The sequence below is a fragment of the Equus caballus genome, chromosome 8, assembly GCF_041296265.1.
Source record: "Equus caballus isolate H_3958 breed thoroughbred chromosome 8, TB-T2T, whole genome shotgun sequence".
NCBI lineage: Eukaryota > Metazoa > Chordata > Mammalia > Perissodactyla > Equidae > Equus > Equus caballus.
Genome location: NC_091691.1, coordinates 102402395 through 102510000, shown reverse-complemented (window position 1 = coordinate 102510000; position 107606 = coordinate 102402395). Strand labels below are relative to the sequence as shown.

General features: G+C 49.1%; 1 protein-coding gene across 1 annotated transcript; it reads left to right on the top strand.

Moving 5' to 3' along the window:
• Positions 1 to 10768: 10768 nt before the first annotated feature.
• PARD6G (par-6 family cell polarity regulator gamma) lies at positions 10769 to 107385 on the top strand. Its single transcript, XM_023648046.2, has 3 exons — positions 10769 to 11039; positions 43721 to 43943; positions 104677 to 107385. The coding sequence occupies exons 1-3, from the start codon at positions 10968 to 10970 to the stop codon at positions 105501 to 105503; spliced, it is 1122 nt and encodes a 373-aa protein (XP_023503814.1). The 5' UTR covers positions 10769 to 10967; the 3' UTR covers positions 105504 to 107385.
• The last annotated feature ends 221 nt before the right edge of the window (positions 107386 to 107606 follow it).

Here is a 107606-nt window from a genome sequence, read left to right as displayed (position 1 = left end):
ACCCTAACCCTAACCCTAACCCGAACCCGAACCCTAACCCGAACCCTAACCCTAACCCGAACCCTAACCCTAACCCGAACCCTAACCCTAACCCTAACCCTAACCCTAACCCTAACCCGAACCCTAACCCGAACCCTAACCCTAACCCTAACCCTAACCCGAACCCTAACCCGAACCCGAACCCTAACCCTAACCCTAACCCGAACCCCTAACCCGAACCCGAACCCGAACCCGAACCCTAACCCGAACCCGAACCCTAACCCGAACCCGAACCCTAACCCGAACCCGAACCCTAACCCGAACCCGAACCCGAACCCTAACACTAACCCTAACCCGAACCCTAACCCGAACCCTAACCCTAACCCTAACCCGAACCCTAACCCTAACCCGAACCCGAACCCTAACCCTAACCCGAACCCTAACCCTAACCCGAACCCTAACCCTAACCCGAACCCTAACCCTAACCCTAACCCTAACCCTAACCCTAACCCTAACCCTAACCCGAACCCTAACCCTAACCCGAACCTGAAACCGAACCCGAAACCTAACCCTAAACCGAACCCTAAACCCTAACCCGAAACCTAACCCTAACCCAAACCCTAACCCTTACGCGAACCCGAACCCTAACACGAACCCGACCCCGAACCAGAACCCTAACACGAACCAGAACCCTAAACCTAACCAGAACCCTAACACGAACCTGAACCCGAACCCAAACCCCTAACCGTAACCCTAACCCGAACCCGAACCCTAACCCTAACACAAACCTGAACCCGAACCCTAACTGTAACCCTAACCCTAAGCCTAACCCGAATCCTAACCCTAACCCTAACCCTAACCCTAGCCCTACCCCTATCACTAAACCCTAACCCTCTAGCCCTAGCCCTAGCCCAAGCCCTAGCCCTAAGCCCTAGCCCTTAGCCCTAGCCCTAAGCCCTAGCCCTAAGCCCCTGCCGTAGCCCTAGCCCCTAGCCCCTAGCCTGAACCTGAACCCGAACCCAAACCTGAAACTGAACCCGAACCCGAACCCTATCCCTATCCTGAACAGGAACCCAAACACTAACCCTAAACCTAACCCTAACCCAAACCCAAACCCTAACCCGTATCCGAATCTGAACCAAAACCCTACCCCTAACCTGAACACAAACCCCTAACCCGAACTCGAACCTTGCCCCTACCCTGACCCTGAGCCAGCAACCCTAAACCTAACCCTCACCTTAGCCCTAGCCCTTCCTTAGGCCATGATGGCTGCAGGCAGCTGTTTGCTCACTTTCTTTGGCTCCAGTGTGCTGCTGAGGCCTTTATGATTGAGTACTATAAGGGGGCAGCATCCTCCAAGAAGATGCCCACCCATTTCTAAACCTACTAGGTTGACACATATCAGTTGAGTGAATGAACTGTTTGCTGGCTTTGGAATTATTGCTTTAGCTCAGAGGATATGAAGGGTTCCTTGACGTCTGTCCAGGCCAGCACACAGCGCCACGCAGAAGTGGATAGATCATCTTGGAGATGCCCACAAACTAGCCTGCCTAGTAGTAGGACCTGCTGGCCCCAAAAAACACGTTGAAACAGACTCAAAGAAAGGCATTCATAGAGTCTTCTCCTGAGAAATCCCAAGGGCATCAAGGTCTGCATCTACTTCCAACCTTGGAAGCACCTGGGAGAGGTGCCAGGAAGCTCGAGCACAGCAGCTCATGATGCTTTTCTGTCGTGAAATCACATTCAGGAACGTTCAGCAACATGTCAGTGAAAATCTTTATGTTTTCAAAAAACAGATCCTGAGACTTTAATCCATGTTTGAAGTGATCATTAGAACAAAGATTGTGCTTATGTTCTGGGGGCTTTGGTTTGTATTTTGAATATGCCCTTCAGGGTTTTCTAGTAAAACCCAAAAGCAAGGTGATGTTTGCCCACGTTTCAGCTTCCCACCTGGGGCACACGCGCTCCTGCGGACGGGTAGGCTCCACACGGCAGCCCCTCACGCTGGTCCAGGGGCTTCAAGCAGAGCCACTTTGTCGGATGCAAACAGATGTGAGAAATGATTCCCACATGGTTCTGGAATGCAGGGAATTTACTCAGCTCTGGCAACAGCATGCTGCCGTTGCTTTCTGTTGACGGAGATGCTGGTAAGTCAGTTTGGGAATGAGAGGGTTTCCACTCAAGCTCAAGACATAATTTCATTAAACAGTCAAAAAGGTCCTTTTCGAACAGGTTCAAGAGTAAAAGGCGAGACCCTATGACGATGAAGTGTAAAAGCTTTACTATGCCATCTGCTTATTTCAACTGAAATAATCCCATTTCTTCTCTGTCTCCACCAGAAAATACACTAGAATGCATTGCAAATGCAACAGCATAATGATTCAAATATTACAGTGATGGGATATTATCTAAACAAGAACGTATCTCAGAGAACGTTTTGTTAGGAAATATACATCAGTAACAGACGGTCAATCATAAAAGAGTCCTCCTTTTTCACTTAAACCCCAGCTCTACAGATTAAAATCTTAGAGACCAATTAATGTACTTAATAAATATGTTTATTAGGTCATTTGCAGAGCTGATTTTCTTAAACAACTACTTATAGCTGATTCACTCAAAATAAAATCAACTACAAAAACTAAAATCAAATTACAAAAAATTAAGTATTCGGGGGGAGCTCAGGGGGCCTTTGGGTATGCTGCCTGTGTTTTCAACAGCAGCAGGAGCTCATAAATGGAGCTCAGGCCCTCCTTGACCCTCCCCAGAGGCACCCTCTCTGCCCCTCACACATGGGACTGGAGCTGGGATGGAGAATTTGCCTCCAGTATCTCACCATCAAGCCTCCTCTCTCAAGACAGGATCAGAGCCCGTAAAATGGGTATCTAGCGGATCTTGTCACAACCCCCAGGCAGCGCATGATCACATGAGGAGCCATGGTGGGAAGGCAAGTGGCTCAGGTCTACATGCCACATCAATTCCATGACTATCATTTGGGTCTGGAACTGCTTTTTTGGGATGATCCCACGTGTCTGTCGTTTGCACTTTAATTTCACGTAATCACCATTAGAACCACTTTGAAGTTAAGGACAAAAGAACAATTCTTCACTGGGAATTAGCCATTTATTTTGGAAGTCCCTTGGGAAATTAAACATTTATAGGTGTTCCTATTTGCAAGCAGTCACTATAGGAGACTAAATGCCTTCTGTGACACCGTCAACACCACGTTATGTGGTTGGATAATGATACTAGACAGAATCCACTTTCATAGAGCAGCCTTCTTCTGGAGGACTCCCAGATCCCAGACCCACCTTGTCCCAGGCCCCGTGCTCCACAGAGGCTGGGGCACAAAGCGGAGAAAGGCTCCCCCAGCCCCTCAGGGTTTCTCAGGACACCCACTGTTCCAGAACAACAGGTCCAGAATCCATTCATCCACCCATCAGGCAGGCAGGCAGCCCTGAAGGAAATCTACATCTGGGGGAAAGGACAGAGAAACTGACAGCATGGTGTGACAGGTGCTACAATGCGGGACATTCAGGAGAACAGCTATGCCACCAGGAGGACCAGGGGGTGTGCAGGGTCAGCCAGACCAGGGGTGGGGGCTGGGAATACTCGAGGAGGACGGACACCGTTGTTTCCTCACGTGGCTACAGGTGTCGGTGTGGCTAGGCACTCACCAGACCAGAAAATGACCAAGGTGATGCTGAGGGGATGACCAGGCACCAGGGAAAGGCAACTGCTGCCCCAGCTCAAGACATTCAGCCAGCACCTCAGTATCACCACAACCTGCTCTGGCCTTCTGTTCCCCTCGTACCACCAGCCACAGCGACAGCTCTGGGCAAAACTGTGTCCACGCCCACCTCCCTACCTCTTGTCCTCACCCACCTCGGGCCTTGCTGGACCCTGGTCACCAGAGTTGTCTACTGTCCATAGTTTGTGACCCCAGGCTGTAAGCTCCTCCCAGCTGGCCAGCCCTCTGGGGTCCTCCAAACACAACTCTGATGGCAATGATGGAGATGTAGCTGGAATCTAAGTTGTACAGTCTGCTCATTTCGCCTTGAGTAATAGAAAAAAGGACTCTAACTGTGAAGCATACTTCACATTTACACTCTCACCCCATTTTTGTTGCTTGAAAAACACATTTTCTTAGGAACTTTTACACCAAAGTGTCTTCTGCAAAGCCAAAGTTCAGGAACGAGATTTCTTTCAGTACAATTTCATTTTATGTACATAGATGTGTCCTTAAAGAGGGTTGTGTATAAAATGAAGTGCACAGTTTGCCATTTCTTTGAAGTGTGAGGACCCAGGGGCAAAGTACGCCTGATATTTATTATTGTTGCTTTCACAGCACACTCAGTCTTCCCATCTTATCTCCAGACTCAAGGATGGGGAACAAAGGGAACACAGATCTGCACACTTCAGAATGTCCACAGAATTCTACAAACCTACAAAGTTATTGCCGGAACTAAAATGTCCGCAGAAAACCCAGGTTCTTGCAGAGCTAAAGATTAAGGCCCTGGGCAAGAAAAAAGGGGTGGGTGGCATGGATAGCATGTAACCAAGAGAAAGTGTCATGTGCCTGGGAGCAGCCCACCTTCTCTGTCAGGATGGAGCACAGCCTGAGGCCAGTCTCTTCGTTGGGCTAGCCCTCAGGCTTGGCAGAAGCGATGCTGAGCCAGCGGTGGGAGCAGCTGGCCACAGACACCATAGACCAAGTATCTGTGGGACTGGCCCCTAGTCCTGAGCTGAGGTTAAACCATCGTTCCATTTACTTGTGTATTTACTGTGACAGGCAAGATGCTCCGTGCTTTGGAAGACTATATTCTCTCCTATTTTACTTTATTTTTTTAGAACCACCTTAGGAAGGTATGATTGGCATAGAAAAAGCTGTACATAATTAATGTATGCAACTTGATGAGTCTCGAGATAGCTTTACACCCGTGAAACCATCACCATAATCTGTGTCATAAACATATCCATCTCCAAAAGTTTTCTCCCACCTTATTTATTTATGACTATTATTATTATCATCATTTGTGTGTGTGGTAAGAACACAACATAAGAAACATCCTCTTAGCACATTTTGAGTGTACAAGACAGTGTTGTTAACTCCAGGCTCCATGCTGTGCAGCAGGTCTCCAGAACCTATTCATCCTGCATCACTGCACCTTTGCCCCCTTCACAGGCAGCTCCCATTTCTGTGGGGCTCAGATCTTCTCGGCTGGATACAGCAGAGCCTTGATGCCTTCCTGCTCTGTCCAGATCTACATGCTGGTCGCTGACTTTCTGCCCCTGGCACGGCCCCTTGTTCATGCACCCCAGTGTAGACCCCGCATCTCAGGCTCTCCATCAGGCCCACCCATGGGTCACAGAAACCCCTACCCCACGGACCTGCCTCTGCCTCCTTCTTCCTAGTCTTCTCCTGCGCCTTCCTCGAATGCCCCTCCTTGCCTTCCCGCTGAAGAAGCAGTTGACGGAGAAAAGGTGAAGCCGGACTAATATAATAACGGCACACGTAGGTGCTTCCTAGTGTGAAAGGCTGTCCTGAGTGTTCACTGCATTCACACATTTAACCCTCATAACAACCTTGTGAGGGGAAATATCACGATTAACTCCATCTCACAGATGAGGAAACTGAGGCAGAGAGGTGGAGTACACGCATGGATCACACGCGATCAGAGCTGGGGTGCAACCCAGATGTTCTTCACCTGTGCCTCCCCTACAATAAGGTTCTGGTTCCAGCACCCCTGAAATGCAGGCGCAGCCCGCCTCAGGTTCTAGGAGAAACTGCTGGATCCTTAACATAAATCCCCTCACAACAAACAGGCTCTTAGCTAATCTATGCTAGCAAGTCACTTCAACTTCATCTGAAAAACGGTCCCTGGCAGGTTTCTAATCAGCTACGAGTCCACAAAAAACTGAAGACAGATGGGGGAGCCCAGGTACTAGAAGAGGAGGCAGCCTATTTGGAAAAGTGGGGGAGGGCAGCGCTTGGGAAAGGAAGGGAGAGCATGTGGGCTCTCTCAAAGCCCCTTCCTCCAACTGAAGCACAGACTTTGACCAAGTCCAAAGCAAGACCAGGACTCAGCACCAGCAAACGAAGAAGGTGTGCACTTCGTGCCAAGGCCAAGCACCAGCCAGTGTCTGCAGCAGGGAAGACGAAGACAAAACAGGTAGCTTCCAGTCACAGAGATCGAGCTGTGAGGGCAGACAGCAGCGTCCCCCCCCCCCCCATCCAGAAGATGTCCACGCACAGAGGCAGGCTCTCCAGGGGTCATTTGGGACAAGCTGGTCATTTGTAGAAGGCATCTGGCCCTTTCTCTACAGATGAGGAACCTGAGAAAAAGAGAACTCAAGTCTCCCGGCCAACAGCATGCATGGTCCACAGGCTGGAAGTTGGGAAATGTTGGTGTTCTGGGAGGTCACTGCTGCTGACAGAGCACTCAGCTTCACGTGCATTTAGGCACCCAGGTGGGTCCACAGCCCAACAGGATCCTGTTGCAAAGCTGTGTGCCTCCAGTGAGCTTCCACTTTCATAGGGCTCTGATTACAGCGATACACACTTATGCCAGACATTTTCAAAATGCGGAAGACAATGGAGAGGATTCCGTCCCAAGAGAGGCTCACCACTAAGCTACGGGTGGATCTCCTTTCAGCCTCAGGCTGAGCCACTTTGACCTGGAGTTTGGTCTGGAGTGGACCTACACCCCACACTGCTCCTGGGTCTCCAGGTGCACAGCTGGGCAGCATGCTGAGGGTCTAAGGGGGTGCCTGTGACAGCAAGAGCCTTCTGATGAGGTAAATTCTGAAAGGTCCTAGGCTTGGAGTCGGGGCATGAGCGCTTGTCTTCATCAGACCTCTGCTACTTATCAGCATACCCTGAAGCCTTGCCGTCAAGGGTGGTCCACAGAGCAGCCACCACCTCACTGCTAATTAGCTTGATTTCTCTTTTTCTACCCAAAACAATACATTGTAGGCTACCAGTGAGACCAAGACCAAACCTGCTGGCACTGAAGCCAGGAGTCACTCACCTGGCCTCTCAGACTCTGCTCTGCCATGAGGGCGGGCGCTGGGGCGCCACTCTGAGTCCACAGAAGTTAGGGAGGTAACAAGGCCTCCATTCCTGACTTCTGAGGCCGGGTACCAGGTCACCAACAAACAGTGAACAACATAAGGTCCTCAAACTTAACCAAGCTAGAGGAGAGGACCAGTGCCCTCGGGGTAGAGATGGGCTGGGATCCCGAGCTTCTCCTGGAGGCCAGCATCGCTACATGCCCAGGTTTCTCACCCACGACAATGCTGACAGTCTGGGCTCAGGCAGTTTGTGGTGGGGGCTGTCTTGCGCATGGCAGGGTGTTTTGCAGCATCCCTGGCCTCTACCTGCCGCTAGCACACCCTCCAGACATTGCCAAGTGCCCCTGGGGAGGGAAGGTAAGATTGTTCTGCTTAGGAATGCCTGCATTTATCCTGCGGCACAAACTGGGGTGCACCTCAGTGAAGGGCACCTCCGCCTGGGCGTTCATCTCACAAACACTAAGTGTGCACCTCAGTGAAGGGCACCTCCACCTGGGCGTTCATCTCACAAACACTAAGTGTGCACCTCAGTGAAGGGCACCTCCGCCTGGGCGTTCATCTCACAAACACTAAGTGTGCACCTCAGTGAAGGGCACCTCCGCCTGGACATTCATCTCATGGGTAGCACACCCCTTCCTGGCACCCCCACCCCACCCCAGGCCAGAGCTGGGGCACTGCTGGGAAGGTATAAGACCCCTGCAACCACTTACACGGGCAGAGCACTTTAAAGATCTCAAAGGGGGGCCGCAGCTGGTGTGTCTTTGGTCACCAGGATATCGCCAGGAAACATTAAGGCTGTGCCCACCTTACAAATAAAGAATCTTGAGGCTCTGTTAAGTGCCTTGTCCAGGTTCACCGAGATCCAGGTGCCTTGTGGGATGCCTGCAGAAGGCACGATGGAAATATAAGGCCTCCCCAGTTCCCAACACCTTCGCTGAGTCTCCTCGCTTGATGTCACCTCAATCTCTGAGCAGCTTGCTTGGGCAGCTAGCTCGGAGGTAACAGAAGAGCTGTCAGCACTGTGTGCCCGGCTGTGACTGGGGCAAGCATGCACCATTTGGAGCCCACCTGCTGGCCCCCCAGGCTCCTGCGGCCCCACAGCTGTGTGTCAGGTCAGGACCTGTGCAGAGCTTTTCGGTCGTGCTGCTGGACTGTGAAGCAGCTTTTCTACTGAAGGCTCAGCTCGGCCAGTTGTTTTTGTCTCCACCCAACACACCCACAGGCTCGAGCCCTAAAGAAGCTTGTTCAATTCTCTGCTGGAAGCTCAGGCTCCACATGCAGCTGCTAGTTTCCCAGCCCTTCTTCCTGCTGATCGTGCCAATCAAGAAGAGACAGGGCGACAGATAAGTAAGAAAAGGGAACAGTGTGCACACGAGCCCCCAGGGACCTTGTTCCAGGGCAGACTCCGCCTCAGTGGGTCTGGGTGGGGTACTGCTAACAAGGCCGCTGGAATGTGTGTTGCTGGGCCTTGGACCACTCTGGGCCACAGGGATGACAGCAATTATCTCACTTCCATCAGGTCTGGAATTCGACAGCATCCAGACTTCCTCCCACTCCTCAAGCCCTGGGCTTGCTGGTTGGTAACCTGCCTGCGTCACCTAGAATGCCGTTCATCCGTCTTCTTCAAGTATGTGGGTAGGAGCTGGCCCCGAGCAGGCTCCTCGGCCTCTCCCACCCATACAGGACAATGATGCTCCCTGTCAGCAATCAGCAATAACCTGTGACTCTTCTCAGGGCCAAAGACTCACACTCAGTTTCGGAAACGTCCCTTGAAGAGAGAGCCAGCACCTCTGTATGCAGTTTGCTCTCTCTCAGCTTGCTGAATGTGTATCTCCTAGACATTTAAAAAAATTCTACCTGGAATTTATTAAATTTTGCATAGATAATAAACTAACATACCAGGTCCTTTCTAACTTTCAGACCAGTGGACATCCTCAACCTTCTGTTTGGGATAGTTTTTCCTGACTCTGGAAATCTGGCATTTTCGTTTGCTAGCTTGCTTCACATGTGCCTTGTTTTGCAACTCTGTGGACACCCTGTGCACCTGGCCAGCCCGGTGTTTCTCTGATGGGCAGGACTGAAGCTCTGCACCTCTGCGATCGCAGTCCCTGGCATGTCACAGGATATTTAGTGAAATGGAATAAAAATTAAATTTTGGGTAATGCAATTTGGCAATCTGTATTAAAAGGTTTAGAGATATATGTACTCAATGGACTAGTAATTCTATTTTTAGGACTTGATTCTAATGAAATAATCAGAAAATAAGTAAATTCAAGAAACAGTATTATATAAAAGCAAAACATTGGAAACATCTTAAATATCCGATAATGGAATGATTAAAAGTTATGCCTATTTTCATATATGCAGTTCTTAAAAACCAAATTTTCTAAGAATATTTAATGAAAATTTTCTTTATATAACAGGGGGTGAAAAAAGCATGTTGCAAAACTGGTAAAACAGCACAATCACAATTTTGTAAAAAATATAAATATATATGGAGAAAAATAAACAGAGATAAAATATACCAAAAGGCTAACAGAACTAACTGCTGAGTAGTATGAATATGGGGACTTTAACGTTTTTCTTTCACTTCTTAGTATTCTCCAGATTTCTTTTACAATTAATTTTGAGGAAATTTATAATTATACGACTTATAAATTACAATTATCCATAGTAGTACACTTTACAATAGTTTTTAACACTTATTTGTCCTGTCTTCTTAGCTTCATCACAGATTCCTCAAGGGCAGGATTTTGGCGTGGGCAGCCCGGAACCCGGAGCCCTCCAAGTAGTAAGCACTCAGGGACGTTGCTGGCCATCCCACCGGCCTTGCGGAAATCTTCCTTGTTACCAGACACCTGGAGGCACTGAGGACCCTCCCCTTATCCTTTTCCTTTGACCCGCTAGACTGTGCCTTAGGTGCCTCCCTGCAGAGCCTTGGCCCACATCTGTCACCTGGCAGCGCGTACAGACAGGTGTGGCCAAAGGGTCGAGCCTTCGGTGGTTCCCACAGCATCCAAGACAATGGCCCAAATCAGCCCAAATCAGCCCCCTTACCGGGTGCCCCCGTGGAGGCAAACAAATCCGTGGCGGCGAGCTCGAGAGAGAAAGTGCAGGCGTTAGGTGGGGAGAGGGCGCCCTGTGCAGATGAGCGCTGCTGCTTTTCCCGGGCTCGGATTGTGAGCACCGGAGCGCGCACCCAGCCGGGAGCAGCCGCAGAGAGGGCGGGACGCAGGGGTATGTGGGCGGGTCCTTAGGGGCGGAAGCGGGTCCTCAGAGGGCGGGTCCTTGGGGCTCAGGGGCGGGTCCTTGGCTGTAGGGGGCGGGTTCTCGGGGCTCAGGGGGTGGGCCCTCGGGGCGTGGGGCGGGTCCTCAGGGGGCGGGTCCTCGGGTGTCGGGGCGGGTCCTCGGGGCTCAGGGGGCGGGTCCTCGGTCCCTTGGGGCTCAGGGGGCGGGTCCTCGGGCGTGGGGGCGGGTCCTCGGGGCTCAGGGGACGGTTCCTCGGATGTGGGGGTCGGGTCCTCGGGGTGCGGGGCGGGATTGGCGGCTGATCCTTGCGGAGCCGAGAGGGACGTGTCTCCTTGGCGCTCGCAGGGCGGGTCCTGCGGGCGGAACGGGGCGGGACGTGTCTCCTTGGGGCTGGGGGGGGCGGGTCCTGGGGCGCGGGGCGGGGATTGGGGCGGGTCCTCGGGGCGGCGCGCGCCGGCGTGCCCTGCGCCTCCCGCGCGCGGCCCCTGGAGTCCCGAGGCGCGCGGCCAGCCCAGCTCGGGCCGCTGCACTCGGAGCGGCCGGGCGGCCGAGCGGGCGCGGGCCGGGGCGGGGGCCGGGGCCGGGGCCGGGGCTGCGGCCCCATCGTCCTTCTGAAGCCCCTGGAGCGAGGAGCGTGGGCGAGGACGAGGCTGAGCGGGGCCGGAACCATGAACCGGAGTTTCCACAAGTCTCAGACCCTGCGTTTCTACGACTGCAGCGCGGTGGAAGTCAAGAGCAAGGTGAGCCCGCCGGCGATGTGCGCCCCCCAAGCGAATGAATGGGCGCCCGCGGGGCCCTGGGCAGCGCGGGAGGGACTGGCGCCGGCGACAACTTCGGAGCGCGGCGCCGTCCGTGGGGCGCGCGGGGTCCGCCGTGCTTCCCGCCCTGCGCGCACACAAAGCCCGGCAGCCTGGTGGCGTCCAGCTGGGGCCGCGGCGCTCGAGGCTCCGGACCCTCTGCCGGAGCGGCTCTTTTGTTCCACGAGCGGGACCGACCCGGCGCGCCGCGCGGTGGAGGGACGGCGTTTCCGGGGCGACCTGGGGGCTGCTCGGATTCGGGGCCGTGGAGGGGCCTCGGGGGCCCGGCCCTGGCGAGGACCCTGACCGCGCCGCCTCCTTCGCTGCGGAGGGGCCTCGGCACCGGCGAGGGGGAGACGGGCAGCCGGTCCCAGACCCCCGGCCCTGCGCGTCAGCGCCCAGCCCCCCGGCGCGCCCCAGGCCCAGACTCCCCGGGCGCGGCGGGCTGGCGGCCCCTCCCGCTGCCCGCGCCCCGGCCGGAGCGTGCCCGAACTTGCGGTGGCTGTGCGCGTTTGGGTAATTGGCTGATAGAATCTGGCGCTGCTGCCCTCTGCGGGGGCGGCTTCTCCGCGGCAGACGCTTTTGTTTGCTAGGGTCTGGGCAGTGGACCCCACGGGCGGAGGAGCCGCAGTTGTCCGCGATCTGGGAGGAGGGGGCCCCTCAGGCCTTTCGCTGACCGCTGCCGGGGAGCCGGCCCTATTTCCCTTTTCCTCTGCGCCCCCCACCCCTTGGTAAAGCAAGGCTGAGCAGCCTGAGTTGTGGGAGAGGGGCCGGAGGGTGGGCTCTGACCCTCGACTCCGCGCACACTTCGGGGGTGAGGCGGGTGTGGCGTGGCGCCGTCTCTGGGGAGTCCAGCGGCCCCCCTGCCCTGGCTGCCCCTACCTGCCAAGGAGGGCCCTTTGGTGTAGGATTTCCAGGGCATCTTTCGAGGATGGTGGGGGCGGGGGGGTGGGTATCTGCAATGAACCCAGCTGCAATGAGTTGCAGGATTTCAGCCTCAACTTGGGGGACATGATCTTTTTATGAACCCCTCATTTCTAGTAAGATCACACTCTTACCCCGATGCTAATTCTGTGATCCTCGCCCCACCCTCCTCCCCTCTTTAGCCCAGGAGTGCCCCCACCCCCCCCCCCAAACCCAACGTGCCCACTGTGAGTAGTATGCCGCAGAGAAGGACAGGCCTGAGTGGGAGCTCCACACAGTTGTTCTTTACTTTAGCTCAGTGGGAATGTGGCATTTTAGAGCTCATTGTCCACTACAATAGCCACTGAACGCGTGTGGTTTCATTTTTTTAACTTTCTTTTGGGATCATCACAGATTCACAAGCAGTTGTGAGAAAGCATGCGGAGGTATCATAGCACCAAAGGTAACATCGTGTCTCAGGATGTCACATCCAGGACCTCATCAGATGTGTCCATGCCTGTTGAGGTCATAAACTTTTGTCCACCACCAGCACAGTCAAGATGCAGAACACTTCCATCACACGGGTCCCTCCTGCTGCCCTTTCACAGCCGCTCTCTGGTCCTGGGTGTAAACTGACTGGTGTCAATTTTAAACACTGTTCCTGAGTTGTGCTAGCTGCGTTCCCTGTGCTCAGTAGCCACGTGTGGCTTGCAGCAGCCTGATCAGACACACAACTCAGAGGATCCATCCAGAGCAATAGATCCAGGGGAATACCCTCAGTGGGCCTCATCACGCAGTCCTGGACTGCTGGCACCCTGCAGGCCGCTGGGGGCTGGAGAGTAAGAGCTGGCCTTTGCGTCTTCTCAGACCAGAGCTGTAGATGTTCTGGGGGCCCAGCCAGATGTTCTGCCTCCTGCAGCTCCCCAGTGAAGAAAGCATCTGCCCTGCCCGAGCCTGGGTTCAAGTTCAGATGTGAGTGCTCCCCTGCAGGTGAACGGCAGAGCCGGAGTTTCATTTGAATTTTGGAGCGCCCCTGGAAGAGCCCCACAGACCTGGGCCCTCCTGGGCTGGCTAGTTATATGCTCTCCCCTTTGGGAGGAGGGGGCTGCCTTACTGTTTGTCCAGAGGGTCCCCGTGGCTCTTCCCTCTGTGCACAACTCCCCCTCAGTAGTTGGTAGTTGCTGCCATGGAGTCCGTCTCTGCAAGGAGCCTTTAGTCCAGCTTGTTGTCCAGGCATAGGAGGCAAAACTTTGTGACAACGATACCTTTATTTAACCTAAACGTCGCACCGTAACACTGGGTTTGTATGTGGGGAAATGGTGCCAGGGAGCTGATTCCAGCCGGGTCTGCCACCTGCCACCTCGTGAGGTTTCAGGCAAGTCATTTAGCTTTTCCGAGCCTTGGTTGTTTCATCTGTAAAATGAACATCGTGCTGTTTGCTTACCTCCCAAGACCAAATGAGGGGATGAGTGTGAAAGCACTTTGAAGACTGCAGAGTGCTCAGAGCTGTAAGAGTTAAGCACTGCAGATCAGAATTCTGTGGCATCTCAGGATATTACATCTGAAAATCACCTCTGATCCTCAGAACTTTTGGCATTAGCTGTCTGCCACAGCTGGGCACCTCCCAAAGCCATGGGGACGTTGTGTTGACGTGATGGCTCTCCCCCATCCTGTAGCCCCTTACACTTCCCCAGACATTTCTGCTTAATACCTGTGATTCATCTGCTCCTCCCCAAACCAGCAGTTTGCTTCTCTGAGTCCTCAGTTCTGGTGCCCAGCCATTCTCCCACTTACTTTGACTTGTGCCTCTCCTCCCCTGAGACCGGCAGTGGGGAGGGCCGGACATGCGGGAGAGCAAGGCCCCTCGAGGGGTAGGTGGGGGCAGAGTAATTGGAGATGACTGTCATCTGAGGAGAAGACAGACAGCGGCACAGCGCCATTACGACTCTGCAGACGCCTTTGACTACGTACGTGTTTCGTCAGTCCCACCAGCACGTGCAGAGGCCTGAAGAGTCTAGAAGAGCATAGGCATCCCCTCAGCTGTGTGCTCTGCCCTGAGCCCCTGCCCTCTGGTGGAGGCCCTGCGTTACACGAGGTCCATGTTCTGGTGTCCTTCCCACTCGGATCTCATGCGTGTTCTCTCCAGCCTGTGTGCCCCAGGTTCTGTGGCTTTCCCCGACGTGAGATGCTCTCTGTAAGAACTTGCCCTTTCCTGATGACCCTCTCCTGCAAAGTCCGTCCGAAGCCTTCACCAGGCCAAGCTCCCTCCATCCTCTCACCACTTCGTGTTCCTCTCGTCTCGTGGGACTTGTCACCATCTGGCACAGGGCTGTTTCTCAGAGCAGGGACCCAGGGCTGTGTCGACGCTCACAGGGCTTGTCGTGTCCCCTGTGCTTATGGGAGACTGACACTTCTGAAGGTCAGTCTAATCATTGCTGCTTTGTTTGAATAATGCTGGAGGCTTTTTTGGATTCCAAACAAATGCAAATTTTGTAGAAAATTTAAAAACCACATCAGGCACCAAGAGGGTATTCTCCTATCCAAAGATGAGCCAGTGTTCACTGCTGCCCCGTGTGCCCCAGCCCTGTGCACGTCCTGTGCACGCACATGTGTTTGCTGTATAGAGTCAGGGTCAGGTTGTTGCAGGCATGTGACTGTAGCCTGCTTTCTCCCTTCAACTTAACAGTATGTAGTTTTCTCATGTCATTAATATCTTTAGAAAACATATTTTTAAATGACTACATAGTATTCCATCTTATGTGTAAGCCATAATTAATTTAACAATATTTTGTTTGGGTTATTTCCATATCTTTTCCATAGTAAACAATGCTGTGAATAACATCTTCATATTTTAATCTTTGTGTGAAGATTCCATATAGAGTGTGTGTGTATCATGTAAAGTATATAGAGGGTACTGATCCTGTTAAACCAGCACAGAACTCTTATTATTTCCTTAGGACAAGTTCCTAGAAGTGAAATTACTGGGTGACAAGTATGCACATTTTCAAAGCTTTGAGATCATATTGCTAAATTTCCTTCAGGAAAGTCTCCTTTACTGGTTTAGACGCTCTGCTTATCCGTCTCCATCCCTCCTCTCCCCTCCCCTCCCCTCCCTCCAGCACCAGGTGTTTTCTTATTCTTTCCCAGTTAGAAAGTGAAACACCCTCACGCTGTTTTAGTTTGTGTTCTTGGGTTATTAGTGAATTGAAAGTTTTTATATTTGTTGGCTATCTGTGTGTCTATTTTCAGCTGCCTGTGTCTCTCCTGCATCCTTTTTTCTGTTAGTCTTCTGTTTTGTTGAGTTATGGAGCTGCTTGTCCACAGCAGAGTTTCCAGTCAGTGCAGATGGTGCTGAGGTGGCAGTGTTTTAGGTCCACATGTTTCCTCTGGTCCCCAGATCTTATCTCCAGCTGAGCTTGTTGGCCGCCAGTGCGGCAAGGACACACCCGTCCACCTGGTGGGCTGGAGCTGGGGCCAGGCCCTCCCTGTCGGATGGTTGGGCACTAGCCTCCCGTGGGCCAGTTGAGAACCGCCTGACACGGTTTGACTCACCTGTGTGTCAGCTACACCCTTCTGAGGTTCCGGATTTGTTGTATCTGTGCACGTCTGTGTCTAAACAGGTTCGGTGACTTGATTTGGGAAGTTGCATCTGGAGGAGACTCTCCTCGGGGACCCAGCAGAGAATGTCGGTCTGGCAGGCACACCTCTTGTGGGCTTGTGGCCTGTGAGTGGCAGGAAGCCCTGTGGACCCTCCAGGGGCACCCCAGCAAGCCAGGTGTCAAGCCCTTTCCTAGGACCCGCGACATTTCAGATGGAGGGCTCTCCCGGTTTAGGGAAGGGAAGGAGTGTCAGAGATTGGAAGATGCAGCCTTCAGGGTGTCTGCAGCTCTGACGTTTGTGAACCACGTCCAGAATCAGCGAAAACGAAGAGGCATCCTGACCCATTCCTGTGACAGGGCCTCCTGGACTTTTAGAGGCCAGCAGGGAGGGTGTTTGGAATTACAACAGTGGTGGGCAAAGGGGCCTCAGGATCTAGGTGTTAGATTTGTTCAGCTGGCTGTTTACACATTTACTAGCTCCCTACCTCCAAAGGTTTCTTCTTTACCGTGAACCTGAGGAGTGATGGGAGTGAGGGGGTTGCTGTGCCCCATTTAGCCCCAACACACACCCTGCAGCCCTGCTCTGAGGCTGCCCTGGACACACTGGGGGTATAGAGATGGTCCAGGCTGGACACTGCCCTCTGTGCGTAGGTTGTGTTCAGAAGTATTTCTTAAAATTTACTTAACTGCCTGCCCCAATATATATGTATATACATGCCAGACACTGTTCTAAATACACTGCAAATACTGACCCATTAATCTGCATCACAACCCTTCAGGAGGGCTTCTGCCATCACCCCCGTTACACAGGGCAGAGTGCTGAGGTCCAGGGAGCTTCACTAGGCTGCCCGAGGTTGGAGGGCACCAGCAGTCTGGCTGCAGAGTCCGTGCCCTTTACCAGGAGCTGTCTGTGGCCACTGGTGGAGGAGGGCTCCTGGCCCCCGTCCTCGGACAAGCCCTGAAGTCCAGGTCTTGATGTCGAAGCAGATTTTCCTGGCTCATGCCGTGTGGAATGAGGCAGATGCCCTCCGGCTGTCTAGATTCAGAGCTTGTCGGGGAAGCAGTTCTGTTTTCCTTACATCGCTGTAGCCGGTTCTTGCTGTGTGGGCTTGAGGGAAGTCCTCTATTCAGTAGTTGTTCTTAAAAGTCTGATCCCACCACTCATCCGGTCATTTATTCGTTTACTGAGCAGCTGCTTTGTGCCAGGCATGGGGTTCATGCTGGGGTGCAGGGGTAGCCGGGATAGACAATGTGCCCAGCTTAGAAAGGTATGGTCCAGGGGTAACTCCGGTGGCCTAGTGGTTAGGTTCCACACACTCAGCTTCAGTGGCCCTGGTTCGGTTCCCAGACGCAGACCTACACCGCTGTTAGCAGCCATGCTGTGCTGGCAGTCCACAAACTACAACAATAGGGGAAGATTGGTACGGATGTTAGCTCAGGGCGAATCTTCCTCAGCAAAAGAGAGGTATGGTCCGTGAAGATTCATTCCGGCAGGTGGGCAGATTCGGGTGGGGTGGGTCCCGGGTCCTGCATCCTGGTATCCAAAGTGTCACCAAATCCCCAACTCCACAGCTCCCTGAGGCCAAAGGCTTCGGGCGCGAGCCTGCCGTCCCACCCGCCTCCAGGCACGCCACCTGCTCAGGTTGCTCTGAGATGAGTTGGAGCTGCTTCTCCCCTCATTGCTTCCAGAGCAGCTGGGCTCCAGTCTTCTGTCCTCATCTGGGCGCTTAGTCCTCTCCGCTGCTCTGCTGGCGGCAGCTCGGAGGATTAGCTGCGTTTCTCAGGAGTAAGCTCCAGGGAGAAATCCAGCATCTGAAATGTGAAGAGCAGCGCTGTGCATACAGTAGGTACCCAATAAATGCTGTTGAGTTGGATTCAGACGAGGAACACCTGGATTTTCTTGAAAACTGCAAGTTCAGAAGTGGTCTATTAGGATGCTTGAGAGAAGAACCACTTTTCAAGGAAGGTGACCCAAGCTTGATTCATGAGTTGGCTCATTCCTGGGGCATATCTGAGAGGGGTCAGCAGCCTTGTCCCCTCCCTGCTAGTGCCATGGGTGGGAGGGGGCAGAAGGGGGCAGAAATGAGCTTAATGAAAAAGAGACTTTGAAAGTTAAAAGGAAATTGATTGAGAAGCCCCAGTGTGTATTTCTGCTGTTGTCAGTGCCTCCTGCTAGCCTCAGTGCTGAATTATGGCTGAGAGCTGCAGGCCCGGCCGCGCCTCCTCCTCAGAGCCGGTACTAGGGTGTCTCCAGGAGTGTGCTCACACCCCTTCCTGGTCCCCCGCTGACCTTACATGCCTCTTCATCCAGAGCCAGGTGGCAGCCCCGTGCCCCCGCAGGACCGGGGAGCAGCACCAGGGCGCCCCTGCAGCTGTGACACAGTTACCGTGATGCTCTATTCCCTGTCCTGGGTCAGTCCCTCCCAGGTTCCTGGCATCCAGGGACGTGTCTCCCACACATCCATCCTCGTCTCTCCCCAAGGCCGTGTTCCTTGTTGGGCTCTGTGCAGGCTCTTGCGGCAGAGGAGACCAAGAGAGTGGCCTCCACTCCCCATCCCCAACCAGTGCATCTGCTCCATATTTTGGGGTACATGTGTAGCATTTTAATTAGGGAAAGAAAAAAAGCTATTGCTGCTTAAAGAGATTGAAAATCACGAAAGCCCTCCTGGGGGGCCCAGCCCTCTTAAATCCTTAACGTGTCCCCCTACCCGGTCCAGGGGCTGGCCTTGCAGCCCCCTGATCCTTTCCTACTCTCACCCACGGAGCTCAGCCTGTGGAGCTCAGGCATGTCTGAAGGCTGAAAGCTCAGCCTTTTCAGGAAGCTGTTCCAGACCTCTGACACGGCAAGGTCTCTGCTGTGTGAAGTTTAGTGTGTGTGACAGTAAAGTACACTAATCTCAGGTGGGCAGCTTGATGAAATTTTATGTGTTTGCACACCCAGATGACCACTATGCAGATCAAAGTATGGACCATTCCAGCACCAAGGAGGGTTCCTTCATGTCCTGTGTCATCAGCACCCACCCCCAGTGTAAGCACCATCAGGGTCTCTGATACCAAAGATGAGTGTGCTGGCTCTGGGATGCGATGTGACCACACGCTCTGTCATCGAGCCTGCCCATGTGGTGTGTGTCAGTGGATCTTATTGTGATGGTGCTGAGTGTTCTGTTGTGCATCCGCCTGTGTTGATGGAGGTCCGCTCATTCCTGGCGTTTGATGCCCAAAGCCGCGTGCATGTCCTCTTCAGCGCACCAGCCATTGGCCATACTCTGGCATCACGGCACAGAGCTGGCCAGGGGTGGGCCACAGCTCAGGGTGGCTGGTCCCAACTCAGACGTGCAGTCTCTGACCCTGGCCTTGACACGATTTGGGTGGAGCAGCTGCCATAGGGGGTCTGAGGATTTGGGGGTTCCTGAAGGCCTTGAACCACAGCCTAAGTGTTTGTTGATTAATAAATCAGGAAGAGATTCTTCATCTTATAGAATTGAAGGTTCCCACTGCTGATGTGTGAAGGGGCTCTCATAGTCCTTTGTTTAATTCTGTGGCTTGAATTGTTGCTTTCGTGCCTTCCTGGGCTTTCCTTCAGTCCACACCAGCTTCTGTGCACCCTTCTGGTGGCTGGGCATTGTGGGAGAAGCTGATAGACAAGGTGACCAGGGCCAGGCTGGGTGCTACTGCGTGGTCACGGCACAGCTCGTGCCACAGGTCTCTGCAGATGGAAGACCTTCCTTCTAAAGTGCCTGAGTTTCCATGTGGAATGAAGACCCCCCGCAGCTGCGAGCAGATGGGCTGCTGCTCCCTAGAGGGTTGCCTGTGTCGCCGCCCACAGCTCCCCGCTGTACGGACCTGAGGATATTGGTGAATTCCCGTGCAACGGCCCTCCCTGCCCTTCCTGCAAGTCCTGCCCAGTGACCGGGTGTTTATTTTCCATCTTATCACATCAGTGTGCTTGTCGAAAGCTGGTTTATACATCGGCCAGTGTGCACAGCAGGTCTCGATCTGTGCCATTGCTCCTGAGACGGGACATGAGTGCTGATGCACAGTCTGGAAAGTTCCCCCTCAAGCGGCCGCTTTTTGGGGATGTGTGGGGTTGTGAAAGGACCCTGAGGCCCCTGGGTAAGGGCTGTAGAAGAGAAAATTGTGAGGGCGTTAACGCTGTGGTCTTTAGGTACTCAGCTGTGCTAGAGGAATATGAAGACTAAAGTGATGTTAGTATCCTGTTTCCCATGGCTGGGGGGCTGGAGCCACTGGCTCCCCACCCACAGTCCTGACCTCACTTCCCTTGCTGGTCTGGAATAATAACAGGGTGTTGCTATGGGAGAAAACAAACTTCTGCGTCTGTAGGATGGCCCCTCACATGGAGGAGGATGTGGCCTGTGGTCACCTCGAGCCGTCAGCAGCTGTATGGGTGCAAGCGTAAGATGGGGCACAGACCCAGGCTGCACGAGAACGTGCCCTTCTGCCTGGGAGGTGGTGGGGAGGCTACATGTGTCTGGGCAGACACTGGCAGATGCCAAGGAGATGCCCTCATGAGAAACAGTGTGTGGAGGAAGCCCCACTCTGCTCCTCTGCAGACGGGCTGCCCTGCACTGGCAGAGGTTGTCTCTCCTCACCATGAGCTTGGTGTCACCTATCCCCCCACCAGGAGCAGCTCCCGGGATGTGGCCCCATCGCTGGTCAGTGGTGCCTCTTCTTAGCCCAGGCGGTCATGGGCTCTGGGCACAGCCCGGCTGAGGATCAGCACTGGGCCCTTGAGAGTGGACAAGCGTGTGCCGTTGGGCTTGCCCTGCGGTTCTTCCTCCTGTGTGTTTCTCGGGGCACACAGTCTCTGGGCTCCTTCCTGCCATAGGAGCCCGGCCCAGCCTGCTGGGAGCAGACGCCACCCAGGTCACATCACTGGAGGAGAGTCCAGGCAGGTGTGGCCTTCTCTTATCAGCTTCAGTGGGGTCTCACGTTCATTCCTTTCTCAGCGCTTCCACTGTGTGCTGGGCTTTCTGCTGCCCACCTGCTAGGCTCTCAGCATAGATGTTTTCCTTGATGCTTACGACACCTTATGCATGGGCTGTAGGGAGGGGGACTAGGAGCTTGACCAGGCTGTTAACTCGCCCAACCCAGGTCCCAGCTGTCTGTGGCCAAACCAGGTGTTAAACTCTCAATTGCTACACCATCCTGCTTCCATCTAGTTCCCCTCATCTCCTGATTCCACCTCCTGGAAAACAGACAACACCTACCTACTCCAGATGTGCTCTGAAGTCACAGCGTGTGTCCCCCCCCACCCCCCCAACATGTCCCGGACACCGGCTCAGGGCTGGGCTGCTTCCTAAATATCCCTTGTGCATCCTGTGAAACCCACATGAGCTCTGGCCAGTGTATGGTCTGTTTGGTGGGAGATGGGTGAGTGCAGGGAGCCTGGCTGCTCTCCCACTTCCTTCTGTAGCATCGCATGGGCCCTCTGCAGCTGTGGTCAGAGTGTCAGTGACCACCCAGGTCCCTGGCACGCTGGACGTGTCACTTAGTGGAGGCTCCTTGAATTGCATGGCGGGGGATGGGCAGTGCCTGCTGCGCTCCGAGTCTCCACCCAGAGCTGTGGGATTTGGGTCACACTCATGAGCACAGCTTTTCTCTCATGGAATTATAAAAGTTGTTTCATCTTGAAAAATGGCCCTGAGAAATAACTGCTTGCCAGTGATGCCAGGGACAGGACCTCAGAAAGCAATGACTCCTACTCAGAAATTAGGAAGGTGCCTCAACTGTAGACGGGGCTGCTGCTGTCAAAGACCCACAACATGCTTACTGCTCTGCTCTCTATAAATCACACATGCAAAGATCTCTCTTTATTGTGTTTGCACGATAAAGTTTGGGTCTCTGAGAAGGCCTGGATAGGCAGCCCTGTGAATGCCTGAGTAGGTCCGCTCTGCAAACCTGCCATGCGCCCCTCCACGTGCGACCGCCCTCCCAAGCACGGGAGGACGCAAGCTCACAAACAGGCTGATGGAGGGAAGAGCTGCTGGGATCTCTCTCAGCATAGGACGCATATTCATAGTAAGTTCTCATAACAACCCTATGAGGAATTTTTTTGTCCCTTTTACAAAGGAGGAAATACACTCAGAGAAGTTTAAATTATCCAGAGTCAGGCAGCCAGTAGGGGTGAGGCAGGAATGTGGACCTGGTGCGTGATCGCAGCCCTGCTCTGAGGAACTCTGCCCTGCAGTCTATACTGATAAGACACCGCTGCCCCAGGCCTCAGGATGCAGCCTCGCTTGCCTACGCAGGCTGGGGTTGCAGGCCTCCGCCTGAGTGAATTTCTGTTTCAGGAAAGCCCCAGAAGGCCCGTGAACAGCCTATGTTCACCCCTGCAGGCTCTGGCCCAGGAGGCCCGGCAGCCCGCCAGCTCCACCTCTCACAGCACCAGGGCCTCCCACACCTTTACCCCCAGCTCCTAGAGAGCTGGTCTCTGTTTCACACTGCTTCCCTCACCCACGGCCCTCCTTGTCCACACTGTCAGCTGGCTCGGCCTCCCTTCCAGCCTGAGGAGTCCCTTCCTACCTGGGGTATCCCTGCCCTGCCCTCCCGCTTGGAGTTCTTGCCCCTGCCATTGCAGCTCTTCAGGTCTTGTCTAAATTCCCTCCTGTATCAGCCTCAGTTCCTTTGTTTACAGGCTTGTGACTGTGGGCAGTTTGTTGAATCCATCTAGGTCTCAGGCTTCTGGTCTGTAAAATGGGAAGAGAGACACCTCTGGGTTGCTGTTAGGATTAAGGAGCACATGCAGCCAAAGCTTGGCATTGACCACACCTTCTCTCCCATCCTGGAAGCCCCTGCCGGGCAGAGAGCATGACCCATGTTCCTGAGTCCCTGTATCCTCCACTCTCAGCCCAGCCCACACCTCCATTTAGCAGTGCTGGGTCACAGGTACAGATCACACTTGTGAACTGCAGCACACATGCATGAGCAGAGGACCACACATGTGCACATCCGTCTGGAGCATACATGCATGCTTGGTGGTGACCACAAATACAGTGGGTTCATGGTCCCCAGCAGTCACCTGGGCAGCCTCATGCAGGACTTGGTGCTTGTCTGGGTAGTTCTGCAGGCGCCAACGCTGAGCCATCATCACTCTGGATCAAGATGGGTGGACAGAGCACAGGAAGGGGCCAGGCTCTGCCATCGGCTCCACCCTGTCTGAATCACAGGTCTGTGGCCCGATTTTAAACTGTCCCAACGTGTCAGTCCAGGAAGTCATCCCATGGCAGGTCCCACGTTCCAACAGATGATTTGTTAGGATGACAGCCTGTGCTTCCTGATCGTTCCCATACGGAGGTCTTTCCACAGTTCTCTGTATTCCATGTGTGCACATGTGCTCCTTGGCCCTGTCCTGAGTTGTCCCGAGGTGCTTACATTTACCCTACAAATGCACACTTCTGAGATCTTTTCCGATTAGATCCATCCCCACTTCCTGACAGAAGCCCTGACCCTGCTCTAGGTGGGGAGGGGCTCTGATGGCCTCAGAGAGTCCATTCCTTTACCAGTGATTGATTCACAGACGGGCATGTGACCCCGCTCTGGACGATGAGACGTGAGGGTCTTCTTCCTCTGAATGTTGTGTTGATTGTGACTTCAAGACCCAGCTGGATGAATGGGGGGCATCAGAGATAACAGGCTGTGGACCATCCCTGCAGCGTCCTGACGCAGGTGGTGGGTTCTGGTGTCTGGCTCCTTGGGCTGTCTGGGCTCATTCCAGCCATGCTGTGGGTGAAGCGCCCTGCCCTCTCTTCACCTGATTGTTTCCTCTTCTCATACACACGGTTTAGGTCAGGGCCTATGTCATACAGTTTCTTCATTTGCATTTCTCAGTTTGCAGTTACACATTTACACATGTGATTGCTGTTCAACATCGGGCTCTCGAACCAGCCGTCAGCCCCATGAAGACGCTCAGCACTAGCGCAGGGCCCAGCCCATATCTGGATTTCAGCAAAATTTTGAATGAATGAATACTAAAAAACAGCCAATAGTCAGGAGTAGCAAGATGCTTACTGGGATGTTTACAACCTTCTTTTCAGACTTTAATGTGCACATGATTTTACCAGAAAGATGGGTTTGTTTGGGAATAGCAGAGGAATTGCAATTTGGGACAAGCAAGCTATAGCAAAAGCCCTAGGCAAGTCCAGCAAGCAAAGGGGAGGAACATTACTTCACAGAAAAGAAGGGGGGAGTCGGGAGGGTTGTTTTGAAGGAAAATCCATTGGAGAAAAGCGAGAATTCAGGGTGGGGATGTTCTCATGCAGAGCTGCAAGGGTCCTCGATTTCTGTTTGGGGTCCAGCTGCTGTTCTTCCTGTGGGGTGTGCAGTTGGTGATTCTTCCTGTTGATGACCCCTTTCTCTTGGGGTCCCTAGTTGACCATCTTTCCTGTAATTGACCCGGGTGGTACTGCTGGGAGACCCTCCTGGCCTCCTGACTCCATTTAAACTGAGGTTTCCCTTCATTAATTCTCACTAAACCCTTTCTAAAACAGCACTGCTGTTGGCTTCATCACATTTCATCCTGAGAACGTGCTTCCTCTGTTTGATGAGCTTTCAGAGTTTCCATTTTTCACCATTGTAAATACTTTGAAGAACATTTTCCATGAGAATCTATCTGAGCTTGTAAGGTGACCTCCTGAGGTTGACTGCGCACACAGGAGGCATGGGGGCGGGGCCTCGGCGGGGGCGGGCCTGGGGGGGTCACAGCTGCAGTGTGGGGATGGGGCCTCAGGGGGCGCAGTTTCAGTGATGGCTTCAATGGGGGCGAGCTCATTGGGGGTGCAGTCTCGGTGGAGACTGGAGATGGGATGTTGGTTGGAGGCAGGGCCTCGGCGGGGTTGGGGCCGCAGGGTCCAGAACGCTGGGTTGGGTCCTTTGCTGCAGTGACGGGCTCAGAAAGCTGCCGCGATACCCCGGGTAACGTGTGTGCATCGTTTGAAGTCTGCTCGTGAAACAGACTTTAATGACATTATAAGGGGCGGTCCGTGTGTGAAAGGACATAGGAGCCTCCTGGATGCCCCTTGGGAATATCTTTTATCCCAGATAAAGAAAACATTTTACGATGGGAAATGACCGAGGAAACCTGGGTGCATCGGCCCCAGGCCCCTGCCGGGGAGCCGTCAGTGGGTGCTGGAGTGAGAAGATTTAGTGTCTGGGACCCTCTGGGAGGAGTCTGGCCCTGAGGGTTTTAGGTGAGATACTGCTCTGGCGGTGGTTCTGATCGTACTGCAGTGATGAAGTGGAAGCAGTTGCGCGGCAGTTCGCCTGCTCTGCCGGCCGTCCACGCCTCGTCTCATCGGACCTCACCAAGGCCCGTCGTACGGATGGGGTGACAGGTTCAGAGAGGCTGAGGGGCTTGCCCCGAGTCTCCCAAGTCCCCGAGCAGGAGCGGTGGAGGCAGAAGGGAGCGGGTGGCCTTGTGCTGTGATGCTCTGTGTGTCCATTTGGTCCAGCCTGGCTTATGAGGTGCACGTGACCTCTCTCCCTCCCTCACCTACTGTGCTCTCCTTTTCCCCATGGCATCTTCACCTTCTCACTTGCTCTATGATGTAGGTGTTCACTCTGTCTACTGTTTACTGTCTGTCTTCTCCACTAGGATGTAAGTTTCATGAGGGCGGGTCTTCTTTCTGATTTGTTCGCTGGCGTTCCCCAGAGTGTAGGATGGTACCTGGTGCTCAGAGCCACACCATGAATATTGATTAGGTGAATGAAACACAGCCCTACCTTACACTTGCTATTCCTTCAGTAAATGTACTTTGAGGGCCTACTGCATGCCAAGGTGTGGGGGGGATAAAATGGAGACCACATTTTCTTTTATGACTGTGAGGCCCAGCAGAGGAATATATTCATTCAATGAATAAGTTCCTGCTTGGTAGTTTGGAGGAGTGAATTCATGTCACTTAAATGACACCTTTGTCAAAGCATCCTGGGGTCGGGTGGTTCTTGGAGTCGCTCTCTTGTGAAAGGGAGCAGAGAAAGCAAAGGGTGCTTCTCACACCTTCTCCTTCTAGAGTCGTTTCTGCTGAAGAGAGGGGTGTAGGTGGAGAGTAAGTGGAAGTGACCTCAGAGGAGACCCTGTGGCCACCAGTGGAGGGCACAGCCTAGTGCTGCTGACCGCAAGACCCCCGCTGTCCAGAGCAGGGGTGAGTGGTGGTCACAGTGATGACTGCACCTCCTTCTGGGACGATAGTTTGGAAACAAAACCTTTTTTCAAGAAGACACCCAGGACCTTCAGACAGCTGCTGGGTATAGTTGAGACCACGTGGGCCTTTGTGTCTTTAAAACGGGCACTTAATGTCAGGCTGCACCCTCTGAAACGAAGCCTCAGCCAACGCCCAGGCTTACCACAGTGTGCTTTACACGCTTAGTTTTAAGGTGTCCGGTTTAGGCACCCGTTTGCAAGTACTCGTTGAGATGTTGCCTCCTTGGTTTTGCAGGTGACGGCAACTTCACCTTGGTACTGACATGAGGGAGGGGGGCCTGCATCTGGCTTCCAATCGTGTACTGTTGCAAATATAAGGAGTAAGGGCAAGGCTGGTGCAGATTCTGGGACCTGGGCCATGACTTCACACTCGTGTCTCCTCCTGAGATTCTGTGTTGTGACTGTCAGTGTCAACTTAATTAAAATTGTAGAGTTTTTTTTTTAAAAACTGGTCAACAGAAGTCTAACATTAATCCAATGAAGGTTTGAGTGCCTACCATATACCAGGGCCTGTGCTTCGCCAGAACAACCAGACCCTGCTCTCACAGGCTTGTGGTCCAGGGTGAGCTGTGGCAGTTTCCTGCCATCACTCATATGATAACTAAAAATTTGTGGCTTCTTGGTGTTTGGGAGTTGTCTTAGAAGTGACCCAGTTACTAAGCAGATTTTGACTGGTAAAGGCTCTTAATGCCTGGCTCCTGTGGCCTTGCCTGGTGAGTCTGATGACATCCCGTTGTGTCCCTGTGGGCACCTTACAAACCTGGAGCCAGGTGACTTAACCTTTCTCAAGTTCAGGGGCATCTGTGAGTCTGAGATACCTCCCCCACAGGACCAGGAGCATTCAGCGAAAGAATATTTTCAAAATATAGTAGGTGGGTGGAAACAGCACAGAGAGGATCAGTGTGGGGAGGGAATATAGATACAATTGTACCAACACGGGATATATTGCTTCACGTGCCTGAGATACTTTTGGAGGAAGGGCACAGACAACTGGTTGGTTCCTGTGGGGAGGCAGCTGCGTGGCCGAGAGACTCTTCGCTGAATACCCTTGGAATTTTGAACTGTGTGGTTCTGTCCCTATTCAAACCATGAAGAAAACATACCAAACTGTGTGTGATCCTAAGGTTCAAAAAAAAGCGTGCATGTTAGAGAAGCCTGGTAGAACATCCCCTCACACTGCAGAGGTGTCTGTCAGAGGTCCCTGCATGGGACTGGCCCAGGTGGGACTGAACAGCCCCAGAACAGGTAAGCTGTGGGCTCCAGGTGGCACCTGAAGCATCATGCCAGACACTAGACTTTGATTTTCTTCCTTTTTTTTTTTTTGTCTTGTCTAGCATGAAACTTGCTTGATTCTCCAGAATGGCACATGTGGTCAGCTCTTCTGACTGCTTCAGAGGCGAAGACTACCTTGATTTGTATGCAGAAGAGAGAAGGATGCTTTTTAGAAAAACAGCCGAGTATTTTAGAGAAATGACAGAGGAGGATAGAAATTCAGCGTTAGAAACCTTTGCCCTTCAAGTCCCATTCCCCTTTTTCGTGAAAACCAACCTGAAGGGGGAGGTGAGCTGGGGGATGGGGTGCGGTTTGAGTCAGACACTGGCAAGGAGTGACCATGAGCCTGTTGTTTCACCTCTCTGGGCTTCAGCTCCTGACCTCTGCAAAGTGGGTAATACATCTCTCTTGAGTGGCTCAAGATTAAAAACACTGTGTGTGCATCTCCTGCCCCAGGTAGCTCTTAGAAATACAGCCATGCGAGCCTTTAGTTCTCACCACCTCCCCCCAGTGGTGGAAATAGTGATGCGTTAGCCCCTCACCCACTTTGGGTCATTGAGGGACATCACAGGGTTCAGGCCCTATGTACCCTCCCTAGTTAGAGAGACAACAGTGCAAAAGGACCTGGATGAGAAGAAAGTACTGTTTTTAATTTCCCTCCTCTCTCCTGTGACCTGAGCCCAACAGGGTGGCAGCTGCCTCACCCAGACTCAGAAATGGTGCCGCAGCTTCTTTGGGGATGGTCTTGAGCCAGAGCTGCATCAGAATCATCAAAAACGTGCCGTTTTAGAGTTTTTAAGTAAAAAAGTAGCTGAATGAGTTTAAGATGAAACCTGGGGACCTTGTTTTCAGTTGTGAGAAGAATGAACTTTTTGGTTAGCTTGGAGCGCGGCAGCTTGTTGCTGCAGAGGGAGCACAGGACCAGAGTCAGGAAATGGGGTCTTATTTCCAGCCTAGAATCAAGTAGCTCTGTGGCCTCAGGCAAATCTCTCACCCTCTCTGAGCCCTTCAGGATAGTGCTTGGAAAGGCTCTTCCAATTGGGAAGCTTACGATTCAATTGTGGGCCTGAAAACAATCACCAGACTTGGGGCACACACCAAACAAGACTTTCATGCTCTGAATGAAATGATTTATTTAAGTGTATGGGTAAGTGTAGAGAGACCTCCTTAGGTATCAAAAAACCCAAAATTTTACATTTTTAATATTTTTAACTTGGAAAATAAGAAATAATCGTTGTAATGGTAATGAATTATCCTTGGAGTCACATGACATTGACTGATGAAAACAGATGTATATTGCCAGAGCCTTATGACTCCAGAAATATCATTCACATAAAGTTTTAGTTTCTGAGTTGGAGAATAGGGACTGAGGGCCTTTTGCAGTTTGGGGTCAGGGTGGAGACGGGTGTGTGAGGGAGGACAAGTTCTGCCGTGTTCGGAGAGCCTGCCCTCTGTCCTCCTTTCCAGTTCAACACCGTGGGACCAATTCCGACTGGAAGAGCTCGCCCTACCAGCTTGGACTGAGCCTTATATCCTGTTTCTCCTCTGCAAGACCCAGCAGTAATGGGGGGCCTTCCCTGAGCTCTCACATCTTCATCTTCTGCACTCCTGAGTGCTGACAGCAGGTGCTGGGACCCTTGGTCCCTTGGGGTTCCCTGTCTGCCTGGAGCAAAAGCAGAGCCTCCATTTGCACATGTCTGGTGCCACCCTTTGGGATTCCCATGTTTCTGAACGTGGCTTTCAATAAGCCTTCAATTGGCTATTTAAAAAAATTAGTCTTTGAGGTGGATTTTTTTTTAAATAGCTCTATAAGCTATAATTCACATGAAATAAAATTCACACTTTTAAAGTGTAAATTCAGTAGTTTTTAGTATATTCACAGAGTTGTGCATTCATTACTACTATCTAATTTTAGAACATTGTCTTCTCCCCAAAAATAAAGCCCATACCCATTAGCAGCCATCCTCAATTCCTTCCTACCCCTAGTCCCTGGCAGCCGCAAGTCTACTTTCTCTGTGAATTTGTCTATTCTGCACATTTCACATAAATAAAATCATCAGTATATGGTCTTTTGCGTCTAGGTCTTTCACTTAGCATAATCTTTTCAAGGTTCATCTTTCTTGTAGCATGTATCAGTACGTCATTCCTTTTTATGGCCGAATAGTATTCAACTATGAGGATATACAGTACCACATTTTGTTTATCCATCATCAGTTGATGGACATTTGGGGTGTTTTCACTCTTTGCCTATTGTGAATAATGCTACTATGAAGATTCATGTACAAATTCTTGTGTGGACATAGGTGTTCATTTCTCTTGGGGATATATATAGGAGTGAAATTTCTGGGCCATATGGTAACTCTACGTTCATCAATTTTAGGAGCTGCCAAATTGGTCACCAAGGCAGCTACACCATTTTACATTCCTGCCCAAAATGCATGAGAGTTCAGATCCCTCCACGTTCCTACCAACACATTGTCATCGTCTCTTTGATTATAGTTATCCTAGTGAGTGAAAAGGTGACTCATGGTTTGAACTTTCATTTTCCGAATGACTAATGATTTTGAGCATCTTTCATGTGTTTACTGGCCATTTGTGTATCTTTGGAGAAATGTCTATTCAAGTCCTTGGCCCATTTTTAATGGGATTGTTTGTCCTTTTATTGTTGAGTTTTAAGGGTTCTTTAGATATTTTTGGTACAAGTCCCTTATTATAGATAGGATTTACAGTATGTTGTCCCATTCTGCAGATTATCTTTTCACTTTCTTGATGGTGTCCTTTGAAGCACAAAGTTCTTAATTTTTATGAAGACCAGTTTATTTTTTTCTTTTGTTGCTATGCTTTTAGTATCAGATCAAAGAAATCATTGCCCATCCCAAGTAATGGAAATTTAGTCCTATGTATTCTTCTAAGAATTTTATAATTTTAGCTTTCACACTTAGGTCTATGATCCAAACTGAGTTAATTTTTGTGTGTGATATGAGTTAGGAGTCCAACCACATTGTTTTACCTGGGGGTATGAAGTTGCCCCAGCACCATTTGTTGAAAACACTATTCTTTTCCACCATCAAATTGTCTTGATAGACTTGTCAAAAATCAATAGATCACAAATGTAAGGGTGTTTTTTGTCTTTTTTTCTGGGCTCACAATTCTACTCTATTGATTATGTGTCTCTTTTTATGCCAGCACTACACTGTAAATTTTGAAATTGAGAAGTGTGAATTGTCAAACTCTGTTCTTCTTTCACAAGAATTTTGTATTTTTTGGGTCCCCTTGCATTTCCATATAAATTTTAGGAGCAGCTTGCCAATTACTGCAAAAAAGGCAGCTAGGATTTTGTTAGAGGTTGAATTAAATCTGTAATCAAGTTGGGAAGTATCACCATCTTAAAATATTGTTTTCCAATCCATGAACATTGAATGTCTTTTTTCTTTCTTTCTTTCTTTAGTGACTTAAGTAACTCTATCTGTTCCCTGAATATATCTGCTAGTAACTTTAAGGAAAATAGTTGGCAGCATGGAAACTCATTAGATAACTGTAGTTCACATGTTAGAAATCAAGAGCGAGTTGACCAATATTCCAGATAGTCTTACTTCATGAATGAAAGGGTGTTTTGTTTTGTCCTATTTAGATGTCCATACATGCACTCGTACTATTTAGGTCTTTTTAAATTTTTCAACAATATTCTGTAGACTGTAGTTTTTAGCATAGAAGTCTTTCACTTCTTTTGTTATATTTATTCCTAGATATTTTTATCCTTTTTGATGCTATTATAACTGGAATTTTTGAAATTTCATTTTCAGATTGTTCATTGTTAGTGTACAGAAATACAATTTATTTTGGTGTGTTGATACTATATCCTGCAACCATGCGAAACTCATCTATTAGTTCTAAGAATTATTTTTTCTGGATTTCATAGGATTTTCTATATTCAAGTGCATATCGTACGCAAATAGATATATTTTAAATTCTTCCTTTCCAATCTGGATACCTTTTATTTTCTTCCCTGTCTTGGGTAGAACCTCTAGTACCATGTTAAGTAGAAGATGTGAAAGTGGAAATTCGTGTCTTGTTCCTGATCTCAGGGTGAAATCATTGTCTTTAATCGTTAAGTATGATGGTAGCTGTGAGTTTTCATAGATGCTGTCTGTCAGAGTAAGAAAGTTCCCTTCCATTCCTAGCTCGTTGAATGTTTTACATCATGAAAAGATGTTGTATTTTGTCAAGTGCTCTTTCTTCATCTATAGAGATGATCATGTGGCTTTTAGCCTTTATTAATATTATATATTACATTCATTGATTTTTCACATGTTAAACCAACTTTGCGTTCTTGTGATGAATCTCACCGGTCGTAGTGTATAGTCCTTTTTGTATGTTGCTGGATGTGGTTTTCTAGGATTTTCTTGAGGATTTTTATGTCTCTATTCATAATGGATATTGGTTTGTAGTTTTCTTTTCCTGTGATGTCTTTTTCTGGCTTTGGTATCAGGGTAATACTGGCTTTATAGGATAAGTTGGCAAATTTTCCTTCCTCTTTTACTTTTTAGAAGATTTGTGAAGGATTGATATTACTTTTGTAAATGTTTACTAGAATTCACCAGTGAAGCCATCTGAGCCTGAGCTTTTCTTTGTGGGAAGTTGCAAAATTACTAACTCACTGTGTTTACTTGTTATAAGTTTATTCGGATTTTCTATTTCTTCTTGAGTCAGTTTTGGTAGTCTGTGTCTTTCTAGGAACTTGTCCATTTCATCTAGATTATCCAATTTGTTGACGTACAGGTATTAGTAATATTCCCTTATAATGTTTTTTCAAAATAAAGTTTTTGTTTTAGAACAGTTTTAGATTTACAGAAAAATTGCAAAGGTAGTATAGAGAGTTCCCATATATACTACACGCAGTTTTCTCTGTTAACATCTAATATTAACATAGTATATTTGTTATAATTAATCTGCAAATGTTGATACATTATTATTAAATGAAGTCCATACTTTATTCAGATTTCCTAAGTTTTTACCTAATGTCCTTTTTAACTTTATGTTCTAAAATCTTGTCCAGGATACCACTTACATTTAGTTGTGATATCTCCTTAGGCTCCTCTTGGCTGTGACAGTTTCTCAGAATGTACTTGTTTTCCATGACTGCTATGAATTGAATGTTTGTGTGTTCTGCCCCCCCCCCCCAAATTCATAGGTTGAAGCCCTAATTCCCAGTGTGATGGTATTTGGAGATGAGGCCGTTGGCAGTTAATTAGGGTTATATTAGACCATGAGAGTAGGGTCCTCATGATGGAATGAAAGCCCTTATACAAAGAGAAAGACACAAGAGCTCTCTCTTCGCTATTCACTGTTCGCTGTTCACTGTGAGGATACAGAGAGAAGGCAGCCACCAGCAAACCAGAAGAGAGCTCTCACCAAACATCGAGTCTGCTGGCGCCTTGATCTTGAATCCCAGCCTCCATAACTGTGAGAAATAAATGTTGTTTAAACCACCCAGTCTGTGGTATTTTGTTATAGCAGCCCAAGCAGACTAAGACAGTGACCTGAACAGTGTTGAGGAGAATTGATCAAGTATTTTGTAGGATATGCTTTGATTGGGATTTTTCTGTTGTGTTAGACTGGGATTATGGGTTTTTGGGAGGAAGACTACAGAGGTAAAGTGCCATTTACATCACATCGTGTCAAGAGTACATACTATCAACACAGCTTATCAACTATTGATGTTGATCTTGATCACCTAGCAGAGAATGTTTGCCACATTTCTCCACTTAAAGTTGCTCTTTCTCTCACTTTCCATACTGTGCCCTTGGGAATGAACTCAGTGTGTGCAGCCGACACTTAAGGAGTCAGGTTCCACCTCCTTGGATGTGGTATATCTCCATAAATTATTTGGTGTTCTTCTGCATGGGAGATTTGTGTATTCTTCCCCCTTTATTTATTCAGCCATTTATTATGTCATAATGGACTCAGGGACATTATTTTATATGTTGAGTTATAATCCAATACTTTATTTTGTTGCTCATATCATTCCAGCTTTGGCAATTGGGAGCTTATCAGGTGATTCCTCTTTCCCTTTGACAGACCCCTATGATTATGGGTTTTGTTTTCATTTTTAGTGCTTCCTTCCTTTCTGATATTATAAAATGCCCCAGGCTCATCTTTGTATTTTGTGCACCAGTCCTAGAATCATTCATTTCTTCAAGGAGCTCCTTGGGTGCTAGGTAGGATTGTTACTACTGGGATCTTATGATTCTTCTTAATTCCTTACGCTCAATAGTGCTGTCCCCTCTTTCATTCCTGATTTTATTAGTTTGAATCTTCTTTTTCCTTTGTCAATCTACCCAAAAATTTGTTTTTTTATTGGTCTTTGATCTTTTCAAAGAACCATTTTTTTGTTATTTTCTGTATTTTTTCTATTCTCTATTCCATTTATTCTATTCTAATCTTGATCATTTCCTACTTTCTGCTTGCGTTGGGTTAAGTTTGCTCTTCTTTTCTAGTTACTGATGGTGGAAGTATAGATTATTGTTTTGAGATCTTCTTTTTAAATATAGGTGTTTATAGCTATAAATTTCTTCTAAGCACTGCTTTAGCTGAATCTCATAAACTTTGGTATGGTGTGCTTTCATTTTCATTAATCTCTCTTTATTTCCTAATTTCCCTTGTGATTTCTTTAACCCATTGGTTATTTAGGAAAGTGTTGTTTAATTTCCATGTATTTGTGAATTTCCCAAATTTCCTTCTGTTATTGATTTCTAATTTAATTCCATTGTGGTTGGAAGACATATTTTGTATGATTTCAGTCCTTTTAAATTTATTGAGACATGTTTTAGGGCCTAAACTGTACTCTGCCCTGGAGAATGTTCCATGTATACTTGAGAAGAATATGTATTCCACAGTTGGGTGACATGTTGTATAGATGTCTCTTAGGTCTAGTTGATTTATGATGTTGTTCATCTTTATTTTCTTGTTGATCTTCTGCCTAGTTCTCTTCATTATTGAAAGTGGGATATTGAAGTTTCCAACATTTATTGTTGAATTGTTTATTCTTTCAAGTTTGTCAGTTTTTGCTTCATCTGTTTGGGGCTTCTCTTGTTAGATGCATATATGTTTATAATTGTTATGTCTTCCTGATGGAATGACACTTTTGTCATTGTAAAGTGTTTCTTTGTCTCTAGTAACAGTTGTTGTCTTAAAGTCTGTTTTGTCTGTTGTTAGTATAACCACTTAAGCACTCTTTTGGATATTGTTTGCATGGTATATTTTTTTCCATCCTCTTTCTTTCAACCTTTTTTCCCCTTGAATTTAAAGCATGTTTCCTAGGCACCATGTAGTTGGATAACGGTTCTTTTTTAAATTCATTTTTCCAATCTCTATCTTTTGATTGGAGTGTTTAATCTGTTTACATTTAATGTAATTACTAATGAGATAGGATTTGCACCTGTCATTTCCCTGTATATTTTCTATACGTCTTATGTCTTTTATTCTTCCTTTTTCCCTCTATTACTGCTTTCCTTTGTGTTAACTAGATATCCTTTAGAGTACTGTTTTCATTTTTTGTTGTTTCTGTTACTCTGTTTTTTCTGAATTGTTTTCTTAGTGATTTCCTGGGGGTTACAATTAACACCTTAATTTTAAAAAAAATCTACTTCAGATTAATACCAACTTAATTTCAATAATATACAAAAACTTTGCTCCAGTGTATCTCTGTTCCCACCTGTCTCCTTCTGGTATTATTTTCATACAAACTACATTTTTATATTACTTTATCAAACACTTTTATAATTATTGCTTTCTGCAGTTGTCTTTTAATCAGAGAGAAGAAATAAGTTACAGGCAAACAAAAATACACTTATACTGTCTCATATAGAATTCTGTGCAGTCAGCCCTCAATGGAACCAATCCATGAAGTATGGGTTCCAGGACCTGCTGTGGATAACAAAATTCATGGATGCTCAAGGCCCTTATATAAAATGGTGTAGTATTTGCATATAACCTATGCATATCCTCCCATATGCTTTAAATCATCTCTAGATTAGTTATAATACCTAATACAATGTAAATGCTATGTAAATAGTTATACTGCATGGTTTAGGGAATAATGATAAGAAAAAGATCTGTACATGTTCAGTACAGACACAACCATCATAGGCCTTTTGATCTGCAGTTGGTTGAATCCATAGCTACAGAATTTGTGGATACACAGGGCCAACTGTAATTACTTTAAATAGTGCTCTTTGTGTCTTCCTGTGGATTCAAGTTAATGTGTAGTGTGTTTTATTTCAGCCTGAAGGATGGCTTTAGTATTTCTTGTAAGGTCTACTAGTGACAAATTCTCCCAGTTCTTTTATTTGTTTGGGAATGTCTCGTTTCTCTCATTTTTGTTAGATGGTTTTGCTGGGTATAGAATTCTTGGTTGATATTCTCCCCCGCCCCCCCCAACATACACACAACTTGGAACATGACATTCCTCAGCATTTCTTTTTTTTCTCTTCTTTTAATTGATGTAAAATGTACATAACACAAAATTTGCTATCTTAACTATTTTTTAAGTGTCAAGTTCAGTGGTGTTAATTATATTGTATATAATGTATATTAATTATACATCCACATTGTTGTGCAGCCGTCACCACCATCTATCTCCCTAACTCTTTTCATTTTGTAAAACTGAAACTCTCTATCTGTTAAACAATAGCTTCCCATTCCCTCCTCCCCCTAGTCCCTGGCAACCACCATTCTGCTTTCTGTCTCTATGATTTTGACGACTCTAAGTACTTCATATAAGTGGAATCATACAGTATTTGCCTTTCTGTGGCTGGCTCATTTCACTCAGCATAATGTCCTTTAGGTTCATCCATGTTGTAGCAGGTGCCAGAATTTCCCTCCTGTTTAAGGTTGAATGCTTGTATGTGTGGCCATTGTATGGAGGGACTGCACTTGCTTATCCACTCTACCATCAATGGACCTTTGGGTTTCTTCCACATTTTAGCTGTTGTGAATAATGCTCCTATGAATATGAATGTACAGATATCTCTTTGAGACCCTGCTTTCAGTTCTTTTGAGTGTATACTCAGAAGTGGAATTGCTGAGGCATATGATAATTATGTTTAATTTTTGAGGGAACTCCATGCTATTTTCTACAGTGGATGTACCATTTTACATTTCCATCAAGACTGCACAAGGGTTCCACTTTCTCCATATCCTCGCCAACACTTATTTTCTGTTTTATTTTTTTGTTTGTTTGTTTTATGGTAGCTATCCTAACATGTGAATCCCCAGCATTTCTTTTTATTGTGTTTGTCCAGTTCTTGTTTGCCCCAGCTGGTACCTTGCCTCAGGTGTTTTCATAGCATTTTCTACACCATAAGGCAGTAGTCTTCAAATAGTACAAACCCCCTAAAAGAATTTTGAGAATTAACCTCTATACAGGGGATAATATGTTTTGAAGTTGGCATCTAAGTTTTCTCATAATAAATATAGTTACAAAGGTTATAATTTCCAGCATGTTGTAAAAGTTTCATTTAAAAATAAAACTTTTATCATATGATCTTTAATCATTAAACAGTTGCTACTGATTGTTCTTAACAAATCCCCTGAGGAAAGGGCTTTTACCACTGAGTGAGCTCTGACTCAGGTCAAATAAAGACAAAGGCTATGAGTAGGGCTTTTCCAGGGAGCTATGAGACAGGTTCAATAACGACAGTTCTGCGGGTGTGGGGCTTTCGGGTGAGTGCCAGACTGGTTCTGCCCCCTCTAAGGCTATTAGGCTGCTCATTTTCAAAGCTGAAGAGAGAGGGATAGGAAGTTAAAACACAACGCTTGCTATTCTGAGATTCGGCTGTTTTTCTGGAAAAAACACTCCTTGGATTGTTGCAAGCCTTTGGTTAATTTCCAGAATTCTCAGAAAGTTGGTTTTGACCATTTTCACCAATGTTCTCATTGCTTTTATGGAGGAGAAGATTTTTGCAGATCGTTCCTCCACTGTTCCTGAAGTGCTTCAGGATTGACTCTTAAAACAGCAGATACCCTGTGCTTCCCAAGCTCTTAGCCATCTTGGGTTTCCACTGCCCCTTGTCTCCTTGCTTCTTGACCAAGGAGAAGCTTCTTGCTCCTTGACCAAGAACTTGATTAGTAACATAGTTTACTCAATAGCATGTTACTTTGTAGCAACTGAGTGCTAGGTATCACTCATTCAGCAAACACCTGTCAGACCTAGGCCTTCTTGAATGGAAACAGACTCAAAACCATGGCGAAAAATTAGATAGGTAGGTAGGTAGACAGATAGATAGATAGATTTATATAGATAGGTAGACATAGATCTTTGTTTCCTAATTATAGTTTAGTGACCATGTTATTATTATTTGTTTAATATTTTTAAAGGGAATAAAATTTCATTTAGAAGCTCAGTCACTTTGTTTATTGGCCTCTTTATTTTGTATTTGAGATAATTTTTTAAAATTTTAAGAGGTGAACTCCCCCTCCCCCCCTTTTTACTATCCTGTTGTAGGAATAATAGTTGGGGTCAGCTATATTATCAAAATAACAATGGAATGACAGTTTATTTATTTGCAAACTTTGGGAAATGAGTTGTACATCTGTGAATTTCCCCATAATGAATGATCTTACTTGAAAAAAACACTTGATTCTTTCCCTTTATTTACTAGATTTCAGAATAGTGGGTTGGTTCCCTAGCATCCTCCAAGAAGTGAAAAAATAAATTTTTGCTTATTGTTATAAACAAGTGTTTTTATACGTATTGGATGTGTTCCAATCCGTAGCAGTTATTATTCTTAGTTTCTTAGTGATGATTAAATGTGCACATGGTCCCAACTTCAGCTGTGGGGAGATTATTCAGGCTGGTTCCTGAATCCTTTTGTTATGACCCTGATAGTCTGTGATAACTCCTTGCTTCCTAGAAGGATGAGATTCACAGGTTTATGTGAATTTCTTGCCCCATATCTAGAATTAGCCATTTCAACAAGGAGGCCTGGGTCCTTTTTTTTTTTTTTTTGAGTTGTTAAAATACACATAACATAAAATTTACCATCGTAGACATTTTAAGTGTGCAGTTCAGTGATATTAAATGCATTCACATTGTTGTGCAGCCATCACCATCCATCCCCATAACTCTTTATTTTGTAAAACTGAAACGTCCCCCATTAAACAATAACTACCCATCTCCTCTCTCCCAGCACCTGGTAGCCACCATCCTGCTTTCTGTCTCTATGATTTTGTTGACTCTAAGTACCTCATATAAGTGGAGTCATACACTATTTGTCTTTTTGTGACTGGCTGATTTCACTCAGGATGATGTCCTCCAAGTTCATCATGTTATGGCATGTGTCAGAATTTCCTTCCTTTTTAAGGCTGAAGAACGTTCCACTGTATATATAACTTTCCATTGTATATGTATACCTCATTTTGCTTAGGAGTTCTCCATGTTATTCTGAATAGTAATCCCTTTTTACAGCCTTTTTACTCTATGGATAGTGTCTTTTGATGCACAAAATTTAATTTTCATGAAGTTTAATGTCTATTTTTTCTTTGGTTACCTGTGCCTTTGATGTCATACCCAAGAAATCATTCCCAAACACAATGTCCTGAAGCTTTTGCCCTATGTTTTTGTCTAAGAATTTTATAGTTTTAGGTCTTACATTTAAGTCATGGACCCATTTTAAGTTAGTTTTTGTAATGGTGTTAGGTAAGGGTCCAACTTCATTATGATAAAAGCATTTTATTTTAAAAAACATGTTGGCATGGAGCGCTAATTTTATATTTTTACTTACCTATTATGTCAGATTAAACAGATTAAACAGGTTAAATGAATGAAGGCACAATTCATTGTCGTATAATTCTTAGTATACTTACCAGAAATTGAAAAAGTGAATGGCTCCAATGACTGGACAAAAAGTCTTGCAAGTCAAGTGGTTTCTAGTTCTTTGCTCTCAACAAAATTGAAAGTTGTATTAATTGAATTGTCAGCTAATAGATTATTAACAATAATTTTGATTATAGACCACTCTGCAATTGTTTATTTTTGGCACGTGACTTGGTGAGAGTCGTAGAACTGAGCATCTGGCCTTGAGATCCTTCTCTCCATCTGCTCGTTTGTGTGAAAGAGCTAAGTGTGGACATCCACAGCAATGAGAAACAGCAGAAGAATCCATGCTACCCTTACCTCATTCAGCAATAAACACTTTTCATTAAATGAAGGATTTTTTTAAATGTTTACTTTGGATGGCTAATAATTATTTATCAAATTTTATAACTATGTTTCAGTCATGATTTAATCATTGTAATGACTCAGTATGGAAACTTTTTGACCGTAAAAATCTTTTCATTTCATATTACTTTATTTATAATTGTGGTAAAATACACATGCATCAAATTTACCATCTTAGCCATTTTTTGAGTATACAGTTTAGTAGTGGTAATTACACAACCAGTGTTGTGCATCCAATCCAGAACTCTTTCCATCTTGGCAAAACTAAAATTCTATACCCATTAGACAACTTAGAAATATTTTTCACAAATAGAGCCTTATGGCCATATGAAAAAAAATGCTTAACTTCAATTTATCTATCTATTTTTGTTGCAGAGAAGAGTGATAGGGTAATCAGGCATAAATTATTAAGACGAAATATTAGGATTAAATTCTCTTGGGCAGTGTAATGGAAACAAGAGATCAAAGAGAAAAAGGAACCTTGTAGCATTTCTGATGGTTATGAAGGAGCTTGTTCATTCTATTTTAAAATGCACCATGGTGGTATGAAATCTCTATGGCATTTAGATTTCATTGGCTATATTTAAAAGATCATATGATAAAATATTTTTAAATGAAATATTTATAGCATGCTGGAAATTATATCCTTTGTGACTATTTATTTTTATTATGAAAAATTTAGATGCCAACTTAAAAATATATTATCCTTTCCTTAGTGGTAGTTTTCCAAAATTCTTTAGGGAGTATGTGATGTTTGAAGACCACTATTAGGGCGTAGGGATCCCAATGAAAATGCCTGAACCAGCACTAAAGGTCACCTCCTAATATGCTCAGTGACTGTCATGGGTATTTGTCGCCATGGCAGGGCTAACAGCAAGGGACTGTGGAGCTTCAGTCATTCACCTACTGTCCCACTCTCAGACCAGTGGAACACCTGTTCTGGGAGGTCATCTCACTCTAAACCAGTTGCTGACTGCAAACAAAGCTCGATACTTACTAAGGAAAGTTTTAAGAAGAACTTGCGTTGCTGGCCTGGGTTAGCAGGCAAGTTGGACAAATGCATCAAAAGTCCACCTTTCCCTCCCAGAACCCTGACGACAGCTGTAATCCCTTTAGAAGGGACTCAGATCCACAGAATGAAAGGCAACTCACAGAATGGGAGAAAATGTTTGCAAATCATATATCTGATGAGGGATTATATATATCAGATAAGGATAATAAGCCAGTCACAAAAACACAAAACTTTCTGACTCCACTTATATGAGGTACTTAGAGTCATCAAATCACGGAGACAGAGAGTAGGAGGGTGGGTACCAGAGGCTGGGGGAGTGGGGGTGGGGGTTATTGTTTAATGGGGACAGAGTTTTGGTTTTACAAGATAAAAAAGAGTTATAGCAGATGGATGGCGATGATGACCACACAACAATTGGAATGTGCTTAATGCCACTGAACTGGACACTTAAGAATGGTTAAGATGCAAACTTTACGTTACGTGTGTTTTGCCGCAATAAAAAATAATTGGAAAAAATGCTTCTGTGTCACATTTCACATTTCTTCTTGCCAAACTTGGGAGTTCATTCAACATGTGAAGGGTGTTCACCATGTAGCTGGGCTGACGAAGCCAGCCTCATTGTCAAAAACAAATCGGACTTGCTTTCTGTCAGAAAAAGTCTGAATTCATTTTCATCTCAAATTAACATGTTAAGATGTATTTTGAGGAAAATTATTAAAAGAGCTGAGAATCAAATTGAGATGCATCTTGGATTAATTACCAAATGTAGTTACGACTAAAATGCCGTGGAACTAACTTCTTTGACGCATGCTGCTTCTCATTACTTAAATGGTAGAATGTGGCATAAGTCTGGAAGGAGGGAGAGGAATGAGTGATGGCTCATGTTGCTTAGATGACAGTGAGTGTGTTGTGGCCAGTTTGGGGGAATATCCAACTAGGAATTATATAGAAAAGTCAGAAATACTCTTATTAGTTTCATTAGGCATGGTTAAACTCTAGGTATTTAATGAAAAAAACTCATATACAGTGGTCCCCCCTTGTCTGCAGTTTTACTTTCCAAGGTTTCAGTTACCTGCACTCAACCACAGTCCACAAACATTAAATAGAAAGTTCCAGAAATAAGCAGTTCATAAGTTTAAATTGCACACTGTTCTGAGTAGTGTGATGAAATCTCACGCTGTCCTGCTCCATCCTGTCCGGGCTGTGAATTGTCCCTTTGTCCAGCGGATCCACACCCGCTCCTGCCCATCAGTCACTTAGTAGCCCTCTGGGTTATCAGAACAAGGTATTGCAGTGCTTGTGTTCAAGTCACCTTTATTTTAGTTACTAATGACCCCAAAGCACAGGAGAAGTCGTGCTGGCAATTCAGATATGCCGGAGACAAATTATTCTTGTTAATGTCTTTCTGTGCCTAATTTATAAATTAAGTTTTAACATAGGTATGTGTGTGTAGGAGGAAACCATAGTATATATAGGATTCAATACTATCCTCGGTCTCAGGCATCCACTGGAGGTCTTGGAACGTATGCCCTGAGGATAAGGGTTAGGGTTACGGTTGCTCTGGAAGTCAGCATGTATTAGGTGCATGAGATGGGAAAGAGGGTGATTGACTCTCATTGAAATAAGCAGTTCGTTATGTGACTGGATAACTGGATCTGAAAGGAATCACATTAGACTTAGGCTGTAGCCTTGATTTCTTGTTTTGAAAAGTTTTGTAGCCCCAGGATGTAGCCCTGTGTTGGGAGAATCTACACTGCTGCAGTGGGCCAGCTGAGGGTGCGTGCTTGGAATACATACTGAGAAAAAAATAATGCTTATCTTTAAACAATGGGGGAGGGATTTTTAGGTTTGCTCTGCTCTGCTTGCACAGGCCCCACCCCCAAGGGAGGCCCCTCTCACCACAGCAGGGGAGGAGGAGAGCCTTCCTGCCCCTACTGGGGCACCCTGAGCTCACAGCCCCCTTCCCTCAGCCTGTATGTGGGAAGCAGGCTTTGGGAGTCTGATTAGTCATCAAAGGTGGCTTTTCCCGGCCACTATTTTGGATTGACCCGCTGTTGGGCACCTTGAAGTTTTTATTCCTGGGGGGATGCGGGATGGCTAAGGGGCTTGCTTTTGTTTGCTTTTAAAAGGGAAATAGGAGCAGGCTCAGTTCTCAGAGATCTGGAAGTTGACGTCTGGAGACTGATTCCCTTAAAACCAGTGGCTTTGTGTGTGTGGTCCCCAGACCAACGGCATCAGCTTCTCCTGGGAACTTGTTAAAAATGCAGGTTCTTGGGCTGCACTCCAGATGAGCCAATCCCAGAACTCTGGGCCCAGGTGGTTCTGCTGCCTGCCCACATTTGAGAACCAGGCAGACCCATATGCTTTGAGCAGATTTGCTCTTGACTAGCTGACGTGACGTCTAGATGATGTAATGACTAGTTTTGTGTAAACATGAGACATTTCGTTTTTGTGTATGTTGGAACCACTATAGTTAGTTTTCAGTTAGATTGAAGAGCACAGAATCTGTCCTGCCTGATGAGTGAAGGCCCCCATTCCAAGCGAGGGACAATAGAGTGTCCTAAACCGGAACCCTGAGGCCAAACAAACAGGTGGTGTCCTTGGATCCCTGGACAATTGAGCCCATGGGAGGTGACCTAGGGTCCTCTCCTGGCGGGTGGCCTGGAGCTGTGCAGGCCACTCCGTGGGCAACTGAACCAGGGCCAGGGGCTGCTGGGAAACAAGTGGGCCCTGGGCGTTTCCCAAAGCAGCAAGAGGGAAGGCTGTTTTTTTTTTTTTTGAAAAGAGGCCTGCTCTGTCTTTTTGGCCAGAAGCAGGACCTGTGCTCCTATCTCAGATTTGCGAAGCATCGTTTTTACCCCGATTCCTTCCTTCTTTCAATTTTGCTTCCACTTCTCATCGTTTTGAAGTGCAGGCTTTTTGTCTTTTTAAAATGCAAATCATATCAAGTCACTTCCTTACTTAAAATTAAGATTGTTACAGGACTTTCCGTTGCCGTTAGGAAAAAGTCCAGAAGTTTCAGCTGGCCCTCACTTCCCTCCTGCCTTGGTGTTGTGCAGATGCTGTTCCCTGGGCCTGGACAGCCACCCCAGGGCCCTCGCTATCGTGGACTTTGGTTTCGTTACATCCAGCATACTTGTAATTAATTTTGACATTGCCTTCTCCTCTACAACCTGAGCCAGCACCTGTCCTGCCCTCAGAACGCAGGCCAGTGTCGAGTGAACTATCCCCTCAGTGCTGTCTCCATTCCCGTGTGCGTTCCATGAGGACGGGGAAGCCATTCATTGCTGTGTCCAGGCCTCATGGAGGCGCAGCAAACGCTTGTTAATTAAGTGAACAAGCCACGCCTTATTTCTGGTGCCCTTTCCCGGCTGTTCATTTATCCTATCTCTTGTGTTGTAGTTTGGGGCTGAGTTCCGAAGGTTCTCTTTGGACCGTCAAAAGCCTGGGAAGTTTGAAGACTTCTACAAGCTGGTCGTGCACACACACCACATCTCCAACACCGAAGTGACCATTGGCTACGCGGATGTGCATGGCGACCTGCTGCCCATCAACAATGATGACAACTTCTGCAAGGCGGTCTCGAGCGCGAACCCTCTGCTCAGGGTGTTCATCCAGAAACGAGGTACCCAGGAGGCTGAGTTGCTGCTCTCACCCAGCGCTCATTTCAGAAAGAAATAGTTTTCAGTTTTGTCTGTCATTACAGAGCCTTGTGGTTCTGTATTCTAGCCTGTGGTAGGAGGGTATAGAAATTAACATTTATTTGGTCAACATTAATTTATTAGAAAGGCTTAAAATATTTAAACTACATTTTCCACCTTAAGTAGGTTAACTTCCGATTTATAAATACTGAGGAAAAAATAATATTGATACTTGCAGTATTTTAATTGGAAGCAAGTGAGTTCAGTGATGAAAAGGCATTAGCCAATAACCAAGAATGAAACTTAAAGTTGCTAGTGTATGTTTTCCACTGTCTTTTTAGGATTGGAAAAAGATATTAGCTTTGGATTTGGTTGACTTTTAGCTCTGAAGGCCTAGCTTTGCTGTGAGTAACAACAATGTCGTTTTATATAAAAATAAATCGCTCATATGGGTTAGTGGCTGACGGGAGGGCCTTGTGCTGCTCACTTCTTAGAGCTGCGTTTCACATTTGTTTCCTCCTCTCTAAGCTTGGGAGAATGTTAACGTTTCAAAATAATAAACCAAAGGAGAGAACTACCTGCAGGTGAGGCTGCCATTCAGAAAGGGGAGTTTTCTGGTTGCCCAGTCGAGACGGCCCCTCCTTCCCTGAGTGGACCTTCTGTGTCCACACTGAGTGCCGCTCGCCAGGTCTGCTCTTGTGGACTTTCATCGTAGAGGAGGAGGGGGAGGGGTCTGAGTCTCGGGGGCAGTGCAGCTGCACAGCGGGAGCCTGAGTAGAGACTGGGAGCGTGCTGGGCGGACGCGGGAGCCCGTGCCCAGCTTGCTCAGTGCAGGAGGCATGGGACAAGGTGCCTGGCCCTCGAGTTTAGGGTGCCCTCTCCGTGACCTCAGTCCCTCCCTGGCATGATGGTGTCCTGACCACGCTCACCCCTCGTGCCATCCTGAGGGATGTGGGCGACTCGTGCAGAGTGCTCAGAGCTCTGTGAACCTCGGCTGTGGCTGTCCTCTTGTTTGTGGTGAGGGGACGGCAGGGATCCACTGACCTCACTTCAGACAGTTTTCTGGCACAAGATCAGAAGCTTTGCATCTGTAGTTCTTGCTGAGCCTGGTGTCCTGCTGGCGATACAAAGCAGTCAGCACGGCTGTCACTTCCTCACTGTGGCCGGGGGAGCTGGCTTTCTTCTCGTCACCCGTCCCCCAGAGTTGCTGGGGCACCAGGACACCCCACTGCCTCTGTGTGGCCCCTGGCTCTTCTGGTGTCCACCCGTTCTTTCCCTCATTCCCTCTGCTGTCGCCACGTCTGCACCCTGCTGCCCCTGCCTGGGACTCTGCCCCTCGTGTCGTTTGGGTGTCTGTCCACACGCCCTCTCAGAAGGCCTGGCCTCAGACTGCTCCACCTGGTTAGCGCGCGTTCCTCCGTGCTCGCCCTCTGCTCTCTCTGTGTTGCACTTGTTGATTGCTCTTGGGGCTGCTCACTGTCCGGCAGCACCAGCTCCCACCGCCCCGGCTCTGCCCTGGCCTGCCGGGGTCGTGGCTCGCTGTCTGGCAGCACCAGCTCCCACCGCCCCAGCTCTGCCCTGGCCTTCCGGGGTCGTGGCGTTTGCTCACGGGGTGTGGAGGGTGAGCAGTGGTGTGGAGCACGGTGTGAACTGCACATGTGCTGCAGCCCTCGTTGTCTGTCATACAGGAGACAAGTCTGCGCTGTGTGTGGCGCTGGGGTTGGAGGCTCCACAGGAGAATCTCTTTGCCCTTTAGGAGGCCGGTCCTGGCGAACTGGCCCCTGCGCTGTGGGTTCACTGCAGCTGACGTGAGATCGGCAGCCCCAGGTTCTGTGTCTGCAGGTGGGAGTGCACTCAGCCCTGCAGCTCAGACAGCTTTGCCCCCACGTCTTGGTGCTGAGGCCTGCATCCTGACATCCTCATTTACTTTCCCCCTTCCTCTGCCCTCAGAGAAATAGCCCAGAGTTTAACTCGCTGGCTCAGGGTTTCTCACACTCTTGTGTTTTTATCGTGAGCGTGTCGCCCACAGCCTGCCTCTCTCTGTCATGTGACAGCAAGGAGCTCGGGGAACTTGAGTTCAGACCCCACATCCAGCACCTTTTTACTGGCTCTGGGAGCAGCTGAGCCCTAATATTCTCATCTCTAGATGCGGGGGCAGCATCTGCCTCAGGCTGTTGTCAGGCTCAAATAGGAAAACGTTCCCTTGTCCACCAAGCCCAGCCCCATGATCCCGTCATTGGGGAAATTGGGGCTCTCTTCCTCCCGTCCTCAATGGACTCCAGCTGTAAAGATCATGTCCAAGGGGGAGAGGTGGGCAGTTGTGCTTCTGTGGGCAATGGGACGCGGGAGCCGCCCCGACACCTGTGTGTTCAGGACACACTCGCTCACTGTGTGGAAGGCGGTGTCCGTCCAGGTGGGACACGGGAGCCGTGCGACACCTGCATGTTCAGGACACACTCACTTGCCGTGTGGAAAGTGGTGTCCGTCCAGGTGGGACACGGGAGCCGTGCGACACCTGCGTGTTCAGGACACACTCGCTCGCTGTGTGGAAGGCGGTGTCTGTCCAGGTGGGGCAGAGCTCGGGCTCCCAGGAAGCGACGCTGGAGGCCCACATGCCTTCCTGCAGCAGGGCATTGAGACGTCCTTCACGGTAGTGCCATTGTGATATTGCTGTAACCACACCCACTCTGTCAGTTACTTAATAACTTTCTGGGGGGCCGGCCCGGTGGTGCAGTGGTTAAGTGCGCATATTCCACTTGTCGGCGGCCCCCAGTTCGCCGTTTCAGATCCCGGGTGCGGACATGGCACCGCTTGGCACGCCATGCTGTGTTAGGCATCCCACATATAAAGTGGAGGAAGATGGGCACAGATGTTAGCTCAGGGCCAGGCTTCCTCAGCAAAAAGAGGAGGACTGGCAGTAGTTAGCTCAGGGCTAATCCTCCTCCTCAAAAAAAACTTTCTGTACATTGACATTTATTTTAAGGAGAAACTGTATTACTGCCACAAATGAAAAGTTAGCATTCTTCTAGTAGATGTCGAAATAAACCCATGGTTATGTTCGGGAAAATCAATTGTTTTGCCACTTACTAATCTCTTCCCCTGAGCCACACACAGACATCACAATAAAACTGCAGACCAAGATCCCTTATAAATACAGCTGTAAACACTCCTCAACAAAGTATTAGGATATGGGAAACATGTTTCCACACAAAACCTTGTACATGAATGTTCATAACAGCATTATTCACAATAGCCAAAAGGTGGAAACACCCAAATGTCCACTGATGGATGAATGAACAGAGAAGATGTGGTGTATCCGTACACTGGGATATTTTTCAGCCGTACAAAGGGAGGAAGCACTAAAGGAATGCAGGCTCGAGTAGGATGAACTTGAAAAGAATGTGCAGTGAAAGAAGCCAGTCACAGAAGGCCGTATATTGTAGCATTCTGTTTACAGTCTGTCCTTGTTATGTGCGGATTCCATATTTATGAACTCGCCTAAATTTGTTTGTAACCCAGAATTGATGCTCAGGGCACTTGTGGGTTTGTTGCAGACATGCACACTGGTGAACAGTCTGCGTTGCTGTGCACACAGCCAGCTGAGACTGAACAGGGCACCACTCCGCCTTCTTGTTTCATCTCATACTAAATAAGCATCCTTTTCACAGTCTGTTTAGTGCCACATTTTTGTGCTTTTTTAAAAAATACGTATAACATAAAATTTACCATCTTAACCATTTTTAAGTGTACAGTTCAGTGGCATTAAATAAATTCGTTATTGTGCAGCCATCACTGCCATCCATCCCCATAACTCTTTTCATCTTGTAAAATGAATCACTCTGACTTTTAAGCAATAACTCCCCTTTCTCCCCTCCCCTAGCCCTGACAACCACCGTGCTTTCTGTCCTTATGATTTTGACGACTCTAAGTACCTCGTATAAGTAGATTCAGACAGTGTTTGTCTCTTTGTGACTGGCTTATTTCACTCAGCATAACGTCCTCCAGGTTCATCCATGTTGTGCCAGAATTTCCTTCCTTTACGAGGCTGAAAAATATTCCATTCTGTGGACAGACCACATTTTGCTTATCCATTCATCTGTTGATGGACACTTGGGTTTCTTCCACATTTTAGCTCTTGTGAATAATGCTGCTGTGAACATGAGTGCACAAATATCTCTTTGAGGCTGTGCTTACAATTCTTTTGGGTATGTACCCAGAAGTGGAATTGCTGGGCCATATAGTAATTTTATTAATTTTTGCAGGAACCTCCATACTGTTTTCCACAGTATCTGTACCATTTTACATTCCCACTAACAGAGTATAAGGGGTCCAATTTCTTCACATACATGCCACCACTTGTTGTTTTCTGGGTTTTGGAAAATAGCCGTCCAAATAAGTGTGAGGTGGTATCTCATTGTAGTTTTGATTTGCATTTGGCTAATGATTGGTGATGTTGAGCATCTTTTTATATGCTTAATGGCCATTTGTATGTATTCTTTGGAGAAATGTCTATTCAAGTCCTTTGTCCATTTTCGCACCAGGTTGTTCACTTTTGGTTGTGGAGTTTTAGGAGTTCTCTATATATTCTGGATATTAATCCATTATCAGATTTATGATTTGCAAATATTTTCTCCCATTCTGTGGGTTACCTTTTTACTCTGTGAATTGTGTCTTTCGATGTAAAAAAAAAATTTTTTTTTTTTAAAGATTGGCACCCGAGCTAACGACTGTTGCCAATCTTCTTCTTTTTTTTTTCCCCCTGCTCTTTTCTCCCAAAATCCCCCCAGTACATAGTTGTATATTTTAGTTGTGGGTCCTTCTAGTTGTGGCATGTGGGATGCCGCCTCAATGTGGCCTAATGAGTGGTGCCATGTCCGTGCCCAGGATCCAAACCCTGGGCCGCCGAAGCGGAGCGCGCAAACTTAACCACTAGGCCAGGGGGCTGGCCCCTGATGTAAAAAATTTTTAATTTTTTATGAAGTCCAATTTGTTTTTTCTTGTTACCTGTGCCTTTGGTGTCATATCCAAGAAATCATTGCCAAATCCAATGTTGTGAGGCATTTGTCTTATGTATTCTTCCAGGAATTTCATAGTTTTAGGTCTTACATTTAGGACCTTGATCCACCTTGAGTTAATTTTTGTATATAATGTTAGATAAGCCTCATTCTTTTGCATGTAGATGTGCAGTTTTTCAAGACCATTTGTTGAAAAGAGTGTCCTTTCCCATTGCACGGTCTTGGCTTCCTTATCGAAACTCATTTGACCACATATGTGAGGGTTTATTGCCAGGCTCTCTGTTCTTTTTTTTTTTTTTAAGGAAGATTAGCCCTGAGCTAACTGCTGCCAATCCTCCTCTTTTTGCTGAGGAAGGCTGGCCCTGAGCTAACATCCATGCCCATCTTCCTCTGCTGTATATGTGGGACGCCTACCACAGCATGGCTTTTGCCAAGCGGTGCCATGTCCGCACCCGGGATCCGAACTGGTGAACCCCGGGACGCTGAGAAGCGGAATGTGCAAACCCAACCGCTGCGCCACCGGGCCGGCCCCCAGACTCTCTATTCTGTTCCATTGGTCTGTATGTCTGTCTTGATGCCAGTACCGCACTGTTTTGATTAGTCTACCTTTGTAGTTAAGTTTTGGAATCAGGAAGTGTGAGTCCTCCTGTTTTCTTCTTCTTTGTCGAGATTGTTTTGACTATTCAGGGTCCTTTGAGATTCCATATAAATTTTAGGATGGGTTTCTCTATTTCTGCAAAAAATGTCATTGGGATTTTGATAAGGACTGCATTGACTCTCTAGCTCACTTTGGGTGACATCGACATTTTGACAATATGAAATCTTCTAGTCCATGAACATGGGATGTGTTTCCATTGATTTATGTCTTTAATTACTTTCAGTAGTGTTTTTAAATTTTCACTGTACAGGTCTTTTATCTCCTTGGTTAAGTTAATTCAAAAATATTTTATTAATTTTGATGCTGTGTAACTTTTGGTAATTTCCTTTTCAGATCATTCAGTGCTCTTGTATAGAAATGTAATTGCTTTTTGTCTGTTGACTTTATATCCTGCTACTTTGCTGAATTCATTTATTAGATCTAACAGCTTTTTTTGTGGAATCTTTAGGATTTTCTACATCTAAGATCTTATCATCTGCAAACAGAGATAATTTTACTTCTTTTTTTCCAATTTGAATGCCTTTTATTTCTTTTTCTTGCCTAATTGTTAGGGCTAGAACTTCAGTACTTTGTTGACTAGAAATGGTGGAAGTGAGCATCATGCCTTCTTCCTGATCTTAAAGGAAAAGCTTCAGTCCTTCACCGTTGAGGATCATGTTTGCTGTGGACTTTTTTTATACAGTTTTGATTATGTGGAGGTAGTTTCCTTCTATGCCTGTTTTGTTGACTGTTTTTTAATGAAATGATGTTGAATTTTGTCAAATGCTTTTTCTGCATCAATTGAGATGATACGTGGTTTTTGTCCCTTCATTATGTTGATGTGGCATATTACATTGATCGGTTTTCATTGTCTAACCATCCTTGCATTCCAGGAAAAACCCCACTAGATCATGGGGTATAATCCTTTTAATATGCTGCCGAATTCTGTTTGTTAGTATTTTGTTGAGTATTTTTGCATCAATGTTCAGAAAGGATGTTGGCCTGTAGTTTTTTTTCTCTTGTTGTGTCTTTGTCTGGCTTTGATATCAGGCTTATGCTGACCTTGTAGGTTGAGTTGGGAGGTGTTCCTTCCTCTTCAATTTTGGGAAAAGTTTGAGAAGGGTTGGTACTAGTTCTTCTTTAAATGTTTGGTAGAATTCACCAGTGAAGCCATCATCAGATCCAGGGCTCTTCTTTTGTGGGATATTTTTGTTAGTTGTTCAATCTCCCTACTAGTTATAGGTCTATTCAGATGGTGTATTTCTTCATGATTCAGTCTTGATAACGCTTTGTGTTTCCAGGAATTTATACATTTATCCCATTTATTGGTATAAAATTATTCCTAGTACTCTCTTATAATCCTTTTTATTTCTGTAGAATCAGTAGTAATGTTCCCACTTTCATGTCTGATTTTAGTAATTTGAGTCTTCTCTCTTTTTTTCTTTGTCCATTTAGCTAAAGGTTTGTCAACTTTGTTGATTTTTTTTGAAGAGCCAATTTTTTGTTTAATTGATCTTCTCTCCTATTTTCTATCCTCCATTTCCTGTTTTTCTGCCCTAATCTTTATTATTTCCTTCCTTCTGCTAGCTTTGAGTTAGTTTGTTCTTATTTTTCTAGTTCCTTAAGAGGAAGTTAGGTTGTTGATTTGAGATCTTCCTTGGCTTTGTTTATTTATTTTTTTATTTTTTTGAGGAAGATTAGCCCTGAGCTAACATCTGCTGCCAATCCTCCTCTTTTTGCTGAGGAAGACTGGCCCTGAGCTAACATCCGTGCCCATCTTCCTCCACTTTATATGTGGGACGCCTGTCACAGCATGGCTTGATAAGCAGTGCCATATCTGCACCTGGGATCGGAACTGGTGAACCCTGGGCCGCCAAAGTGGAATGTACAAATTTAACCACTCTGCCACCGGGCCAGCCCTTCCTTGGTTTCTAATGCAAGCATTTATAGCTGTAAATTTCTCCTTAGCACTTCTTTTGCTGCTTCCCATAAGTTTTGGTGTGCTGTGTTTTCCTTTTCATTTGTCTCTAAGTATTTTCTAATTTCCCTGTGATTTCTTCTATGATCCATTAGTTGTTTAAAAGTGTGTTTTTTAGTTTCCACATTTTTGTGAATTTTCCAGTTTTCTTTATGTTATTGACTTGTAACTTCATCCCGTTGTGGTCAGAGAAGATAATTTGTGTGATATCTATCTTTTTAAGTCTATTGAGACTTAATTTGTGGTCTAACATATGGTCTATCCTGGAAAGTGTCTCATGTGCCCTTGAGAAGGCTGTGTGTGCTGTTGTTGGGCGGAGTGTCTGTGTCTGTCTCTTAGATCTGGTTGGTTTATCGGGTTAAGTCCTCTGTTTCCTTCCTTATCTTCTGTCTGGTCCTCATCTCCATTATTGAGGGTGGGGCATTGAAGTCCAAGTACTGTTGTAGAACTGTCTCATTCTCCTTCACTTCTGTCCATTTTTCTTTGTATATTTTGATGGTCTGTCCTTAGGTGCATAAATGTTTATGATCATTATATGTTATTGCTCTGTTGAACCTTTCATGAATATATAATATCTTCCTTTGTCGTGTATAACTTTTTTGATTTAAAGCATTTTGTGTGATATTAGTGTAGCCACGCCTGCTCGCTTCTGGTTACTATTTGCATGGTGTATCTTTCTCCATCCTTTCACTTTCAACCTGTTTGTGTCTTTGGATCTCAAGTGTGTCTCTTGTAGACAGCATGTAGCTGGATCCTGTGTTTTCATCTGGTCTGTCGATCTCTGCCTGTTGCTTGGAGAGTTTAATCCATTTACATTGAAAGTAATTACTGATGAGGAGGGACTGACTTCTGTCATTGTGCTGTTTGTTTTCTATATGCCCTAAAGCTTTTTGTCCCTCATTTCCTGCATTCCTGTCTTCTATTGTGTTAACTTGATTTTATGTAGTGAAGTGTTTACTTCCTTTCTCATTTTCTTTTGTGTATACTTTATAGCTATTTTCTTTGTGGTTCCCATGGGGATTACATTTAGCATCCTAATGTTATAACACTATAATTTAAATTTATGCTTAATTTCAATAACATACAAAACCTCTGCTCCTTTATGGCTCCATTGCAACCCTTTTCACTTGTTGATGTCACAAAATTACATCTTTATACATTGTGTGCCAACAACATAAACTAATTTTTTTTTTTTTTTTTTTTTTTTGGTGAGGAAGATTAGTCCTGAGCTAACATCTGTGCCAGTCTTCCTCTATTTTGTGTGTGGGATGCCTCCTCAGCATGGCTTGATGAGCAGTGTGTTGGTCTGAGCCCAGGAACCAAACCTATGAACCCTGGGGTGCCAAAGTAGAGCACACAAACCCAACCACTAAACCACTGGGCCAGACCCTAGTAGTTCTTTTAAATTCATTAGTTTCCTAAATTATGGAAAATAAAGTTGGAGTTATAAACCAAAGTTACAGTAATAGTAGATTTTCAGTAATTGTTTCCTTTTTCTTAAAATGTATTAACCTTTTCAATCATGTAGAAAACAAAAAGTGCAGTTTCAAACCTTTGTTACAATAACACTAGCTTTTATAACTGCCCATGTATTTTCCTTTATTGAGATCTGTGTTTTTGCAGTGGCTTTGAGTCAATATTTACTGTCCTTTCATTTCGCCTGCAGGACACCCATGAGCGTTCTCCATAGGGCAGGTCTAGTGGTCGCCAGCTCCCTCAGATTTTGGTTATCTGGGAAAGTCTTGATTTCTCCCTCACTTTTGAAGGACACTTTTGCTGGATATAGGATTACAGGCATACCTGGTTCTGTTGCACTGTGCTTTATTCACTTTGCAGATACTGCGTTTTTATAAGACCCTCTACCAGCCAACAGATTGTGACTTGCTGAAGGCTCTGATGATAGTTGGCATTTTTTATCAATAAAGTGTTTTTTAATTAATCTATGTACATTTTTTAGACATAATGCTGTTGCACACTTAATAGAGTAAACATAAGTTTTACATGCACTGGTAAACCAAAATATTCGTGTTGCTCACTTTATTGCAATATGTACTTCATTGCAACATGCACTTTATTGCCATGGTCTGGAACCACACCCACAATATCTCCAAGGTATGTCTTTATTTGTTGACAGTGTTTTTTCTTTTATCATTTTGAATATATTGGCCCATTGCTTACTGGCCTCCAAAGTTTCTGATGAGAAACCTGCTGATAATCTTAGTGAGGATCCTCTGTATGTGATGATTTGCTTCTCTCTTGCTGCTTTCAAGATTCTCTCTTTGTCTTTGAAAGTTTGACTATAATGTGTCTCAGAGTGGGTCTCTTTGAATTCATCTTACTTGGAATATTTTTACCTTCTTGGATTTTATATTCATGTTGTTCTTCAAATTTGGAAAGTTTTCAGCCACTATTTCTTCAAATATTCTCCCTGCTCCTTTCTCTCTCTCTCTTCTCTTTCTGGGACTCCCACAAGAAGTATATTGGTCCTTTTCAGGTGTCCCACATGTCCCTTAGGCTCTGTTTTTTGGGATTTTTTAAATCTTTTACTCTATTCCTCAGCCTGGATGATTTCTGTTGTCCTATCTTGAGGTTCACTGATTTTTCTCTTTTCCCTGCTCAAATCTGTGTTGAATCTTTCTAGTGAATTTTTCATTTCAGTTATTGTACTTTTCAGCTCCAGGATTTCTTTTGGTTTCTTTTTAGGTTTTCTTTCTCTTTATTGATATTTCCATTTTGTTCATTCTTCATTTTCTTGACTTTATCCAATCTTCCTTTAGTTTTTTGAGCATCTTTAAGACTATTTTTTAAAGTCTTTTTCTAACATATCTGCCATTAAGTCTTTTCCAGGGAGAGATTTTGTTGAGTTACTTTCTTCCTTTGAATGGGCTGTACACTCCTGTTTCTTTGTGTGTCTTGTGATTTTATTGTTGAAAGCAGACATTTGAATCTAGTAACATGGTAATTCTGAAAATCAGATTTTCCCCCTTCCCAAAGTTTGCTGTTTTATTCTTTTTTTTTTTCTTGTTGTAGGCTGTCTCTGTGCCAAGGATCAGCCTGAGGGGTAAACTTAGTGTCGTCTTAGGTTTTTTCCTGAGCCTTTTCTTGGGCATGCACAGTCACTTTCTAATTTTCTCCATGTATGCAGTTGTTTTTGAATGTCCTAGTCTTTAATGACTGGCTCCCAAAAGGGGAAAAAGAGAAAAATGAAGAGGGAAAAGGACGCACACCCTTTAACTCTCCTGGAAGTCACTTGAGCGGAAGGCGGGGGTCTTGCTACACTGGGAGAGGTGCAGCCGCAGTGGCCACCCGCCTCTGTGTCTGCACCTCTGTGGTCCGAAGCAGCAAGCAGCAGTCAGAGCACAGGATCTCAGTGTTTGGGGCACAAAACCCTTTGTGCCCACCCTGGCTCCCACCCGCTGTGTGCAGGCTGCTTCAGGAACACGTGCACAGTTTCTTGCCAGGGGTCTGGGGTGGTGACAGGTGCCTGCTACTGTGCTAAGAGCAGAAATTGACTAGAATTTACCATCCAAGCCTTCCCCTGGAAGTGACAAGCCTTCAGCAGGCCCCAGATTCCAAAATGGTTCCATCAGACAGACTCTGCTCCTGCACTTGTCGTCCAGGTGGGGAGATTCCTGGTGCTTCCTCCTCTGCCATCTTCCCAGAATCCTCCTGTACTTTTCTTGTAATTTCACTGTTAATTTAAAATGACCCCCAAGCATACTGCTGAGGGCTGTCGAGTTTCCCTAAGCATGAGATGGATGTGATGTGCTTTATGTAGAAAACACGCTTGGCCATGAGTTCAACATTAATGAATCAATAATATATACTAAATAAGGTGTCTTTAAACAGAAACACTTATAACACAAGGTTGTATATTGAGGAGTGGTTGAGAATGTTGACACTAGAGGCTCCCAGGAACCTAACCCAGTGTTTCCCCAGGAGCATGGTTCAGCATTCAGTAATTTGCTGTTCATGGAGACTTTGTAGAACCATGTAGAACTCAAGCACCATGAATGACAAGAACCAACTGATTTGGTCCAGAATGGGCAGATCCATCTAGACAGAAAGTAGGTTCATGGTTGCCGGCGGGGGGAATTGGGGGTTACGGGGCTTCTTTACCAGACGATGGAAACATTCTGGAATTCAATAGTGGTACTGGTTACACAGCTCCGTAAATATACTAATAACCATTGAATTATACTCTTAAATGGGTGAACTTTATGGTATGTAAATTATATCTCAATAAAGCTGCTAAAAAATTAAAAAGTACAAGATTCAAACCAGACTCCCTTGGGTCTGAATCTTGGCCCTGAGTGAGGTCATCTGGCTTGTCTCTAGCCTTTATTTCCAAAATTCAGCCATATTTAATGTGAATGAATACTTTGACTAATTAATTTGTTAAAACATTTTTTAAAATCCTGTCTTGCCCTCGTAAGAGGAAGCCTCCAGTGCTTCGGTGTGGCCCCAGCTGCAAGCAGCACCTGGCGTCCTGGTTCATTGGCATCGGACCAGCACACTGCTCCAGACACCACAGTTGGCTCCTGAGGGGCTTCTGCTGTCTGTCATGAACTCACTAGGGATGTAATTGGCACAGTAGGTTAGCAGGACCCACGGCTTTGTTACCAATAGAAATCACAGATATTTTCATTTCACGTGTTAGTTGTAGCCAGATATCTTGAATATCACTTACAGTAACAATTACTTCAAACCACTGGTACAGATTGTTACTAAATGAGTTAGTAAGAAAGCATGTGCAGTGTTGTATCACACATTTTCTTTAGTATCTTGTCAATTGGCTTCACAGTAACTTACTTCCTTTGTAATCCGTGTGTTTTACTTTATGCCTTTAAGAACGTTATTTGAGAAGGAATTGCCAAGCATCCTCAGACGCTGAGGGTTCTTGGGACACTCAGGGTTAAAACCCCAGCTGTAGTCAGTCTGTGTTTGGGAGCTGAGACAACAGGCCAAGAATGACTTGGATTTTGTCCTCCTGGGACCCAGTCAGGGAACATTCTCCTTAGCACGTTAGGTGGCATTTCTACCCACAGTTCAGAGGACCACACCTTTGGCCTTCACATCTGTGGGCTTCTTTCCTTCTTTCTTTACCAGACTTCTGCAGTCCTCTCCCCCAGGCTGGGCTGCTGTTAAAAGCTATGGGGTTTTTCCCTTGGGTACATAACAGATATCATTATGCTTTTTGCTCTAATGCGTTGCTGTTTAAGTAAGAAGAACAGCAGTCACCAGAATGAGGTGGTGATTGTGGGAGAACCTGGACTCGCGTTTGCACATTTGGATGGCAGACCCAGCCGGCATTAAGGAGCCACTTCCCTCTGTCCCCTGCACACTCCTGTCCTCCCCAGGGGTGCAGGAACGTTTCAGGAAGCCGGCCCAAGCCAGAGAGAAGGCAGCACAGACCAGAGAAGATACTCGAAGTATCGTCTTCTATTTTTAGCAGAGTAAACAGGACATGCAAACACTAGCTTTTCACCACTTACCCATCGAATGAACCCTTCAAATACCAGCATGCCCTGTACCCCTGTGATGTGGGAGATCCCAGGCCCAGCCCGGGACTGGAGGTGGAATCCTAATTGAATTTCATTTCTGTCCCTGGGATAAGTGGCCTCTCAGAGTGTCAGAGGAGGGTTAGTGAAGACTTAACTAAACCAAAAGATTTTCAGCGCAGTTAGAGTGCTCTGAACTATTTCCTTTTAAAGTAAACGTAAATATTGCACATTTTCATGTGTCTGTTAACTGCTCTTGGCATTCGGCATTCATTTGGGTTCCTAGAATGAGGACAACACACTTGTAAGCTTCTTGATTTATCAGAAGTTGCATGATTGGAGTGGGGGGTATTTACTTGTGATTTCGCTTAAGTGAGTTGCCAAAAAAAGGTAATTAAGGGATATTTTTCAAAGTAAAGCATATAAAATCATTGAGAATTTGGTTACAGACACTGGGAGAATCTTAGAGAATCAGGCATGTACGTCCTGCTTGTACTTGATTTTCTTGGATTCTTCACTGAGTAGCAGGGGGTGTGTTGGGTTTTTAAGTCGGGGTCCACTGCTCAGCAGGAAGCTCACGGTGTGTCTAGTTTCTTCAGCTGCCACAATTGCATTTCTGTTGTCCCATCCTCATCTGCTCTCTTTCCTCAGACCTGCCCGGGGTTTTGAGGCTGTGTGTGCTGAGGGCAGGGGAAAGCAATGGTTTTGCTGAGTCAGTCTTGTCTGCGTCCCCGTGCTCACAGGGGCAGACGTAACACCCCTCTGCTATGGGAGATTTTTTATGTGACACATTTGCTTCTTTAATTGCCACTGATTCCTGGAAATTTGCGTGTTTTGAGAATTTCCCCTTTTTCGTAGTTGAAAAAAGGGCAAAAAGTCTCCCATTGCTCCACCGTGGGAACACACAGAAAACAAACGCCTGAAGGCCTCGTTCACCCTGGAGTGGGAGTGGATGGGAGGAGAGAATGTGCTGATGTAGCTCATTAGAAAGAAAACAAAGCCGGAGCCACCCACCGTCCAGAAGAGTCCAGGGGCTCGTCCTGGAAAGGCTGGCTCTCTGTGTAGCCTCTGTGGCAACAGCAGGGTCGTGCTGTCTGCTGGACGCAGCCACTCCACCCGGGTCTCTGGGCGGCATCGTCCCCTCCAGGCGAGCCTGTGGAAGGGCTGGTTCCAGTCTCTGGCAGTCCCAGCAGAGCACCTCGTGCAGACGGTGAGAGCCGACACTGATGGAACTGGAGTCTGCTCTCTTCTTACTCATTTTCTGGTCAGATTTACTTTCACATATTGAAGCCCATAGTATATTTATAATTTGGATTCTTGCTTTTTAAAAGCCTAGCACATCGTAAACATACCTATGTTATTAAACTCTTTGTAAAACTCTTTGTTTTTAAAAAGTCGTATCTGTTTATAACATTTGTAAAAGCAAATTCAGACAACGTGGAAATGAAGAGCCCCACCACGCCAGTGACCACTGTTGGCGTTCGGTGAGGCCCACACCCCCCTTGGTGCAGCTCCAACTTGCTGGACATAGTTTTACATCGACAGGGTCATGATATGCATCCTGTCAAGGTCATTTCAACCCGGCATTGTATTTTTGTATGTGTAGATAGGCACCATCCTTTTGATGGACATGTCAGTTGTGTGAAAGTAACAAGATGTAACCAATCTCTTATTAATTTATATTTAAACTCTTCCAGTTTTTCATTACTATAAACTGTGTTGTGTGTTTTTATATACATATCAGGTTATCTCTTTAGGGTAAATTAGTAGAAATGTTCTTGCTGGATTAAAAGGCATGCATCGTTTGAACGAAAATACGTATTGCCAGTGGATGTCTCATGAGCAGGACATTTGAATGACTTTTGAATTAGATCTTCTTAAAACACATCTTTGAAGACTGTCCTTGTGTGGCATGGGAACTCACAAGCTTTGAATTACCCTCTTGAGTACGGCAGTGAAGGCCAGTGAGGGTCTGGCCCAGTCTCGGGGTGGGGGGCTGCTCTCCTGCTAGGACAGCACCCATCATGGGCAGCTGTGGACCCTGTGAGGCTGGGACCTCAGGTGGGACCTTGTGGGAGTCCAGCCTGCCCCATGGCGGATTATCCTGCTCCAAACATCTGGGGTTTCGTGTCCTGAGCCCGGGAGCTCCTCTCTCCTCCCCTCGGGGAGCCTGGCCTCATGGGCGTGAGACACAGTGGAGCTGAAGTCTCAGAGTGGAGACACGGGCAGAGGGCACCTGCTCACGCAGTTTGCTTCCACTTAGGCCAAAGCGTGGGGCTGACTCTGCTTGTCATGCTGTTTCCTGTCTGTCGTGTCAGAGTGGCGCGTTGAGTGACATCAACATGTTTGTTTAATCCACTTCTCAGTGAGGACCAGCTCTGGGGTTTCTAGTTTGATGGGAAATAAGGACGAGCATAGAGCACGGTTTGGGGCTTTCATCTCGTGTTTAAGCTGATAATCCCAAGGCAAGCGAGTGGCTGTCGGGCCGCCTGTGGAGCAGGATTCCTCTTTGAAACAAATCTTTTTAAACAGAAAGCAGCAGGCCCCTCAGATAGTGTGACAGGCGCCATTTCTGCTTCCGGGCTGGCTGGGGTGACGTGCCCTCGCCTGTTTTTAGAAGGCAGGGTTCTTCGGCCTTCTGGAATGGGCCTCCTGGTAGCCCCGGCACCCTGCACCCCACACCCCAGCCTCCCGTGTGCCTGACCACCTGGAGGCTGCTCAGAGCCGGCTCCCAGGTGCTTCCCAAGGGCGCGAAGCCCTGGTGCCCAGAGGCCTGCGAGCTGGTCATCCTTCCTGGATGCACTAAATCTCACGCCTCCTCAAGTGCTGTGGGTACCGCTCCTCCTCTCTGAATGCAGGTTTCTGGGGGGGGGCGGGGTGGGGGCTGTTGAGCGGTGCCCTGGAGATGCACCTCATCCCACAGGGGCCTGCAGGTTGTGTTGAGTCTGATGGAAAAGGATGGGGAGGTTTAAGCAGAGGCTCTGTGTGACCTGTGCAGGTGAGAAATAGTTGAAGGGTATTCATCTTAAATTGTGTTCTCTTAAGCATTTTGCATTTGAGGCATCTGTGCTAGAAAAAAGCACCAGGATACTCAAAACAATGAAGTCCTTCCTCATAACCAAAGGCTAGCCCGGTATTAGCCAACAGCTAGCCCATTAATCTACACCTAAGTTGTGCTCTTAGAGTTACCAAGCTGGGGAAGCTATTTACATTCTTGTTACTAGTCATTTTGAACTCAATTAAATGCCATTCCATTTGGAGGAACATCTTTTAGGCGAGAATGAAGATTGCTAGAAGAGAGGCCACGTGGGAGCAGCTGGGACCCCCAAGAGCAGCCACCCAGAAACGCGCAGGCAGCCCCCGCGGTCTGTGTGTCCAACTCTGGTTACAGGGTTCTTGTCCAGAGACAGCTGGGGACCGTGGCTGCTGGGAGCCAGGTGGCTCGTCTACAGGCCCCTCGGCTGTGCTCCAGCCTCAGCTGGATTCACCCATGCAGAGAGCAGGAGGGGTGGCAGTTTCGGAACCACGGCTGGAGCCCCGTGTGATGCCCCTGGGCCGCCCTGGGGCTCGCTTGCTGTGCCCGTCCCCCATCCTTCCTTTCTCCTTTATGCCCCAGAATCTGGCCTGTCTCCGCACCATCGACTTCTCCATGTTCTGCCTCCTGCCCCGTCCTCTGTTTCTGTGGCTCCACTGGACGCCCAGGGAACCCACGGCCGGGCTGAGCTGTCTCCTGCCCCTGACCCCTTCTTCTGTCGGGTGCCTTGTTCAAGTGCAGCCCAGAGCCACACAGCTCAGCCCCACAGCCGTTTCAAGGACCACCTAGTCCCATTTTCCATTAAAGCCAGTGTCTCGCGTTGGCGTCCGTGTCCGTTGATGTCATTCCCCAGCTCAGTTCCAGCCTCCTTGTTCGCTTCATCCTTCACTCCCTCAGATTCACACTGCCACCACCTTACTTCAGGAGCCTTAGAAGTGATTCCCATGTGGCCTGGGGGCCTCCTGCCTCAAGAGAGGGGGCTTGGGAGGCGCACACTCTGAAGCCAGGCCCAGGGCAGAGGTCAGAGTTATCCACTCTCAGGGGTCTATGAACTGCTTCTTCTCAGGACACGCGTGCCTTCTTCGCTCCAAACAATCACCCGTTTAACATTTTACCGTTAACCAAGGACTTTTCAGATTGTCCTGTGACTGGCACAGCAGACAGCTTGTGTCATTGTTCTCATCTTGCTGATGACACTGAGCTTCCAGAAGGGTCAACCATTCCAGACACAGCTCTCAACAAAAACGGTTTGAAATTTGTTCAGAACACTTGCTGGTGAGGCCTCCTTGGCACGTTTAGCGACCGGATGTCCAGGGGGTGACATCAGGCATTTCCTTGTCATGGATGCGGCGTGTGACTGACCGCGCTCAGAGCACAGTGCTCGGCCTGGTGAGCTGGAATTCGCAGCATCCCATTAAGACCGGGCCATTTTTCCGTGGACAGGAGGACAGTCAACTTTAGGGTTCATCATACAAATGACCTGCCTGCGCTCGTCTGGAGTCCAGAGAGAGGAAAATTACCACCGTGAACTTTTCTCTTTTCCAGAAACATAAGCAGGACTTGGACTTCCTCCTGCGCAGTGTTGGTCTTCCTGTTTTTGCCCTGTGTCTCTGTACTTTCCATCCTCTCCTGTGGGAAAATCATGCAGCACAGAGGCCACCACACAGCATGCTCCACCTGCACCCCAACCACCTTCTGAACCCCAAGCCACTTTGCGGCATTTAGCAGATGAGACAGAGTTAGGAGGAGACGGACAGTTGGGTTTGGAGCTGTTCCCTCCTACGCTGTTCTTTGTTGGGGCACAAAAGAAGGACGTGCCCCTTGGCCCTGCCCAGCCACCCTCCGCCTCCCGCTGGAGCCCAAGCGGAGGTGGGTGGGGTTGGGAGGGCTATACCTCGTTAAACTCTACAATATGCGTTAACTAATAATAAAGGCTAACATTTTTTATTGTGGTCAAACATGCATAATGTAAAATTTACCGTTTTTAAGTGTGCAGTTCATTGTGTTAAGTACGTTCACATTGTTATGCGACCACCATCCATCCCCTGAACATTCTCGTCCTCCCAGCTGACTCTGTCCCCATTGGAACATGACGTGTTTTGGAGAGTGAAAGCCCAGTCCAGAGAGTGGCTCTGTGGGTGGCGCATGAATTCCTGTGAGATCCATGGGGACGTGTATAAGAGACATGTCCAGGGCCTTGTTAGAAATTTCAAAGCAAAGGGTGAGGAATTATAATTTTTCAAAAAGTGAATCACTTAGGGAATAATTGTCACTTGCTGTCAGGGAGTCATCGTACCCCTGTGGGGAGCCAGGCCTCCCTGGGGCTGTGTCTGAGGCCGACCTCCGTCCCTCTGGCTGCTCATACCGGTTCCGTGCACTGACCACGCCTGGGCCAGGGGCTGGCAGTGACCGTGGAGCGGATGTGGCACGTCCCCTCCCAGCTCCTCCGACATGTCAGGGCGTCGCAGCGGCTCAGGGGGGCCGGCCGCCTGACCTTGCCGTCCGCCTGCTCAGGGCCTCTCTGACTGTGCAGCTGCAGGTTGGGAAGCGTGTTCTCTCGCAGGATGCAGCCTCTGCTGTGTCTGTGTGTCGGGGCGGGAGCCACTGACACCTCTGTGACACCCTCTGTCAGCACAGCAGCAGAAACACTGCAGATCTGCTCCCTCCACCTGTTTGTCCTTCCACCTCCCAGACAGGTGAGGGACACAGTGACAGCCCAGCTCTGGTGGCTCCTTGGCTGGGCTGGTCCGAGCCCCCGGCAGGTCTCTCCTGACAGAGATAAGGACAGGAAAACGGGGAGACGTGGAGCTGTTGACCCTCCTCGACCAGGCCAACGTCTGCCCTCCTGCCTGGTTGTCTCGGCATCGGTGGACCATGTACAGGGTCCATGGCATGGAAACCCTTCTGAGTGTCCTGACAACCAGCCCACGCAGCCCTGAGAGCCGCTCTCAGCCACTCTGGATCTGCTGCCCACTCGGCCTTGGCGTGCTCTGGGTGCTGGTCTTCAGTCGAGGCGGACATTTGGTTGAGGCCTCTCCGTGGGCTCCTACAAAGATCTGCCCCAGATAGCCCCCGCCCATGCCCTGTGCCGCCTCAGTCGAGCGGTCAGCTTCAGAGACCACTGAGAAGGGTGTGTTCGTCGATGCTGCTGCCTTTGGGGGGCGTGCGCCCGAGCAGGGGGTCACTGTCTGCTGGAGTCTCTGCTGTGGGCCCTGTCACCTTTGACCTCAGCCTCCCAGGCCTCTGAAGCGTGCCTCATGGCTGGATGGAAGTTCTTCTCTGGTTACCGCCAAAACACGAAATGCATGTTTCCGTGTTCAGGGCCCAGTGGGCAGGGTGGGAAAGCTTGGACCCGTGTTAGATTTGGGCTTGAGGGGCAGGTTCACTGCCTGAGGAAGTAGAGCGCTTCCATGACCTGAGCCTCTCTAACGAATGCCTCTCCAGCCGCCCCTGCAGGCGGAGCCACATGTCGTGGATGAACACCACTGTCTCCTGCTGACGGCAGGCACAGGAACTCGACGTTTCTACAGCTGCAGAGGTTGTCCGTCCAGCCCTCTCGCAGTCGAGGAAGCAGAGCCAAGGCCACGCGGGTCTAGATGGGCGGCCGGGTCACCACGACGAGGTTTACAGGTTGGTTTGGTACTGAATCCTCCAGAGTTCCTGGGGAATGCCTGCGGTCGCCAGCTGCTTCTGAGATGAAAACGCGTCCTCCCCTGCTGTGGCCTGCGATCCTCATCCCCGCTGCGGCAGACCCAGCAGCTCTCTGCCCCACGCTGCCGCTTGCTCCAGTTGATCTACAGATGCCCTGCCAGGCCCGCCTGGTTGCTGGTGGGCGTTCCTGGATGGCAGGTGAAGCAGCTGCAGACATTGTGTGTGTTTCACAGGGAACCAGGTGTCCAGTTTGGGTTAGTTCTGTCCAGGAACTTAATGAGCCTGTTTGCTGCACGAGGATGGTGCCATCGTACAGATTGCAGGAACCAGTGAGGAGTCCGAGGCTTGGGAGCCTCACGGATGACTCGGGGCGTCCTTACCCTCAGACCTCGTGAGCACCCCCTCCTGCCAGCCACTCCTCCATCCGCAGTCTCTCATCCTGACAACCGCTCCAAGCGGGTGGCCTGTCCCTCTTACTAAGGATGAACCTGAGTCCCAGAGAGGCTGTGCATCTTCTCAGAGCCACACGGCCATCCAGGTTCAGACCTGATCCGTGCCCGGGTCTGCCTTCCGAGTCCTTGTCCCACATGTTTCTCCCACGGCTGGAGTTGTGACTGAAGAAGAAGATGGAGTTGCAGCCCCTCAAGCGGCCAGTAGCAGTGCTGGGCACCTACACGATCAGGCACACAGGTTCCAGTTTCCGTCAGCTTACGGGGGAGATGTCAGGAGGTGTCCTTGGACCGGGAATTCCCTTGGGTGACAAAATCTGGACAGGAGACAGACTCACACTGGTTTTCAGCCCTGCCTCAGTTTGCCCGTCATGGACGACCTGCCAGGCCCTGCTGGCCCAGATTGTCTGCTGCATGGGGCAGCTCCTTAGAAACGGCAGGAAGATGACTTGTCTGGTTCTTGAAACCCAGGGTCTTCAGGATGTGTGGTATGAGATGCAATGTGTCTGTAACAAAGGTGGGGGAGTCTGTGTTCACACCTGCTTGTATTTGTGTAAATAGACCCTGGGATGAGAAGTAACCTAGCAGAAGTCACGACCTTGGTTGTGGGGTGGGGAGTGACTGCTAATAGGTTGGGGGTTTCTTTTTGGGGTAATGGAATGTTCTGGAATTAGGCTGGGGTGATGGGTGCAAAACTGAGAATGCGCCAGAAACCGTGGAATTGTATGCATCAACGAGGCAAGTTTGGCAGCTCAGTCACACACTGGTGACATCTCGGTCCAGCTGCCAAGAAGGGCTTCTTGAAGCAGTGTGGCCTTCGTGTGGAGCCTCCATCATGTGACCTAGTGCTACTTGAGTTCTTCTTGGCGCTTTGCTCCTTGTCGCTGGAAGGACAGGTCTGGTCTGACGGAGATGAGGGAAGAGCCCCGTGTGTGATGGGGGCTCCCAGGAAGCTGCATCTCTCTAGGGTCTCCAGGATGCAGTCAGTGGAGGACCAGGGCAGGGGTCTGCGCTGAGCTCTGCAGCGAGCAGGACCTGCCGGCCCGTGTTCTTGCTCCCAGTTGTCGGTGCAGTTGGGAGGCAGCAGGAGGGAGCCGTCTTCCTGGTAGGCTCTGCCTGCGGGCGTCACTGTGGTGGCCTCCACTTCGACAGGGCTGCTGCCGTGTCTGTACTGGACTCAGCTGAGGGAGCACTCTGTGGCCTGGGGGAGGCGCAGAGACCACCTGGCCCAGTGGAGGGCCAGGCACGGACCCTGGGTTGAGTCGGGTAGGGGGGATGTGAAGACCTGCTGACACTCCCTTGGGCCTCTTGGGGGCTTCTCCGACCTCCTCTGTAGGGACAGAGGACATTGGTCTGCTGTGCTGGCTGAGCCCGGACTGTTGAATGCCAGCCACAAGAACTGCTGAGGGAGGTCTGCTCTAAGTGTGGGGGTTTCTGCCAGCAGTTATTTTCAGCTGTTTCGATTATAGTTGTCCTCTGGGGTAACCGATGTTGTGTCCCATAAATACAGGCTGAATCACAGCCCCGGGCTGCAGAGCCAGGGCTGGGAGGGTGGACACATGGATGGCCCTGCTCCTCCTGGAGGTGACAGTGACCCGTGAGGCTTAAATAACGTCTCAGAGGAGATAGAGCAGTGAATGTGCCCATCCTCTCTGACTCACAGGCACTGTTCTTCCCACACCCTCTGCTCAGCAACTGAAATCTGTCTGTGTTCAGGGGTCCTCGTGAGCTGGGGAGATGTGGCTGCAGAGTTTGCACACAGCCCTGACCCTCCACAGACCCACCAGGCCTGGCTGTGTGTCAGATGAGCAGGCTTTCCCGAAATGCCCATCACCCGTTCTGCCCCCGCATCCCAGGAGGGAGCCACCAGAGAGGGAGCAATCCTGCTGAGACAAGCTCCCAGGAGGCCGCATTGCCCATAGAAATTGGGGTTCATGTTTCCCTTCTTTTTCCCGTCTCCCTTCTCCTGCATCGTGAGGAAGACGTGAGTGTGGGAGGCTGGGATGGAGGTCGCGCTCGGGTAGACCTCCAGGAGCAGAGGGGCTGGGAGGGCCTGAGCTGTGTTCCTGCCAGCATGGCTGGGCGGGGCCCGCGAGATGAGAACGGTGGTGTGTTTGCTGTTAATTGTTGGGACCATCGTGTCTGGACCGTGGGCCAGCGGAGAGAGCCAGACGGCTTTCTACCTGCCTAGGTTGGAACTGAGGTTGGGAAGGTGACGGGAGCAGCTGCTGGAAGCCTTGGACCTGCGGGCGTCGGTGCCCTCGGCTCTGGGGGTCAGTGCTCTTTGGGAAGCACACTGTTCTGCTCCCCGGGCACCCGCACGCCCACGGGGGATGAGATGGGCCCACGGGGGCCACTCGGGAGCACGCTCACCCCCACTTGTCAGCAGTTCCCAACTCCGGATGAGTGACTTAAGATAAAACAGTCTAATTACACTGTGGCGCAGACTCGGGACGGGTAGAAAGCCCATAAAATGAGAGGGATTGACTGAGTCCAAGGCATTGCACTTTCGGTCCTGAGTGTGTCTAGTTGAGCTGATTGTCTGAGGTCAGCTCCCTTGAGTCTTTTCAGTCCAGCTCCCTTAGAACCACCAGCACCTCTATCTTTAGCCCTGGTCCTCAGCCCGACAGTGATGGAAGTGACCCCATTCCTCAGCTCTCCAGCCGTGTGGCCTTGGGCAGGTGACGTCATTGCTCCTATCCCCTGGTTTCCTGGTGTGCTAAGCCTCAGTTTGGGAGAAGTAAATATTTGGAAATTTCTTAGAACAGTGCCTGGCACATCAGGGCGTGTGACGGGGTCAGCCGTGCCCTCTCCGCGCCCCTTTGCACGTGCCCTGGCCCTAGGTGTGATGGGGGCTGTGGCTACGGGAGGGAGGTGGAGATGGCAGGTGTGGTCCCAGGGCGTCCCTGTCCTCGAGCACCAAGAGGGAGGGGCTGGTCTGCCCTGTTCGCTTATCCCCTACGGCGCCCAACCAGCCACTGTCTGGGGACCCCTGAGCGCGCTGTCCCGGGAGCCGGCCGTCCGGCCCACAGAGTCATAGTTATCACGCCCGTCTCCTGTGTCCTGCCCGCGGTGCGGTTCCTTCCACTCTGGAGCAGATGTAAAGACAGTTAAGCCCAGTGATCCATGCTGAGCTCTCACCAGGTGGAGCCCCGTGCAGAGCCTGTGTCACTGGTGCTTCCTCAGGAGCACCAGCCTGGAGCCGGGCTGCCCACTGTGGGAAGAAGCCTGATCGGGCTTCAGGGCCAACAGAGCCCCTGCTCCCGGACGTCTTAGGATGGATCTGAAGACCAGAAGAGACAAAAGACATTTGTCACGAGCAGATCTTAGGGACTGAGGGTGAAATTTCACGTTACTTTTAAAACAGCGGAAGGATGGCAGCTACAGATGAAATGCTTATTAACACTTGATTATGGATGTGACAGAGCAACCGCTAAGTGCTGGCGGTACATGTGCACGTGACCAATGTGTCTCAGGGCCTTTGGATATGCACCTGCAGTAGTTTCGCCTCAGGTGTGACACTCTGGTAACTTTGGCTCCAAGTTCAGTTGGACAGGAAAGACAGTGAAAGTTAATTCACTTTCATTAAAATTCATATTAAAATCACTTCTTCCTAAGGCATTAAAAGTTAAATTACCTTCGGGGGCCACCTCCGTGGCGCAGTGGTTAAGTTCCCTTGTTCAACTTTGCGGCCCAGGGTTCACAGGTTCAGATCCCAGGCATGGAGCTGTACACCACTCATCAAGCCGTGCTGTGTGACAGGCGTCCCACATATAAAGTAGAGGAAGATTAGCACAGGTGTTTGCTCAGGGCCACTCTTCCTCAGCAAAAAAAAAAAAAAAAAAAAGTTACATCACCTTCTGAGGATAAAGTAACCGTTCAAAATAGATTTGTAAGTAGAGACTCTATGGCTTTGCTCCCTGTATGCTCAAGGGAATTAATGACTCAGCAAAGAGAATTCATTAATCAAGGTGATGACTGGAAAATACCCACGCCACACACCCACAGAGTGCAGGACCTTCTAGTTCATCGTAGACTGTACAATTTTCTAATACCGTACCAGAAGGAGTACTTTCCTTAAATCCAAAGCAGAACCTGGGAGGATAAAATGGTCAGATTTAGACATATGCACGCCTTATGTGGGATTCTGAGCTTGACCTGTGTCTGCAGGACTTCGAGGCCACTGGAAGCCTCAAGCCTTGGAGCTTGAGCACAGACAACATGAGCAAGTGGCCCTGGAGCGAGCCTGGCCAGGTTACCTGGTTTGTCCTCTTGCCTTCAGCTACCTCCGCACTGTGCTGGCGGATGAGTTGCCATCTGAGTGGATCTTGGCTGTGCCTTTGGTCTCGGCATTCGTTCTCACTAAGCTGTCTCAGTGGGCTGTCCTGAAGTGGCCAGCAGGGGCCACCACGCCTACCTGCCCTGTGGGGCAAGGCCTCATGTCCACAGGCTGGGGAGGAAGGCCTCGGCCACAGCAAAGCTGTGTGGATGCTGCTTTCTGTGGCGTGCAGAGCGGGCACCTGTTCTCAGGGCCGCCCAGGGTGCTAGAACGTCAGTAAATGGTGGATTCAGCATGACTGAGTGCTGTCTCTCGTTTCCCATAGTCCTTCAGGCTTGTGTCCACGCTTACTGCATTGTAATTCCTGCCTTCTGCACAATGATGATTTTACTTGTCACTTGCTTGTCTGATAAAGGGGCCACTAGAGTTAATGAAATAATGGCACATTACCGAGAGCTTCTGAGAAGCTCGGTCCCGTGTTTGTGGGACGCATCCTTGAAGCCAGGTAATGAGTGGTTCGTTCTGCCACTCGCTTGTCTCCCCGCAGACTGAAGACAAAGGCAAACCTGCTCCTTCCTTCACCGTTGCTGCCTCATAGCCCTGCCCAGAAGCCAGGGAGGAACAGTCTGGAATGACCAAAGGCTCCAAGTTAGTACAAATGTGGAAGCAATCCAGAATAGGGGGAAAAAGAGCCCTCGGCCAGGACAGACGGCCACTCTGTTCAGAAATGCGTCACAGCTGGTTCCCTCAGGATCAGGGGTCCCTCCGCAGCATCTGCCGTTGGCTGGGACTCCTGGGCAGTGGTCTCCGGGGCCTCGGCAGCTCCTGTCCCTGCTCTCGCAAGGCCCTGATCCCGGGACTGGGTCCAGGCGGGCCTGTCTGGAGGTGGAGAACACACACCTGCAGGACACAGCGAGGCGCACACGGGATGGTGTGGGGGAGGCGAGAACTGTCGCACTTTAGCTCGTTAATGCTGATTTCAGTCTGACTGGGGCAGGAGAGTAGATTAAAAGTGGAGAGAAAGCTAGAACCCCTCAGATCTCGAGTCTGAAACAGCGTTCTGAGTCTGCGGCACCTGGAGGAGAACCGTGCCGGTCCGTCTGAGGGGCTGGTGCTTCTCTTTGTTGCCCCAAAGCTGAAAGGAACAATTTTATTTTTTTAATAAACTTTGTTGAAATGTAATTCACGTATCATATAATTCAGCCATTAAAAGTGTGCCATTCAGTGGTTTTTAAGAAGTTCACAGAATTGTGCAACCCTCACCACAGTCAATTTTAGAACATTTTCCTCACCCCAAAAAGAAGCCCTGAACCCATTAAGGGGTCTCTCCCCAGCCCCCAGTAACTACTGTCTCTATGGATTTGCCTGTTCTGGACACTTCATATAAATGGAATCCGACGTTACGTGGTCTTTTGTGACGGGCGTCTTTCACTGAGCATCCTGTTCTCTAGGTTCACCCATGTTGTAGCAGGTGTCAGTGCTTCGTTCCTTTTTCATGGCTGAGTAACATACCATTGGGTGGATCTGCCACGTTTTGTTTATTCGTTCCTCGCTTGGTGCACACTTGGGTTGTTGCCACCTTTCGGCTCTTGTGAGTAACATGCTGTGAACATTCGTGTGCAAGTTTGTGTGTAGACGTGTGTTCAGTCCAGTTTGGTGTTTCCTCAGGTGGTTACATGCAGAGTTACCACATGACCCAGTAATTCCGCTCCTAGAGATCGCTTTCCCCTTCCTTTCCCACTTGGATGCCTTTCACTTTTCTTGCCTTGTTGCCCAGGCTGGAAGCTGCAGCGCAGTGTCGAGTGGAAGGGCAGCCCCGTCCCGCGCCTGGTCTGGAGGACGTCCCGTCCTTCACCCATCAGTGTGAGGTCTGCGTGGATGTCCTTTGTCAGGCTGGAGACCTAGTGTTTCTTTTTACATCAGGGGCAGATGCCTCTGGGGGTGGGTTCTTCACTTCCTCTTGTTTTGGAAATAAAAAGGACCAAGGGAAATAGAGCTGCTTGACCACTGGCACATTTATGAGGGGAAAGTCCATAAGACAAGAGTTAAAGCCGTCCTGGCACGTCTGCACTCGTGCACATGCGCCAGTTACCGTGTCGGTTTGTGTCTGCGCGTGTGGTTTCATGCTGTGCCGCGTGTGCCAGCCCAGACTAGGATGTTGGAGTCCATCTTCTGACTCAGGGAACTTAACTTTATACCACAGCTTTATTTAGAAGATTGTTGTATTTTCCATTCTTTTTTATTTAAGAGTTGAATAAGAGGTCGTTAAGGCTGGTTTGATGGAGAGCGGGCGTCGTGACTGACTGTGCCAAGTCCCTGTCTTTGTGGTCAGGGTGGTGGGGGGGGCTAAAGCCAGAGGAATGTCTGCAGAAACACACGAGGTTCCTCCCGCTTCTGCGGAGACATGCTTGTTGTCCACAGCACGGAGATGGAGACAAGAGACGAAACGGATTCCTGACCAGATGGCATGGCCCCAAGGCCACGTGAGCCCTCGCTCGGATCTGAGTGGGGTTAGCTGGGCTCCTGCTCAGCTCAGGCCGGCCTGCGTCCTGGCCACGAGGCCCTCAGGCCGGTGAGAGTTGCTGACTTAGAAGAATGGTGCTGGCAGGTTTCGTCTTCTTGCTGTTTTAGTTTTATTTTCTAGGAGAACCATTGGAGGACTATGGAGTTTTCCGCTCGGCCTGCGTGTGGCGGTTCCCCGTGCTCATTCATGGCTTGCTTCACGAGTTGCCTGCTTGGCAGTGTCTGGCCGCCTGCCCATGGCCAGCGCCCGTCTCCTCCTCAGTCCCCACAGGTGTCTCCCTCAGAGGGCAGCTCGTGAGAGCAGACTGGGGTGCGCCCTCGAGCCACGTCCTCCTGTCTCCAGGGGCCGACCCCGTGCATCCCACTTGAACTGTGTGCACAAATTGCCACCCCAGCCCCTCCCGGAGGCCCGGCCACTGCGCTCCAGCCGGCACACAAGGCCCAGGGAGGCTGGAGGAGGGACTGGTGCTGCCTGGCCTGTTGTCCAGCTTTTTGGCACATGCCGCCTTTCGCCAAGCACCCAGCCCTGCACCCAGAACTAAAAAGCAAAACTGACATTAGATTAAAAAGGTCTCCATTGACGTTTGTCCTGTCTAAATAATAATTGTGATTTTTTAAAGACTTAACACAAGTTTTGGTAAACTCTGAATATGCCTTGTCCAAGGAACGGCTAAGTCATTAATCACCTCCCAGAGGACTTGTAGGTAATTGAAAAAGTGTTGGGTTAGCGCCTCTCTTCCTGTGAAAGCCGACTTTATGCAGTGTGTTTATTCGCAGAACACGTTGGCCAAAAACATTACATTAAAGTGTGAATTAATTTTTAGTGTGTATTTTCAGATATTTTTGGAAATAAATCCAGAGTTGAGGTGTCAAAACATGGAAGATTGATTCCTCAGCCGCTAACAAAGAAATACATGCACTTATTATCAGTAGAAGCTAAGAGTTTTCCAAGTGCAGGTCCTGAGTCTAGAATCAGATGCAGAACCCACCCTCCTGCTGTGCGTCCTCTTCTCTTGACGACCTTGAGGAGGGTGCGGAAGCCAGGCCGGGAGGGCCCCTTTCTCTGGCCCTCAGCAGAGGCAGCCGAGGTGGCCCAGGTGTTTTGGGACATGGACACAAAAGATCATCAGAGGCAACGTCACGTTGTGCACGCAGGAAGACCCCCAGTTCCAGCCTCAGTTTCCCTCCAGACAAGGGGGTGAGGAGGGTGGAATCAGATACAGGTGTGTGAGAGCTCCACGTGGACTTCCCACCACCCTGGGTCCTGGGTCTTGTGAATACAGGCTCTCGCGGGCCGGGCCGGCTCTGATTCCTGTGTCTAGCTCCCAGGGACAGCTCTGCGGACGAGCCTGCACAGCAGGACCCTGAGGCGCCTCACGCAGGGCCTGCTCCTGTGCCTGTTCTGCACGGGGAGGGAACAAAGCCAGAGCCCGTCAGGAAGGCCAGGAGCAGAAGGCAGCTCCCAGCCAGAGCCAGGCCGGAAGGAGAAAGGCCAGGCCTCCTGTGTCGGTGCCCGCCAAGGGCCCTGCTGTGGCAGGAGGCTCTAGCGGCAGTGTCTGGCACCAGACACTGGGGTAGAAGAAGGGTGGCGCCTCCCGAGTCTCAGTGGAAGCTCCATGTCCCCAGTCGGAACTCAGGCGCTGGGCTGCGTCCTCCAAGGGGACCGACTCAGCGGTGTTCTGAACGCTGCCCGGTGCACTCCTGTGCTCCCCTGCGCTCCGGTGGCTCCCCTGGGAGAAGGGGCACAAGTGGGGCTCCTGGAGGCAGAGGAGAGCCACACTCTGGCCACCTGGCCGTGTCGTCAGCTGCAGACGGTTTGCGTCCCCTCCCTGCGCTCAGGCCCTCCCCGTGGCAGTGGTGCCAGCTGGCCCACATCTCCTTCTCTCTCACGTGGACAGGGCCCATGCATGACAAGGACGAGTGAGCGGAGGAAGCTGCCAGCCTCCCAGGCTCGGCTGCTTCCAGCTGCCACCCCACGGCTCGGCTGCGTTGGGAGCAGAGAGAGGAGCTGGTGGGGCCTTTTCGCCCTTGAGGCCTTCCAGGGTCTCCGTGGCCCCCAGGCTTCCTGGGCGCCCACAGCAGCATTTCTCGCGCTTTCCTGGTGCCTGAGTTTGAGTAACACCATGTGTCTCCAAGTGTGATGTCTGCCCCAGGCATGTGTGGGGCGTGGCCAGCGCGGGGCATGGAGACCCTGGACCATGGTTGCAGAGTCCTGGCGGGGGTGGCTGCCTCGGCGTCTGACCTTGGGTGCTCGGCTGCACTGCAGGCCCTGGCATCAGACGGACCTCTGACCACCAACAGACCCTCCCGGCCCCTACCCCCACATGCCGGCCCAGCCAGTTCTCTCCTGTGACCCGTGTCTTCACATACACTTGCTCATCAGCATTCAGGGCGCACTGGACAGCCCGAATCAGGGCTGCCGTCCACCAACCAGCAGCGTGTGCGCAACAGCTGTCGCCCTCCGGACTGTTGACACTTTGGCAGGTGACTCTGCTGTGGGGTGTCTTGTGCTTTGTGGGGTATTTACTGGCACCCTGGCCCCCACCCACCCCCAGTTACGGCAGCCACAGATGTCCCTGCTGCCACCAAGTGTCCGGGCTCAGGAGCCTGTGGCTGAGTCTGGCCTGTGCCCTGCGCTGGGTGCCATCGTCTGTGCCATGACGAGGGAGGGGCTGGGCTCCCCAGGAAGGGCCCAGGGTCTCGGGCGTGTGGAGTTGTGCTGAGGGGATACGCAGGGCTGGGCAGGCCCTCATCTCATGAAGGTTGAGAGTCCCACCCCACTGAGCACCCCATGGTTGCCAGTTGTGAGGTGGTCCTTCTAGAATGTTCCAGGGGCAGCCACGTGCCCCAGACTTTGGGGTGATTCCCTGCTCTGTGGAGGTCAGCGTCACAAGGAGTTTGACAAGAATAAAGACGCCAAGTCCTGGGCCCCCAGAGCCTGGCTGACCAGTTGGGAGGTCCCACGTCCATGTTCCTGAAGAGACTCAGCAGCACCCTGCGGCCAGGGCACGGACCAGCCTGCGGGGTCCCCCCCACTCTCAGAACTGCCTCCGAGCCCTGTGGGCGAGAGCCAATCGAGGCGCTTCAGCCCCCTGCCTGTTCCTGCCACTGTTGCCACCCACACCCTATGGGGACTCCCCATAGGCACCTCAGGCCAGCAGGCTGCAGGACTTTCCCACCCAAGCAGAGCGAGCTCGAGACCCCGACTCTGGCCAGGGCCACCGGGCCAGCCTTCATGTCCCTTGTCCATGGGGCACTTCCTTCTGCTCTCTGCCCCTCTCTGCAGAGCACTGACTCCATTACTGCCGGAGGCACCTGGGTGCCCCGATCAGACCTCTGCCTCCCCATGGGGGACGGTCAGCAGGGCTCCCGCCTGTTGCCATTGCCTCCAACCCCACTGAGGCCCTGAGATGGGCCAGGCAACCTGCTGCCCCCACATCAGAGCCTCGGACCGGCTTCCTGAGTTCCCAGACCACGGGCCCCTGTGTCAGAGTTGCCTTCCCAGCCAACACATAAGCAACTGCAGGAGCATTTTGGAATCTGCGTTACCCAAACTGCCTGCTCTAACAGGACAGCATCTGGGCTTGGCAGTTTCCACCAGGTGAGCCGTGGCCGTGGTGTTTGTCACTGTGCTTGCTCATCCGAAGAGGGAGTGCGGCCTCCAGTGAGGCGCTGGCAGCATGCAGAGGCCGCTCTGTGGGCTGGGCCGCATAGCACCCATCACCGTCAGGAGCCCAGCTCTCTCAGCTGCCGGTTGTGCCAGGACCGTCACAGAGCCTGGCCGTGACTGTCCCCCTCTGATCTGGTGCGGTCACCGAGGCCGAATTAGTCGGCCCAGAGGCAGGAGGAGACCGCAGAGCCACCTTCCTGAGTGGGGCACATAGGGGAGCGCGGCCTCGTCAGGACTCCCGCTCCCTCCCCTCCTGCAGTGGGCTGTGACCTGCCAGGACAGTTGCTTGCTCCTGGGCTGGGTGACCTCATGCTGCCCTGGCCCCGCCGCCTCTGAGACACACCTGAGCCATCCCGGCTGCGGTCACTGAGGGCAGGTGCTCCCCTCTAGCTGAGGGACGTGCCTATAGTCACCCTTCAGGCCTCCGTCAGGCCGTGGGGGCTTGGCCGTGGGCACGACCCCGGGAGGTTTGGCAAGAAGTCCTCCCACGTGGGCCTGAGGCGGGAACAGCAAGTTCCCGTTGGTGCTTTGTAACCAGCCCCCCCTTTGTGGCTTCCGCAAAAATGTAGGAAATTGGTGGTTGGTTCTTTCCCTCGACTTGGCTCTTTCTAACTGCATGCCATGTTGGTTCTTCCTTATCCTGCCTCTTCCCCTGAAGAGGAGCAAATGACATGAAACCCTGAGGCTGTTTTGGGGTTGGCATGATCCTGCATGTGGGAGGAAGGGACTGGGGCCAAGGAAAGGGGGAGGAGACTTGCCCTATTATCAGCGTTTACCAGCGTGACTTAGGGAAAGGCATTCAAGGACATCGTATGGGAGCCGAGATGCCCCAAAACAGCGTCCCTCCCCCTTTTGTCTGAGATCTCCGTCCCTTTGGAACAGTGTAGAACAGCCAGCAGCCAGCATGCTCCGTGAGCCCCTCTCCGAGGCGGGGTCTCCATCCACCTGTGTTTGCTGACTTTTGTTTTTGGTTGTGTGTGTCATGTAGATAAAGACCCTTTGGTTTCCCCAGAGGGCCTTGCTGAGGGTGATGCTCCCTCAGACTGAGTGCTCCACCCTCCCAGCCCCTTTGAGAATCGCTACCCGGGGTGGGGCAGCCCTAGAGCGGAGACACCCAGGATCCAGCGGGAGCCGTGTGTGCGTGTCGGTGCGCAGGCAGGGGCTGAGCTGGCTGGGGTGCACCAGGAGCCTCAGGGAGCTCCCTGGGGGCTCTCAGCGTCTGCTGGTCTGGTCCCAGAGGACAGAGGCTCTGGGGAAGCATCCTGGCTGAGAGCAGCCAGGAGGGCAGCGGTGCTCAGAGGCCTGACTCTGCTTGGCAGTGGCGACCACAGATCTCGTGGAGGAGCGTCTGGCCCAACAGGAACCGAATGTTTGAGGCCTCAGCCCGCGCAAGAGGTCTGTCCCTATCTCTGGGGGGCGGGCGCTTGAGGCCAGCTCTGCTGGGTGGGCTTTGTTCAGATTTTTATTGAGATGACTGCAGTTATCAGAAATGACGTGGGCGTCCCTGTGTACGTAGCCCATTCCCCCAACAGCGACATTTTACAAAGCTCGCCTGATACAGCCCGTTTGGACAGTCCACCATCCTGCTGATCCCCACCTTTACCCGCACTCGGTCGTGTGCACTGGTGGTTTTTAGGCACAAATCACAGCAATGTCGGGTAGAACACGCAAAGAAAAGCCACTGTTTCCAGTCTGTGGCACGACATGCTGTTTCCGGGTCTGCGATCGCCTGCGTGTGTCTCCCGTGTTTGGGGCTCACATGGTGAGGTGCGCCTGCAGCTGGGTCCCCACGTGCTGGCCTCACCTCAGGGAGCTGTCGGCCCGCTTCTGCGTGGTCTGCAGTCTGTGCTTCCACTCCTTCCCCTTTTCATGCCAGCCGCTCCCTCCCCAGGCCTTGTTCACCGTGGCGCCCCAGGCCCAGGCCAAGGCCCACCAGGAGCTGAGACCTCAGAGCAGCTGCTGCCTTTGTTGTCTGGGGCTTTTGGGCGTTTTTGTTTTCATTTTTGGAGAGAATAGGAAATACACCTCGTGAGTAGGATGACAGGTTTTGAAAAGTACGTATTCTAAATTAAACAACCTGTGGGCTATGTCCGTCAGTCTCTTCTCAGTGTGTGGAACTCTCCAGGTAAACGTGAATGCCGTCAGTTTCGGCAAGCGTCCCTTAGCCCCCGTCACCTTTGACCTCCTCCTACTTTCTCTCTTCATCATGACTTATAGCTCTTCTCTCCTCCTCCACCTTCTGGACCGTTCCTCACCACAGACCCAAAGAATGAACCAACAGGCCTCTCCTCTCTTTCCAAAGCACCTCCTCCAGGAAGCCTCTCGGGACTTACTGTCCTCTGACCAGAATGACATCACAGCGGGTTGCTGGGGCTGGTGGGCAGCTGGGGTCCTGGGATCTAGAGACGCTGCTGCTGCCTTCACAGAAGCAGACAGGAGGGCCGTCACATCTGCTGACTCAAAGCTCAGCGGCCGCACTTCCAAGAAGAGCTGGAAGCACGGTGACAAGTCTCCGTGTTGGCTGGTGTGGTTTAGGGGGATCAAACAGGTAAGTGGAGGCACATCCCCACATTGTACACTCAACAGCTGTCGTGGAGTGGAAGAGCTCGGTCCCAACTCGGGAAGTGCTGAGGCACAGCACCTGTGAACAGCGTGCCATGCCATGGACTGAGCTGAACCCCAGACCAAACGAAGCCCTGACCCCAGTGTGGGGGTCTTAGCAGACGATCGGGGTAAATGAGGCAGAGGAGGGGGTCACGCTGTGTACTTATGAGAGAGGAGGCCACCTTCTTGCTGTCCCCACGTGTGACAACATGGCAGGCGGGGCATCTGCAGCCTGGGATGAGGCCTCCCCGGGACCGCCGCGGCCCTCACGGCTCTGGCCTCCGGGCCTGTGAGGAGATGTCTGGTGTGTCGTTACAGCGGCTTAGGCTCACTAAGCAGGATGCTCCCAATCCTGCATCAGAGTAGTTACTGAAGGTTCCGCTGTGTGTTGTTGCGTGTGGTATCGTGATGGCTAATTCCATGTGTCCGCTTGACCGGCTGGGGAGGCCCGGAGAGCTGGTGAACGTTACTTCTGGGTGTGTCTGCGGGTGTTGCCAGAGTGATTGGCGTTTGTGTCAGGGGACGGGGTGGAGGTCTGCCCGCTCCCGCGTGGGCAGCATTGTCCAGGCTGCGGTCCACACGGAACCAAAGGCGCAGCCAGGAGAGTTCTGCCTGTGGGCTGGGATGGCCGCTGCTCCGGCCCTGGACCTCGGAGCTCCTGGTTCTCAGCCTCCAGACGTGGACTGAGCTTCAGCAGTCGCTGCCCCGGGCTGCCAGCTTGCAGGAGGCAGGTGGCAGGACGCTCGCCCCCAACCACCTGAGCCGGTTCCCACGTGTCGTCTCCTCTCACGTCCATGTCTCTGTGTATCCGACCAGTTCTGTTTCTCTGGAGCATCCTGACTCGCACAGACGTGTGCTGGTTGCACTAGACAGTCTGGGAATTGTGCACTAGACTGTGACTAGGAAGGGACAGGATGATTGGGGCATTTTCTTTCTATTTTGTTTATTTAATCCACGTGATCTGGTCTGTTTACTGTTCTCTCCCAATGTGGAGTTGACGCTGTCTCCACACGTTGTTGAGATGAATGAATCAGAAGCAAACAGACGAGCAGGTGGTAAGCTTTGCCGACGACGTCTTCACTTCAGCAGAGTGGCACACACCCCGACGTCCCCTCCTGCATCCAGCCCAGGGCAGCAGTCGGAGCACTGGGGCGTGCCGTCACCCAGTGCTAGCGGCCTCCAGCCTCAGTTTCCCCATCTGTCAAAGGACATGTCCTGGGCCTCGAAGGCTGTGAGGACTGAGGAGACAAGGGGTGGGAAGCTCTTCCCTGGGCCTAGCTTCCAGAGAGGGGTGTTCTCAGCTGACTCGGCCTCTCGGGCCTGTCCACTCCCCGCCCAGGAGAGGATGCCCAGCCCGCTGCACCTGTGCCGTCTGTGGGCTCAGGGGGACGCCAGGCTTGGAGGGTAGCACCTGGAACAGGTTGGAGACAGGGGCTCGGGCGGTGGACGTGGGGCTTGGTGTTTGCAGGTGTCCTTGGGCTTCATGCTCAGGAGCCCTGGGAGATGGTGGGACTGGCTCAGACACGGCCACCTGCTCACCCTCTGCTGGCAAGCTGGGTTGTGGACCAGGCTTCACCCGCATGTTGAAGCCACAAACCTGAAGAAACCAGGTTCGGTGCCCCACGCGCCACTGACTCAGTGGTCTCGTCAGCGACCGGGGCCCTGAATCTTGGTGGAGAGTGTTGGGTGCCGCCTGGGACTGATGACACAGGAGCCCCAGCATCCTCACCGTGGGCTTTCGAAGCTGACCCTTTGGGGAGCAGCGCCAAGCCCCAGACTTAGGCTTCCTTCTGGTGGAGGAAGGCATCTCAGAGTCGACTCTATTTTCACTCTGAGGTGCTTTCAGGAGAGATTCGTTGTTCAAGGAAACTTTCCTCCCTTCCCCACGTGGGCCACCTCCAGGCAGCCGCACTCTGCAGCTCTGGTCTGAGGCTTGTCCTCTCCTCCACGACGCCTAATGCGGCATTTCCTGGGTGCGTCTCGCTCGCAGCAAGTCGGGGAAACTGGCACTGAGCTCGTAGTGCTTAATTTCTAGATTAGGACTTTGCTTCGCGTCCTCAGTTGTTCATTTTTCCTCGCACTGGTTCCAGCTGACTCCAGACGCCTGGCATGTGGGGCAGGTTGGGCTCCTGAGACCAGGGCCAGCACAGGCTGCTGTGTGTGCTTCTGTTTGGTAAGACCAGGGCCATGGCTGCTTTACTTAGAAATGTACAGGGACGTGACCTAGGCTTCGGTGATGGTCTCCTAAATATAGTACCAAAAGCACCAGCAACAGAAGAAAAAATTGGATTTCATCAAAATTTAAAACTTTGGCATGTCAAAGGACACTATTAAGAAAATGAACATACAACCCACATAACAATATTTGCAAGTCACAGTTTTTATAAGAGACTTGTATTTAGAATACATAAAGAACACTCACTTCAGTGTAAAAAGACAGGCAACTGAAAACAGCAAAGGATCTGAACAGACATCTCTCCAAAGATTTACAAATGGCCTGTAAGCACATGAAAAGATGGGAGGCAGACAAGAACAAGCATTGAGGACGTGGAGATCTGGAGCCTCACGTGGCTACTGATAGGGACGTGAGATGGCACATCCGCCATAGAAATGGTCTGGCAGGTCCTCAAAAAGTTAAACATAGAGTTACCACGTGACCCAGCAGTTCCAGTCCTGGGCGTGTGCCCAAGAGAAGTGAGCACAGACAGCTACACAGAAAGTTGCACAGGAATGTTCACAGCAGCATTATTCACAGTCACCAAGAAGCAGAAACAACCCAAGTGTCCATCAAGGACAGTGGAAAAATAAAATATGGTCCTTCCACACAATGGAATATTATTCAGCCATAAAAAGAAGTGAAGCACTGATAAATGCTACAGTGTCGATGAACCTTGAAAATACTATGCTGAGTGAAAGAAGTCACACACAACACACCACATGTTACATGATTCGGCTTATATAAAATATCCAGAATTGGCAAATCTATAGAGAAAGAAAGTAGATTAGTATTTGCTTGGGCTGGAGGGAGGGGGCACCGAGAAGGACAGGTTTCTTTCTGGGTTGTCGGAAATGTTCTGGATTTAGATAGCCCCCAACATTGTGGATATACTAAAAACCACCAGATTGTACATTTTACAATGGTGAATTTTGTGTTGCGTTAATTTTATCTCAAAAAAAAACTTTGTTAAGCCAAATGCACAGGGAACGGACGTGGGCTGGTGACGTCACAGCCGGGCAGTGCCTGTCTCCTGGACCACTGGGTGGCCCTGGTGAACCCCCGGGTTGGGGCAGGGATGGGTCTTAGAGATGTTCTTGGGGTTGGAAATGCCCACCAAGTGCTGATGCTCTCTGGAGGGAGGGACATGGCTGGTGCTGACCAGCTGGGGGACAGGCAGGAGGGCGTGGGGAGTGGCTGGGCAGTGGTACCGCGTGAGTCTTCTTTCCTGAGAGACCCTGGTTGTGGGAAGAAGATGTCCTGAGGGGCTGACAGTGGGAACTGGGAGTGAGGCCCCAGAGCCTGTGCAGAAGAAGCAGCGGGGGGACTGGTGGGCGACAGGCAGGTGGGGGTGCTGGGGAAGGAGCTGAAAAACAAGAAGAAAGAAGTGGCTGTGAACAGAGAACAGTGCCAGAGCCTCTGTGCCGGTGACAGACACATCAGGAGCCCAGAGCCAACTCCAGTCCCTGGACCACCGTCTGCGGGCTCAGGGCCCCTCTCCCTGGACGTCACAGCCTGCAGCCACCAAGGAGGTACCCCCTGGGGCCTGCAGAGGGTCTGCTGGCCAGCACTATTTGTACTGTCCTCAGCGTGGACCCACCCCCCTCGTCCCCCAGATGGGCCTTGGTGACGAAGATCCCCCAGGTCTTCCCTCTGGGAAAGCAGCAGGGGGCTTTGTCGTGCCAAGTGTCCTGCGAACCTGCAGAAGCTGCCTGTGGACCTGCCAGGGGAGAGGGTGCTGCTGCGCAGGTGGCCTCTGTCCGTCCCCTCTGTCCGTTACTGAGGCCAGCCTACAGCACTGCAGACCAGCCTCCTCCTGGGGGCTGAAATGCATGTCCCCTTCTGCTGACCATAGTGGCTCGGGGAGGGGGTCCTGGCTGGCCTTTTTGAGCCAGGTGACCCTAGGCCACTCAAGTCCTCGATGCAGAGGTGGGATGACCATGGGGAGATGTCTGCTGGGAACTCCTAGGAAGGAGGCGGTAGGGGCTCAGGAGCAGACACCCCAAAGGCAGGAGGAGACAGGCTGACCTGGCATCTCAGCTCCCTGAGCCTTTGCTGCCAAGGGTCTTAGTGGACTCGCTGCCCTCCGCTCATGCTGCATTCCCTGTGAGTCATTTTGAAAAAATACTTGTTAAACCTCCTTTGAATCTGGAACCAGCCCTGCTAAAAGCAGCCACAACGGCAGGACAGACATTCGGGGCTTCTTGAGGTATGTGGCCCCTGCACCTGGAGCGTCCCGACTCGGAACCAGGGGGTCGGGCTCAGCACACCTGAGGACTGGCCTCCTGGGAGAGAAATCCTGACCCAGACAGCCTCCTTTGAGGGAAGCTGGGGTGGACAGGGCATCTGGAAACAGACCCAAGACCCGGACAAAGAGTCCGGGCCTTCCACATGTGAGTCCCTTCTGGAACCCCGTGGGTGGGACTGGGGAAGATGGGGTCTGCAGCTTCAAGACAAAGTCTGGGGGAGAAAACTGCCCGAGTCTGGATTCCTCTGTGATATGTAGCACTTTCTGTTTTCCAGCTTGTGGCAGACTAAAAACATCGACATTTCCGATGTCTTCAAGAACCAAATCTTGTTCTGACTTGTTTTTTGATCCAGTGGTGCAGCTCTCCCGGAATGTCTTCTGTGTGTCTGCACATTTGTTTAGTGATGGGACAGGGAGCTGTTTGGTGTTAACTGGCCTCCGACAAGCTGACACTGGAAGAGGCTTTTCCACAGCCGCCGCCCCCCCCCCGCCCCCGCCCCCGCCCCCATTAAAGTCGGCCTGTGTGAGCCTGCATCTGTGGGTGTCACTGAGGGAGGGGAAAATAAGTTCTCCTCCCCCCTCCACCATCCCTCCCTCCCTCCCCCCTCCACCATCCCTCCCTCCCTCCCCCCTCCCACCTTCCCTCCCCTCCCTTCCTCCCTCTCCCACCTTCCCTCCCTCCCCCTTCCTCTCCCACCTTCCCTCCCCTCCCTCCCTCCCTCCCCCTCTCCCACCTTCCCTCCCCTCCTTCCCTCCCCCTCCCCCACCTTCCCTCCCCTCCCCCCTCCTCTCCCACCTTCCCTCCCCTCCTTCCCTCCCCCTCTCCCACCTTCCCTCCCCTCCTTCCCTCCTCCTCTCCCACCTTCCCTCCCCTCCCCCCTCCTCTCCCACCTTCCCTCCCCTCCTTCCCTCCTCCTCTCCCACCTTCCCTCCCCTCCCTCCTTCCCTCCCCCTCTCCCACCTTCCCCTCCCTCCCTCCCTCCTCTCCCACCTTCCCTCCCCTCCTTCCCTCCCCCTCTCCCACCTTCCCCCCCTCCCTCCCTCCTCTCCCACCTTCCCTCCCCTCCTTCCCTCCTCCTCTCCCACCTTCCCCTCCTTCCCTCCCTCCTCTCCCACCTTCCCTCCCCTCCCTCCCCCTCTCCCACCTTCCCTCCCCTCCCCTCCCTCCCTCCCTCCCTCCTCCTCTCCCACTTTCCCTCCCCGCTCACTCCACCCTCCCCATGTCTGACCTCTGCTGGCCTGCTCAGACCCAGGCTTCCAGCCACACTAGGGAGAAAGCTGTGACTGTGCACACGCCATTGGCTTTGGTTGGGGGGTGGTCAGAGCAAGGACCAGTGCTGAGCCCACCTCAGAGCACCTGGCTGTGGCAGCACAGGCATCAGAGGCCCACTCTGGGGGCGGGAGGATGAGGCAGTGTGAAGGTCGCTCTGGTGCCCGGGAAGAGGCCATGCCTCATGGGCCTGGCCCTGCCTTCTGCCACTGTGTCACCCTGACTGGGCTTTTCTGGGCCATGTGCCCCCCTCGCCTCCCACCTCCACCCTCAGGGGACAGGAAGCTCTCCTAGGAGCAGGGGAACCCAGCTGAGGCCACCAACCCAAATCCCGTCTCCCTGTCCTTTGACATAGATTGTTGATGGATGATTGATCCTAGAGATGCAGAATCACCAGGCTGAGCAAGACACAGCGCCAGTCAGTGCTGCTTTGGGGGATTTGCGCAATAAATAGCAAGGCTGGTCGCCTGGGCAGCTTTTCTCCCCAACTGCCGGCTCCTGATGCAGGTGGGAGGCCTGGTCTCCACCTCTCCACACTGGCCTCACTGGCCACACTGGTCTTCCCTGGGAGTGGGTACAGGGGTCAACCATGAGGGGCGAGCAGGGCCAGGGGCATGTCACCCAGAGCAGGTGGTAGTTAGAGAGGCCCCCCAGGCACCAACGTGAACACAGGCAGGAGGAAGCTCCACATTCCCGGGAAGGGGGAAGCTGAAGGAGAGAACCAGCCTGGCTGGCCTCAGGCTTCCGGAATCAGCACCTGCCATCCTGGGCACCTCCCCAAGAGGACCCCCGTCTGCAGGGTCTGGAACCCCTCGTCCCCAAGAGGCATCCCATCTGCAGGGCCTAGAGCCCCTCAACTCCAAGAAGCACCCCCCCTCTGCAGGGTCTGGAGCCCTGGTTGCTCTGCGACATGTCCTCTGTGCCCTTAGGCCCTTATCTCATCCTGCAGCCACGTGTTTGCTGCTTTATCACCCTGTCAGCCCCACAAGGGTCCCCAGGAGCACGAACCCCTAAGGGCAGGTGCATCTTACCCACTGGGCCTCACGCAGATCCCTAAGACCTGAGCTGAGCAGGCAGCCAGGAGTCAAAAGAGAAATATTTTACAGTTATAAGCTTTCAACTTTAAATACCCTTGTTTATGTTATTTTGGCAAGCACTTACTCTATTTTGTAAAGTTCAACCTTTCTTTGACTTCTCAGTCAGCTCCTGTCTTTGCAAATTTAAACTAATTGTTTAAGCTTGCTCCACCGTTCCGTGACCGATACTGGTGAAGGAGGTCTGTGGCTCTGTGAGTGGACAGGTATTTGCCAAGGCCCGTGTGCTGCTGTGGGGGCACCGTGACAGACAGCAGTCCCTGCGCTTGAGGGGCCCCGTCTGGGGGCTCAGGGCAGCTCCGTGCTCAGGCCCTTCCTGTGCAGGTGGGGACCCCTGTATGCAGTAGAGGAATGGATGACAAAGGCGAGCATTCCCTCCAGGTTTGTGGTAGGACCAGGCACAGTGCGCACAGTGCTGGGCGACATGAAGTCAGGAGTGAACCCGAGCATCTGGGACCTTCTTGGGGGTACCATGGACTGACCTCGAGAGGGGCGGCCACAGGTCAGCAGAGAAGAGGCTGCCCAGGGAGGCCTTGTGCACCTGACACCCACCGGCCAGAGGGAAGCGCAGCAGGCCAGGCCATCCATGTCCCAGGCCGGCCTGTGTCTTAAGGCCTCTGTATCGTCGCCTCGCTTTTACTGGGGAGGTGCACTGGGTGGTAATGGGCTCAGCAAGGTCTTTGCACTCGGAGTCCCTCCCACTTGTCCTGGAGAAACTGGACACTAGAGGTGGGAAGAGTGTCTCGTCTCTTCTTCAGCAACGAGCGGCGTCACGTGCTTCATCCCCGGTCCCTCTTCCAGGTTAGGCGGTCAGCCGGCAGCCTTCCATGCTCCCCCTGAGGCCGCAGACAGGAGGGAGGTGGGCTGTCGGCTGCCTCTCAGGGGTCCGGATCGGCTCGGAAGGGAGACCAGGCGGTTAGTTCACTGTGGGTAGGAGCGAGGTAGCAAGTGCAGGCTGACTTCTGCATCCCACAGTTTCATCTGTCCTGCGGTGTTCCCTCGCCCCCCAGAGGACTGCCGTGCATTACTCAGGAAGGAACACAGCCTGACTTGGTGCCAATTCCTGAAGCACTGAAGTGGTCCTCAGTTTCTTGGCACTGCCCGGGTGCCAGGCCATCCTGCCGGATCGCTGTCCACGTGGCGCGTGCCCCTCTGCCTGCGTCGCCCATCACACGAGACTGCTGCTGACCTGTGGAAGCTCTGGGCCTCTCCTGTCCCTGCTTTCTCCCAGCGCGTTCGTTGGACATTGCTGTTGACTGCTTGTTTCTCTGACTCCGATGCTGGACTGTGGGCTCCATGAATTAGAGGTTTTGTCTGTCCTGGGCACAATTGTGCCTGAGAAACTGTGGGCACAGAGTGGGCAGGTGGTAGGCAGTGACCGCCCACCCCTCGGCCTCCAGGGCAAACCAAGGCCTCCTCAGCCCAGGGTCTGCACAGGCCCCCTGAGGCTCTGGCGAGGCTGAGAGCCCAACCAACCTGTGCTGTCTTCTTGGGTCTTGTGGCTGGGTGCTCGCCAGTCCAGCCAGCCGGGCCTGACCCACAAACGGCACTTTGAGAGCAAGCCACGCATTGTGGAAACCTCCAAGCAGTTCTTGTAGCTGGTTCTACAGCTTCTTAACCATTAATACCTAGTTTTCTTTTAACAAAAATGGTTAGTCATACTAAGGGAATAGTTTGTTTTGTCCATGAACCATATAATGACTTTTATGCTTTTAAGGCATTTTCTAAAATTAGTAGACTTTATTTTTTAGAGTAGTTTTAGGTTTATAGAAAAATTGAGCAGCAAGTACAGAAAATTCCCATATACCCCCCCACACACACCATTTCTCCTATTAATAACCTCTTATATTAATGAAGTACATTTGTTACAATTGATGAGCCAATATTGATACATTAGTATTAACTAAAGCCCATAGTTTACATTAGGGTTCACTCTTGGTGTTGTGCTGATCAGTGGGTTTTGTAACAACATGTATCCACAGTAACAGTATCATACAGAGTCGTTTCACTGCCCTAAAATTCCTCTGTGCTCACCTGTTCACCCCTCACCCCCCACCCCCCACCCCTGGCAACTACTGATCTTTTTATTGTCTCCATAGTTTTGTCTTTTCCAGGATGTTATCTAGTTGGAATCACATAGTATGTAGCCTTTTCAAACTGGCTTCTTTCACTTAGTAATGTGCATTTGAGGTTCCTCCATGTCTTCTCATGACTTAATGGGTCATTTCTTTTTATTGCTGAATAATTCTCCATTGTCTGGATGGACCACAGTTTATTTGTTCATTCACCTACTGAAGGACATCTTGGTTGCTTCAAGTTTTGGCAGTTATGAATAAAGCTGCCAGAAATACCCATGTGCAGGTTTTTGTGTGGACATACGTTTTCAGCTCCTTTGGGTGAATGCCAGGGAACGTGATCGCTGGATCTTATGGTAAGATTATGTTGAGTTACATAAGAAACTGCCAAACTGTCTTCCAAAGTGGCTGCACCATTTTGCATTGCCACCAGTAATGAGTGAGAGTTCCTGTTGCTCCATATCCCTGTCAGTGTGTGGTTGTCAGTGTTCTGGACTTTGGCCATTCTCATAGGTGTGTAGCAGTGTCCCATTCTTTCAGTTTGCATTTCTCTGATGACATATGATGTGGAGTATCTTTTCATGTGCAGAGACGACATCTGTGTGTCTTCTTTGGTGAAATGTCTGTTAAGATCTTTGGCCCATTTTTTAATTCGGTTGTTTGTTTTCTTGTTGTTGAGTTTAAGGGTTCTTTGTACGTTTTGGATAAAGGTCCTTTGTTGGATGTGTGTTTGGCAGGTGTTTTCTCCCAGTCCATGGCTTGCATTCCTTTTCTTTTTTCCATTCTCCTAACCAGTCTTTTCCAGAGCAGAAGTTTTTGATTTTAACAAAATCTCACTTTCCATTTTTCCTTTCACGGGTCATGCTTTCAGTGTTGTATCTAAAAACTTGTTACCAACCCAGGGTCACCTAGATTTTCTCCCATTATCTTCTAGGAATTTTATAGTTTTGTGTTTACATTTAGGTCTATGGCCCATTTTGAATTAATTTTTGTGAAGAATCTAATTTTTATGAATTCTGAGATTGTTTTTTTAAAGCATTTTTACTAGTTTTCTAGATTTAAAAAAAATCTTCAATGAATTTTTAAATTAAAATTAAAATATAATATCAAGCTTCTAGTGAATGGCCAAAAAGTAATTTTCTTGAAAGCAAATGCTATCCATCCACAAGTTAGCATATTTATAACGTGGGAAATCACCATGGATACCTACATGAGCCTACACTTTGCAAATTTACAAGTCTCAACTTTAACAATTTTAAATTTACTTTTATGCAACTTTGTCTATTTTCAAAGGTGGATTTCCAAGTGCCAGTCCCGAAATTCACATGAAATAGAATACCTACACGGCCTGCGGCCTCTGGAGCAGAGAGGCCCCAAGCCAGTGGATGAACAGTAGGCTCAGGGTCCCTTGCAGACTGGCCTGCATCCAGGCCCAGTACCTTCTCCTGGCTCTGGCACCTTCTCTTGCCTCCAGTACCTTCTCAGGGCTCTAGTACCTTCTCCTGGCCCCAGCAGCTTCTCCTGGCTCCAGTACCTTCTCCTGGCCCCAGCACCTTCTCCTGGCCCCAGTACCTGCTGGCCTTGGCACCTCGTGGCTCCAGCACCTTCTCCTGGCTCCAGTACCTTCTGGCCATGTCAAGCTCCTGCTGTCCTCACTCCCTCTGCCCAGCCCCAGCCCTTTCCCTACCTTTTCCTCCTACTGGAGACCCTCCTCTGAAGTGCCCCTCCCAGAGCCCCCTCCCCTGAAGTCATAGTGCCCCCCCACAGGCCCCTCCCCCAGCTTGCCTCTGCTTCTGGCATTTTCTGGCAGATCTCCCTCCTCCCCTGTGAGGGTCAGTCCCTAACTCAGTGCCCAGAGGCACTTCAGAACATGTTTCAATTGCATAGAAAAGGACCCCCCCTTCTCTAACATGCTGAGATCTGGCAGGTGCTCCTGACAAGGCATAACCTAACCTGACCTGCGAGCTGGCATCTGCGAGGCCCCCCAGGGTCTGGGGAGCAGTTCTACATGTGCTGGAATGAAGGCCTTTCTAAGTCAGCTGCGTCTTGTGACAGAATGGCGAGCAGATTGGGTGGCTGCCTTTAACAGATTATTTTTGTCATAATGTTCCTGTAACAGCAACTGCAAAAAGAGAAAGCGTCTGCTTGTCTGCCAGTTAAGACGAAAACGTTTCTAACCTTTCATCGGGAATTCTTAGACAGCTATATAATTCCTCCCACCTTGATGAACGCGTTAAACTTCTTCCCAGTGGAGAACTGTTAGCCAAAGTGAATTTATTAAACTGTTCCACTTGCGTCCCAGAGCAGCGTCGGGTCACAGGAAGCTGGACCAGCAGAGGTGCATGCCTTCCCCACAGGGCCCAGCAGGCGTGGGTGTGTCCCTTGGGAGCTCTGTTCTGGGGGAAAGCTCCCACTGTGAGAGGGACGAGTCTGCATCCATCATTTGCAGCCAGTCAGCTGGTCCTATCAAACTAGAGATGACTGTAGGAAGCGTTTTCTTACAAAGGAGTCTCCTTTGTACCATGTGTGTGAGCGTGTTTGAGCCGGGTTAATGCGGTTCCTGACTCTGAGCCAGCTGGGGAGCTGGCATACCTGTTCTTTCATGGTTTTTGGTGCCATCCTCCTGGACAGAACCCGTCCGACGTGAGCTCAGCTGAGAAAGAGAGGCAAGGAGGGAGCCCAGCATGCACACTGGCCCGCAACTTCTCTTTCTCCTGCTGTTGAGCATATCTGAAAGTAGGAGTAGAGAAGAAAATATAATTTAATTTGAGTGAAAATGTGTAACAGGATAGGGGGAGATGGTGGGTGGACATTTGCCTAAAACATATGGGCCTCTCTTCATTGTTTACTTGGTGGAAAATCCAAGATTTAACATATCGCTTGATAAAGAAGCTGTGACGATCTTGTTCTTCTAAAAAGACATTTTAAGAACCAAAGTTGGGACGTCAGCAACATGGCGGCGTGAGCTCACCCAGGACTCTCTCCCCTCCAAAGTACAACCAAAAAGAGCAACTGTTTTCCAACCAAGGAAACAATCCTAATAACAGAAATCGTCAGAGACCCACAGCATCCAAACGACAGAGGGCGGAGAGGCTAGAGCCGCCCTCAGAGGAGCTGGAACCAGGTAGGAGAGAACTTCGCTCCCTCCCCTAGATACTGGGATCGCTGCGTGGATGCGGGAAGGAGCAGGGGAGGGGCCACGTGTCGGGGGATCCTCCAGGATGCCCGCCTCCGGTGCAGCGAAACCCTCTAACAGGGGAAAGCTTTCGCGTGGGGGAGCCCCAGCAAGACAGGGCCCCAGGAGACCAGAAAGCGAGAGCTGATCCAGTCTGGGTCAGAGTGAGTGAAAGTGCCCCTTCTCCCCCAACCCACGCTGGGCACCGCCATCTTGGCTGAAGGCACAGGGCTCAGAAAACAAGCCTCTCCACTCCCATCTAGTGGCGACAGGCTGTAACTGCAGCTGAATAATAGCATCATGTGCAAAAACCGCTCCTCTACCATCCAGCAATTTATAAAAGCTCCAGTCCAAAAGGAAAACACAGAAGTAGCTCCTGAGGGCTTGGAAATGGGTAAACTAAGTGAAGAGTTCAAAATAGCTATCCTTAAAATATTCAATGAGGTAAAGGGAAATATAGAAAAACAAGTCAACGAGTTCTGGAGTTACTTCACAAAAGAGATTGAAATTATAAAGGAGAATCAATTAGAAATACTAGAGATGAAAAATACAATGGATCAGATAAAACAGAATATGGATTCCCTGAATGCCCGTGTAGACACCATAGAGGAGAAAATTAGCATAATTGAAGATAGACAGGCTGAAAGCCTCCAGACAGAGGAAGAAAGAGAACTAAGAATTAAAAAAACTGAAGAAAATCTCAGAGAAATAGCTGACTCAATGAGAAAATGCAACTTAAGAATCATCAGAATTCCTGAGGGCGTGGAAAAGGAAAATGGAGCAGATAGGGTGCTCAACGAAATAATAGAAGAGAACTTCCCAAATCTACGGATTGAGAGAGAAATGTGTGTGGAGGAAGCTTTCAGATCTCCTAGATTTGTCAATGTACAAAGACCTACCGTAAGGCACATAGTAGTAAAAATGGCAAAAATGAAGGACAAAGAAAGAATACTCAGGGCAGCAAGGCAGAAGAAAATAACCTACAAAGGAACCCCCATCAGACTTTCAGCAGATTTCTCTACAGAAACCTTACAAGCTAGGAGATATTGGAGTGACATTTTCAAAACTTTAAAGGATAAAAATCTTCAGCCAAGAATACTCTATCCAGCAAAAGTATCCTTTAGATATGAAGGAGAAATTAAATCTTTTCCAGACAAACAAAAGCTGAGGGACTTCGTAGTCACACAACCCCCACTACAAGAAATCCTCAACAAGGCTCTCATACCTGAAAAAAGAAAAAAAGGGAGTAAGGGGTCACAAAACACAGAGTAGGGAGACAAACAGATAGAATCTGAATAGGATAGCAAATATTCAACTATAGCATTAGGATAAAGGGAAAGAAATCACCAAAGGAAAGACAAGCTTATTGCTCTAACCACAAACTCACAACACAAGTTGGAATAAGAGATGAAAATAATAATTTAGGACGGGAGGAGGAAAGGGACTGAAACAGTGTAGGCTAAGGAAGTAAGAGCCCACCAGAAAATGGACTATGTTATACACGAGATTCTGAATACAAACCTCAGAGTAGCCACCAAACTGAAAAACAGAAGAGAGACATAAAACATAAATAAGGAAAAATCTAAGAAACCCAGCATAAGAAATTGCAGAAGTCAATGGGCAGGCTAAAACACACAGGATGAGAAACAAAGGAAACACAGGAAAACCGGAAAACGAGCAACAGAATGACAGCATGAAGCCCTCATGCATCAACACTCACCACCAATGTAAACGGATTGAACTCTCCAATAAAAAGACACAGAGTGGCAAAATGGATTAAAGAACAAGATCCAACAATTTGTTGCCTCCAGGAAACACACCTCAGCTCCAAGGACAAACACAGGCTCAAAGTGAAGGGGTGGAAGACAATACTCCAAGCTAATAGCAAACAAAAGAAAGCAGGTGTCGCAATACTTATATCAGGCAAAACAGACTTCAAGATAAGGCAGGTAAAGAGAGACACAGAGGGCCAATATGTAATGATCAAAGGGACACTTCTTCAAGAAGAAATAATGTTTATAAATATCTATGCACCTAACACAGGAGCACCCAAGTTCGTAAAGCAACTATTAACAAACCTAAAAGAAGATATCAAAAATAACACAATAAAAGTAGGGGACCTCAACACCCCACTCACATCAATGTACAGATGATCCAGACAGAAAATCAACAAAGAAACAGTGGAGCTGAACGAAAAGCTAAAACAGTTGGACTTAATAGACATATATAGAACACTTCATCCAAAAACAGCAGAATACACATTCTTCTCAAGTGCACATGGGACATTCTCAAGGATAGACCATATGTTGGGAAACAAGGCAAGCCTCTATACATTTAAAAAAATTGAAATAATAACAAGCATCTTCTCTGATCATAATGCTGTAAAGCTAGAAATTAATTACAAGAAAAAAGCTGAGAAAAGCACAAGGATGTGGAGACTAAACAATACGCTATTGAACAAGGAATGGATCATTGAAGAAATTAAGGAAGAAATCAAAAAGTACCTGGAGGCAAATGAAAATGATAACAGGCCATACCAACTCATATGGGATGCAGCAAAAGCTGTATTAAGAGGAAAATTCATCGCAATTCAGGCACATCTTAACAAACAAGAAAAATCCCAAATCAGCAATCTTAAACTACACCTAACTGAATTAGAGAAAGACGAAGAAACAAAGCCCAAAGTCAGCAGAAGGAGAGAAATAATAAAAATCAGAGCAGAAATAAATGCTATTGAAAGAAAAAAGGCAGTAGAAAGGATCGATGAAACAAAGAGCTAGTTTTTTGAGAAGATAAATAAAATTGACAAACCCCTAGCCAGACTTACAAGGAAAAAAGAGAGAAAGCTCAAATAAACAAAATCAGAAATGAAAGAGGAGAAATAACAACAGACTCCGCAGAAATACAATGGATTATAAGAGAATACTACAAAAAACTATATGCCAGCAAAATGGATAACCTAGAGGAAATGGGTAAATTCTTGGACTCCTACAATCTCCCAAAGCTCACTCAAGAAGAAGCAGACAATTTGAACAGACCAATCACAAGGAAAGAGATTGAAACAGCAATCAAAAACATCCCAAAGAATAAAACCCCAGGACCGGATGGCTTTCCTGGGGAATTCTACCAAACTTTCAGAGAGGATTTAATACCTATCCTTTTCAAGCTATTCCAAAAAATTAGGGAGGATGGAACACTTCCTAACACGTTCTACGAGGCCAACAACACGCTGATACCAAAGCCTGACAAGGACACCATGAAAAAGGAGAACTACAGGCCAATATCACTGATGAACATAGATGCAAAAATTCTCAACAAAATTTTGGCAACTCAAATTCAGCAATACACCAAAACGATCAGACATGGTGATCAAGTGGGATTCATACCAGGGACACAGGGATGGTTCAACATCCGCAAATCAATCAACGTGATACACCACATCAACAAACTGAGGAATAAAAACCACATGATCATCTCAATAGATGCAGACAAAGCATTTGACAAGATCCAACAGCATTTATGATAAAAACTCTGAACAAAATGGGGATAGAAGGAAATTACCTCAACATAACAAAGGCCATATATGACAAACCCACAGCCAACATCATACTCAATGGGCAAAAACTGAGCGCCATCCCCCTGAAAACAGGAACGAGACAAGGATGCCTTCTATCACCACTCTTATTTAACATAGTACTGGAGGTCCTGGCCAGAGCAATCAGGCAAGAAAAAGGAATAAAAGGAATCCAAATGGGGGGCAGAAGTGAAACTCTCGCTGTTTGCAGATAACATGATCTTATATAGAAAACCCCAAAGAATCCATTGGAAAACTTTTAGAAGTAATCAACAACTACAGCAAAGTTGCAGGGTATAAAATCAATTTGCATAAATCAGTAGCATTTCTATACTCTAATAACGAACTAACAGAAAAAGAACTCAAGAACACAATACCATTCACAATCGCAACAAAAAGAATAAAATGCCTCGAGGTGAATTTAACTAAGGAAGTGAAGGACCTATATAATGAAAATTACAAGGCCGTTCTGAGAGAATTGGATGATGACATAAGGAGATGGAAAGACATTCCATGTACATGGATTGGAAGAATAAACATAGTTAAAATGTCCATTCTACCTAAAGCAATCTACAGATTCAACGCCATCCCAATCAGAATCCCAATGACATTCTTTACAGAAATAGAACAAGGAATCCTAAAATTCACATGGGGCAACAAAAGACCCCGAATTGCTAAAGCAATCCTGAGAAAAAAGAACACAGCTGGAGGCATCACAATCCCTGACTTCAAAACATACTACAAAGCTACAGTAATCAAAACAGCTTGGTACTGGTACAAAAACAGATGCACAGATCAATGGAACAGAATTGAAAGCCCAGAAATAAAACCACACATCTATGGACAGCTAATCTTCAACAAAGGAACTGAGGGCATACAATGGAGAAAAGAAAGTCTTTTCAACAAATGGTGCTGGGAAAACTGGAAAGCCACATGTAAAAGAATGAAAATTGGCCATTCTTTTTCACCATTCACCAAAATAAACTCAAAATGGATCAAAGACCTAAAGCTGAGACCTGAAACCATAAGACTTCTAGAAGAAAATGTAGGCAGTACACTCTTTGACATCAGTATTAAAAGGATCTTTTCAGACATCATGTCTTCTCAGACAAGGGAAACAATAGAAAGAATAAACAAATGGGACTTCATCAGACTAAAGAGCTTCTTCAAGGCAGGGGAAAACAGGAGTGAAACAAAAAAACAACCCACTAACTGGGAAAAAATATTTGCAAGTAATACATCCGACAAAGGCTTAATATCCATAATATATAAAGAACTCACACAACTCAACAACAAAAAATTAACCCGATCAAAAAATGGGCAGGAGACAAGAACAGACATTTCTCCAAAGAAGATATATGGATGGCCAATAGGCACATGAAAAGATGTTCATCATTGCTGATCATCAGGGAAATGCAAATCAAAACTACACTAAGATATCACCTTACACCCATTAGAATGACAAAAATAACTGAAACAAATAGTAACAAATGTTGGAGAGGTTGTGAAGAAAAAGGAACCCTCATACACTGCTGGTGAGAATGCAAACTGGTGCAGCCACTATGGAGAACAGTATGGAGATTCCTCAAAAAATTAAAAATGGAACTACCATACAATCCAGCTATTCCACTACTGGGTATCTATCCAGGGAGCTTGAAGTCAGCAATTCCAAAAGTCCTATGCACCCCAATGTTTATTGCAGCATTATTTACAATAGCCAAGACATGGAAGCAACCTAAGTGCCCATTGACAGATGAATGGATAAAGAAGAAGTGGTATATATATACACAACGGAATACTACTCAGCCATAAAAAATAACAAAATCGTCCCATTTGCAACAACATGGGTGGACCTTGAGAGAATTATGTTAAGTGAAATAAGCCAGAGAAGGACAATCTCTATATGACTCCACTCATATGAGGAATTTAAACCTGTGGACAAAGAGAACAGATTAGTGGCTACCAGGGGAAAGGGGGGGTTGGGGGGTGGGCACAAAGGGCAAAGGATTGCACCTACAACACGACTGACAGACAATAATATACCACTGAAATTTCACAAGATTGTAACCTATCGTTAACTCAATAAAAAATTTTTTAAAAAAAGAACCAAAGTTGGAATCTTAGGAATGGGACATTCTTTAGAACAAATTTTGTTTTTCAGATAGTTGGGAATGTTTGACTAATGAGGTCCATGTGCAGTGGTTTCTATAGAAGCAGTGACAGAGAAATGGTTGTTGTCTGAAACTCTGCAGCGTGGCAGCCGCAGCTCAAGTCTCCAGTGAGCGTGGCTCCAGGGCAGACGGGAGCTGGCAGTGCTGGGGCGTCCATCCTGGGCGAGGAGGGAGCTGTGCACCTGGACGTGGGAGGGCTGCTTCACCACACATGCCTGGGCCCAGGTGAAGCCCCAGGCCAGCCCCCTCTTCAAGGGCGGAAAGGGCCAGAATCGCACATTCCCTCTCCCTCCCCTCGCGAGGGGACAAGTCTGCCTCTGCACCAGCTGCTCTGCCCGAGGCCCAGAGGCTCCTCCGAGTCTGCTTGGAACAGCTGTTGCTGGGGGTAAGGTGTGTGTTCCTTAGCCCATGGGCCTCGTTATTCCAGTCAGTCTTTGAACCAACAGCATCAGCCACCCCGAGGGCTCTCAGGCTGCACCCTAGACCCAGGGATCAGAATCAGCCTTGCATAAGCCCCAGGGTCTGTGAAGGGCACTGCTTCACTCCACTCAAAAGCAGGTCCTTTGGCCAGCCCGGTGGCGTAGTGGTTCATGTGCTCCACTTTAGCAGCCCAGGATTCACAGGTTCAGATCCCAGGCGCAGACCTGCACACCACTCATCAAGCCACGCTGTGGTGGCGTCCCACATACAAAATAGAGGAAGATGGCACAGATGTTAGCTCAGCAACAATCTTCCTCAAGCAAAAAGAGGAAGATTGGCAACAAGTAGCTCAGGACCAATCCTCCTCACCAGAAAAAAAAGCAGGTCCTCGAAAATCCCCTGCACACACTCATCCTGGGTCATGTTCTCCTCACCTCTCACTGCACGTCCCAGAGCAGCCTCACACCCTGAGAAAGGAGGACAGGAGCCCCTGAGCCTGGAGGAAGCTCGTGGTGGCTAAGTGTGTGCCGTCTTGACCAGGCCAGGGACGCCCAGAGAGCAGCAGAACATCAGTTCTATGCGTGCCTGTGAGGGCGTTTCTGCAAGAGATTAGCACTCGAATCAGGAGATCAGTGTGGGCGGGCCTCGTCCAATCCATTGTGGCCTGCATAGAACAAAAAGGTGCAGGAAGGGAGAGTCTCTCGTGGTGCCTGGGCTGGGACAGCCATCTCCTGCCTCAGACATCAGTGCTCCTGGTTCTTGGGCTTTTGGACTCAGTTTACCACCGGCTCTCCTGGGTCTCCAGCTTGCAGGTGGTAGATCAAGGGACTTGCTGGCCTCCATCATTGCATGAGCCGGTGTGTAATAAATGTGTCTGTATTTATGTCTATACAGACACACACGTCCTCTTGATTCTGTGTCTCTGGGGACCCTGACCAATGCAAACGTGGTTTCAGGGATCTGAGACACCTCTCTCCCAGAGTGGGGGCTCGCCTCAGATGAGAGGAGCAAGGCGCCTTCTCCCAGCGTCCGCCTGTCCCACCCCACGTCTGTCTGGGATGTGGCCAAGCCATGGCTCACTGCCCAGCCATGTCTGCCCACCGTGGAGGCTCCAGGCAGGTCCTATCCCGCCACCTCCACGGGGCACTTCTTGGGCCTCTGGCCTGTGCTCACTGCCCTGTCCCAGCCTCCCCACATGTCGTCCTGCTTACACTCGTGTCCACATGCGTGTGTTTCCCAGTAGACAAGGCACTCCAGGGACAGGGTGTCCTCTGCTCCCTGACAGCCGGTGAGGTCCAAGAGGTCCCAGCAGTGGCTGCCCACTTCCTTTGTTTTGATTGACCAGTGTCGTCCTGAAAAGCAATAAGCATCCTTATTAGGTGTTGACACTTTGGGTCACCTTTAAGATTTGCTAAAACTCCCTTGGAGGCGCCGTTAAATAAGCCAGAGCAGCTGGACGCAGGGTCAGGGTCAGCACTGGGTGTTGGATTTTAGCCACGTGATCAAGGTCAAATGTTAGGGCCCTGGTGTGTTGGGCGTTATGGGGTTTGCCATCATCAGGTCCGTAAAGAAAGGAGGCCGCCTGGTGCAGAGGAGGGACCCCAGTGCGCCCTCTGCACTCCGCGGTGCCATGCCCCTCGAGGGAGCCGGACAAGGTAAATGAGGTGCTGCAGGGAACAACCCCAGAGCTGGTCTGGCCGCAGCGTGGTCAGGACTCGCCTGCTGCCGCTGCCGCCCCTCTGGCCGTGCGCTCAACCCCAGTGCTGCTCCTGGACTGCAAAGGTGTGCACGGGAGACGGTGTGCAGGAGACAGAGCCACCAGGGGCGGTGTAGGAGGCAGGAATAGGCTGAAACACTCCAGCTTCTCCCCTACTTGTCTGATCCGCTCCACTGAGGACATTTAGCAGAAAATTGAAAATATTTTGTTTTTAAATAACTGCCACTGAGCAGTTGTATGTTTTCTTATCTGGTGACTAATTAAATCTCATCATGGGAGGGTGGTTCCGGGGTCATGCCCTGAACAAGGAGGTTGTAATTAATTGCTTACAATAAATTTGTTAAAGTCTTTAGATTCTAATGGAGAGGAGAGGTATGTGTCAGTATATGCATTTAGTTTAATAATTAAGACCAACATTCAGTTTCAAATATTTATCTGGTACCACTAGAATATTTTACTACCATTTAAAACAGATTAATAATCTTAATGTCAAAAAACTACAGTGTATAATAACAACATGTTCAAGGAAAAGTGTCGAAACCAAAATTGTGTACAAAAAAGTCAGGATGATTAAGGAAATCAGAAACTGCCGCCTCCATGCTGATATGCTTTCTGGATGGAATTAATAGTGTTTTGAACAAAAGAATTGTAGTGTATTTGAAGGCCAAGACTGGTTTTGTTCTCGTAACTTTCTGACGTATAGTTGGGTAAATATGAGAAAGGTGCTGTCTCTCTGTGTGAATTGCTAGACGGCAGACAGACTGGAAGATCTCTGTTTCCCTGAAACACTTGCTCGTCCTTGACCGCGAGCACCAGCCACAGCTCCAGGCCCGGAAGACACGGATAATTCACCTCCTGAGAGGACGCAGCGCCCCGGCCTTCCTACCATCCTTTCACCTCCCTCAAAGAATCCAATTCCAGAACTGTCCACTGAGACGAGGAGCCCTTCGGAGGCCCCACGGGTGGGGACGCAGGTCAGCTCGGCGCAGCTTCCACACGCAGACACCCCAGTCTGCTGCCTCCTTCCCAGAGTGAGGGCATTCCAGGGTGCGGAGCTGGGACCGCTGGAAGACGCTCACAGTCCTGCATCCCAGGATGCAGTGACTTATTGGTGTGGCTGTCTCAGTGCCGGCCTGACCATGTGGCTCAAGGGCCCGGGGCTGAGCTGTGGGGAGGGCAGAGCTGGCGTGCCTGCCTTCATCTCAGAAGGAAGAATACAGGCGAAGAGTCACAGCATTTGTTCACAGGTCAGATGGTGACAAAGTGGTAGCTCTGTCACTCAGGAAATAAGTGGAGATGATAAATGATCATGTTTTCTGGCAACTTACCAGATGTTAGCAATTCAACACCATTAAAAAACATTAAAATGTGGACTTGGGGGCCGGCCCTGTGGCGTAATGGTTAAGTTCACGTGCTCTGCTTCAGCAGCCTGGATTCATGGCCCCGGATCCTGGGCACGGACCTACACCACTTGTCAGCCATGCTGTGGTGGCGACCCACATGGAAAATAGAAGAAGGCTGGCAACAGATGTTAGCTCAGGGTGAATCTTCCTCAGCATAAAAAATAAATGTGCACGTGGCTGGGATTGCATTTCATATTGTTGTCAGGTGGGTAGACAAGGCTCCCTCACCCTGTCCTCTCAGTTAGGGTCTGAGAAGGCCCAGACCTCACGGTTCTGGGCTCTTACTCTGGGCACACATTCAGACATGTTCGCAAAGAATAACGTGGACCCTACAAAAAACGTTCAAGCAAGGAAGTTGTTGGCCGGAGCCCCTTAGACGAGAAGAGAGCTCGCTGTGGAGGGAACGCCCTGATGCCCACAGAATCCACTCCAGGGAGGAGAAGACCTGTGGCGGGCGTCTGCACTTGGCGTGACAGGGAGTCCTGATGCGTCGTGAGAGTGCAGCGTAGAGGGGAGGAGATCAGGCTGACTCGGGGGGCGGAGAGCAAGCCCAGAGGGCCTGGGAATGGGGACCACCAAGCACCAAGGGCCACAGGTGGCAGGGCAAGAGCGCCCCCATCAGACACTGGCAGGGAGACCCAGCTGTTAGTTTCATTGATTTTCTCTGCTGTTTCTATTTCCAGCGTCGTTGAATCACTTCTTATCTTTATTATTTCCTTCCTTCTGTCTCTCTTGGGCTTATTTTGCTCTTTGTCTAGGTTTTTGAGGTGTGGGGCCTCGATTACTGACTTGAGACCTGCTCTTTGACCACCTTTGCTGCGACGCAGCCCCCTCTGAGCCCAACTCAGCAGCATCCCTGGCCTTCCCTGTGCTGTTTTTCCTTGGAGACCTCCTCTCTGACCCGTAGATTACTTCAGAGTGTGTTGGTTGTTTCCGAGTGTTTGGAGGGTTTCCTGTGACGTCTCTGGCCTTGCTTTCTAGTGTGATCTCAGCATCAGACACCTACTGTCAGAGGACACACTCGGTGTGGTTTCAGCATCTCAGGATTTGTAGAGGTTTGTTGCATGGCCCAGGAAACAGTCTGTCTTGGCATTCGTCTCAAGGGCACTTGAAAAGAGTGTGCGGTCCGCTGTTGCTGGCTGTTCTTGGAGCCTCCGCGAGGCCCTGTTTGTTGGTTGACTGTACTCCTGAGTTCCTCTGTGTTGCTGATTTTCTGTGAATTTGCTCTTCCATTGTGGAGAGCGAGGGTTGATGTCTCCAAGTAAAATTATGGGTTTGTCTGTTTCTCCTTTCAGCTCTTTCAGGGTTTTCTGCTTGTTTTTTTAGTTCTGTTAGTTTTCTTCCGCATATTTTGCAGCTCTGCTGTAGCTCACCCGTCAGGGCTCTCTCAAGGATCAACTGTTTGTCACTGTGCAGTGTCCCTCCCACTGTCTGTCTGCCTGCAGCTACTTTATCTGGGGTTAGGAAGGCTTCTTCTGACTGATGTTTATGTGGTCTTTTTCTGTCCTTGTACTGTTAACTTGCCCACCCAAAGGACTCCTCATTACAGCTGGTGGGGAGGGGAGTTCCAGCCGACCCCAGGCACTGGGAGATGTGAACCCCCAGCCTCTGACACCTCCCAGCATGGGGGGCATTCAGGCTCCCCTCGTGGCCTCCACTGACCACGTAGGGGCCCCCTTGTAGCCTCAGAAGGGCGGAGTTCGGGCTCCTCATGTGGCTGTCACTGTCCAGGGTGGGTGGGCTGTGCTCTTCCCTATTGGGCTTGGACGGGGTCCAGCAGTTACTGTCTAATCACAGAGCGCACTCACCCAGACCCAGACGGCACAGCCTGCTACACGCCCAGGCTCTGTGGTGCTAACCTATGGGACCAACATTGTGTGTGCAGTCTGTCGTTGGCCAAAACGTCACTACCTGGCACATGACTGTATTTTGTTGAGTATTTTTGCATCAATGTTCATAAGGGATGTTGGCCTGTAATGTTTTTTCTCTTGTTGTGTCTTTGTCTGGCTTTGGTATCAGGGTTATGCTGACCTCGTAGGTTGAGTTGGGAGGTGTTCCTTCCTCTTCAATTTTGGGAAAAGTTTGAGAAGGGTTGGTACTAGTTCTTCTTTAAATGTTTGGTAGAATTCACCAGTGAAGCCATCATCAGATCCAGGGCTCTTCTTTTGTGGGATATTTTTGGTTAGTTGTTCAATCTCCCTACTAGTTATAGGTCTATTCAGATGGTGTATTTCTTCATGATTCAGTCTTGATAACGCTTTGTGTTTCCAGGAATTTGTATATTTATCCCATTCGTTGGTATAAAATTGTTCATAGTACTCTCTTATAATCCTTTTTATTTCTGTAGAATCAGTAGTAGTGTTCCCACTTTCATGTCTGATTTTAGTAATTTGAGTCTTCTCTCTTTTTTTCTTTGTCCATTTAGCTAAAGGTTTGTCAACTTTGTTGATTTTTTTTGAAGAGCCAATTTTTTGTTTAATTGATCTTCTCTCCTATTTTCTATCCTCCATTTCCTGTTTTTCTGCCCTAATCTTTATTATTTCCTTCCTTCTGCTAGCTTTGAGTTAGTTTGTTCTTATTTTTCTAGTTCCTTAAGAGGAAGTTAGGTTGTTGATTTGAGATCTTCCTTGGCTTTGTTTATTTATTTTTTTATTTTTTTGAGGAAGATTAGCCCTGAGCTAACATCTGCTGCCAATCCTCCTCTTTTTGCTGAGGAAGACTGGCCCTGAGCTAACATCCGTGCCCATCTTCCTCCACTTTATATGTGGGACGCCTGTCACAGCATGGCTTGATAAGCAGTGCCATATCTGCACCTGGGATCAGAACTGGTGAACCCTGGGCCGCCAAAGTGGAATGTACAAATTTAACCACTCTGCCACCGGGCCAGCCCTTCCTTGGTTTCTAATGCAAGCATTTATAGCTGTAAATTTCCCCTTAGCACTTCTTTTGCTGCTTCCCATAAGTTTTGGTGTGCTGTGTTTTCCTTTTCATTTGTCTCTAAGTATTTTCTTTTCCTTGTGATTTCTTCTATGATCCATTAGTTGTTTAAAAGTGTGTTTTTTAGTTTCCACATTTTTGTGAATTTTCCAGTTTTCTTTATGTTATTGATTTGTAACTTCATCCCGTTGTGGTCAGAGAAGATAATTTGTGTGATATCTATCTTTTTAAGTCTATTGAGACTTAATTTGTGGTCTAACATATGGTCTATCCTGGAAAGTGTCCCATGTGCCCTTGAGAAGGCTGTGTGTGCTGTTGTTGGGCGGAGTGTCTGTGTCTGTCTCTTAGATCTGGTTGGTTTATCGGGTTAAGTCCTCTGTTTCCTTCCTTATCTTCTGTCTGGTCCTTATCTCCATTATTGAGGGTGGGGCATTGAAGTCCAAGTACTGTTGTAGAACTGTCTCATTCTCCTTCACTTCTGTCCATTTTTCTTTGTATATTTTGATGGTCTGTCCTTAGGTGCATAAATGTTTATGATCATTATATGTTATTGCTCTGTTGAACCTTTCATGAATATATAATATCCTCCTTTGTCGTGTGTAACTTTTTTGATTTAAAGCATTTTGTGTGATATTAGTGTAGCCACGCCTGCTCTCTTCTGGTTACTATTTGCATGGAGTATCTTTCTCCATCCTTTCACTTTCAGCCTGTTTGTGTCTTTGGATCTCAAGTGTGTCTCTTGTAGACAGCATGTAGCTGGATCCTGTGTTTTCATCTGTTCTGTCGATCTCTGCCTGTTGCTTGGAGAGTTTAATCCATTTACGTTGAAAGTAATTACTGATGAGGAGGGACTGACTTCTGTCATTGTGCTGTTTGTTTTCTATATGCCCTAAAGCTTTTTGTCCCTCATTTCCTGCATTCCTGTCTTCTATCGTGTTAACTTGATTTTATGTAGTGAAGTGTTTAACTTCCTTTCTCATTTTCTTTTGTGTATACTTTATAGCTATTTTCTTTGTGGTTACCATGGGGATTACATTTAGCATCCTAACGTTATAACACTATAATTTAAATTTATGCTTAATTTCAATAACATACAAAACCTCTGCTCCTTTATGGCTCCATTGCAACCCTTTTCACTTGTTGATGTCACAAAATTACATCTTTATACATTGTGTGCCCAAAAATATAAACTAATAATTCTTGTAAGTGCATTAGTCTTTTAAGCTATGTAGTAAACAAGATTTGAAGTTACAAACCAAAGTTAGAATAATGCTAGCTTTCAGATTAATAATTTTTTCCTTTAAATTTTCCTTTAGATGTATTAGTCTCTCAAATTATATAGAAACAAAAAGTGCAGTTACAAACCATTGTTACAGTAATACCAGCTTTTATAACTGCCCATGTCTTTTCCTTTATTCAGATCTGTGTTCCTCCGTCTGGCTTCGAGTCATTGTCTGGTGTCCTTTCATTTCACCTGCGGGAGGCCCGTGCGCATTTCTTGCAGGGCAGCTCTAGTGCTAACAGACTCTCTCAGCTCTTTTTCATCTGGGACTGTCTTAATTTCTCCCTCACTTTTGAAAATCAGTTTTGCCAATATAGGATTCTCAGGTGACAGTTTTTTCTTTCAGCACTTGGACTCCATGGGCCCACTGCCTCCTGGATCCAAAGTTTCTGATGGGAACATGCTGAGAGTCTGTGAGGGTCCCTTGAATGTGATGTCTTCATCTCTCTTGCTGCTTTCAAGACTCTCTCTTTGTCTTTAAAAAGTTTGATTATAGTGTGTCTTGGTGTGTGTCTCTTTGAGTTCATTTTACAGTTTATTGAGCTTCCTGGATGTTTATATTCATGCATTTTGCCAATTTTGGGGAGTTTTCAGGCATTTCTTTGAATATTCCCTCCGCCTTTCTCTCCTCCTCCCAAGACTCCCACAAAGCACATGCTGGGCTGCTCAACGGTGCCCACAGGTCCCTGAGGCTCTGTGCACTTTTCTTCAATCTTTTTTCTTTCTGTTCCTCAGACACGATAATTCCCATTGTCCTATCTTCAAGCTCACAGATTCCTTCTTCTGGTTCAGATATGCCTTTGACTCCTCCTAGTGAATTTTTCATTTCATTTATTGTACTTTTCACTTCCAGAATTTCTATTTAGGTTTTTTATCTCTTTATTGATATTTCCATTTTGTTCATACATCGTTTTCTGTACTTTCTCCACATCTTCCTTTACTTTTTTGAGCACTTTTAAGGCAGATCCCTGATATTTGAGGATGGAGCCCTTTTTGCCCACCCTGGCTCCCACACACTGTGTGCAGGCTCCTCCAGGAACATGTGCACAGCTGCCTGCCGGGGAGCTGGGGTGGGGACGAGTAGCTGCTACCGTGCTAAGAGCTGAAGTTGACCACAGCTGCTGTCCACTTCTTCCCTGGAAGTTGCAAACCTTCAGCAGACCCCAGATTCCAAAATAGTTCCATCAGACAGATTCTGCCCCTGCAGTTGTCAGGTGGTAAGAGATGCCTGGTGATTCCTGCTCCACCATCTTCCCGGAATCCAGTCAGGCACTTTCAAGCCTTCCAGTCTCTCATTCCTGCCTTTCAGCCTGTCAGTCACTGGGTTGCCTGTGGGTCTGTGTGGAGATTTCTAGAGAGGCGGTTCTGCTTGAACTTAGCTTCAAATGTTTGCCTGGTGGATACTGTTGGGCTGGCTCAGCTGATGCCGGATTGCTGTGTGCTCAGTGAAAATAGCTCATAGTTACTCCCATGTTTGTATATCATCCTGGAGGTTATTTGAGACTCTCCAAAAAAGTTAAATTTGACAGAATGAATTGATAATTCAACTCCTAGGAATGTGTGTTAGACTTACAGGGAATTAATTGAAACACATGATTTGGTTGTGGTGCTCATTGCCTCAGACTTCTGCTGGCGTCATATTGCAAATCAGAGAAGCAGTTGAGAGGTAAGCAGCAGAAAGCCAAAATTTGCCCAGATGGCCAGTCTCAGGTTCAGGGTTGCAGTGGTGTTTGACTTGTGCTTTCCCATCGCCTCTTGTGGTCCGTGCTCTGACTGTCCCCTCTGGCTGTTTCAGAAGAGGCCGAGCACGGCAGCTTCGTGGCGGGCTCCCTGTCCAGGAGGAGGAAGGCACTGGCACTCCGGGAGGATGGCCCACGCCGGCGCCCGCACCTGCACATCAGCATGCCCCATGACTTCCGCCCCGTGTCCTCCATCATTGACGTGGACATCCTCCCTGAGACACACCGCCGTGTGAGGCTGTACAGGCATGGCTGCCAGAAGCCACTGGGCTTCTATATCCGCGATGGCATGAGTGTGCGTGTGGCTCCCCAAGGGCTAGAGAAGGTGCCAGGCATCTTCATCTCTCGCATGGTGCCCGGCGGCCTCGCAGAGAGCACCGGGCTGCTGGCCGTGGATGATGAGGTCCTGGAGGTGAATGGGATCGAGGTGGCTGGGAAGACACTGGACCAGGTCACGGACATGATGATCGCCAACAGCCACAACCTCATCGTCACAGTCAAGCCGGCCAACCAGAGGAACAATGTGGTACGTGGCAGCCGCGCATCTGGCAGCTCTGGCCGGTCCTCAGACAGCACAGCCAGTCGCCACAGCCTGCCCGTGGCCCACGTCCTACAGAACTTGCACCCTGACGAGATGGAGAGTGATGAGGAGGCCGATGTCGTCCTCGAGGGCGTCCTGGAGCCCCGGCTGGTCCCCAGGCCACCACCGGGCAGCCTTGCGCGGGTCAACGGTGCCAGCCTGGCACCCGGACTGCACAGCCCTGGGCGGGAAGGCAGCGGCAGCGTCCATAGGCTGCTCAGCTCCCTACGGTCTGACCCCCGCCACAGCCTGGCCCTGCCCCCAGGAGGGGTGGAAGAGCATGGGCCAGCAGTCACCTTGTAGGGCTGGGCTCCTGGGCCGCCTCGGGAACTAGGGGCAGCCGCGAGAGCCGCGACCACAGTTAGGTGCACAGGGATTAGGTCAACTTTCTGAGGGGAAGTACTTTTTAAACTTTTATTCCAATTTTAAAATAAGAAAAATAATTGTATACTTCTCCCCGCTTTTTTATTATTTTTATTTATCCTTCCCTTTTCTCCCACAAGCCTACTCTTTATTTCCACTTATGGATAGCAAATAAAAATACTGTCTATTTTTATAGAATTTCTCCACAGAACATAAAATACACGCGCACGCACATGCACAGACACCATCTGTACTGGCCCGGGGCAGGTCCCAGCACCTTTGTAAAGCACAGAAAATACTTCACTTTTAAATTTTAAAAATACTTCATTTCTTGAAATGAGGCTTTAAAATTACCTTTTTAAAATAGTCAGATTCATGTTTTTAACGTAACCCGCGCAGAAACCCCCTGAGGTATTGGCACAGCTTCCCGGCCTCCTGCTGACGAGCACAGGTTCTGCTGATGGGGTGGACTGGTGGGGAGGCAGGCAGAGAACAGATGCCCCAGCCCTGGAGTGGGTGTGACTGGAAGGTGGGTTTCAGGTTCCGCCTTGTCCGTGGTCAGTTGGAGCAGCCAGATGGGGGCTGCGCCAGACCTCATGGGGAAGGAGGTCGGCCGTCCTGCCCCGGGGGAGAGCCTCACGGGGGCCGCCAGCTCTCTGGGTCGGAAGGTCACATGCAGCAATGCCGTTTGTGGCCAAAAGCCAGTGTTTTCTCTCAGACAAAACTAGTCTTTTCCAGTGGATTGACCAAGGGCAGTTTTAGAACATTTCCCGAAGAAATGGCTGAGCCACCACCGCCTCCGGACAGTCACCTGTGTGTATAGACAGTTGTGTAGGTTCTGCCATCTTTTCAAATAAGTCACATTGAACTTAGTGATTTTTAACACAGAGTAAATGCATTGTCACTTCCTTTTGATCTTGTAGCAATATTTACATATTTAGTAATTTTAAAAGTTTATTCATGTTTGATCCAATTAAATTTCATATGAAGTGTCCTTTCTGTTTAAATCCGACATCGAAGAGGAAACATTTGCTGACACTGTGAGAACCGAATTCCGACCCGGTAAGGCTCCGAGCCCCAGCGATGTGGCCACGCCCTGCTGGCTGGTGGCAGCGCCGTACTGAGTTCACAGCTGTCAGGCTGAGAGCACGGAAAACAGTGTATCTCAACATGTTGATTTTTCTTGAATTCATTAAGTGAAAAGCAAATTATTTTTCTTGTTTATTGGACAGAAATAGCTTTTTTAGCGTGGTTGCAGTTTCCTGGGCCCAGGTTTGACTTTGTCACTTGTATGCCAGGGTCACTGTCTGTCTGTTCCTAAGCACAGGGAAGACCAAAGATGCCCCCTCGAGGTCTGGGGCGCCAGGACCCACGTCTGTGGGCTCCAGTGAACCACACGAGCCTCCTCTGCGGCAGGAAGTGCTTTTTCACTGACAAGTGTCTAGAACCAGAATTCTGACACAAAGTGAACATCAGGAAGGAGCTGTTCTTTTACTGAGTTATTGCTGGGTTTTGAATATTTTGGTGAATAACTGGGTCTGTCACCAAGAAGGAAAGCTGTATTTCTTACCATGTCTTAAGTTGTTAAGCAAATGTGAGTAATTTTTTTAAAGAAAAAGGAAAGAGGCTACTGAGATTTCTGTGCTGTTGTCGTAACATAGGGAGCTGAGCCGCTTGGAAGCTGCTTGAGAGCATCTTTCTACCCAGGTCCAAACTTCTGCCATTTTCTTCTTAAAAAACAAACAAAAAAACTATGTTGTATAACACATTAAAGTTTTCTTGGTTTTATATATCAAAGAATAAAATCTTTTTCTTGCTTTTAGTGATATTTTTTCAGTGTGTTCCAAATGACAGAGAGAACTTTGGTGCCAATGATGGATGTCCTGCGTTCGTCAAGTGCCTGTCAGGTGCCACATTTGTTCACTTCTCCCCAACACGTTCTCCACGAGGCAGTAGGAGTATCCCCATTGTACAGATGAGAAAATGGGCCCAAACTCAGGTTGTAAGTCATTTCAAATAACCTAATTGTAGTTGTATCTGACG

Excerpts from the sequence above, each read along its gene's own strand:
- PARD6G (XM_023648046.2), top strand. The coding sequence starts at position 10,968 with ATGAACCGGAGTTTCCACAAGTCTCAGACCCTGCGTTTCTACGACTGC. Across the intron at positions 11,040-43,720 it reads CGGTGGAAGTCAAGAGCAAG|TTTGGGGCTGAGTTCCGAAG; the intron begins GTGAGCCCGCCG and ends CTTGTGTTGTAG. Across the intron at positions 43,944-104,676 it reads GGTGTTCATCCAGAAACGAG|AAGAGGCCGAGCACGGCAGC; the intron begins GTACCCAGGAGG and ends TGGCTGTTTCAG.